We start from the raw sequence: 144,179 nt of genomic DNA on the forward strand, positions 1-144,179 counted from the left end.
GCTGGCTGGCTAGTTTCAACTGGAGATTCTAGATAAAGGTGAGTAAATAATAGAATCCGTTAGCGGTTTTCACCCAGAACATCGGATTCCACCCCCTTTGGCAGTTCTATCTAGACGGAAAATGGGTTGCAGGAAAGTATTGTTTAGTAGAAGGATGAAAAGTGTGATAGGGAAATATATACGTAAAATACAAAGAAATACAAAAAACTGGCTATTTACATAGACACACAAGAGAACACGACCGCACTGCTACGCCATCTTGAGTGAAGGGGAGATTGTTATGGACCTTTCACATCTCCACTTAAATCATCAACTTCTTTGTATCCAACATTCTGTCCTTCGGGATAAATTGCTTGAATGGCCCCAACAACACACGCAGGCAAGGGGATTCGGTGTCCTGTGCCTAGCTTCTCCCTATGTAGAACGAACTCCAAAAATAATCCGTAGGTGACCAAGCGGTATTGTCTGTAACAGAATGACAAAAACGCTATTAGACATTTATGGGCAATCGTTGTGTACTGTCTGTATTCCTACTGTAGCAGCATGATGTAGAATATTAACACATCTCACAGACACACGTTAGCTAGCTAGCTACAACACACAGGTATAGTTACTCCAAGACTAATATGAGATATCTCCCAGACACACGTTAGCTAGCTAGCTACAACACACAGGTATAGTTACTCAACGTTAGCTAGCTAGCTACAACACACAGGTATAATTATAGGTATGAGTCTCCCGAGTGGCGCAGTGGTCTAAGGCACTGCATCACAGTGCTAGCTGTGCCACTAGAGATCCTGGTTCGAATCCAGGCTCTGTCGTAGCCGGCCGTGACCGGGAGACCCATGGGGTGGCGCACAATTGGTTCAGGGTAGGGGAGGGAATGGCCGGCAGGGATGTAGCTCAGTTGGTAGAGCATGGCGTTTGCAACGCCAGGGTTGTGGGTTCGATTCCCACGGGGGGCCAGTATGAAAAAAAAAAAAAAGATAATAATGTATGCACTCACTAACTGTAAGTCGCTCTGGATAAGAGTGTCTGCTAAATGACTAAAATGTAAAAATGTAAATATAGTTACTCAATGTTAGCTAGCTAGCTACAACACACAGGTATACTTACTCAACGTTAGCTAGCTAGCTACAACACACAGGTATAGTTACTCAACGTTAGCTAGCTAGCTACAACACACAGGTATAGTTACTCAACATTAGCTAGCTAGCTACAACACACAGGTATAGTTACTCAACGTTAGCTAGCTAGCTACAACACACAGGTGTAGTTACTCCAAGACTAATATGAGTCATGAAGCCAAATACATTCCTTTACTCTTCGTCATCATCATCAAAACATTTATCCAGTTTTTCTTCTAATGAGATGCACTGAGGCTAGCTAGCTAACGTTAGCTAGCTAGCTAGCTATAATATAAGCTACAGTAAAAAAAATTGTATAGCAAACAAAGCTAGCTATCTCAACTTGGCTAGCTTGGCTTGTAGTGGTACTAGCAAGCCCCGTTATAGCCGAATCGATCACAAAATGATACTGTGCTGAACAACACTGCTTCGTGGAAAGAGATATTCCATTGCTAGCTACCGACAGCAAAACAACTTACTTGTTTGTCATTTGCCCTCCTGGTCCAGCTGGTGAATGCTGCTGCCGCCAGTTGATCTTGGCGGTTCTGAAGAACATCTCCAGCACCCCTCTATCCCTATGTGAGTCAAAACTTTGATGGTCTGTCACACACACGTTCCATGGGGTCTGCAGTGACCCTCTCCAGGAAGAACTGTCCACGATCTAATTTGTTGCAGCACAGACATTCCTCTTCTGTCGGCATGGCTGGACAGCACCCTCATAGGCACCGCCAATCGGAGTCTGACCGTGGCACCCCATCGCTGCTTGCTGGTCTCTCAATTATTGTTCTGACTGTCAACTCCTCTTCGGTGTATGCTGGCTCAAATGAATAGGGCAGTATGTCCCTATGTTACTATATAAAATAACATCAAAAACTGTTTCGTCGACCAGCTCTTCTTGGAAAGAGTGATCATCAGAAGCAGCCATTATAATTATTTAGAAGTCTCGGATAGACAGTGCACGGTAACATACAGTAGCTCCCATGAACCTGTAGAAAGTAGTGCCGACCCAGTTTTGAAAAGCCCGCCTTCGAGGGTGGGAACACAGTTGCACAAGGAATTAGGTTTTCCCGTCACGCTGTAGCCTGTACAAAGCCAGGGAAAATGAGTCAACCTAGATATCCTGCAATGTCCTGGCAGATAGGAACATCGTTCAATGGCTCTATTGAAAAAGGACAACCATATCTGCTAGCGTGATCGTGCAATCGGCGAAACACAAAGGCCACAATAGTTGCTACAAAACATGACTCCATTCGTTTTTTTTTAGATCAGACAGCAGCCTCAATCAACCAATGACATCATTGGTTGGAATCTCCCGGTGCGAAAAATGTAAACATACTGCTATAGTGCATAATTATATCTGAAACACCTCTCATCACTCATAATTAATAGGAAGACTGGAAAAATACCCCAAACAGTGTCTAGCGGTGAAGTTTCCCTTTAAGGCTGGATTATGTGACATTGTACATAAACGGTTCCCACGGATTTCCCCACCTACCCTTTGGCTTATGCAGTACACCAAATGCACACAGAGGTTTAAGTATGGTGATTAATAACTTGACAAAGAAGTCACTATGAGTCAATGAGATCATATGTTCACAATGTGATGGTGGTGATGAAGATGACAATGACGTTTTAATCATATTGGTACTTTTACCAAAGTCACCTGCTCTTCAGACTCTTCAGTCATTTCCCCAGAATCAACTCAATTTAAGGACTTCGCTCTGCCACATTTCCCCTGCCCTCTTATTCTCCTACAACTGTCCGTCTGTAAAGTAATCCCACTTAAACGCATTGTGCCCTGTCACCCTGAGAAGTGAACTCACATTAATCCCTTCTGCACATGTGCAATGTGAGTGTGACCAAATGAACTCAGATCACAAGGTTCATGTTTACATGTGCGGAGGAGATGTCCTTTGGCCCTGCCACGGTGGCAGACAATTCCCCTTATAATCACAACACACAATATAACAGTTTTCTGTATCTATGCTTCTAACTACAAAACGATGTCCATTAAAAAAAAGGTGGGCGTTATGTCAAATGAAGGTAAACAGAATGGAGACACAGAGTAATAATGTAAACTGCTGTTTTACAATCGGTTTTTCTTAAATTGTCATGCCCTGCCTTTTAGAAAGATTATGGTTTATTTAGAAGTGGATAATGTTCTCCTTTATGTATGAGTCTGCCATAACCTTTTTTTTCATCAAGTCAGACACTAAATGCACCCCAAAGTATCCATGATAATCCAAACAGATTAAACGGTTCCTGGTATCATGCTACCTCATGCTCCAGTCATGCGGTGTCAAGTTACAGTGGGAGTCATGACGCCACAGGAACAAAAGACAAACATAATCGAATACATCAGAATACAAATACAATCATAAAACAATTACACATAAATACCATTGTCATATATGATATATATACTGTATATTTCAGTGAGCTTTGCTTGTAACAATTGATATGTGGTTGCTTTACCTACTTGAGTTTAATGCACTGAACTGTAAGTCACTCTGTATACGGGGCGTCTGCTAAATAATTAAAATGTAATATCAGGTTACTAAGAGCATCTAGTGAGGCAAGTTTCATTCAAAAAGGCACAGTCCCCTTGGCCATGTAACTCAAACTAACGTCTTTCTTCCAGATAGTCTCCATTTTATTTTTTCTTCTTCTGCAAAACATTCCCCTCAAAAAATCCTCTGTTGTCTAGTACCCTTCATAACAACATAGATTATTGATCACCCGAAAGGTGTTAGACGTGCACTTGAACATTCCATACTTACATTAAAGGGAGGAGTACAAGCATGCCTTGTTTCACAACACACTGAGGTTACGTCACAAATAGCACCCTATTCCCTACGGACCCTGGTCAAAAGTAGTGCACTACATAGTGCATAGGGTGACATTTTGGACGCATCTTCTGAGATTGTCAGGGTTCAACCCACATGGAGTCAGAACTCTGGCAGGAGCCAAAGTAATCAACTGAAACATACTTCACATTTTACTCATTATTACGTTTGTTTTCATACATTCATCTATTGTATATTTAATTCATATATTGTCGGGATACTTTATCAAGTATTTTTTTTTTTATCAATCTCATTTATTAACTAGAGGCACACTAATCAAACTGGGTAAAACCATGTTCCCACAGCCGATCTAACCTTACAGTGATGGTAAGACCATGTTCCCACAGCCGATCTAACCTTACAGTGATGGTAAGACCATGTTCCCACAGCCGATCTAACCTTACAGTGATGGTAAGACCATGTTCCCACAGCCGATCTAACCTTACAGCGATGGTAAGACCATGTTCCCACAGCCGATCTAACCTTACAGTGATGGTAAGACCATGTTCCCACAGCCGATCTAACCTTACAGTGATGGTAAAACCATGTTCCCACAGCCGATCTAACCTTACAGTGACGGTGATGTTTCTCAGGGGGGTGATACTATTTTATTTTTGTGGAGGCAATTATTTAACTAGAGTTTAGTAAGCTGAGCAATACAGAAATAGTCACCACTTTCTGACGCTCATTGTTGAAGAAAAGTTTCAAATTAAATCACACAGCTGAAGATAATGAGCTTTATGTTGACTTTTGCACTTTCCACAAAAATTTTTGGACCCCCAAAAAAATCTCACTCAATGTCAAAGGCTCGACATGTGAAAGGAGCAGCTGTAAGCCAACAGATATACACAGAATGTACAAAACATTAAGAACACCTTCCTAATATAGAGTTGCACCCCCTTTTGCCCTCAGATCAGCCTCAATTCGTCGGGGCATGGACTCTACAAGGTGACGAAAACGTTCCACAGGGATGCTGGCCCATGTTGACTCCAATGCTTCCCACAGTTTGCTGGATGTCCTTTGGGTGGTGGACCATTCTTGATACACATGGGAAACTGTTGAGCGTGAAAAAGACAGCGTTGCAGTTCTTGACACACTCAAACCAGTGCGCCTGACACCTACTACCATACCGCGTTCAAAGGCACTTCAATATTTTGTCTTGCCCATTCACCCTCTGAATGGCACACATACACAATCCATGTCTCAATTGTCTCAAGGCTTAAAAATCCTTCTTTAACCCGTCTCCTCCCCTTCATCTACACTGATTGAAGTGGATTTAACAAGTGACACCAATAAGGGATCATAGCTTTCACCTGAATTCACCTGGTCAGTCTATGTCATGGAAAGAGTTCCTAATGTTTTGTACACTCAATGTATTACCTCCACTGTGACTTGTAGAGTAAGCTACTGTCAAACCCAGATGTCCTCTGAAGAAGTAGACCATTGTTGACGGACTCATGTTTTCCCACAAAGATGCCACTGTTAAATATAATGAGTCTGGTCTTATTGCACGGTGTGGAAATGTCAGCTGAAAGGTCTAATCTACGGCATTGAAATACCGCACCTTTCAGTTGCCTATGTGGTCCTCTGTAGCTCAGCTGGTAGAGCACGGCGCTTGTAACGCCAAGGTAGTGGGTTCGATCCCCGGGACCACCCATACACAAAAAATGTATGCACGCATGACTGTAAGTCGCTTTGGATAAAAGCGTCTGCTAAATGGCATATTATTATTATATTATTATCCGATACTATACTCAAATCGAGAGTGAAACTTTGCCCAAAATATCCCCCCGTACTCTGCGTTTGTACATAATACCTAGCTATGCAGTAGAGGTCACCTCTGGTTTTTTCTGGTTTTGTTTGGCCTTGTCTCAGGAGGCTTCTGTGTCGCTTTTCAATGGTCATTTCCATTGCTAGGTCAGCATACATGTATCTCCGTTTATTAATTTTAGACAGACCACAACCGACAAAGGACTCTTGTATTTACAGTATGTTCGTCATCGGCAGCCAACAGTGATGGTGTCCTGTGGAACTTCCAGTGAAAACCAATGCAGAAAACTGACTCATACAGAACTGCGTTTGATATTTACATTTTAGTCATTTAGCAGACGCTCTTATCCAGAGCGACTTACAGGAGCAATTAGGGTTAAGTGCCTTGCTCAAGGGCACATCGACAGATTCATCACCTAGTCGGCTCGGGGATTAGAACCAGCGACCTTTCGGTTACAACGCTCTTAACCACTAAGCTGCTTGCCGCCCCTTTGTCTAGCGAGACCATTGTTTGAGCATCTCCGAAATTGGTTTATTATTATTCTCGCAGATCTTTAGCAACTCAATAAACAGACGTTTTATGATTCTGCTGAAGTGGAACTGTCTTCCTTTTTTCCTGCTACTGGAGTTACAAAGCCATTATGAAGAAATCCATACCCCGGCTAAGACACTTTAAATAAGGACGCTCATGGGTGAATCTCGCTAGTCTTCAGAGCCCTTCCTCTCCTTGCCTCCTCCCCTTAGCCTGATGAGATAGGATAGGGAGAGCGGTCCACTAGTAGCAACAAAGGATTTGATATCAAATCAGAGTAGTTGAAGGGAAGGAGCCAGGGAGAGTATGTCCATTTAGACTATTGAGATTCACCCTTTGACCTGTTGAACGAAAGATGCACCATGGTCCAGCGCTCCAGAGTGTCTGGTCAACACCTGTTGGACGCAGATGTCACCGCAAGAGGATGTTTTTGGACTGGGGCCTTTCTGGATACATTTTGGACTGGGGCCCCCCCTGGGTAAATAAACCAGGGCCTGACCTCAAGCTCCAGTCGGTGGGACTGTTGACCTCCTTGTTGGGCACCATGTTCCCTCATGTGCGGGAACTGGAACATCACGCCCCGGTGACCGTGCAGGGAAAAACTACCCTCGGCGCCTGAGCAGGCAGGCGTCCTTTAGGAAAAGAAAACACAAGCACCGTCAAGTCAGCAGACATACAGACACAAGCTGACGCATGCACAACCACACATAGACTCCCCCCCCTTAATAAAGGAGATATGTTTAGGCAACGTTGACCACCATAAAATGCTGACAGACTCTTTCACTTTTCAGTATCTGGCAGCAGCTTTCTATGCATGTGTATGTGTCTGGTCGAGTGGAGGGTTACTGTATGGTTAAATTAAAATGAAACAGCTGGAGGTGATTTGGTTTCAATGGAGTTTGAATGTGATTTGAATAGGTTAGCTCTTTCCTGGTATTTTTATGTGAATGTAGTATATTTAGGACAACATTTTATTTTGAATGTAAATTCGATTTATGTTGGCACTGACATCACTACGTAAACTAAATGTCTTTGAAGTGAAGAAAATACAGGTTAGAGTGAAAGTCGGAGGAGAAGAGGCAGGTTTCCACATGTGCAGTTCCAACTTTCTTTCTTCTCACTAGGATCGCATCAAACCCTTCTTTGATACTACTGCCTTTCTCTTCCCCTATTATATCAGTATATCTATTATATCAGTATCTATTATATCAGTATCTATTATTTCAGTATCTATTATATCACTATCTATTATATCACTGTCTATTATATCAGTATCTATTATATCACTGTCTATTATATCAGTATTTATTATATCAGTGTATCTATTATATCAGTGTATCTATTATATCAGTATCTATTATATCAGTGTATCTATTATATCAGTATATATTATATAAGTATCTATTATATCACTGTCTATTATATCAGTATCTATTATATCAGTGTATCTATTATATCAGTGTATCTATTAAATCAGTATCTATTATATCAGTGTATCTATTATATCAGTATCTATTATATCAGTATCTATTATATCACTGTCTATTATATCAGTATCTATTATATCAGTACATCCATTATATCAGTGTATCTATTATATCAGTATATATTATATCAGTATCTATTATATCAGTGTATCTATTATATCAGTGTATCTATTATATCAGTATCTATTATATCAGTATCTATTATATCAGTATCTCTTATATCAGTATATCTATTATATCAGTGTATCTATTATATCAGTATCTATTATATCAGTATCTATTATACCAGTGTATCTATTATATCAGTGTATCTATTATATCAGTATGTATTATATCAGTATCTATTATATCAGTATCTATTATATCAGTGTATCTATTATATCAGTATCTATTATATCAGTGTATCTATTATATCAGTATCTATTATATCAGTATCTATTATATCAGTGTATCTATTATATCAGTATATATTATATCAGTGTATCTATTATATCAGTGTATCTATTATATCAGTGAATCTATTATATCAGTGTATCTATTATATCAGTGTATCTATTATATCAGTATCTATTATATCAGTATCTATTATATCAGTGTATCTATTATATCAGTGTATCTATTATATCAGTATCTATTATATCAGTGTATCTATTATATCAGTGTATCTATTATATCAGTGTATATATTATAGCAGTATCTATTATATCAGTATCTATTATATCAGTGTATCTATTATATCAGTGTATCTATTATATCAGTGTATCTATTATATCAGTGTATCTATTATATCAGTATCTATTATATCAGTGTATCTATTATATCAGTGTATCTATTATATCAGTATCTATTGTATCAATATCTATTTTATCAGTGTATCTATTATATCAGTGTATCTATTATATCAGTGTATCTATTATATCAGTATATCTATTATATCAGTGTATCTATTATATCAGTATCTATTATATCAGTGTATCTATTATATCAGTATATCTATTATATCAGTGTATCTATTATATCAGTATATATTATATCAGTGTATCTATTATATCAGTATATCTATTATATCAGTGTATCTATTATATCAGTATCTATTATATCAGTGTATCTATTATATCATTATCTATTATATCAGTGTATCTATTATATCAGTATCTATTATATCAGTGTATCTATTATATCAGTATCTATTATATCAGTATATATTATATCAGTGTATCTATTATATCAGTTTATATATATATATTATATCAGTGTATCTATTATATCAGTGTATCTATTATATCAGTGAATCTATTATATCAGTGAATCTATAATATCAGTGTATCTATTATATCAGTGTATCTATTATATCAGTGTATATATTATATCAGTATATATTATATCAGTATATATTATATCAGTGTATCTATTATATCAGTGTATCTATTATATCAGTGTATCTATTATATCAGTGGATCTATTATATCAGTGTTTATATTATATCAGTATCTATTATATCAGTATATATTATATCAGTCTATCTATTATATCAGTGTATATATTATATAAGTATCTATTATATCAGTATCTATTATATCAGTGTATCTGTTATATCAGTATCTATTATATCAGTGTATCTATTTTATCAGTGTATCTATTATATCAGTGTATCTATTATATCAGTGTATCTATTATATCAGTATCTATTATAACAGTATCTATTATATCAGTGTATCTATTATATCAGTGTATCTATTATATCAGTGTATCTATTTTTTTTTTTTTTTTTTTTTTTTAGTCATTTAGCAGACGCTCTTATCCAGAGCGACTTACAGGAGCAATTAGGGTTAAGTGCCTTGCTCAAGGGCACATCGACAGATTTTTCACCTAGTTGGCTCGGGGATTAGAATCAGCGACCTTTCGGTTACTGGCACAACGCTCTTACCCACTAAGCTACCTGCCGCCCTATATCTATTATATCAGTATCTATTATATCAGTATCTATTATAACAGTATCTATTATATCAGTATATATTATAGCAGTATATCTATTATGTCAGTATCTATTATATCAGTATCTATTATAACAGTATTTATTATATCAATGTATCTATTATATCAGTATATATTATAGCAGTATATCTATTATGTCAGTATATCTATTATATCAGTGTATCTATTATATCAGTGTATTTATTATATCAGTGTATCTATTATATCAGTATCTATTATATCAGTATCTATCATATCAGTGTATCTATTATATCAGTGTATCTATTATATCAGTGTATCTATTATATCAGTATCTATTATATCAGTGTATTTATTATATCAGTGTATCTATTATATCAGTATCTATTATATCAGTATCTATCATATCAGTGTATCTATTATATCAGTGTATCTATTATATCAGTGTATCTATTATATCAGTATCTATTATATCAGTGTATCTATTATATCAGTGTATCTATTACATCAGTATCTATTATATCAGTATCTATTATATCAGTATCTATTATATCAGTATCTATTATATCAGTAGCTATTATAACAGTATCTATTATATCAGTGTATCTATTATATCAGTATATACTATAGCAGTATATCTATTATGTCAGTATATCTATTATATCAGTGTATCTATTATATCAGTGTATCTATTATATCAGTATCTATTATATCAGTATCTATTATAACAGTATCTATTATATCAGTATATATTATAGCAGTATATCTATTATGTCAGTATCTATTATATCAGTATCTATTATAACAGTATCTATTATATCAATGTATCTATTATATCAGTATATATTATAGCAGTATATCTATTATGTCAGTATATCTATTATATCAGTGTATCTATTATATCAGTGTATTTATTATATCAGTGTATCTATTATATCAGTATCTATTATATCAGTATCTATCATATCAGTGTATCTATTATATCAGTGTATCTATTATATCAGTATCTATTATATCAGTGTATCTATTATATCAGTGTATCTATTACATCAGTATCTATTATATCAGTGTATCTATTATATCAGTATCTATTATGTGTGAGTGTGTATGTGTGTATGTGTGTGTGCGTGCGTGCGTGTGTGAGTGCGTGTGTGAGTGTGAGTGTGTGAGTGTGTGTGAGTGTGAGTGTGTGTGTGTGTGTGTGTGTGTGTGTGTGTGTGTGTGTGTGCAGTATGTCTACTTATGTCTATTTCTGTTCCCCTTCTCATGAACGCTCAGCGTCCCTCTTCGGTTCCTCACAAACAAATTCAAGGAAGGACCATATAGCTAGGAAGGCCCACAACCTGAGAAACGGACAGAACATAGCTAACAAGCTTGTGTCCGCGAAGATAGAGAACAACAGTGATTTAATCTGACTTCAGGTGTGGTGATAACTATTGTGGTGGCGATAGAGAATGGGGATTGACCATCTAGCTTTTCAAAGCACTGGGATATTTCTGATGTGAATGTGTGTAAATGGTCAAAACCCAAAAAAGTAAGTGGTGTTTTTTTCCTCCATTGTTTTTTCTCCTTCCCCCTCTCTTTAACACAATGAGATGAGGAAGTAGGGCGATGGAAGCTAGCTAGTGTTTATGTCCAGAGGTGACAAACTTTGCCAGCCATTGTTGTGGAAGGCGTTTTTAAGAGGCAGATTGCAGGACTGGTGTTTAACGGTAACATAGAGAGGGACACAATACTTAACTAGAAAGACTCAACGTCAGAGACTCTGAAAACCAAGATACTGTACGGACCAAGATACTGTATGGACCAAGATACTGTATGGACCAGGATACTGTACAGACCAAGATACTGGATGTACCAAGATAGTGTACGGACCAAGATACTGTATGTACCAAGATACTGTACGGACCAAGATACTGGATGTACCAAGATAGTGTACGGACCAAGATACTGTATGTACCAAGATACTATACGGACCAAGATACTGTATGTACCAAGATAGTGTGCGGACCAAGATACTGTATGTACCAAGATAGTGTGCGGACCAAGATACTGTATGTACCAAGATACTGTATGTACCAAGATACTGTAAGGACCAAGATACTGTATGTACCAAGATACTGTATGGACCAAGATACTGTACGGACCAAGATACTGTACTGTCCTAGGGCACAAGGGGCAAGATGAGGCTTGTGACGCTGTGCCTGCTAGTCTTCGGTGGATGCTGCTGCTGCTCTGCGGATGTAGTTTCAGGTGTTGTATCTTGGTTGAAGTTTTAATGGGCACACAGCCATAATGAGGAGGAAACATGAATAGCAGAATGGGGACACGTGAAATTCTAACGTTGAGTTTAAATACTGTAGAACAGTGGTCACCAACCTTTTCTGAGTCAAGATCACTTTCTGAGTCAAAATGCAGGCCGAGATCTACCGCTCAGATCTTTTAAAAACATTACTTTAAAAAACGTAAGCCGCAAATTATAACAACGCAAGCTTATCTAAACTATTTGCTATACTCATTCATTGCAGCTGCAGTGCTGGTTGTAGCGTGGGTGAAAGTAGGGCGAATGTGCATTTTATGGCTTATAAAAGTGTTGAACAAAGTGTTGACAGTGCTGAATAACATCTTAAACACGAACTTACTCATAAAACCAGCAGCTCTTTGTTGTTGAGTCTCTATAGTCATGGTTTTCAAAGTTTTAAAATCTCACAGTATCAACCATTGCTGTGCGTTCGATATTTCTTTTTACAGTCTATGGGATCGAGGAAACTGTGCAGACACGATGATCTGAGCTATGTGATTGGCCAGTGGTAGGCCTATAGGGGCACTTGATTTGCTCTCTGGGCCTGCCGGGTAGGCAGAGTTCTACCTTCAGACACATGAAATAGTTCCTGGTGCTAGGGCTGCCGAATCAAGTTCAACTACCGCCAACAGCGCGAAAACAAAACAAATAAAAAAGGAATGCAAGGCTTTATCGTTGTTGTTTTTTACAGAAATGTTTGGTGATCGACTAGGAATGCCTTGGAGATCGACTAGGAATGCCTTGGAGATCGACTAGGAATGCCTTGGAGATCGACTAGGAATGCCTTGGAGATCGACTAGGAATGCCTTGGTGATCGACCAGTCCATCGTGATCGACCGGTTGGTGCCCACTGCTGTCGAAGAAGAAAACGGAGAAAATTGTTTCATCAGCGTGCACGTTATGAAAACATATTGAGCAACTAAAGTTACTGGGCACTTCCTAATCAATCAATTTTATTTTTTATATAGCCCTTCGTACATCAGCTAATATCTCGAAGTGCTGTACAGAAACCCAGCCTAAAACCCCAAACAGCTAGTAATGCAGGTGTAGAAGCACGGTGGCTAGGAAAAACTCCCTAGAAAGGCCAAAACCTAGGAAGAAACCTAGAGAGGAACCAGGCTATGAGGGGTGGCCAGTCCTCTTCTGGCTGTGCCGGGTGGAGATTATAACAGAACCATGCCAAGATGTTCAAAAATGTTCATAAGTGACAAGCATGGTCAAATAATAATCAGGAATAAATCTCAGTTGGCTTTTCATAGCCGATCATTAAGAGTTGAAAACAGCAGGTCTGGGACAGGTAGGGGGTTCCATAACCGCAGGCAGAACAGTTGAAACTGGAATAGCAGCAAGGCCAGGCGGACTGGGGACAGCAAGGAGTCACCACGGCCGGTAGTCCCGACGTATGGTCCTAGGGCTCAGGTCTCTCAGTTGGCTTTTCATAGCCGATCATTAAGAGTTGAAAACAGCAGGTCTGGGACAGGTAGGGGTTTCGTAACCGCAGGCAGAACAGTTGAAACTGGAATAGCAGCAAGGCCAGGCGGACTGGGGACAGCAAGGTGTCAGCATGCCCGGTAGTCCTGACGTATGGTCCTAGGGCTCAGGTTCTCAGAGAGAAAGAGAGAACGAGAGAATTAGAGAGAGCATACTTAAATTCACACAGGACACTGGATAAGACAGGAGAAGTACTCCAGGTATAACCAACTAACCCCAGCCCCCGACACATAAACTACTGCAGCATAAATACTGGAGGCTGAGACAGGAGCGGTCCGGAGACACTGTGGCCCCCATCCGAAGAAACCCCGGACAGGGCCAAACAGGAAGGATATAACCCCACCCACTCTGCCAAAGCACAGCCCCCGCACCACTAGAGGGATATCCTCAACCACCAACTTACAATCCTGAGACAAGGCCGAGTATAGCCCACAGAGGTCTCCACCACAGCACAAACCAAGGGGGCGCCAACCCAGACAGGAAGATCACGTCAGTAACTCAACCCACTCAAGTGACGCACCCCTCCTAGGGACGGCATGAAAGAGCACCAGCAAGCCAGTGACTCAGCCCCTGTAACAGGGTTAGAGGCAGAGAACCCCAGTGGAGAGAGGGGAACCGGCCTGGCAGAGACAGCAAGGGCTGTTCGTTGCTCCAGAGCCTTTCCGTTCACCTTCACACTCCTGGGCCAGACTACACTCAATCATATGACCTACTGAAGAGATAAGTCTTCAGTAAAGACTTAAAGGTTGAGACCCAGTCTGTGTCTCTCACATGGGTAGGCAGACTGTTCCATAAAAATGGAGATCTATAGGAGAAAGCCCTGCCTCCCGCTGTTTGCTTAGAAATTCTAGGGACAATTAGGAGGCCTGCGTCTTGTGACCGTAGCATACGTATTGGTATGTACGGCAGGACCAACTCGGAAAGATAGGTAGGAGCAAGCCCATGTAACGCTTTATAGGTTAACAGTAAAACCTTGAAATCAGCCCTTGCCTTAACAGGAAGCCAGTGTAGGGAAGCTAGCACTGGAGTAATATGATCAAATTTCTTGGTTCTAGTCAGGATTCTAGCGCCGTATTTAGCACTAACTGAAGTTTATTTAGTGCTTTATCCGGATAGCCGGAAAGTAGAGCATTGCAGTAGTCTAACCTAGAAGTAACAAATGCATGGATTAATTTTTCTGCATCATTTTTGGACAGAAAATTTCTGATTTTTGCAATGTTACGTAGATGGAAAAAAGCTGTCCTTGAAACAGTCTTGATATGTTCGTCAAAAGAGAGATCAGGGTCAAGAGTAACGCCGAGGTCCTTCACAGTTTTATTTGAGACGACTTTACAACCATCAAGATGAATTGTCAGATTTAACAGAAGATCTCTTTGTTTCTTGGGACCTAGAAAAAGCATCTCTGTTTTGTCCGAGTTTAAAAGTAGAACGTTTTCAGCCATCCACTTCCTTATGTCTGAAACACAGGCTTCTAGCGAGGGCAATTTTGGGGCTTCACCATGTTTCATTGAAATGTACAGCTGTGTGTCATCCGCATAGCAGTGAAAGTTAACATTATGTTTTCGAATAACATCCCCAAGAGGTAAAATATATAGTGAAAACAATAGTGGTCCTAAAACGGAACCTTGAGGAACACCGAAATGTACAGTTGATTTGTCGGAGGACTAATATGTCATAGACACAAATTATTTATTTGTAGTAATAACATGCTATCACACTTGACTGTTCCCATGTCATAGTATGCAATAGGAACCAAAACAAACTATGCCGCATGACCATTCATATCAACTGTAACCTTAATACTGGTTAAGGGCTTGTAAGTAAGCGTTTCACTGTAAGGTCTACACCTGTTGTATTCGGCGCATGTGGCAAATAAAATGTGATTTGATTTGATTTATTAGGATAGGGTATGTACAAGTCCAGTGTTTTCCACCATGGGAACCATTTAGCTCCAGTCACTGTTGTAGCTCCCTAAGATCAACCGTTGTTTGATCTTGAGTAGTAAATAATCTCTCGCCCCACCATCCTCCATGTTTAGGGATTTTGCCTCTTGGTGACTCTTTTATAATTGTCCCCTCAATCAAGTTCTCTGGCAGCTGTAAAAGTCCTCCTCTGTTTTACAAGCAGCCAACTGCAGCGTGGTCTCGAGATCTGCAGCTCTGCACATAAACGTCATTCCGTCATTTACAGATGTCATTATGTCATCATTCATCGGTCTATTTAGGTAGATATGAGCGACACCCCATGCCATGCGCATAGCTGAGCCAAAACAGATCCCAGACATCTGGGACAGGGGTTCGACTAATCATTCCAACAACTCTATGTCTCCCTCTTTCTCTTTCATTCACACACTGTATTTTTGTCTCTCTCTTTCTCTCTCCATATATCTCTCCATTGCTCTCTTTCTCTCTTCATATATCTCTCCATTGCTCTCTCTCGCTCCCTCTCTCACATACACACAATCTTAGAAAAAAAACACGAAACAAATCTAGCGAATTATTGTATTTTATTTTCTTCATGTGAAATTTTGACAAGTCAGACACGTGTGAAGTTTCACATGTACGTTTTTTTCCCTCGTGAAAAATCCATATGTTTCACATGATAATTTTCACCACTTCCAGCTACATCTGGTCTCCCATCCAGGGACCGACTAGGACCGACCGTGCTTAGCTTCAGAAGTAAACCAGCAGTGGGATGCAGGGTGCTATGTTGCTAGAAAGAATGTGCCAAAACTTGCAACTAGAAAAAAAGCAGCGAAAGCAAAGGCCAGGGTACCATAACCAGAGACAGGGAAAAGTACAGGAAGGAGGGAGACGTTTTATTTAATTAAATTTTAGCATCCATTTACAATTAATTTGCTCTTGCATTGAAAAAGTATTTACTTGCCATATTTTGTTTTGCTATCCATACTTTTGGCTTCATGTTTTGCTTTCAATATCATTCTGTTTGCAAAACTACGAATTTTGTTCTCGACTTCAGAAGTTTTGCTTGATATTAACAATGGAACAAAAGTAACTAGCTCACTAGAGGATTGCACCGTATAATAACAATATTACTCTATTAAAGGTGTTTAAAGCAGCAACCCTTAATTGAAACATGAACACAGTGTTCTTCCCACCTCAGTTTCAGTAGAAAGCTGAGGGATGGGGCTGGAGAAATGCAACCACTCTCTAATCCATAGACTACGCCATTGATACAAGAAATGACCATCCATGAAATCAACATTATCGTTTTAACCATGAGGCTATACAGTGTTTGTTTACATCTACTTTGTTTACAAACATTGGAGTAAAACAAGCTTATATTTTGGGTTCTGATGGGGTACGACAGTTGAACTAAGTTCATGATTATACATTATATTATTCAAGAATCAATTGGTACATATAATTAATTTATTAGTTCAAAAATGGATGTAGCAACTAAAGATTGCCCCTTAAACAGGTAGTGACCTTCATACAGCTATGTTGCCATTTGAACGTGATCCATTAAAGAGAAGATTTTAGAATGAGGTTGCTATTAAACTTTCTGATTTGTTTCACCCTTCCACCTAAAAGTCCCAATACAACATACCGCTTTACATTTGTATTTTGGGAGAAATTTATACTTTATTCGAATTTCACCAGTCATGTCGGAAAAAGCGTTCAGAAAAGTGACGTTAAGAGAAGAACACACGAGTGACTACACAGCAGGAGTGAAGCCGCTGTCCGTCCACATAAGATGCTAAAGACCCACATCATACCGAGTCTATAAACCAAACTGGCTAAAACTCTGTCATTTATATCACCTACTAGCAACATAACATAACAAAACTCTTTGGGCACTTTAGTAAATCAATTGTTTTTATAAACTTTTGCATAAATACAGTTTAGATTGAATATAATCAGTCTGCGTTGTTAGATTTGAGGAATATATATCGTACTTTCCTTTAGCCTGCAAAATCGTTCCCTTGTCCCACATTTGGGCTTTTTAGATGTAGTCACCCTAATTCCACTGGTGGAAATATTGCTACTTCAACATGCTAACACAATTTTTTCACATGTGAGGAGAATAACATTATTTCAACTCCACAAGTGAATCTACTATTCCACATGTGAAACTAACTGCAAATTAGATTTTCACTTTCACAGGTGTAATTGCAAGTTCACATGTGAAAAACAATCACATGTAAAAATCTAATTTATCAGTTATATATGTGAAAAACTTTCTCATGTGAAAATAAAATGTTTCACATGAGGAATTGCAAGTTCACATGTGAAACAATGACAGTTTTTCCCATATGAAACTGCAAATTAGATTTTACAATGTGATCGAAAGTGAGATTTTCACGTGAATGTTTTTCACATGTGAAACCGCAAATTTCACATGTGAAACTGCAATTCACATGAGGTGAAAGCGTGTTATTCTCCTCACATGTGAAAAGGTGGTGTTAACATGTTAGGTCGCAGCTTGGGCGGGTGTAATAGTGGGGGTTGGGCCTCTTGCTCTGCTCACGGCCTGGGCATATGTCCTGCTGTCATGTTGAGGTCCTTGCTGCAGGGGTGGGGGGCATGGGGGGAGGGCAGAAGGGGCATAGGTCTGATATGGGGGGCCTATATAGGGTGTGGCCAGGGTTTGCTTGGTGTGGTCTTAGCTGGTTGGGGTGTGGCTGGTGATGCTGTGGTCTGGGTGTAGGTCCTCTTGGCATGGGATCTCTCGATCCTTCGGGAGGGGGTCTTGCAGGTCTGGGAGGGTGTCTCGCTGGTCTGGGCGTGGTGTCCGTCGCTCTGTTGCTCCTGTGTGAGGTGCTGGGGCTGCGGTTGAGGGTGACGTCCTTCAGGGTCCTGGCAAAAGTTGGGATTGCTGCCTTGTAGAGGTGGACCTGGTCGTAAAGGCTGTTCAAGTCCAGGGTGGAGTGGTGGGCCAGGTAGACATTAGGTTTTGAGGCACAGTCTCGCGAAATGCTTGGTGGCAGGGTGAAAATTGTTTCGTGGAAGCAGGGTGGAGGTAAACACTTGTGCGTTGGGGAAAGTGGAAGAAGCTTTTTCAATCACTCCCTTGAGTGCTGTGGCAACCCTTTCCTGCTGGGGCCCTCAGGTCATTTGTGCCCGTGTGAATTATGATGTGGCTGGGGGACCCTAGTCTGTCCTCTGACAACAGCTCCAGGGCATGCTTAGTGTTTGGGGACTAGAGTTTAGCCACTTTGTGTTTGGGAAAATGTTTATCCTCAATCTGTATTTATCTATTTCCCTCTCTACCTCTCTATCTCTCGCTCTCCTGCTGTATTTCTTCCAAAATATGTCTTTACCTCATAAAAAACACAATATTTCTTTAACAATCTATTTCAAAAGAAGAGGAAATGATGTGTGGTGTTCTGTATGTGCCACCCACATCTGTGGTCTGTCGACAATCTGAAACTAAATATTTTCCAAGGAGCATAATCTGGCTAATCACTGTAATTCAAAGGATCGTAGCGTGGGAATTATCGACTTTGTAAGTTCCCCCTACTTTTAATGGTGTATACAGGGTACGTGTTTAATGGTGTATACAGGGTAAGTGTTTAAAAGTGTATACAGTATAAGTGTTTAATGGTGTACACAGGGTAAATGTTAATGGTGTATTCAGGGTTAGTGTTTAATGGTGTATACATGGTTAGTGTTAAATGGTGTACAGGGTACTTGTTAATGGTGTATACAGGGTTAGTGTTTAATGGTGTATACAGGGTTAGTGTTTAGTGGTGTATAAAGGGATTGTGTTTATTGGTGTATACAGGGTACATGTTAATGGTATATACAGGGAACATGTTAATGGTGTATACAGGGTCAGTGTTTAATGGTGTATACAAGGTTAGTGTTTAATGGTGTATACAGGGTTAGTGTTTATGGTGTATACAGGGTTAATGTTGAATGGTGTATATAGGGTATATGTTTATGGTGTATACAGGGATAGTGTTTATGGTGTATACAGGGTTAGTGTTTAATGGTGTATACAGGGTACATGTTAATGGTGTATACAGGGTCAGTGTTTAATTGTGTATACAAGGATAGTGTTTAATGGTGTATACAGGGTTAGTGTTTATGGTGTATACAGAGTTAGTGTTTAATGGTGTATACAGGGTACATGTTTATGGTGTATACAGGGTTAGTGTTTAATTGTGTATACAGGGTACATGTTTAATGGTGTATATAGGGTAAGTGTTTAATGGTGTATACAGGGTTAGTGTTTAATGCTGTACACAGGGTACATGTTAATGGTGTATACAGGGTTAGTGCTTAATGGTGTATACAGGGTACATGTTAATGGTGTATACAGGGTATATGTTATCAGTGTATACAGGGTTGGTTTTTAATGGTGTATACAGGGTTAGTGTTTAATGGTTTATACAGGTTACAGGTTTATGGTGTATACAGGGTTAGTGTTTAATGGTGTATACAGGGTACATGTTAATGGTGTAACCAGGGTGCAGGTTTATGGTGTATACAGGGTTAGTGTTTAATGGTGTATACAGGGTACATGTTAATGGTGTATACAGGGTTTGTGTTTAATGGTGTATACAGGGTTAGTATTTAATGGTGTATACAGGGTACATGTTTATGGTGTATACAGGGTTAGTGTTTAATGGTGTATACAGGGTTAGTGTTTAATGGTGTATACATTGTATATGTTTATGGTGTATACAGGGTACATGTTTATGGTGTATACAGTGTTAGTGTTTAATTGTGTATACAGGGTACATGTTTATGGTGTATACAGGGTTATTGTTTAATGGTGTATACAGGGTTAGTGTTTAATGGTGTATACATTGTACATGTTTACGGTGTATACAGGGTACATGTTTATGGTGTTGTGATGTCACGAGAGGCTGTGTCCTGGAGGGACGTTACATCCCCCTGAGATGGCTGCAAACCCAGACAGCTATGGCTCCATCTGCTGGTATGGTCGGGAACTCCAACCCTCTATGGCCAATCTTCCCACGCAGCTGAAACCAATCAGGAGCTGATGAGCTGAAGGTTTGTTGAAGGGTGGGGGTGAAGAGACACGGTCTCCAGGCTGGGCTCTCTGGAGGACAAGAGTGCTGCACGTCCACTTCCATGAGGAATATAAGGATTTGGAGATACTTACCTTTGGGAAATACTCACCTTTGGGATATATGCACCTGTGGAAATACGTGTGGGACATTTGGAAGGACGTTTTGCTGGGTTGGCCACTAGCTGCAACGTGGAATACAGTAAGACTGGGGAAAAGTTATTTGAGCGAGGGAGAGTTATGATTTTGGATGTGGAAGGGACATCCCTGTACTGTTAACCCTGAAAGAGCCACCAGAGTACAGAATTGTGTTATACTTTCGTTAGTTTCCCAAGACCTTTAATAAAATCCTTGTTTTGGTTGAACCTGGTCTCCTTGCACTACTTGAGCAATCCCGCTGAAAGCTGTGTAGCCTCTCGTGACATCACAGATGGTGGAGAACACAGGCACGCTCAAGCGTTAATAGTGCATGTCAGAGGAGGATACCGAAGGTTTGATCACCCAGTTTTCCAAGTTGGCCGTAGGCTCCCCGCCGACTGAAATGGAGGACATATTGAAAGCCCTTGTTGCTGGCCAGCAAGCCCAGATGCAAGCAAACGTGGCTCTCTTGGAGGAGCAAAAGAAAGCCAACCTTCTGAAGGCAGAGGAATTGCAGTTGCAGAGACAGAGGGTGGTCCAAAATACCCGCCCAATAAAGGCAAGTGACTTTATATCTAAGATGGGAGCTACCGATGACATTGAGGCATACCTGCATGCATTTGAGGCCACGGCCACTAGGGAAGCCTGGCCCAAGCAACAGTGGGTTGGTCTGTTAGCCCCCTTTCTAACCGGGGAAGCGCTGAATGCTGTCCGGGACCTGGGCCCTGACCAGGTTACTGACTATGATGCCCTGAAGTCTGAGATCCTCAGCAGATATGGACTCACAAAGTTTGGTATGGCCCAGCGCTTTCACAGTTGGACCTTCCAACCAGACCAACCTCCTCGGGCGCAGATGCATGAACTTGTCCGAATCGCAAGGAAATGGCTGGATCCGCAGAGGAATACAGCAGCGGCGGTGGTGGAGGCCGTTGTGGTGGAGCGTTACCTACGCGCCCCTGCCTTATGAGGCAAAACGGTTCATCAGTCAACAGGCCTTGACCACGGCTGATCTGACCGTGGAAGCTGTGGAAAAGTACCAGGCCACAGCGGAGATGCTGAATGCTTCCCGAAAAGACCCCAGGAGTGCGGCCCCACCACAAAGGGGAAGAACCCGTCCAAAGGACCCCAAGGTCTCGAACCCAGCCACGTCAGGACTTATCCCGGCTCCAGGGGGAGCCAGAAACCAGGCGGGTCCAAGAAGAGTACACCAGGAGGGGGAAACTCGACAGTGTTACCGGTGTGGGGAGATGGGACATATCTCCTGGCGGTGTGGGAAACCAGCCGATAAACCTATGCCCACTGCGGAGTCCTCCAGCGCAGCACCCACACACCGTTTTGCCTCGCTCTTGGGAGTCGTAGATGGCGGCCCAGATCGACCCCCCACCTGCCCGGTAACTGTGAATCACCATGATGTGGAGGCCTTACTGGATTCTGGTAGCCGGGCCACCCTGGTGCGTAAGGATTTGGTGGGCCCAACGTGTCTGACCCCGGGGAAAGTCCTCCCAGTTTCCTGTGTCCATGGGGACACCAGAGAATACCCCATTACTGAACTTACAATGACCAGCACACGGGGAACCATACACACGACGGCGGGGGTGGTTGATTCCCTCCCGTCCCTGTCCTAATTGGACGAGACTGCCCAGCCTTTTACCCACTCTGGAGAGAGTCTCAGGAGAGGATAACCCGAGTACCTCGGAAACGGAGAGGCAAGACTCATCCTGGGAAGGCTCCGGTGCAATCCTCCGAGTTACTCACTCCCGCCCTGGCTCTGATAGGGATGGCAGGTGCCCAGACCGACACAGAGACGGAGCTACAGAATCTGGACAAAGAACTGTCTGGTCTGAAGGGGACCGCTGAGAGGTATCGTTTGTTAAAGCAACAGTTAGACATGAAGACAGAAGAGTTAGATATCCTCCAGGCTAAACTCCAACAGAGCTCCTTCCCTAAGCAACAGGAGGAGCTGGAGAGGCTGCGCAGGACCATCGAGGAGTGTGAGGAGACCCTGCGCAGGAGTAAGGAGGTCCAGAAGAAGGCAGAGAGAAGTACAAGGTGTTGGAGAACAAGATGAAGAATGCGGAGGCAGAGAGAGAGAAGGAACTGAAAGCTGCTCAACAGAAGCTAAACTCTGCTAAAACCAAGGCTGATGCGTTCAGTAAGAAACTCAAGGAGAGACAACAGGAGGCTGAGTCCCTGGTCCTAGAGTTGGAGGAGTTGAAGAGAGAGCAGTCTGGCAAGCACCACGGCAATGCGGACGCCCTCTCCCGGCGTGATGCCTTCTTCGCTGCCTTTACCCCGACGAGGACGTCGGTCCCGAGGAGGGGGATGTGTGATGTCACGAGAGGCTGTGTCCTGGAGGGACGTTACATCCCCCTGAGATGGCTGCAAACCCAGACAGCTATGGCTCCATCTGCTGGTATGGTCGGGAACTCCAACCCTCTATGGCCAATCTTCCCACGCAGCTGAAACCAATCAGGAGCTGATGAGCTGAAGGTTTGTTGAAGGGTGGGGGTGAAGAGACACGGTCTCCAGGCTGGGCTCTCTGGAGGACAAGAGTGCTGCACGTCCACTTCCATGAGGAATATAAGGATTTGGAGATACTTACCTTTGGGAAATACTCACCTTTGGGATATATGCACCTGTGGAAATACGTGTGGGACATTTGGAAGGACGTTTTGCTGGGTTGGCCACTAGCTGCAACGTGGAATACAGTAAGACTGGGGAAAAGTTATTTGAGCGAGGGAGAGTTATGATTTTGGATGTGGAAGAGACATCCCTGTACTGTTAACCCTGAAAGAGCCACCAGAGTACAGAATTGTGTTATACTTTCGTTAGTTTCCCAAGACCTTTAATAAAATCCTTGTTTTGGTTGAACCTGGTCTCCTTGCACTACTTGAGCAATCCCGCTGAAAGCTGTGTAGCCTCTCGTGACATCACAGTGTATACAGTGTTAGTGTTTAATTGCATATACAGGGTACGTGTTAATGATGTTTACAGGGTACATGTTTATGGTGTATACATGGTACGTGTTAATGATGTTTACAGGGTACATGTTTATGGTGTATACAGGGGACATGTGTATGGTGTATATAGGGTATGTTTTAATGGTATATACAGGGTTAGTGTTTATTGTGTATACAGGGTACATGTTTATGGTGTATACAGGGTACGTGGTTATGGTGTATACAGGGTAAATGTTTATGGTGTGTACAGGGTACGTGTTAATGGTGTATACAGGGTACGTGTTAATGATGTTTACAGGATAGATGTTTATTGTGTATACAGAGGTCATGTTTTAAAGGTATATACAGGGTATGTGTTTAATGCTGTATACAGGGCACATGTTTTTTAGTGTTTACAGGGTACGTGTTCATGGTGTATACAGGGTTAGTGTTTAATGGTGTATACAGGGTTAGTGTTGAACAGTGTATACAGGGTACCTGTTCATGGTGAATACAGGGTTAGTGTTTAATGGTGTATACAGGGTTAGTGTTTAATGGTGTATATAGTGTCCGTTTTTAATGGTGTATATAGGGTACGTGTTTAATGGTGTATATAGGGTACGTGTTTAATGGTGTAGACAGGGTACATGTTTATGGTGTATACAGGGTACATGTTTATGGTTTATATCAGGTACATGTTTATGGTGTATACAGGGTACATGTTTATGGTGTATACAGGGTACATGTTTATGGTGTATACAGGGTACATGTTTATGGTGTATACAGGGTACGTGTTTATGGTGTATACAGGGTACGTGTTTATGGTGTATACAGGGTTAGTGTTTATGGTGTATACAGGGTACGTGTTAATGATGTTTACAGGGTACATGTTTATGGTGTATACATGGTACGTGTTAATTATGTTTACAGGGTACATGTTTATGGTGTATACAGGGGATATGTGTATGGTGTATATAGGGTATGTTTTAATGGTATATACAGGGTTAGTGTTTATTGTGTATACAGGGTACATGTTTATGGTGTATACACGGTACGTGGTTATGGTGTATACAGGGTAAATGTTTATGGTGTGTACAGGGTACGTGTTAATGGTGTATACAGGGTACGTGTTAATGATGTTTACAGGATAGATGTTTATGGTGTATACAGAGGTCATGTTTTAAAGGTCTATACAGGGTATGTGTTTAATGCTGTATACAGGGCACATGTTTTTTAGTGTTTACAGGGTACATGTTCATGGTGTATACAGGGTTAGTGTTTAATGGTGTATACAGGGTTAGTGTTGAACAGTGTATACAGGGTACCTGTTCATGGTGAATACAGGGTTAGTGTTTAATGGTGTATACAGGGGACGTGTTTAATGGTGTATATAGTGTCTGTTTTTAATGGTGTATATAGGGTACGTGTTTAATGGTGTATATAGGGTACGTGTTTAATGGTGGAGACAGGGTACATGTTTATGGTGTATACAGGGTACATGTTTATGGTGTATATAGGGTACATGTTTATGGTGTATACAGGGTACATGTTTATGGTGTATACAGGGTACATGTTTATGGTGTATACAGGGTACATGTTTATGGTGTATACAGGGTACATGTTTATGGTGTATACAGGGTACGTGTTTATGGTGTATACAGGGTACATGTTTATGGTGTATACAGGGTTAGTGTTTATGGTGTATACAGGGTACATGTTTATGGTGTATACAGGGTACATGTTTATGGTGTATACAGGGTTAGTGTTTATGGTGTATACAGGGTACGTGTTTATGGTGTATACAGGGTTAGTGTGATCATAAAGTGCGGTTCCATTACATTCCACTCTGTCACTCTCCGCAGTAATTGAGTCTTGGAGCATGTTGACAAGTTCACCAGGATATAATAATTACAGTAAGTCATCAGTCATCTGCTCTGAAGTCAGAGTCTTGATGACTGCCGTACTCTTCTGTGCTTTAGGAGGAAAAATCAGTCATGTTAAAAAACACGCTTTCTAAGTAATTAACTGACAGGCGGTAATATGATGGTGGAGGAGAAGCTGTGTTAAGAGCGACAGAGCTGGTGGTATTTCCACTGGTCTTGATGGACAGAGCTGGTGGTATTTCCACTCGTCTTGATGGACAGAGCTGGTGGTATTTCCACTCGTCTTGATGGACAGAGCTGGTGGTATTTCCACTCGTCTTGATGGACAGAGCTGGTGGTATTTCCACTGGTCTTGATGGACAGAGCTGGTGGTATTTCCACTGGTCTTGATGGACAGAGCTGGTGGTATTTCCACTGGTCTTGATGGACAGAGCTGGTGGTATTTCCACTCGTCTTGATGGACAGAGCTGGTGGTATTTCCACTGGTCTTGATGGACAGAGCTGGTGGTATTTCCACTGCGTCTTGATGGACAGAGCTGGTGGTATTTCCACTGGTCTTGATGGACAGAGCTGGTGGTATTTCCACTGGTCTTGATGGACAGAGCTGGTGGTATTTCCACTCGTCTTGATGGACAGAGCTGGTGGTATTTCCACTCGTCTTGATGGACAGAGCTGGTGGTATTTCCACTGGTCTTGATGGACAGAGCTGGTGGTATTTCCACTCGTCTTGATGGACAGAGCTGGTGGTATTTCCACTGGTCTTGATGGACAGAGCTGGTGGTATTTCCACTGGTCTTGATGGACAGAGCTGGTGGTATTTCCACTGGTCTTGATGGACAGAGCTGGTGGTATTTCCACTCGTCTTGATGGACAGAGCTGGTGGTATTTCCACTCGTCTTGATGGACAGAGCTGGTGGTATTTCCACTCGTCTTGATGGGCAGAGCTGGTGGTATTTCCACTCGTCTTGATGGACAGAGCTGGTGGTATTTCCACTCGTCTTGATGGACAGAGCTGGTGGTATTTCCACTGGTCTTGATGGACAGAGCTGGTGGTATTTCCACTGGTCTTGATGGACAGAGCTGGTGGTATTTCCACTGGTCTTGATGGACAGAGCTGGTGGTATTTCCACTCGTCTTGATGGACAGAGCTGGTGGTATTTCCACTGGTCTTGATGGACAGAGCTGGTGGTATTTCCACTCGTCTTGATGGACAGAGCTGGTGGTATTTCCACTCGTCTTGATGGGCAGAGCTGGTGGTATTTCCACTCGTCTTGATGGACAGAGCTGGTGGTATTTCCACTCGTCTTGATGGACAGAGCTGGTGGTATTTCCACTGGTCTTGATGGACAGAGCTGGTGGTATTTCCACTCGTCTTGATGGACAGAGCTGGTGGTATTTCCACTGGTCTTGATGGACAGAGCTGGTGGTATTTCCACTGGTCTTGATGGACAGAGCTGGTGGTATTTCCACTCGTCTTGATGGACAGAGCTGGTGGTATTTCCACTGGTCTTGATGGACAGAGCTGGTGGTATTTCCACTGGTCTTGATGGACAGAGCTGGTGGTATTTCCACTGGTCTTGATGGACAGAGCTGGTGGTATTTCCACTGGTCTTGATGGACAGAGCTGGTGGTATTTCCACTCGTCTTGATGGACAGAGCTGGTGGTATTTCCACTGGTCTTGATGGACAGAGCTGGTGGTATTTCCACTGGTCTTGATGGACAGAGCTGGTGGTATTTCCACTCGTCTTGATGGACAGAGCTGGTGGTATTTCCACTCGTCTTGATGGACAGAGCTGGTGGTATTTCCACTCGTCTTGATGGATAGAGCTGGTGGTATTTCCACTCGTCTTGATGGACAGAGCTGGTGGTATTTCCACTGGTCTTGATGGACAGAGCTGGTGGTATTTCCACTGGTCTTGATGGACAGAGCTGGTGGTATTTCCACTCGTCTTGATTGACAGAGCTGGTGTTATTTCCACTCGTCTTGATGGACAGAGCTGGTGTTATTTCCACTGGTCTTGATGGACAGAGCTGGTGGTATTTCCACTGGTCTTGATGGACAGAGCTGGTGGTATTTCCACTGGTCTTGATGGACAGAGCTGGTGGTATTTCCACTCGTCTTGATGGACAGAGCTGGTGGTATTTCCACTCGTCTTGATGGACAGAGCTGGTGGTATTTCCACTCGTCTTGATGGACAGAGCTGGTGGTATTTCCACTCGTCTTGATGGACAGAGCTGGTGGTATTTCCACTGGTCTTGATGGACAGAGCTGGTGGTATTTCCACTCGTCTTGATGGACAGAGCTGGTGGTATTTCCACTGGTCTTGATGGACAGAGCTGGTGGTATTTCCACTGGTCTTGATGGACAGAGCTGGTGGTATTTCCACTCGTCTTGATGGACAGAGCTGGTGGTATTTCCACTCGTCTTGATGGGCAGAGCTGGTGGTATTTCCACTCGTCTTGATGGACAGAGCTGGTGTTATTTCCACTCGTCTTGATGGACAGAGCCGGTGGTATTTCCACTGGTCTTGATGGACAGAGCTGGTGGTATTTCCACTCGTCTTGATGGACAGAGCTGGTGGTATTTCCACTGGTCTTGATGGACAGAGCTGGTGTTATTTCCACTCGTCTTGATGGACAGAGCTGGTGGTATTTCCACTCGTCTTGATGGACAGAGCTGGTGGTATTTCCACTGGTCTTGATGGACAGAGCTGGTGGTATTTCCACTGGTCTTGATGGACAGAGCTGGTGGTATTTCCACTCGTCTTGATGGACAGAGCTGGTGGTATTTCCACTCGTCTTGATGGACAGAGCTGGTGGTATTTCCACTCGTCTTGATGGACAGAGCTGGTGGTATTTCCACTCGTCTTGATGGACAGAGCTGGTGGTATTTCCACTGGTCTTGATGGACAGAGCTGGTGGTATTTCCACTCGTCTTGATGGACAGAGCTGGTGGTATTTCCACTCGTCTTGATTGACAGAGCTGGTGTTATTTCCACTGGTCTTGATGGACAGAGCTGGTGGTATTTCCACTGGTCTTGATGGACAGAGCTGGTGGTATTTCCACTGGTCTTGATGGACAGAGCTGGTGGTATTTCCACTGGTCTTGATGGACAGAGCTGGTGGTATTTCCACTCGTCTTGATGGACAGAGCTGGTGATATTTCCACTGGTCTTGATGGACAGAGCTGGTGGTATTTCCACTCGTCTTGATGGACAGAGCTGGTGGTATTTCCACTCGTCTTGAAGGACAGAGCTGGTGGTATTTCCACTCGTCTTGATGGACAGAGCTGGTGGTATTTCCACTGGTCTTGATGGACAGAGCTGGTGGTATTTCCACTCGTCTTGATGGACAGAGCTGGTGGTATTTCCACTGCGTCTTGATGGGCAGAGCTGGTGGTATTTCCACTCGTCTTGATGGACAGAGCTGGTGGTATTTCCACTCGTCTTGATGGACAGAGCTGGTGGTATTTCCACTGGTCTTGATGGACAGAGCTGGTGGTATTTCCACTCGTTTTGATGGACAGAGCTGGTGGTATTTCCACTGGTCTTGATGGACAGAGCTGGTGGTATTTCCACTGGTCTTGATGGACAGAGCTGGTGGTATTTCCACTCGTCTTGATGGACAGAGCTGGTGGTATTTCCACTCGTCTTGATGGGCAGAGCTGGTGGTATTTCCACTCGTCTTGATGGACAGAGCTGGTGGTATTTCCACTCGTCTTGATGGACAGAGCCGGTGGTATTTCCACTGGTCTTGATGGACAGAGCTGGTGGTATTTCCACTGGTCTTGATGGACAGAGCTGGTGGTATTTCCACTGGTCTTGATGGACAGAGCTGGTGGTATTTCCACTCGTCTTGATGGACAGAGCTGGTGGTATTTCCACTCGTCTTGATGGACAGAGCTGGTGGTATTTCCACTGGTCTTGATGGACAGAGCTGGTGGTATTTCCACTGGTCTTGATGGACAGAGCTGGTGGTATTTCCACTCGTCTTGATGGACAGAGCTGGTGGTATTTCCACTCGTCTTGATGGACAGAGCTGGTGGTATTTCCACTGGTCTTGATGGACAGAGCTGGTGGTATTTCCACTGGTCTTGATGGACAGAGCTGGTGGTATTTCCACTCGTCTTGATGGACAGAGCTGGTGGTATTTCCACTCGTCTTGATGGACAGAGCTGGTGGTATTTCCACTCGTCTTGATGGACAGAGCTGGTGGTATTTCCACTGGTCTTGATGGAAACCCATCCACTCTCTTTACCTAAACCAGCCTTCCCTTTTTAGAGACTAGAGACAGATCCCTCATTATAATGGACAGACGTGCCCCCACAAGCTCAGAGGCTCCTGTGTCTGCTCTGGTATTTTGGTTGGTGTGGGTGCACATAGAAATAGAATGACTTGAACAGACATCCCCCCTCCATTCAAGTCAATGTTCTGTGATGGAGCTTTTTTTTCCCCATTCTAGTTATTCTGTTTCTATGGTGGTATATGTGCTGTTAGCCATAACATGTGACGCCCCTCTGCTCTGATTCCTCTTTTTAATTAGGCTTGATTAGGCACAAAGCACACGTGACTCACCACAATCTGCTACCCTGTGTGTGAGTCACTGGCGAAATGGCAGAGGTTTCTCATGGCAACAGGGATAACAGGATGCAGTCGTCCCCTCAACAACCCTTTGTTTTTTTTTCACATCAACATTCGACATTCAACATCAAGACCCAAACCTTGGAGTCAGTCAGTGGTTGTAGGAGTTTAGGGAACAATGTTGGCTCGCGTCACCTCGTTTCACACACTAACTGTTGTCTTTGTGAAACATTTTTATTTATTAACACCACAGGCAGTCTCCACTGCCTCATGGAAGAAAAATGCAACCCACTTTACATCTCATTACTTCCCATCAAAAACCGCCAACGTTACTGGATTATTACATAGCGTACTGTAGAGGTTATTTTACATGCAAAGAACACATTTCACGTTGTTTTGGGGTGAATTTCCCCTTTAAAGCAAAGAAAATGGAAATGTGAACCTTTTCCAACATGAAAAGCACAGCTCAGATCATGACTCAGTAACAATATCCCCAAGCAGAAGAACGGGGAATTGCACATTCTCACATTTCACTATTTTTCAGAAATGAAAAGAGAGTAATTTGTGATTTGCATTACGTCAATGCCAACACACATTGGGGCAGCCATTTTTCCTTTCTGTTAAATTAACTGGCGTATAAAAATACACATTCGAGCATTTCCCACATCAAAGGGACATTTACATTTTAAATAATACTCATTTCTAGTGAGCGAGCTGGAGAGAAGAGAGAGGGGGGGGTTGGTTAAAAAGAGCAAGCCATTTAAGAGAGAGGGGCTCCTCTGAGTGTGGAATGATACTGGAGGAGTTTGGTCTTGTGTGGTCCCTGCTTCCCCTTTCTCCTTCGCTCTCTGCCTAAGCCTATGAGCTGGCTAGGGCACTTGCTTGCAACACACCCTGAGCTTTAAAAGGCTGGGCTGGAGGTCTGGGGAGGCACACTCTCCTCTCCTCCTGAATGCTGTGTGGGTCGGTGGGACAGCTTTTCCATCCTCCAGGCCAGTGATGCAGGCATCACCACAGAGCTGGGCCCTCAGGCTGCTCCCTCTCCTGCTCGCCGCTACCGGGAGCATTGCCACAGCCGAAGGTGAGGTTTGAGGACCCAGCAATGGCATTGTCCCTGCCGGTATATATTAGCACTGGTCTGGGTGGACGGGCGGATGGATGGGCTCACAGGTAACCTCAGGCGTAGTTTGTCTCACAGGTAACCTCAGCAGGAGTTCATGAGTAACTGTGGTCAGGTGTGTGTGTTGTGTGTCTGTCTGTCTGTGTGTGTGTCTGTCTGTGTGTGTGTGTGTGTGTGTCAGATCCAGCTTATGTAAAGTGTTATGACACAACGGGATGGATGGACTGTTTGTCTTTCCGTTGTTTTTGTGTACAGTCATCTTCACAGTCTTCCTCACAGTCTTCCTCACAGTCTTCCTCACACCATCATGACTGCTGCTGCTATTCTCTCTGCGGGAAGAATCTGACACTGAGAGTCATCAAGGTGTTTCTTAACTGCTTTTGTCCTTTTTGACGCCTCCTCAGAACCCAAGTCCCCTAGGAAAGATGTGTACTCAACTGTCTCAACGTGCTTTTGTGTTCCTTTCATATAGCGGCGCAGGAGAAAGAGAGGGACCCAGCCTATTGGAATGCTCAGGCCAAAGAGACGCTCCAAGCCGCGCTGAGACTCCGCCCCCGGTTGCACCGCGCCAAGAACATCATCCTCTTCCTGGGGGACGGTAAAGAGGCAGAACCGTAGACATATGATAACCAGATGTGGTTTATGTAAAGCACGGCATTATCTGGCACTGCAGAGCACAGCCATTTCTTTGTCAATTCTCTGTGCTGGATAAATCATTGGAATGGTAGTTATTGAGGCTCAGGCGTGCATCCAACGAATGTGGTTTAAAGAGATTAGAGTTGCTTTGGGATGCACATGGACATAAGGTCCAAGTGTTTTGTCAATGGCTGACATAATTTCTACTCTGCATGAAAGGTCTATTTTGTCATATTTATGAGGAACTTCTTCTTCTTCTTCTTCTTCATGAGTCATTTACATTTACATTTTAGTCATTTAGCAGACGCTCTTATCCAGAGTTAGTGCATTCCTTTATTTAAGATACTCTTTGAAGAGGTAGGGTTTCAGATGTTTTCGGAAGATGGGCAGGGACTCTGTTGTACTAGCTTCAGGGGGAAGCTGGTTCCACCATTGGGGTGCCAGGACAGAGAAGAGCTTTGACTGGGCTGAGCGGGCGCTGACCCCCCGTAGGGGTGGGAGGGCCAAGAGACCAGAGGTGGCAGAACGGAGTGCTCGGGTTGGGGGGTAGGGTTTGAGCATAGCCTGAAGGTAGGCAGGGGCAGTTCCTCTTGCTGCTCCGTAGGTAATCACCATGGTCTTGTAGTGGATGCGAGCTTCGACTGGAAGCCAGTGGAGTGTGTGGAGGAGCGGGGTGACATGAGAGAACTTGGGAAGGTTGAACACCAGGTGGGCTGCAGAGTTCTGGATAAGTTGCAGGGGTTTGATGGCACAAGCAGGGAGCCCAGTCAACAGCGAGTTGCAGTAGTTCAGACATGAGATGACAAGTGCCTGGACTAGGACCTGCGCTGCTTCCTGTATGAGGTAGGGTCGTACTCTACGAATGTTGTATAGCATGGAGCGAGTCACTGCTTTGATGTTTGCAGAGAATGACAGCATGTTGTCCAGGGTCTCGCCAAGGTTCTTTGCACTCTGCGAGAGGGACACCGTGGCGTTGTCAACCGTGATGGAGAGGTGTTTGATCGGACAGAATGTTCAGGAGTATTTCTGTCTGTAAAAAAGCCCTTTTGTAAGGAAAAACTCATTCTGATTGGCTGGGACTGGCTCCCCAGTGGGTGGGCCTGTCTTCCAAGTGGGTGGGCCTATGCCATCCCAGGCCCACCCATGGCTCCGCCCCTGCCCAGTCATGTGAAATCCATGAATTAGGGCCTAATTTATTTATTTAAATTCACTGATTTCTTTATATGAACTGTAACTCAGCAAAATCTTTTAAATTGTTGTGTGTTGCGTCTATATTTTTGTTCAGTAAAGATATAATTGTATCAATATAAGAGGCTTCTCAATTAAAAACATTAGGAAATAGGATGTGTTAGTCTTAGAGCACATTAATGAGGGCGGAGCCTATCAATGTCATCACTGTCATCCAATCTGTCACTCAGGGATGGGTGTGTCCACTGTGTCCGCGGCTCGCATCTTGAGGGGACAGATGGAAGGAAGGTCGGGAGAGGAGACAGTGCTCGCCATGGATACCTTCCCTTACCTTGCCCTCTCTAAGGTTGGATGAACCCCTGCACTATTTCATCCTAAAGCTCCCACTATGCTTCCATTCGAACACTCACTCCTTGGTTTCATTTAAGGAAGCTGTTTTACATGCTCTCTTCTCTTGACATTTTGTTTCTTGTCCCATTTCACCCTACTACAGCTCAGTACAGTCCTCTTGGTGTTATTGTGAGAAAATGTTACACAGCTTAAGTTTAATTTGACATTTAAAATGAAAATGCAACCATTGTGGTGAAAGCAGGAAACACAGAATGTAGGTCTAAGGTCAGATAGAAGTTAGCCAAGCATAATCCCAAAATCTTTTAGTTCTCCATTGAATTCTCCACATTTGAATAAGAATTTCCGGTCTCTTCGGTGTCCGTTCCAGCATCTCTCACACTCATCAGTTGAGGTGCACTGAATGGCAAACAAAATAATGTAGATAAACAGGGACCTGATTTAAAAAAAAGTTTTGTTACAGTACTTATGTATCGCTATGCCCATAATTTGAGCGTGTACGTGTTTGTTTTGTGCCATACAGACGTACAGTGTTGATAAGCAGGTAGCAGACAGCGCTAGCACGGCTACAGCATACCACTGCGGAGTGAAGGCTAATGCTAAGACAGTGGGCCTCAGTGCCAACGCAGTGGCCTACGAGTGTAACACCACCTTCGGCAATGAGGTGTACTCCGTGCTACATCGCGCCAAAGCACAAGGTATGGTGTACCGCAGCATGCTAATATTTATGCAGACAAGCGAAAACGAAATACACATTAAACACACACACAGACACACAGTCACACACACACACACACACACACACACACACACACACACACACACAAAAGGCTCACCTACACTACCCATTCACAGCCACCCCACACACATTCCAATGCAATATTGACCCTTCGCTAAGCCCCGCCCCAACATTTTGGAAAACCAATCGCAGCGCTCCGGTGGATAGCAACTGCCGCTAACCTATTTTGTTTCTGTAGCTATAGCTTCAATAGTGGTGAACTACTCCAGGATTTTTGGAATCGACTCCTGCTATCGGAGTCAACACTCTCAACTCCGACTCCAATTTGACAAGACTGAACCAGAATGAGCTAAAAATAGCTACAGCTGCAATGTCAGCGTAGGCAGGGCGAAACCTGTTTAGATTATTTCTGGTATATCATCAAAAGTAATCAATCACAGCACGTTTTTGGACTCATTCGGCAGTTTTTACCTGGTTAAGTTGAATACTATTGAAAATGTATGTTGAAAGTTCAATTTATATTCCCTAAAACATAAGTTGAAAATTAAGCTGTCGCTGCTTCCTGTCAATAACTTTTGATAAATAGCCAGATGTAAAAAAAATAATTTAGTCAGTTTTAAAGTGTCCAAATCACTAACCAATATGCAGAAACAGTTTGTGATATATTGAAAACTTAAACATAAAATGTACTATCTACACGTGCTCTCCCCTACATATTTATTTGGACAGTGAAGCAAAACCTTTCACTTTGATTTGAGATGTTTTATATGAGGCGACAGTACAGAATGTCACCTTTTTTATTTGAGGGTATTTTCATACATATCCGTTTGACCTTTTAAAATTGAATGCACTTTGTGTATCTAGTCCCCCCATTTGAAGGTGTCATAAGTATTTGGACAAATTCACTTATAGTGTATCAAAGTAGTCAAAAGTGTCTCATTGACCACAATTGAAAACATTGCTAACGCTAGCTAGCCAGTTAATATAACTTATTTTCTCCAAATGCATGTTAGCTAGTTAAGTTAGCCAACGTTATATTATCAATACAACTCTCCTCTACTGTTGACATCAGGATACGATTTTAGATCATTAATTAGCTCCAAAATTGGTTAGTAGCTTTGACTGCATGCTGACAATGCGTTCAGAGCCATCCAGTGGCTAGCCACACTACAAATTTAATTTAACCAAGTCCCCGTAAAGCAATTGTAACGACAGTTCACCGAAACATAACCGAGAGTCTTCAGATTAGCAACGGGTAGTCTGTTTGATTTAATTGTGTATCAAAACACAGTTTGAGATCATTGAGAGGGGTTTTCTCCAGTAGTTTGAATGGGGAATTGAAACTGTTGACCAAGGTAACAACAGTAACCAAGGGGGCAGGGCATACAAATGGTCAAGGTTCACTATCATTACATATATCTCCTATTTCCTTGTATCCACACCCTCACACGCTCCGCCATAGATAGATAGATGAGGATAATAGGATTGCAAGGTTATTTAAAGTGCAATGTTCTTAACTCATTATCTACTGTATCTGGGAGTAAACCGATCATCTGATAAAGGGTTCTCTAGCAAAAAGAAAGTCCCTTAAGTCACCCTTAAAGGCCCAGTGCAGTCAACATTATATTTTTCCTGTGTTTTATATCATATTTTACAACAGCTGATGAAACTCGCACTGTAAAAGTGTGAACAAATTTGATCAGTGTTAATTCCTCATAGTTGCTGTTTGAAAATACAATCGACACGGGACCTTCTAATCAGCAGGTTAGCGTGGACGGGAGTTTCGGCTTTCCATGGTGACATCACCATGTGGTAAATTGGTTAATAGACCAATAAAAATAAGAGTTCCAAACCTCTCTGCCAATAACAGCTAGTTTTCCCTTTTCCCCTCCCCACTCAGACCACCCTCTGACAGATGTAGTAACATTCTTGCTTGAGAAATAGTTTTTTGCTCAAAAGCCATTTTTGCCCATTTGAATGGAAATCTATTACAGTAAGGTGCTTAATTGTTACCCAGCAATGATTTGATATTTATCTCAAAACGGCTGCATTGGGCCTTTAACACCCCATAACCATTATACTTGTTAATCATTGATTTTGGTTTTCTTATATTAAGGCCGGGATTCGTTCCAAAACAGATTAACGACCTGCAAAACCAGCAAAATACTTTTCAATTTCCCAGACATTTGTGGACATTGAGTTGGCTGTAAACACTTCCGCAGATGTAGACTCGAGTAGAAATGAGTTTGTGGGCGAAAGGTAGCCTAGTGGTTAAGAGCGTTGGGCCATCAACCAAAAGGTCGCAAGTTTGAAACCCTGAGCTGACTAGGTGAGAATCCTGTTAGTCCCTCTGAATAAGAGCGTCTACTGAAAATGTTTGTGTGCCTCAATATGATTTTGTAAATGTGTACCATTGTAGAATCTTTTTTTTTTTTGTGTGTGTGTCTGTCAGTGAATAGTGTGTGCATGTTCAGTTCAGTTCTCTCACGTCACCCCGCTCCTCCGCACACTCCACTGGCTTCCAGTTGAAGCTCGCATCTGCTACAAGACCACGGTGCTTGCCTACGGAGCTGTGAGGGGAACGGCACCTCCGTACCTTCAGGCTCTGATCAGTCCTTACACCCAAACGAGGGCATTGCATTCATCCACCTCTGGCCTGCTGGCTCCCCTACCTCTGCGGAAGCACAGTTCCCGCTCAGCCCAGTCAAAACTGTTCGCTGCTCTGGCACCCCAATGGTGGAACAAGCTCCCTCACGACGCCAGGACAGCGGAGTCACTCACCACCTTCCGGAGACATTTGAAACCCCACCTCTTTAAGGAATACCTGGGATAGGATAAAGTAATCCTTCTACCCCCCCCTTACCCCCCCCAAAAATAAATAAAATAAATAAATTGTAAAGTGGTTATCCCACTGGCTACAAGGTGAATGCACCAATTTCTAAGTCGCTCTGGATAAGAGCGTCTGCTAAATGACGTAAATGTAAATGTTGATGTAAAATGTGTGGAAGTGTGTCCTAATATGGACAATGTACACCTCTGTGTTTGTCAACGGGATATCTACAGTGTGCTTGTGTGTTCCAGGGAAGTCGGTTGGCATCGTGACCACCACTCGCGTACAGCATGCCTCTCCTGCTGCCGCCTATGCCCATTCAGTGAGCCGCAGCTGGTACAGCGATGATGACATTCCCTCTAGTGCCCGCCGACAGGGCTGTGTCGACATTGCCACACAGCTGGTGACCAATGTTGACATCGATGTAAGTCTCCATAAAGGCCTTATATTGGGCATCGCAGTCTACATGTACTGCCATCTCATGTCATTCTTTTTTACTGCAGTATTTTACCAAACCTGGTCCCAACACACTGGGCACAGATGTCAGTTCAACGTCTAGTTTTGATTTACGTTTGGTTGAGTTGTCAACTGAAGTGAATTTAATGTGAAATCAACAAAAAAGTTCACCATGTCGTTGGATTTGGGTTAAACGTTGGGTGAAAAAAAGACAAAATGCCTTTACATTGATTACTTTTTTCAAATGCAAAAATGTTTCCACGTTGATTCAATGTCATCATATTTCATTTTGGGGTTGAAATTATGTGGAAACAACATTGATCCCAACCAATCTGTGCCGAGTGGGAGGAGTCCCAAAGGGATAAACATTTTAGTTTTGGCCCTAGCACTCCAGAAGGACAGATTTGTTGAAATAAATAAAAGAGAGTAAACAATCTGGGGAAAGCAGTTCCCCCTGTGGTAACAGTAATCAACTCAACATCAAGCCTTTGATTTGATTTAGGTGTGTTAGTCCCAATGTGCACTCCTTTGGGTCCCCAGGACCAGGATTGGGAAGTACTGTACTGTGTGTGGAATGTACACAGTAATATTAAGTATATATCTGGTGCAACAGGTTATCCTGGGTGGGGGGCGGATGTACATGACACCAAAGGGAACTCCAGACCCTGAGTATCCCACTTCCTCGTCCCGGAAAGGGGATCGCAAAGACAAGAGGAACCTCATTGATGTCTGGATGAAGGCCCAAAAGGTACGCATTGATTCTGTCCGTTGTTGGTCACTTTGAGGGGATATTGTATGAGCCTTTACACCTAAGGATGTGTCTGGAACCTGTTGTTAGTTAGAACCCCACAGAACTGTGTTAGTGTTCTGGAATATGTTGTATGTTAGAACTCGACAGAACTGTGTTAGTGTTCTGGAACCTGTTGTTAGTTAGAACCCCACATAACTGTGTTAGTGTTCTGGAACCTGTTGTTAGTTAGAACCCCACAGAACTGTGTTAGTGTTCTGGAACCTGTTGTTAGTTAGAACCCCACAGAACTGTGTTAGTGTTCTGGAACCTGTTGTTAGTTAGAACCCCACAGAACTGTGTTAGTGTTCTGGAACCTCCTGTCTGTTAGAACTCCACAGAACTGTGTTAGTGTTCTGGAAACTCCTGTCTGTTAGAACCCCACAGAACTGTGTTAGTATTCTGGAACCTGTTGTTAGTTAGAACCCCACAGAACTGTGTTAGTGTTCTGGAACCTGTTGTTAGTTAGAACTCGACAGAACTGTGTTAGTGTTCTGGAACCTGTTGTTAGTTAGAACTCGACAGAACTGTGTTAGTGTTCTGGAATATGTTGTATGTTAGAACTCTACAGAACTGTGTTAATGTTCTGGAACCTGTTGTTAGTTAGAACCCCACAGAACTGTGTTAGTGTTCTGGAACCTGTTGTTAGTTAGAACCCCACAGAACTGTGTTAGTGTTCTGGAACCTGTTGTCTGTTAGAACCCCACAGAACTGTGTTAGTGTTCTGGAACCTGTTGTTAGTTAGAACCCCACAGAACTGTGTTAGTGTTCTGGAACCTGTTGTCTGGTAGAATTCCACAGAACTGTGTTAGTGTTCTGGAACCTCCTGTCTGTTAGAACCCCACAGAATTGTGTTAGTGTTCTGGAACCTCCTGTCTGTTAGAACCCCACAGAACTGTGTTTGTGTTCTGGAACCTGTTGTCTGTTAGAACTCCACAGAACTGTGTTAGTGTTCTGGAACCTGTTGTTAGTTAGAACTCCACAGAACTGTGTTAGTGTTCTGCAACCTCCTGTCTGTTAGAACTCCACAGAACTGTGTTAGTGTTCTGGAACCTTTGTTAGTTAGAACCCCACAGAACTGTGTTAGTGTTCTGGAACCTGTTGTTAGTTAGAACCCCACAGAACTGTTTTAGTATTCTGGAACCTGTTGTTAGTTAGAACCCCACAGAACTGTGTTAGTGTTCTGGAACCTGTTGTTAGTTAGAACTCGACAGAACTGTGTTAGTGTTCTGGAACCTGTTGTTAGTTAGAACTCGACAGAACTGTGTTAGTGTTCTGGAATATGTTGTATGTTAGAACTCAACAGAACTGTGTTAGTGTTCTGGAACCTGTTGTTAGTTAGAACCCCACAGAACTGTGTTAGTGTTCTGGAACCTGTTGTTAGTTAGAACCCCACAGAACTGTGTTAGTGTTCTGGAACCTCCTGTCTGTTAGAACCCCACAGAACTGTGTTAGTGTTCTGGAACCTGTTGTTAGTTAGAACCCCACAGAACTGTGTTAGTATTCTGGAACCTGTTGTTAGTTAGAACCCCACAGAACTGTGTTAGTGTTCTGGAACCTGTTGTTAGTTAGAACTCGACAGAACTGTGTTAGTGTTCTGGAACCTGTTGTTAGTTAGAACCCCACAGAACTGTGTTAGTGTTCTGGAACCTGTTGTCTGTTAGAACTCCACAGAACTGTGTTAGTGTTCTGGAACCTGTTGTCTGTTAAAACCCCCACAGAACTGTGTTAGTGTTCTGGAACCTGTTGTCTGGTAGAATTCCACAGAACTGTGTTAGTGTTCTGGAACCTCCTGTCTGTTAGAACCCCACAGAATTGTGTTAGTGTTCTGGAACCTCCCTGTCTGTTAGAACCCCACAGAACTGTGTTTGTGTTCTGGAACCTGTTGTCTGTTAGAACTCCACAGAACTGTTTTAGTGTTCTGGAACCTGTTGTTAGTTAGAACTCCACAGAACTGTGTTAGTGTTCTGCAACCTCCTGTCTGTTAGAACCCCACAGAACTGTGTTAGTGTTCTGGAATATGTTGTATGTTAGAACTCCACAGAACTGTGTTAGTGTTCTGGAACCTGTTGTTAGTTAGAACCCCACAGAACTGTGTTAGTGTTCTGGAACCTGTTGTTAGTTAGAACCCCACAGAACTGTGTTAGTGTTCTGGAACCTGTTGTCTGGTAGAACCCCGCAGAACTGTGTTAGTGTTCTGGAACCGGTTGTTAGTTAGAACCCCACAGAACTGTGTTAGTGTTCTGGAACCTCCTGTCTGTTAGAACCCCACAGAACTGTGTTAGTGTTCTGGAACCTCCTGTCTGTTAGAACCCCACAGAACTGTGTTAGTGTTCTGGAACCTCCTGTCTGTTAGAACCCCACAGAACTGTGTTAGTGTTCTGGAACCTCCTGTCTGGTAGAACCCCACAGAACTGTGTTAGTGTTCTGGAACCTGTTGTCTGGTAGAACCCCACAGAACTATGTTAGTGTTCTGGAACCTGTTGTCTGGTAGAACCCCACAGAACTGTGTTAGTGTTCTGGAACCTCCTGTCTGTTAGAACCCCACAGAACTGTGTTAGTGTTCTGGAACCTCCTGTCTGTTAGAACCCCACAGAACTGTGTTAGTGTTCTGGAACCTCCTGTCTGTTAGAACCCCACAGAACGGTGTTAGTGTTCTGGAACCTGTTGTCTGGTAGAACTCCACAGAACTGTGTTAGTGTTCTGGAACCTGGTGTCTGTTAGAACCCCACAGAACTGTGTTAGTGTTCTGGAACCTGTTGTCTCGTAGAATTCCACAGAACTGTGTTAGTGTTCTGGAACCTGTTGTCTGGTAGAACCCCACAGAACTGTGTTAGTGTTCTGGAACCTGTTGTCTGTTAGAACCCCACAGAACTGTGTTAGTGTTCTGGAACCTGTTGTCTGTTAGAACCCCACATAACTGTGTTAGTTTTCTGGAACCTGTTGTCTGGTAGAATTTCACAGAACTGTGTTAGTGTTCTGGAACCTGTTGTCTGGTAGAACCCCACAGAACTGTGTTAGTGTTCTGGAACCTCCTGTGTGTTAGAACCCCACAGAACTGTGTTAGTGTTCTGGAACCTGTTGTCTGGTAGAATTCCACAGAACTGTGTTAGTGTTCTGGAACCTGTTGTCTGTTAAAACCCCACAGAACTGTGTTAGTGTTCTGGAACCTGTTGTCTGGTAGAATTCCACATAACTGTGTTAGTGTTCTGGAACCTCCTGTCTGTTAGAACCCCACATAACTGTGTTAGTGTTCTGGAACCTGTTGTTAGTTAGAACCCCACAGAACTGTGTTAGTGTTCTGGAACCTGTTGTTAGTTAGAACCCCACAGAACTCTGTTAGTGTTCTGGAACCTGTTGTTAGTTAGAACCTCACAGAACTGTGTTAGTGTTCTGGAACCTCCTGTCTGTTAGAACTCCACAGAACTGTGTTAGTGTTCTGGAAACTCCTGTCTGTTAGAACCCCACAGAACTGTGTTAGTATTCTGGAACCTGTTGTTAGTTAGAACCCCACAGAACTGTGTTAGTGTTCTGGAACCTGTTGTTAGTTAGAACTCGACAGAACTGTGTTAGTGTTCTGGAACCTGTTGTTAGTTAGAACTCGACAGAACTGTGTTAGTGTTCTGGAATATGTTGTATGTTAGAACTCTACAGAACTGTGTTAATGTTCTGGAACCTGTTGTCTGTTAGAACCCCACAGAACTGTGTTAGTGTTCTGGAACCTGTTGTTAGTTAGAACCCCACAGAACTGTGTTAGTGTTCTGGAACCTGTTGTCTGGTAGAATTCCACAGAACTGTGTTAGTGTTCTGGAACCTCCTGTCTGTTAGAACCCCACAGAATTGTGTTAGTGTTCTGGAACCTCCTGTCTGTTAGAACCCCACAGAACTGTGTTTGTGTTCTGGAACCTGTTGTCTGTTAGAACTCCACAGAACTGTGTTAGTGTTCTGGAACCTGTTGTTAGTTAGAACTCCACAGAACTGTGTTAGTGTTCTGCAACCTCCTGTCTGTTAGAACTCCACAGAACTGTGTTAGTGTTCTGGAACCTTTTGTTAGTTAGAACCCCACAGAACTGTGTTAGTGTTCTGGAACCTGTTGTTAGTTAGAACCCCACAGAACTGTGTTAGTATTCTGGAACCTGTTGTTAGTTAGAACCCCACAGAACTGTGTTAGTGTTCTGGAACCTGTTGTTAGTTAGAACTCGACAGAACTGTGTTAGTGTTCTGGAACCTGTTGTTAGTTAGAACTCGACAGAACTGTGTTAGTGTTCTGGAATATGTTGTATGTTAGAACTCAACAGAACTGTGTTAGTGTTCTGGAACCTGTTGTTAGTTAGAACCCCACAGAACTGTGTTAGTGTTCTGGAACCTGTTGTTAGTTAGAACCCCACAGAACTGTGTTAGTGTTCTGGAACCTCCTGTCTGTTAGAACCCCACAGAACTGTGTTAGTGTTCTGGAACCTGTTGTTAGTTAGAACCCCACAGAACTGTGTTAGTATTCTGGAACCTGTTGTTAGTTAGAACCCCACAGAACTGTGTTAGTGTTCTGGAACCTGTTGTTAGTTAGAACTCGACAGAACTGTGTTAGTGTTCTGGAACCTGTTGTTAGTTAGAACCCCACAGAACTGTGTTAGTGTTCTGGAACCTGTTGTCTGTTAGAACTCCACAGAACTGTGTTAGTGTTCTGGAACCTGTTGTCTGTTAAAACCCCACAGAACTGTGTTAGTGTTCTGGAACCTGTTGTCTGGTAGAATTCCACAGAACTGTGTTAGTGTTCTGGAACCTCCTGTCTGTTAGAACCCCACATAATTGTGTTAGTGTTCTGGAACCTCCTGTCTGTTAGAACCCCACAGAACTGTGTTTGTGTTCTGGAACCTGTTGTCTGTTAGAACTCCACAGAACTGTTTTAGTGTTCTGGAACCTGTTGTTAGTTAGAACTCCACAGAACTGTGTTAGTGTTCTGCAACCTCCTGTCTGTTAGAACCCCACAGAACTGTGTTAGTGTTCTGGAATATGTTGTATGTTAGAACTCCACAGAACTGTGTTAGTGTTCTGGAACCTGTTGTTAGTTAGAACCCCACAGAACTGTGTTAGTGTTCTGGAACCTGTTGTTAGTTAGAACCCCACAGAACTGTGTTAGTGTTCTGGAACCTGTTGTCTGGTAGAACCCCGCAGAACTGTGTTAGTGTTCTGGAACCGGTTGTTAGTTAGAACCCCACAGAACTGTGTTAGTGTTCTGGAACCTGTTGTCTGGTAGAATTCCACAGAACTGTGTTAGTGTTCTGGAACCTCCTGTCTGTTAGAACCCCACATAACTGTGTCAGTGTTCTGGAACATCCTGTCTGTTAGAACCCCACAGAACTGTGTTAGTGTTATGGAACCTGTTGTCTGGTAGAATTCCACAGAACTGTGTTAGTGTTCTGGAACCTCCTGTCTGGTAGAACCCCACAGAACTGTGTTAGTGTTCTGGAACCTGTTGTTAGTTAGAACTCCACAGAACTGTGTTAGTGTTCTGGAACCTCCTGTCTGTTAGAACCCCACAGAACTGTGTTAGTGTTCTGGAACCTCCTGTCTGTTAGAACCCCACAGAACTGTGTTAGTGTTCTGGAACCTCCTGTCTGTTAGAACCCCACAGAACTGTGTTAGTGTTCTGGAACCTCCTGCCTGGTAGAACCCCACAGAACTGTGTTAGTGTTCTGGAACCTGTTGTCTGGTAGAACCCCACAGAACTATGTTAGTGTTCTGGAACCTGTTGTCTGGTTGAACCCCACAGAACTGTGTTAGTGTTCTGGAACCTCCTGTCTGTTAGAACCCCACATAACTGTGTTAGTGTTCTGGAACCTCCTGTCTGTTAGAACCCCACAGAACTGTGTTAGTGTTCTGGAACCTCCTGTCTGTTAGAACCCCACAGAATGGTGTTAGTTTTCTGGAACCTGTTGTCTGGTAGAACTCCACAGAACTGTGTTAGTGTTCTGGAACCTGTTGTCTGTTAGAACCCCACAGAACTGTGTTAGTGTTCTGGAACCTGTTGTCTGGTAGAATTCCACAGAACTGTGTTAGTGTTCTGGAACCTGTTGTCTGGTAGAACCCCACAGAACTGTGTTAGTGTTCTGGAACCTGTTGTCTGTTAGAACCCCACAGAACTGTGTTAGTGTTCTGGAACCTGTTGTCTGTTAGAACCCCACATAACTGTGTTAGTGTTCTGGAATCTGTTGTCTGGTAGAATTTCACAGAACTGTGTTAGTGTTCTGGAACCTGTTGTCTGGTAGAACCCCACAGAACTGTGTTAGTGTTCTGGAACCTCCTGTGTGTTAGAACCCCACAGAACTGTGTTAGTGTTCTGGAACCTGTTGTCTGGTAGAATTCCACAGAACTGTGTTAGTGTTCTGGAACCTGTTGTCTGTTAAAACCCCACAGAACTGTGTTAGTGTTCTGGAACCTGTTGTCTGGTAGAATTCCACATAACTGTGTTAGTGTTCTGGAACCTCCTGTCTGTTAGAACCCCACAGAACTGTGTTAGTGTTCTGGAACCTGTTGTCTGTTAGAACCCCACATAACGGTGTTAGTGTTCTGGAACCTGTTGTCTGGTTGAATTCCACAGAACTGTGTTAGTGTTCTGGAACCTGTTGTCTGTTAAAACCCCACAGAACTGTGTTAGTGTTCTGGAACCTGTTGTCTGGTAGAATTCCACATAACTGTGTTAGTGTTCTGGAACCTCCTGTCTGTTAGAATCCCACAGAACTGTGTTAGTGTTCTGGAACCTGTTGTCTGGTAGAACTCCACAGAACTGTGTTAGTGTTCTGGAACATGTTGTCTGGTTGAATTCCACAGAACTGTGTTAGTGTTCTGGAACCTCCTGTCTGTTAGAACCCCACAGAACTTCAGCCAGTTCCCTTATGAAAATGGCAAAATAAATGTAATGGTCATATTAATTAGGGCACACAATAGAAAACTTTTTGCAACTGAAATATTTTTTGCAATGGAAAACTAAAATGAGCATTACTCACCAATAAAATGAGTAATGCTCATTTTAGTTTTCCATTGCAAAAAATATTTCAGTTGCAAAAAGTTTTCTATTGTGTGCCCTAATTAATATGACCATTACATTTATTTTGCTGATGTTATCGCAGTTGCAGTGAATTGCTTATGTTCCTAGCTCCAACAGTGCAATGTCAGAGTCCGGAATATAAATATACAGTGCCTTCAGAAAGTATTCACACCCCTTGACTTTTCCAAAGTGTTCTATATTACAGCCTGAAGCATAGCTAATAGAACTAACGCGTTAGTAAACCCGCTAAGCAGTTACACTGGCGGGCCCCGGTGACAATAAATTATAAAACCAAAAGCTTACCTTGACTTGGAAGAGTTCCAGTGTAGTGTTGGATAGTCATAGCCAGCTAGCTAACATAGCATCCCTCTGTTTGAGCAGGGTGTTTCAGTAGGCTAAACTAGCTAGCTGTATTTGATAGCTAACTAAGTGAAACTGAAAGTGAAAAAAAAATCTCTATATATATTTCTCTCTTGCTTTTCCTTCATTTTGGAAGAAATTAATTTGTTCACAACTGTTCAACTATTGTCTTTCTCTCTCTTTGAGTCAACTACTCACCACATGTTATACACTGCAGTGCTAGCTAGCTGTAGCTTATGCTTTCAGCACTACATTCATTCTCTGATCAATTGATTGGGTGGACAACATCTCAGTTCATGCTGCAAGAGCTCTGATAGGTTGGAGGACGTCCTCCGGAAGTTGTCATAATTACTGTGTAAGTCCATGGAAAGGGGTGAGAACCATGAGCCTCCTAGGTTTTGTATTGAAGTCCATGTACACAGAGGAGGACAGAGGCTAACTGTCCTCCGGCTACACCATGGTACTACCCTACAGAGTGCTGTTAAGGCTACTGTAGACCTTCTTTGCAAAATAGTGTGTTTTAATCAATTATTTGGTGACGTGATTATATTTAGTACAGTTTTATCTAAAAATGATAACTTTTTCAATGTTTTACCATTTTTATTTTTTTGAAATTCACTGAGGAGGATGGTCCTCCCCTTCCTCCTCTGAGGAGCTGCCGCTGGACAGTATATGCATAGGAAGAGGTGTGTACAGCAGTAGTTATACAAGATGAGCTTTGACTAGAATACAGTATTATACATATGAAATGGGTAAATCAGTATGTAAACGTTATTAAAGTGACCAGCGTTCCATTATTAAAGTGACCAGTGTTCCCGTGTCATAGGGCAGCAGTCTCTAAGGTGCAGGATTGAGTACCAGGTGGCAGCCGGCTAGTAACAGTGACTAAGTCCAGGTTGTACATCACGTTAGAGTATGTTTTCTTCCATTTGTTACCCACTGAACATGAGCCAGGTGTAATATACATCTTAGGCCGGTATCTACTACTTAATTGCCAGTATAATTATTAGGTGTAACTGATGTTGTGTTATCTCTTGACGTCAATGGGAAAGCTATGAATCACACAGTGTCCTCTGTGTCTCTGCGATGTCTGTGTTTCAGGACAAGAATTCCCAGTATGTTTGGCACAGGAAGCAGTTTGACGAGATTAATGTAAAGACTACTGACCGTCTCCTGGGTAGGTTGGTTTAACCAACATGTACAGGTACACACACTCGCGCACACGCGCGCGCGCGCACACACACACACACACACACACACACACACACACACACACACACACACACACACACACACACACACACACACACACACACACACACACACACACACACACACACACACACACACACACACACACACACTCACATACATCAGAGGTGGCTGGTGGGAGGAGCTATAGGAGGACAGGCTCATTGTAATGTCTGGAATGGAAATTATGGAAAGGAGTAAAACCTGGTTTCCATACGTTTTATATGTTTGATACCATTCCATTGATTCCAGCTATTACAATGAGCCTGTCGTCCTATAGCTCCTCCCACCAGCCTCCTCTGACACACACGTGCACACATCCTACACACAACCACACGTACTCTCAAACACACTCACAAACACCCGGAAACATACATTCCCTTAGCCGCTAGGGTACATGAAGGTTATCAGGTGTTGGTGTTATATAGATGATTCCATAGGAAAGATAACCCATAAGTGGTTTCAGTATGCGAGAGAAAATCAAAGGAGGGCTTATCAGATCTTATCACTCATCTGGTATTCCAGGAAGGTTGGTAACTTTAGTGGTTATGCAACTTTGTTACACAATCACTTATCCAACAGCATTATTGCAAACTCAACAAAAACTGTTCCAAGACCGAATGATCTCTTGAGTGGCAACCATTCTGTTGACTAAGTAATGAATGATAAGACTGTCTCTGAAGTTTTGTCTGAGAGATTGATGATTTCCTAATATGGATGCCATGCACGGGGGGCGTTGAGTTTTTCTTCACCAGGAAAAAACGTACTTCTGTCATTAACTGTTACCACAAGATGAACTGCGTTCCCAACATTGGTTTTCTCTCTTTATTAGTTTCTTCCTCCCTCTCTCTTTCCTTCTTGTGGCGGCAGGTCTCTTTGAGCCAAAGGACATGCGGTTTGAGGTTTTCCGAAACGCCACACGTGACCCGTCCATCGTTGAGATGACAGAGAAGGCCATTCAGATCCTCAGCAAGAACCCCAAAGGCTACTTCCTCTTTGTAGAAGATGAGTACCTCTATTTAATCAAAACACATACTGTAGCATGGGGTAATACAGTCCCCATAACACTATTACCAATACAGCTACAGCAAGAACCGCTGAGATTAAGAATTTACCCAGGATGCCTTCTGTTGAACATTTATGATATTGTAATTATTGACAGCAATTATTGACAGCATGTATTGAAAGCTGTGGTTGTATTGACAGCTGTGGTTGTATTGACAGCTGTGGTTGTATTGTGGTTGTATTGACAGCTGTGGTTGTAATGGCAGCTGTGGTTGTATTGACAGCTGTGGTTGTATTGACAACTGTGGTTGTATTGACAGCTGTGGTTGTAGTGGCAGCTGTGGTTGTATTGACAGCTGTGGTTGTATTGACAACTGTGGTTGTATTGACAGCTGTGGTTGTAGTGGCAGCTGTGGTTGTATTGACAGCTGTGGTTGTATTGACAACTGTAGTTGTAATGGCAGCTGTGGTTGTATTGACAGCTGTGGTTGTAGTGGCAGCTGTGGTTGTATTGACAGCTGTGGTTGTATTGACAACTGTGGTTGTAATGGCAGCTGTGGTTGTATTGACAGCTGTGGTTGTAATGACAGCTGTGGTTGTAGTGGCAGCTGAATTGTTTCTTGTAAGAAGTTCAAGAGGGGTCAAGTCCTAAATTGAGATAGGCTACTCAAATGTTCACGCAAATTTCACATTTACATTTACAATTAATGATTCATGCAAGGATCTCAAGTTAGGATTCAATGATAAAGGAGTAGACAGATGTACATTTTTAGGACACCCTGTCACGATCGTTTATGGAAGATACGGACCAAGGCGCAGCGTGATAAGCGTACATTTTATTAAGTACTTAACTCACGACAAAACAACAAACAAACGAAACGTGAAGTCCTAGGTTACACAAAACAAACCTTAACGGAACAAGATCCCACACCGACTAGTGCCAAACAGGCTGCCTAAGTCTGGTCCCCAATCAGAGACAACGAGATACAGCTGCCTTCTGATTGGGAACCACCCTGGCCAACATAGATCTAAATGATCTAGAACATCAACATAGAAAATATAACACAGAAACTACACACCCTGGCTCAACATTTCAGAGTCCCCAGAGCCAGGGCGTGACACACCCTGAGTCTTAAGGCCCCCACTTCTTGAGTCAATCATCAACTCTCCTTGAGTCAATCATCAACTCTCCTTGAGTCAATCGGCACACCTCAACCTCACACCAAAGGGGCCTTTCTGAGTTGTGTTGTTCTTGTTTTACGAGGGAGAATTGACCATGGGCACCACGATGGCATTGCCAAGCTGGCTCTGACAGAGGCCGTGATGTTTGACCGGGCAGTGCAACGAGCCTCCCGGCTCACCAGAGAATCAGACACCCTCACTGTCGTAACCGCAGACCACTCCCACGTCTTCACCTTCGGAGGAAACACCCCCCGTGGAAACCCCATCTTTGGTACGGCCCAAAACAGTCTTAGGCCCACGTCTGTACAGATAGTACAGTGCCCATTTTAGGACATCCTCAAGGATCGCAAGGATGTCCTAAAATGTACACCGTACTGTAAGATATACAGTCAAAGGTGCAATGTTTTTAGTTGTCTTTTCACTTCAATGTCAGATATTTTTGTGTCCAGCATGTAATGTAATGTTCACCGTCATGTTATGTCAACCATTTTGTGTCAGGTTTGGCACACAAGAAGGCAGATGATAGGATGCCATTCACCAGCATCCTGTATGCCAACGGTCCTGGTTACGTACATGCGAATGGGACGAGAGGAAACATCACATCGGTGGATTACTGTAAGTATACAGTGGATTATTGTAAGTATACAGTGGATTACTGTAAGTATACAGTGGATTACTGTAAGTATACTACAACTATTATAATAATACAGGCGGTAGCTGTTTTGTCAAATGTGTGCGCATGTGAATTGTTTGTGTGTGTGTGTGTGTGTGTGTGTGTGTGTGTGTGTGTGTGTGTGTGTGCGCGTGTGTGTGCATGTGTGTGTGCACATGCGTGCATGCATGTACGTACGTACTTGCAGATGTGCTCATGTTCCTCTTTTGTACATGATTGTGGTATATTGTAGGCCTTTCATACTGTTTTGTTCTTAGCCCTAGACTGGCCCTGGGCTAAGCTTAGCACTGGGTTAACAAATGCTTGTGTGAACACAGGATAAGCTAGCCCAGGGCCAGTCTAACCTGGGGCTAAGAACAAAACAGTATGAAAAGGTCTACAATATACCACAATCTAACGGACGAACACACATGCGACATACATTTTATCTCTGTAACGCGACCAATGATATAAGCGATAAGACATTTATTAACACATTATTTCCCCTTGCTTCTAGCCTAGCATTTTGATTTCCAACAGTGATGGTTTGTGTAAACCTTGCTGTCTGCCTGTCCGACCTCGGAAACAATGTTTACCTTTTGAAATTCACAGAGAATGCTGTGAACGAACGAGACATCAACTTTTCTGATCCAGGCGAAATCATGCAACAATATTATTATCATGGATATATCCAATTAAATGTCAATAGAAAATCTATGAAAACAGAGGAAAATGGAGTGTTTGCTGCCCTTCCAGCTGTAGAGTTTGTAGCTTTAGATGTTAGCCAGCCTGCATAGCAACCATTTTTGTTAGGCATAGCAACCAATGTTTTTGCACGGATGAAAGTATTTTGGTTTTCGTCCTCAGATATAAGGATGAAATAGTCTGGATAACAAGCAGAACACATTACAGGCATCACCAGCATATGTAAATTAAGTGACAGTGCAGCTTTTGTGATTGGACAGTCAGCAGTCTAGGCGTGGTTCTTGACCCCGTTTCTCACTGTCTATTTTGGCACCGTGTTTCTGGGTCTAACTTCGAAAAGTCGGTGCTAACCCTGGTCCGGAGCAGGACCAGCTAGCCCTGGGATAAGATTGGTGCTAGCCCACATTACAGTGCGCAAGTGTGAACACTCGCTTAAACCCGGGATAAAATCTCCCTTAGCTCAGGGCTAAGGAGGCTCTTAGCCCTGGGCTAAGGTGCAGTTTGAAAGCGCCTTGTATGTGTTTATAAACACGTACACAAATTGGGCTTTAACCACAACCTCTCTGGTTCTCAGACGATGAGGAGTACATGCAGCAGGCTGCAGTCCCTCTGGAGTCTGAGACCCACGGCGGGGAGGACGTGGCCATCTACGCCAAGGGCCCCATGGCCCACCTCTTCCACGGGGTCAAAGAGCAGAACTACATCGCCCACGCCATGGCCTACGCAGCCTGCATCCCACCCTACACGGACTGCCCCCCACATCCATCCGCCTCAGCCGGACACACACACGCCCTCTCTGGGCTGCTTTTCTGTCTGGCCAGCCTCCTTTGGCTCCTGTTCAGATGATGACACACACAATCCGACAATCATGGGTCCATATCAGGACAGTCACACGTCCATGGATGTTGTGTCAGAGATGGGAGAAATGGGGCAAATCTAGGTTGACTATTTTGGAGAAGTGCCTAGATTGCTACGTCATATTGCAGCAAATTCGGAGGGTAGTCCTGACAGGGACTTGAACCCGGATCCAGGGACTGTCAACCCCAACATCTTAGCCATTACGCCAAGAGCTAGGGGTTCTTTGGCTTGTAACCATAGCGGAACCCTTTTTGGTGCTATATGGAATTATTTTTTGAAGGTTCTATAAAGAACAATGCTCATAAGGTTTTAAATGCAACCTGTATGGTGCTATAAAGAACCTTTTCCTAAACATTCTATAAAGAACCATTAAGAAAGATTCTATGTAGCACCTAAACAGGGTTCCGCTATGCTTACAACCCTGTTTGAGGCTTTATAGAACCCTTTTTTTATGGTTCCTTATAGAACCTTTATGGAGAATGGTTCTATAAATAACCTCTCTCAATCTGAAAGGTTCTTTTTAGAACTTTTTGAAGAACCATAAAGGGTTTTTTAATCTGGTCATCCATGTTGTATTGTTAAAGTTCTATAGGTGTTATTATTGTGTTAATTGACAAGTTGAATCAAGTGAGCTACCTCTGGAACAGCTGAGGGTCCCTGAGGAGAGAATTGAGAACCACTAACTGACTTAGTCAACCATTCTCAATTGACACAAGGTCATACGTGAGTCTTTCACAAGACACCGTCACTGGCCACAGTCATATATAATATGTAATGGCATAACACAACACATTAAATCAACTGGAATTACACTCTCACTCACGGTTGCACAAAAAAGAGCTGTGAGCAAACACGCCCCAAAATATTCTAATGAGCCGCCTCCCTTACATTTTACTTATCACTAAAAGAGCAAAGAATCCTTTTGTGAACTGTAAAGAACCACTGAAGAGCTCAAATGGTTATTGGAGTCATTATGGTTCCACATAGAACCACCACCTTTCCCAAGGAACCCTTGAGGAACCTTAATTTTATGGTGTGGACACTAGTAATGTGGTTGGCAGTGAAACTGAAAAAAGGAGACCTGGAACGTCACCAAGATATCGTTTCTAGTAGAAGTAGGTCATACTGTAAACCCCAAGAGATGGGGTCTGTATAGTTTTTTTGCAATCACTATAGCTGGACTAAGACAATGAGATGACTGTGGTGACCAAAGAAGATGTGGTGGCTTAAGTAGTACGATCAGGTATTCCAGACACTGGTTAACCCTAGTCCTGGACTAAAAAACATGTTCAATGTGCTTCTTAGACCAGTGCTTGGCCAATGGTCAAAGGAAGTCAAAGGTTGTTCGGTTGTTGTTCTGAGAACGTTTAGGAAGAAATGCTCCCACTGAACTGTGTTATGAACACAGTTTAGAAGTAAACAGGAAGTTAACTGCCATTTAGCAAATGTTTAAATGTTGTATTTTTGACCTTTTTGTTACCAGTTCAATTGTCTTCCTCAGATTGTACCTCATATTAGCATTATAATCTTTTTTTTTCGTTGTTGATTTTGAAAATGAATGTATTTTTTGTATGCAGATGTTGTTCATGTATTTTTATACATTTGTAGAAATTTGTTTTGAATATCTATAAAAATAAAAACTCAGTTTGTTTCTTTGCTCTCCTTCCTCCTTGAATCCAACTCAGCATACAATGGAAGGGTCAGTTATACTACATGTGATACTCATCTTTACAAGTGAAACCTTCAAAAATACTGTCTGAAATTAACTTTAATAAAATATTCTCACATTGTAGCCATTTTGGTTTACTGTGCCATGGCTGATATATTTAGCCAATTTCCTCAACTTATTTCCTTCTGTGTTTCATTAACCACTTTTCCTTATGTTTTCATGTACCGAATAAAAAACATGAGTTTAATGTGTTTCCATTCCATTTTCCACTCTGTCGACAGTTTTGCCACACAAACTGTTGCGATAAATGACAGACTTGCCCAATCTGGTTTTCATGCATGCTCTGCATACAACAGTTCGCTGATGAAGTGGACACTGGACAGTTTAGGTTATATGATCAGATGATTAAGAGAAATATCCTTTTTGTTTGTTAATTGGCAGCTAAGCACACTGGAATAGCACACACCCCTGGACATGTATAGGGTTATGTTGTGGATATATATATAGGGGTATGTAGTGGATATATATAGGGTGGTGTAGTGGATATATATAGGGTTATGTAGTGGATATATATAGGGTGGTGTAGTGGATATATATAGGGTTATGTAGTGGATATATATAGGGTTGTGATGAGTGTGATGGAAGGCGCAGGAGGGTAATCACCAAATACAGAGTTTATTCCGTCTTTACACAATATGCGCTGGAATAGCGACAAACGAAACAGGCACAGGGGAAACTATCATCCCTGGCAATACACTGTAACGGTATCTCCATACAATACATAGGCACAGGGGAAATATCTACCCTGGCAACAAAATGGTACGAGTAGCTCCACCGAGCTACACTACTCTCACAATTAAACAATCACCCACAAGGACAAGGGGGGCAGAGGGAACACTTATACACGGACTAACGAGGGGATAAGAACCAGGTGTGTGTAATGACAAGACAAGACAAATGGAATGATGAATATAGGAGAGGCAGTGGTGTCACGCCCTGACCTGGAGACACTGTTATTCTCTAGGTAGTTTGGCCGGGTGTGGTTCCCAATCAGAGGCAGCTGTCGCTCGTTGTCTCTGATTGGGGATCATACTTAGGCAGCCAGTTTGCATGCCTCGGTTGTGGGATCTTGTTTGTGTTTCGGTGAGTTTGGCTTGTTTGTGTATAGCCTTCCAACGTCACGTTTCGTTTCGTTGCCTTTTGTTGTTTTGTCAGTGTTTATCCAGTTTAATAAACATGTTCGCATACCACGCTGCACCTTGGTCTGACCTGTCTCTCAACTATTGTGACAAGGGGCTAGTAACCCGGTGACGCCGAACGCCAAAGCCTGCCTGAACAAGGAGGGGAGGCAGCCTGGGTGGAGGTCGTGACAAGGGTGGTGTAGTGGATATATATAGGGTGGTGTAGTGGATATATATATATATAGGGTGGTGTAGTGGATATATATAGGGTGGTGTAGTGGGGATATATAGAGTTATGTAGTGGATATATATAGAGTTATGTAGTGGATATATACAGTGGGGGGAAAAAAGTATTTAGTCAGCCACCAATTGTGCAAGTTCTCCCACTTAAAAAGATGAGAGAGGCCTGTAATTTTCATCATAGGTACACGTCAACTATGACAGACAAATTTAGAAAACAAAATCCAGAAAATCACATTGTAGGATTTTTTATGAATTTATTTGCAGATTATGGTGGAAAATAAGTATTTGGTCACCTATAAACAAGCAAGATTTCTGGCTCTCACAGACCTGTAACTTCTTCTTTAAGAGGCTCCTCTGTCCTCCACTCGTTACCTGTATTAATGGCACCTGTTTGAACTTTTTTGTTATCAGTATAAAAGACACCTGTCCACAACGTCAAACAGTCACACTCGAAACTCCACTATGGCCAAGACCAAAGAGCTGTCAAAGGACACCAGAAACAAAATTGTAGACCTGCAACAGGCTGGGAAGACTGAATCTGCAATAGGTAAGCAGCTTGGTTTGAAGAAATCAACTGTGGGAGCAATTATTAGGAAATGGAAGACATACAAGACCACTGATAATCTCCCTCGATCTGAGGCTCCACGCAAGATCTCACCCCGTGGGGTCAAAATGATCACAAGAACGGTGAGCAAAAATCCCAGAAAAACACAGGGGGACCTAGTGAATGACCTGCAGAGAGCTGGGACCAAAGTAACAAAGCCTACAATCAGTAACACACTACGCCGCCAGGGACTCAAATCCTGCTGCGCCAGACGTGTCCCCCTGCTTAAGCCAGTACATGTCCAGGCCCGTCTGAAGTGTGCTAGAGTGCATTTGGATGATCCAGAAGAGGATTGGGAGAATGTCATATGGTCAGATGAAACCAAAATACTCAACTCATCGTGTTTGGAGGACAAAGAATGCTGAGTTGCTTCCAAAGAACACCATACCTACTGTGAAGCATGGGGGTGGAAACATCATGCTTTGGGGCTGTTTTTCTGCAAATGGACCAGGACGACTGATCCGTGTAAAGGAAAGAATGAATGGGGCCATGTGTCGTGAGATTTTGAGTGAAAACCTCCTTCCATCAGCAAGGGCATTGAAGATGAAATGTGGCTGGGTCTTTCAGCATGACAATGATCCCAAACACACCGCCCGGGCAACGAAGGAGTGGCTTCGTAAGAAGCATTTCAAGGTCCTGGAGTGGCCTAGCCAGTCTCCAGATCTCAACCCCATAGAAAATCTTTGGAGGGAGTTGAAAGTCCGTGTTGCCCAGCGACAGCCCCAAAACATCACTGCTCTAGAGGAGATATGCATGGAGGAATGGGCCAAAATTGGGCCAGCAACAGTGTGTGAAAACCTTGTGAAGACTTATAGAAAACGTTTGACCTGTGTCATTGCCAACAAAGGGTATATAACAAAGTATTGAGAAATTTTTGTTATTGACCAAATACTTATTTTCCACCATAATTTGCAAATAAATTCATAAAAAATCCTACAATGTGATTTTCAGGAAAAAAAAATCTCATTTTGTCTGTCATAGTTGACGTGTACCTTTGATGAAAATTACAGGCCTCTCTCATCTTTTTAAGTGGGAGAACTTGCACAATTGGTGGCTGACTAAATACTTTTTTCCCCCACTGTATAGAGTTATGTAGTGGATATATATAGGGTGGTGTAGTGGAGATATATTGGGTGGTGTAGTGGATATATATAGGGTGGTGTAGTGGATATATATAGGGTGGTGTAGTGGATATGTATAGGGTGATGTTGTGGATATGTATAGGGTGATGTAGTGGATATATACATAGGGTTATGTAGTGGATATATATAGAGTGGTGTAGTGGTTATATATAGGGTTACATAAAGGATATATATATAGGGTTATGTAGTGGATATACAGTGGGGGAAAAAAGTATTTAGTCAGCCACCAATTGTGCAAGTTCTCCCACTTAAAAAGATGAGAGGCCTGTAATTTTCATCATAGTTACATGTCAACTATGAGAGACAAAATTAGAAAAAAAAATCCAGAAAATCACATTGTAGGATTTCTTATGAATTTATTTGCAAATTATGGTGGAAAATAAGTATTTGGTCAATAACAAACATTTCTCAATACTTTGTTATATACCCTTTGTTGGCAATGACACAGGTCAAACGTTTTCTGTAAGTCTTCACAAGGTTTTCACACACTGTTGCTGGTATTTTGGCCCATTCCTCCATGCAGATCTCCTCTAGAGCAGTGATGTTTTGGGGCTGTCGCTGGGCAACACGGACTTTCAACTCCTTCCAAAGATTTTCTATGGGGTTGAGATCTGGAGACTGGCTAGGCCACTCCAGGACATTGAAATGCTTCTTACGAAGCCACTTCTTCGTTGCCCGGGCGGTGTGTTTGGGATCATTGTCATGCTGAAAGACCCAGCCACATTTCATCTTCAATGCCCTTGCTGATGGAAGGAGGTTTTCACTCAAAATCTCACGACACATGGCCCCATTCATTCTTTCCTTTACACGGATCAGTCGTCCTGGTCCATTTGCAGAAAAACAGCCCCAAAGCATGATGTTTCCACCCCCATGCTTCACAGTAGGTATGGTGTTCTTTGGAAGCAACTCAGCATTCTTTGTCCTCCAAACACGATGAGTTGAGTATTTTGGTTTCATCTGACCATATGACATTCTCCCAATCCTCTTCTGGATAATCCAAATGCACTCTAGCAAACTTCAGACGGGCCTGGACATGTACTGGCTTAAGCTGGGGGACACGTCTGGCACTGCAGGATTTGAGTCCCTGGCGGCGTAGTGTGTTACTGATGGTAGGCTTTGTTACTTTGGTCCCAGCTCTCTGCAGGTCATTCACTAGGTCCCCCTGTGTGGTTCTGGGATTTTTGCTCACCGTTCTTGTGATCATTTTGACCCCACGGGGTGAGATTTTGAGTGGAGCACCAGATCGAGGGAGATTATCAGTGGTCTTGTATGTCTTCCATTTCCTAATAATTGCTCCCACAGTTGATTTCTTCAAACCAAGCTGCTTACCTATTGCAGATTCAGTCTTCCCAGCCTGGTGCAGGTCTACAATTTTGTTTCTGGTGTCCTTTGACAGCTCTTTGGTCTTGGCCATAGTGGAGTTTGGAGTGTGACTGTTTGAGGTTGTGGACAGGTGTCTTTTATACTGACAACAAGTTCAAACAGGTGCCATTAATACAGGTAACGAGTGGAGGACAGAGGAGCCTCTTAAAGAAGAAGTTACAGGTCTGTGAGAGCCAGAAATCTTGCTTGTTTGTAGGTGACCAAATACTTATTTTCCACCATAATTTGCAAATAAATTCATAAAAAATCCCACTGTGATTTTCTGGATTTATTTTTCTCAATTTGTCTGTCATAGTTGACGTGTACCTATGATGAAAACTACAGGCCTCTCTCATCTTTTTAAGTGGGAGAACTTGCACAATTGGTGGCTGACTAAATACTTTTTTTCCCCACTGTATGTATATATATATATATATGGTTATGTTGAGGATATATATGGTTGAGTAGTGGATATATATAGGGTTGTGTAGTGGATATATATAGGGTTGTGTAGTGGATATATATAGGGTTATGTAGTGGATATATATAGGGTTGTGTAGTGGATATATATAGGGTTATGTAGTGGATATATATTGGGTGGTGTAGTGGATATATATTGGGTGGTGTAGTGGATATATATAGGGTGGTGTAGTGGATATATATAGGGTTATGTTGAGGATATATATAGGGTTGAGTAGTGGATATATATAGGGTTGTGTAGTGGATATATATAGGGTTGTGTAGTGGATATATTTAGGGTTATGTAGTGGATATATATATATATATATATATATATATATATATATATATATATATAGGGTTGTGTAGTGCATATATATTGGGTGGTGTAGTGGATATATATATAGGGTTATGTAGTGGATATATATAGGGTTGTATAGTGGATATATATATAGGGTTATGTAGTGGATATATATAGGGTGGTGTAGTGGATATATATAGGGTGGTGTAGTGGATATACAGTGGGGAGAACAAGTATTTGATACACTGCTGATTTTGCAGGTTTTCCTACTTACAAAGCATGTAGAGGTCTGTAATTTTTATCATAGGTACAATTCAACTGTGAGAGACGGAATCTAAAACAAAAATCCAGAAAATCACATTGTATGATTTTTAAGTAATTAATTTGCATTTTATTGCATGACATAAGTATTTGATACATCAGAAAAGCAGAACTTAATATTTGGTACAGAAACCTTTGTTTGCAATTACAGAGATCATACATTTCCTGTAGATCTTGACCAGGTTTGCACACACTGCAGCAGGGATTTTGGCCTACTCCACAATACAGACCTTCTCCAGATCCTTCAGGTTTCGGGGCTGTCGCTGGGCAATACGGACTTTCAGCTCCCTCCAAAGATTTTCTATTGGGTTCAGGTCTGGAGACTGGCTAGGCCACTCCAGGACCTTGAGATGCTTCTTACGGAGCCACTCCTTAGTTGCCCTGGCTGTGTGTTTCGGGTCGTTGTCATGCTGGAAGACCCAGCCACGATCCATCTTCAATGCTCTTACTGAGGGAAGGAGGTTGTTGGCCAAGATCTCGCGATACATGGCCCCATCCATCCTCCCCTCAATACGGTGCAGTCATCCTGTCCCCTTTGCAGAAAAGCATCCCCAAGGAATGATGTTTCCACCTCCATGCTTCACGGTTGGGATGGTGTTCTTGGGGTTGTACTCATCCTTCTTCTTCCTCCAAACACGGCGAGTGGAGTTTAGACCAAAAAGCTCTATTTTTGTCTCATCAGACCACATGACCTTCTCCCATTCCTCCTCTGGATCATCCAGATGGTCATTGGCAAACTTCAGACGGGCCTGGACATGCGCTGGCTTGAGCAGGGGGACCTTGCGTGCGCTGCAGGATTTTAATCCATGACGGCGTAGTGTGTTACTAATGTTGTTCTTTGAGACTGAGGTCCCAGCTCTCTTCAGGTCATTGACCAGGTCCTGCCGTGTAGTTCTGGGCTGATCCCTCACCTTCCTCATGATCATTGATGCCCCACGAGGTGAGATCTTGCATGGAGCCCCAGACCGAGGGTGATTGACCGCCATCTTGAACTTCTTCCATTTTCTAATAATTGCGCCAACAGTTGTTGCCTTCTCACCAAGCTGCTTGCCTATTGTCCTGTAGCCCATCCCAGCCTTGTGCAGGTCTACAATTGTATCCCTGATGTCCTTAAACAGCTATCTGGTCTTGGCCATTGTGGAGAGGTTGGAGTCTGTTTGATTGAGTGTGTGTACAGGTGTCTTTTATACAGGTAACGAGCTCAAACAGGTGCAGTTAATACAGGTAATGAGTGGAGAACAGGAGGGCTTCTTAAAGAAAAACTAACAGGTCTGTGAGAGCCGGAATTCTTTCTGGTTGGTAGGTGATCAAATACTTATGTCATGCAATAAAATGCAAATTAATTACTTTAATATCATACAATGTGATTTTCTGGATTTTTGTTTTAGATTCCGTCTCTCACAGTTGAAGTGTACCTATGATAAAAATTATAGACCTCTACATGCTTTGTAAGTAGGAAAACCTGCAAAATCGGCAGTGTATCAAATACTTGTTCTCCCCACTGTATATAGGGTGGTGTAGTGGATATATATAGGGTTATGTAGTGGATATATATAGGGTTATGTAGTGGATATATATATAGGGTTATGTAGTGGATATATATATATATATATATATATATATATATATATATATATATATATATATATATATATATATATATATATATAGGGTTATGTAGTGGATATATATAGGGTTGTGTAGTGGATATATATTGGGTGGTGTAGTGGATATATATAGGGTGGTGTAGTGGATATATATAGGGTTATGTAGTGGATATATATAGAGTTATGTAGTGGATATATATATAGGGTGGTGTAGTGGATTTATATAGGGTGGTGTAGTGGATGTATATAGGGTGGTGTAGTGGATATGTATAGGGTGATGTTGTGGATATGTATAGGGTGATGCAGTGGATATATATAGGGTTATGTAGTGGATATATATAGAGTGGTGTAGTCATTATATATAGTGTTACTAAAAGGATATATATAGGGTTATGTAGTGGATATATATAGGGCGGTGTAGTGGATACATATAGGGTTATGTAGTGGATATATATATAGGGTTATGTAGTGGATATATATAGGGTTGTGTAGTGGATATATATTGGGTGGTGTAGTGGATATATATAGGGTGGTGTAGTGGATATATATAGGGTTATGTAGTGGATATATATAGGGTTATGTAGTGGATATATATATATATAGGGTTATGTATTGGATATATATATAGGGTTATGTAGTGGATATATATTGGGTGGTGTAGTGGATATATATAGGGTGGTGTAGTGGATATATATAGGGTGGTGTAGTGGATATGTATAGGGTGATATTGTGGATATGTATAGGGTGATGTAGTGGATATATATAGGGTTATGTAGTGGATATATATAGAGTGGTGTAGTGGTTATATATAGGGTTACGTAAAGGATATATATAGGGTTATGTAGTGGATATATATAGGGCGGTGTAGTGGTTATATATAGGGTTATGTTGTGGACATATAGGGTTATGCAGTGGATATATATATGGTTATGTAGTGGATATTTATAGGGTTATGTAGTGTATATATATATATATATATATATATATATATATATAGGGTTATGTTGTCGATATATATAGGGTTATGTTGAGGATATATATAGGGTTGAGTAGTGGATATATATAGGGTTATGTAGTGGATATATATAGGGTTATGTATTGGATATATATAGGGTTATGTAGTGGATATATATAGGGTTGTGTAGTGGATATATATAGGGTGGTGTAGTGGATATATATTGGGTGGTGTAGTGGATATATATAGGGTTATGTAGTGGATTTATATAGGGTTATGTAGTGGATATATATAGGGTTATGTAGTGGATATATATAGGGTTATGTTGTGGATATATATAGGGTTATGTAGTGGATATATATAGGGTATGTAGTGGATATATATAGGGTTATGTAGTGGATATATTTTGGGTTATGTAGTGGATATATATAGGTTTATGTAGTGGATATATATAGGGTTATGTAGTGGATATATATAGGGTTATGTAGTAGTTATATATTGGGTGGTGTAGTGGATATATATAGGGTTATGTAGTGGATACATATAGGGTTATGTAGTCATTATATATAGGGTTACTAAAAGGATATATATAGGGTTATGTAGTGGATACATATAGGGTTATGTAGTGGATATATATATAGGGTTGTGTAGTGGATATATATTGGGTGGTGTAGTGGATATATATAGGGTGGTGTAGTGGATATATATAGGGTTATGTAGTGGATATATATAGGGTGGTGTAGTGGATATATATAGGGTTATGTAGTGGATATATATAGGGTTATGTAGTGGATATATATTGGGTGGTGTATTGGATATATATTGGTTGGTGTAGTGGATATATATAGGGTTATGTAGTGGATTTATATAGGGTTATGTAGTGGATATATATAGGGTTATGTAGTGGATATATATATAGGGTTATGTTGTGGATATATATAGGGTTATGTAGTGGATATATTTTGGGTTATGTAGTGGATATATATAGGTTTATGTAGTGGATATATATATAGGGTTATGTAGTGGTTATATATTGGGTGGTGCAGTGGATATATATAGGGTTATGTAGTGGATACATATAGGGTTATGTAGTGGATATATATATATAGGGTTATGTAGTGGATATATATAGGGTTGTGTAGTGGTTATATATTGGGTGGTGTAGTGGATATATATAGGGTTATGTAGTGGATACATATAGGGTTATGTAGTGGATATATATATATAGGGTTATGTAGTGGCTATATATAGGGTTGTGTAGTGGATATATATTGGGTGGTGTAGTGGATATATATAGGGTGGTGTAGTGGATATATATAGGGTTATGTAGTGGATATATATAGGGTGGTGTAGTGGATATATATAGGGTTATGTAGTGGATATATATAGGGTTATGTAGTGGATATATATAGGGTTATGTAGTGTATATATATATATAGGGTTATGTAGTGGATATATATAGGGTTGTGTAGTGGATATATATTGGGTGGTGTAGTGGATATATATAGGGTGGTGTAGTGGATATATATAGGGTGGTGTAGTGGATATGTATAGGGTGATGTTGTGGATATGTATAGGGTGATGTAGTGGATATATATAGGGTTATGTAGTGGATATATATAGAGTGGTGTAGTGGTTATATATAGGGTTATGTAGTGGATATATATAGTGCGGTGTAGTGGTTATATATAGGGTTATGTTGTGGACATATAGGGTTATGTAGTGGATATATATATGGTTATGTAGTTGATATTTATAGGGTTATGTAGTGTATATATATATATATATATATATATATATATATATATATATATATATATATATATATATATATATATATAGGTTATGTTGTCGATATATATAGGGTTATGTTGAGGATATATATAGGGTTGAGTAGTGGATATATATAGGGTTATGTAGTGGTTATATATAGGGTTATGTAGTTGATATATATAGGGTTATGTAGTGGATATATATAGGGTTATGTATTGGATATATATAGGGTTATGTATTGGATATATATAGGGTTATGTATTGGATATATATAGGGTGGTGTAGTGGATATATATAGGGTGGTGTAGTGGATATATATAGGGTTATGTAGTGGATATATATAGGGTTATGTAGTGGATATATATAGGGTTATGTAGTGGATATATATAGGGTATGTAGTGGATATTACATTTTACATTTTAGTCATTTAGCAGACGCTCTTATCCAGAGCGACTTACAGTTAGTGAATACATATTTTTTATACTGGCCCCCCGTGGGAAACGAACCCACAACCCTGGCGTTGCAAACGCCATGCTCTATCAACTGAGCTACATCCCTGCCGGCCATTCCCTCCCCTACCCTGGACGACTCTGGGCCAATTGTGCGCCGCCCATGAGTCTCCCGGTCGCGGCCGGCTGCGACAGAGCCTGGATATATATAGGGTTATGTAGTGGATATATTTTGGGTTATGTAGTGGATATATATAGGGTTATGTAGTGGATATATATAGGGTTATGTAGTGGATATATATAGGGTTATGTAGTGGATATATATAGGGTATGTAGTGGATATATATAGGGTTATGTAGTGGATATATTTTGGGTTATGTAGTGGATATATATAGGGTTATGTAGTGGTTATATATTGGGTGGTGTACTGGATATACACTGAGTGTACAAAACATTAAGAACACCTGCTCTTTCCATGACATAGACTGACCAGGTGAATCCAGGTGAAAGCTATGATCCCTTATTGATGTCACTTGTTAATTCCACTTCAATCAGCGTAGATGAAGGAGAGGAGACAGTTCAAATAAGGATTTTTAAGCCTTGAGATAATTGAGACATGATTGTGTATGTGTGCCATTCAGAGGGTGAATCGGCAGACAAAATATTTAAGTGCCTTTGTACGAGGTATGGTAGTAGGTGCCAGGATATATAAAGGGTTATGTAGTGGATATATATAGGGTTATGTAGTGGATATATATAGGGTGGTGTAGTGGATATATATAGGGTGGTGTAGTGGATTTATATAGGGTGGTATAGAGAATTTTATAGGGTGGTATAGTGGATATATATATAGGGTGGTATAGTGGATACATATATAGGGTTGATATATATTTTCTCCTATGTATGATTGATAAGAGTGGCGGTGTGTGTGTCAGCTTGAGTGTTAGTGTGTGGCGGTGTGAGTTTGGCAGTGTGTGTTTGTGTGTTTGTCAGTGTGTGTGTGTGTGTGTGTGTGTGTGTGTGTGTGTGTGTGTGTGTGTGTGTGTGTGTGTCCTCTCACATGGCGAGGATTACATATTTGCCCTTTGAACCCACCACATTCTGTCATAAATGGGACCACTAACAGTACTTCAACATTCCTAACTTTGTTCAGTTTTCCTAATGACATTACCATGCACATAGCCCACATCATGGCTAGTCAACATACCCTAATAATCATTGGATTGCTCTTATTTCTATCTGTGGATTGGACTTCATCTGTCATTCCAGGTAAACACCTTTTTTGTTGCTTGGTATGTTTACCAATTAAGCAATTCATTTTGGTTATTCCTATGTTATCTGAAATGAATTGGTTATTAACAACAACTTCGGTATATATCTGATATTTCGTATTCATACATGTTGAACAATAGTGAATTTAAAAATATTTTTTTACAAGAGACACCTGTCCTTAGACAGTGTCAGCACTCGTTTCGAAAGGTACTGAACGTAAAATAGAATCAGAATGAGTGTTTACAGGATGGACTTAAGAGACCAAATAAATAAACAATATTTTAGGAGGAAAAACTGTCATCTGTGACACAAGGTGTGACACTAAATGATATGAACTGAACATACATTCATTTTATGCAATATGACATGCATCACACAGAGAGAAATGACATCTTGTAGTTTTGCTGAAGTACAGTGCATATAGTGTGACACTACTTCTTTGAAGAATGCAATACATTTCTACTCTTTCTGTGTTTGAGCTGTATGTTAAAGTTGTGTCACTCTGCATTGGCAATGGGGAGGCAATTATATGGAGAGATGCTTTAATGCAAAGCAGCATGAAGGCTAGTGAGAGGTAGCCTACCGGTAAGAGAGGCGAGCCGGCAACCGGTGGGTTTCTGGTACCAAATCCTAGATGCCGTTGCCTGCTGTTGTGCCCTTGAGCAAGGCACTTAACCCCCCACAACAACAGCCCCCAGCACCTCGCCAAAAACCTGTTTATGTATGTATGTGTCTTTCGGAGGGGTTGGGTTAAAAGCAGAGGTCAAAGTTCGGTGTAATTGACCAATAAAGTGATCTTAAACACAAAGTATATCTGACCTAAGCTCGGAATCACAACCATTACAAACCTCCAACTGCGCTATTTCCAGCACCAAACACACTGAGCTATTGGAACAACATGGACTATGTCATGAATGTGACGAAACGTAACAACATGTTGACGTTCTTCCTTAGAGCATGAGAAGCACCCCAGCTACTGGAACAACAAGGGGAAGCAGGCCCTCCACAAAGCTCTGGATATGAAGCTCAACGTCCGCTGGGCTAAGAACTCGATTCTGTTCCTGGGAGATGGTGAGTGAGTGGGCATGATTTCCACTATGGACAGGACAAGGGGAGGGTGCGACATGTTCCCCCACACTTAAAAATGTGTATAGTCACGTAATTTAAAGTGTAAAATTTGAATTAATGGAAGCTAGAGCCCAATAATATTAAATTATCTTTGAATGGCAAAGCATTTTCAGACAGAACCGTTATGTTGTCCCCCCACATACAATCAAAGCTACGCCCTTGGGGCCAGGGATAGGGCATGGGATGGGCAAAAGGCTTGGAGGGGAATACACTATGCTGAATGGGGGGGGAGACAATGCAAATAGTCTGGGTAGCCATTTGATTAGATGTTCAGGAATGTTATGGCTTGGGGGTAGAAGCTGTTTAAAAGCCTCTTGGACCTAGACTTCCGGTACCACTTGCCGTGCGGTAGCAGAGAGAACAGTCTATGACTAGGGTGGCTGGAGTCTTTGATAATTTTTAGGGCATTCCTCTGACACCGCCTGGTATAGAGGTCCTGGATGGCAGGAAGCTTGGCCCCAGTGATGTACTGCGAATGACGGGGATGAGGACCCAGGGGACAGGGGTGGTGAAATGAGCAGGGGTCAAGGAAGGAGAACAGAGCAGGGGTCATGGGGGGAGAATAGAGCAGGTGTCAGGGGGGAAAGCAGAGCAGGGGTCAGGGGTCAAACAGAGCAGAGGTCAGGGGTCAAACAGAGCAGGGGTCAGGGGAAACAGAGCAGGGGTCAGGGGGAGAGAATACAGCAGGGGTCAGGGGGAGAACAGAGCAGGGGTCAGGGGGGAGAATAGAGCAGGGGTCAGGGGGGGAGAACAGAGCAGGGGTCGGGGGGAGAACAGAGCAGGGGTTGCAGGGGAGAACAGAGCAGGGGTCGGGGGAGAACAGAGCAGGGGTCGTGGGGGAGAACAGAGCAGGGGTCAGGGGGGGAGAACAGAGCAGGGGTCGGGAGGGGGGAACAAAGCAGGGGTCAGGGGGGAGAACAGAACAGGGGTCAGGAGGAGAGAACAGAACAGGGGTCAGGGGGAGAACAGAACAGGGGTCGGGGGGGAGAACAGAGCAGGGGTCGGGGGGGGGGAACAAAGCAGGGGTCGTGGGGGAGAACAGAGCAGGGGTCGTAGGGGGAGAACAGAGCAGGGGTCGTGGGGAGAACAGAGCAGGGGTCAGGGGGAGAACAGAGCAGGGGTCGGGAGGGGGGAACAAAGCAGGGGTCGGGGGGGAGAACAGAGCAGGGGTCGTGGGGGAGAACAGAGCAGGGGTCGGGAGGGGAGAACAGAGCAGGGGTCGGGGGGGAGAACAGAGCAGGGGTCGGGGGGGAGAACAGAGCAGGGGTCGGGGGGAGAACAGAGCAGGGGTCGGGAGGGGGGAACAAAGCAGGGGTCAGGGGGGAGAACAGAACAGGGGTCAGGAGGAGAGAACAGAACAGGGGTCAGGGGGAGAACAGAACAGGGGTCGGGGGAGAACAGAGCAGGGGTCAGGGGGGAGAACAGAACAGGGGTCAGGGGGAGAACAGAGCAGGGGTCGGGGGAGAACAGAGCGGGGGTGAGAGGGAGAGAACAGAGCAGGGGTCAGGGGGAGAACAGAGCAGGGGTCAGGGGGAGAGAATAGAGCAGGGGTCAGGGGTCAAACAGAGCAGGGGTCAGGGGGGAAAGAACAGAGTAGGGTTCGGGTGGGAGAACAGAGCAGGGGTCAGGGGAGGAGAACAGAGCAGGGGTCAGGGGGGAGAATAGAGCAGTGGTCAGGGGGGGAGAACAGAGCAGGGGTCAGGAGGGAGAACTGAGCAGGGTTCGGGGGAGAACAGAGCAGGTGTCATGGGGGAGAACAGAGCAGGGGTCAGGAGGGAGAACTGAGCAGGGGTCAGGAGGGAGAACAGAGTAGGGTTCTGGGGGGAGAACAGAGCAGGGGTCGGGGGGGAGAACTGAGCAGGTGTCAGGGAGGGAGAACTGAGCAGGGTTCGGGGGGAGAACAGAGCAAGGGTCAGGGGGAGAATAGAGCAGGGGTCAGGGGAGGAGAACAGAGCAGGGGTCGGGGGGAGAATAGAGCAGGGGTCAGGGGGGAGAATAGAGCAGGGGTCAGGGGAGGAGAACAGAGCAGGGGTCAGGGGGGAGAACAGAGTAGGGGGTCGGGGGGAGAACTCAGCAGGTGTCAGGGAGGAAGAACTGAGCAGGGTTCGGGGGAGAACTGAGCAGGGTCAGGAGGAAGAACTGAGCAGGGTTTGGGGAGAACTGAGCAGGGTCAGGGAGGGAGAACTGAGCAGGGTTCTGGGGGAGAACAGAGCAGGGGTCGTGGGGGAGAACAGAGTAGGGTCAGGGAGGGAGAACTGAGCAGGGTTCTGGGGGAGAACAGAGCAGGGGTCGTGGGGGAGAACTGAGCAGGTGTCAGGGAGGGAGAACTCAGCAGGGTTCGGGGGGAGAACAGAGCAGGGGTCGGGGGGGAGAACAGAGCAGGTGTCAGGGAGGAAGAACTGAGCAGGGTTCGGGGGGAGAACTGAGCAGGGTTCGGGGGGAGAACAGAGCAGGGGTCGGGGGGGAGAACTGAGCAGGGGTCAGGGAGGGAGAACTGAGCAGGGTTCTGGGGGAGAACAGAGCAGGGGTCGTGGGGGAGAACTGAGCAGGTGTCAGGGAGGGAGAACTCAGCAGGGTTCGGGGGGAGAACAGAGCAAGGGTCAGGGGGGAAAGAACAGAGTAGGGTTTGGGGGGAAGAATAGAGCAGGGGTCAGGGGGGAGAATAGAGCAGGGGTCAGGGGAGGAGAACAGAGCAGGGGTCGGGAGGGGAGAACAGAGCAGGGGTCGGGGGAGAACAGAGCAGGGGTCGTGGGGGAGAACAGAGCAGGGGTCGGGGGAGAACAGAGCAGGGGTCGGGAGGGGGGAACAAAGTAGGGGTCAGGGGGGAGAACAGAACAGGGGTCAGGAGGAGAGAACAGAACAGGGGTCAGGGGGAGAACAGAACAGGGGTCGGGGGGAGAACAGAGCAGGGGTCAGGGGGGAGAACAGAACAGGGGTCAGGGGGAGAACAGAGCAGGGGTCGGGGGGAGAACAGAGCGGGGGTGAGAGGGAGAGAACAGAGCAGGGGTCAGGGGGAGAACAGAGCAGGGGTCAGGGGAGAGAATAGAGCAGGGGTCAGGGGGTCAAACAGAGCAGGGGTCAGGGGGAAAGAACAGAGTAGGGTTCGGGTGGGAGAACAGAGCAGGGGTCAGGGGAGGAGAACAGAGCAGGGGTCAGGGGGGAGAATAGAGCAGTGGTCAGGGGGGGAGAACAGAGCAGGGGTCAGGAGGGAGAACTGAGCAGGGTTCGGGGGGAGAACAGAGCAGGTGTCATGGGGGGAGAACAGAGCAGGGGTCAGGAGGGAGAACTGAGCAGGGGTCAGGAGGGAGAACAGAGTAGGGTTCTGGGGGGAGAACAGAGCAGGGGTCGGGGGGGAGAACTGAGCAGGTGTCAGGGAGGGAGAACTGAGCAGGGTTCGGGGGGAGAACAGAGCAAGGGTCAGGGGGGAGAATAGAGCAGGGGTCAGGGGAGGAGAACAGAGCAGGGGTCGGGGGAGAATAGAGCAGGGGTCAGGGGGAGAATAGAGCAGGGGTCAGGGGAGGAGAACAGAGCAGGGGTCAGGGGGGAGAACAGAGTAGGGGTCGGGGGAGAACTCAGCAGGTGTCAGGGAGGAAGAACTGAGCAGGGTTCGGGGGGAGAACTGAGCAGGGTCAGGGAGGAAGAACTGAGCAGGGTTCGGGGGGAGAACTGAGCAGGGTCAGGGAGGGAGAACTGAGCAGGGTTCTGGGGGAGAACAGAGCAGGGGTCGTGGGGGAGAACAGAGTAGGGTCAGGGAGGGAGAACTGAGCAGGGTTCTGGGGGAGAACAGAGCAGGGGTCGTGGGGGGAGAACTGAGCAGGTGTCAGGGAGGGAGAACTCAGCAGGGTTCGGGGGAGAACAGAGCAGGGGTCGGGGGGAGAACAGAGCAGGTGTCAGGGAGGAAGAACTGAGCAGGGTCTGGGGGAGAACTGAGCAGGGTTTGGGGGAGAACAGAGCAGGGGTCGGGGGAGAACTGAGCAGGGGTCAGGGAGGGAGAAACTGAGCAGGGTTCTGGGGAGAACAGAGCAGGGGTCGTGGGGGAGAACTGAGCAGGTGTCAGGAGGGAGAACTCAGCAGGGTTCGGGGGAGAACAGAGCAAGGGTCAGGGGGAAAGAACAGAGTAGGGTTTGGGGGAAGAATAGAGCAGGGGTCAGGGGGAGAATAGAGCAGGGGTCAGGAGGAGAACAGAGCAGGGGTCGGGGGAGAACAGAGCAGGGGTCAGGGGGAGAACAGAGTAGGGTCAGGGGGAACAGAGCAGGGGTCAGGGGGAGAACAGAGTAGGGTCGGGGGGAACAGAGCAGGGGTCGGGGGGAGAACAGAGCAGGGGTCGGGGGGAACAGAGCAGGGGTCGGGGGGAACAGAGCAAGGGTCGGGGGGAGAACAGAGCAGGGGTCGGGGGGAGAACTGAGCAGGGGTCAGGGGGAACAGAGCAGGGTCAGGGGGATAGAGCAGGGGTCGGGGGAGAACAGAGCAGGGGTCGGGGGGGAGAACTGAGCAGGGGTCAGGGTAGGAGAACAGAGCAGGGGTCAGGGGGGAGAACAGAGTAGGGGTCAGGGGGGAACAGAGCAGGGGTCAGGGGGGAACAGAGCAGGGGTCGGGGGAGAACAGAGCAGGGGTCGGGGGGGAGAACTGAGCAGGGGTCAGGGGGAAGAACAGAGCAGGGGTCAGGGGGAACAGAGCAGGGTCGGGGGGAGAGAACAGAGCATGGGTCATGGGTCAAACAGCTCAGGGGTCATGGGAAAGAACAGAGCAGGGGTCAAGGGAAAGAACAGAGCAGGGGTCAGGGGTCAAACAGAGCAGGGGTCAGGGGGGAGAACGGAGCAGGGTTCGGGGGGAGAACAGAGCAGGGGTCAGGGGGGAGAACTGAGCAGGGGTCAGGGGAAAGAAAAGAGCAGGGGTCAGGGGTCAAACAGTGCAGGGGTCATGGGAAAGAACAGAGCAGGGGTCAAGGGGTTAAGCAGCGCAGGGGTCATGGGAAAGAACAGAACAGGGGTCAAGGGAAAGAACAGAGCAGGGGTAAGGGGTCAAACATGGCAGGGGTCAGGGGGAGAACAGAGCAGGGGTCAGTGGGGAGAACTGAGCAGGGGTCAAGGGGTTAAGCAGCGCAGGGTCATGGAAAAGAACAGAGCAGGGGTCAAGGGGTTAAGCAGCGCAGGGGTCATGGGAAAGAACAGAACAGGGGTCAAGGGAAAGAACAGAGCAGGGGTAAGGGGTCAAACATGGCAGGGGTCAGGGGGAGAACAGAGCAGGGGTCAGTGGGGAGAACTGAGCAGGGGTCAAGGGGTTAAGCAGCGCAGGGGTCATGGAAAAGAACAGAACAGGGGTCAAGGGAAAGAACAGAGCAGGGGTAAGGGGTCAAACAGGGCAGGGGTCAGGGGTGAAAGAACAGGGCAGGGTTAATGGGGGAGAACAGAGCAGGGGTCGGGGGGGAGAATATAGCAGGTGTCAGGGGGGAGAACAGAGTAGGGGTCAGGTTGGAGAACAGAGCAGGTGTCGGGGGGGGGAGAACAGAGCAGGGGTCGGGGGGGAGAATAGAGCAGGGGTCAGGGGGGAGAACAGAGCAGGGGTCAGGGGTCAAACAGAGCAGGGGTCGGGGGGGAGAACAGAGCAGGGGTCAGGGGGGAGAATATAGCAGGGGTCAGGGGGAGAATAGAGCAGGGGTCAGGGGGGAGAATAGAGCATGGGTCAGGGGAGGAGAACAGAGCAGGGTTCGGGGGGAGAATAGAGCATGGGTCAGGGGAGGAGAACAGAGCAGGGGTGAGAGGGAGAGAACAGAGTAGGGTCAGGGGGGAGAACAGAGCAGGGGTCAGGGGGGGAGAATATAGCAGGGGTCAGGGGAGGAGAACAGAGCAGGGGTCAGGGTGGAGAACAGAGCAGGGGTCAGGGGGAGAATATAGCAGGGGTCATGGGTCAAACAGCTCAGGGGTCATGGGAAAGAACAGAGCAGGGGTCAAGGGAAAGAACAGAGCAGGGGTCAGGGGTCAAACAGAGCAGGGGTCAGGGGGGAGAACAGAGCAGGGGTCAGGGGGGAGAACGGAGCAGGGTTCGGGGGGAGAACAGAGCAGGGGTCAGGGGGGTAGAACTGAACAGGGGTCAGGGAGGGAGAACTGAGCAGGGGTCAGGGGAAAGAAAAGAGCAGGGGTCAGGGGTCAAACTGAGCAGGGGTCAGGGGGAACAGAGCAGGGTTCAGGGGGGAGAACAGAGCAGGGGTCAGGGGAAAGAACAGAGCAGGGTTCAGGGGGGAGAACAGAGCAGGGGTCAGGGAAAAGAACAGAGCAGGGGTCAGGGGTCAAACAGAGCAGGGGTCAGGGGTGAAAGAACAGAGTAGGGTTCTGGGGGGAGAACAGAGCAGGGGTCGGGGGAGAACAGAGCAGGGGTCGGGGGGAGAACAGAGCAGGGGTCAGGGGGGAAAGAACAGAGTAGGGGTCGGGGGGGGGAACAGAGCAGGGGTTGGGGGGGAGAACTGAGCAGGGTTCGGGAGGGAGACAGAGCAGGGGTCAGGGGGTGAGAACTTAGCAGGGGTCAGGGGGGAGAACTGAGCAGGGGTCAGGGAGGGAGAACAGAGCAGGGGTCAGGGAGGGAGAACAGAGCAGGGTTCGGGGCGAGAACAGAGCAGGGGTCAGGGGGGAAGAACTGAGCAGGGGTCAAGGGAAAGAACAGAGCAGGGGTCAGGGGTCAAACAGTGCAGGGGTCATGGGTATAATGCAGGGGTGTCAAACTAATTCCATGGAGGGCTGAGTGTCTGCGGGTTTTTGTTTTTGTCCTTTCAGTTATGACCCAGACAACCAGGTGAGGGTGACTTTAATACATCAATCAAGTACAAGGGTGGAGCGAAAACCCACAGACACTCGGCCCTCCGTGGGATGAGTTCGACACGTGATATAATGCATTATGAATCCCTCATTACAGTGATTTTTTTAGTTAAAGGAAACCATGAAAGCATGTTTTACAAGCAGAATGAGGACTTAAAGGAATCCATTCTCTCTGTGTAAAGACAATAGACTTAAACGATTAAAATGTTAAACATAGTGACAGTCAATAATGACCCTGATCATAAATAAATCATAAATAAATAATTCATTAAAATACATCAGCTTTCATCTCATTGAAAACTGATCAACACTCTTGGTTGGATTGATTGAGTCTTATCTGCTAGTGCTAGTTCAGCTATTCCATGATGATCTTATTAATAAGATGTTATTGTTTGCTAACTTTACATCACCTGCTCATAAATGGCATGTTTATGAGATATAGGGCAGATAAGTAACAGGTAAGATCAAGTAGGCCAGCGGCATATCGGTCCCCCGTGGGATTCAAACCCACAACCCATTGCAATGCAAGCGCCACGCTCTACCAACTGAGCCACACAGTACCTCGCATTGGTTCTCACTTGAACAGGGTTCACTTTAAGGTGAAGGAGATATCCAATAGCAACATAGCTTCCCATTGTACCAGACCATGCTCAATCAAGCGGCAGTAAAGTATTTGAAAAAAAATACTAACCCAGATCTGAAAACGAATAGATTCCCATTTGGTATCCATGAATCAAAGTAATGAAAAAAGCTATAGCTCTCTCTCGAATCACAAGGTTGCCATTTTATCAAGTTAAACTCCTTGTAGGGAGAACTAATTTATGGTTGGGACAGGCTTCCCAGCATGCTAGCTGTTCCTGGTATCCATGAGTTCATCTGACTCTGAATAAGTAGAAAAAGGGCTTAGTTACCTAAATCTAACACTATCCCTTTAATAGATAACAAGCAGCATGCAACCAGAATATACTGTAAATGTTCACTGAGCTGGCTACAGTACCTACATCACACACATTCAATGTTAGATCTGATATTCTGTAGTCACCCATCAATGTTAGATCTGATATTCTGTAGTCACCCATCAATGTTAGATCTGATATTCTGTAGTCACCCATCAATGTTAAATCTGATATTCTGTAGTCACCCATCAATGTTAGATCTGATATTCTGTAGTCACCCATCAATGTTAGATCTGATATTCTGTAGTCACCCGTCAATGTTAGAGATGACATACTGTAGCTAATTGAACCATGCAGTCATTATCAGGTCTTGCGGCGAGGCAGTGGTTGGACTGAAAGTTAGACATTGTATTAGTTATACATGTTTTATCAGTTATAGACAGAGCTCCTCTGATATGCAAGGACAGGCGGATGCAACCATCCACGTGTGCATGCATTCTGGGAATCCACGTGTGCATGTATTCTGGGAATCCACGTGTGCATGTATTCTGGGAATCCACGTGTGCATGTATTCTGGGAATGCATTCTGGGAATGTGTAGATTTACTGTTTTTACACATTTACTGTAACATATAAATACAGTATATATACATGTATATGTTACAGTAAACGTGTATATAAATGTATATATAAGTAATCGCTGTCATAGATATGGAAAGATAGCATACTTTCTATCCTTGCAATGGTGTCTTCTGTGACAGCCTGGGCGGCACCATTGAGGGGTAGCTCTCTCCATTCAAAAAATAAATCAATTTCTTTCTTCTACTTCTTTGAGTGTATTGGCAGTTGATAGATAATGTGATCAGATGCATACTACCACCTACTGTGCGGAGTGTGTACGGTCTGAACAGGTATAAAGCCCAGGTTGGGGATTTACTGCCACCTGCAGTTACGGAATGTTTGCTCAGGAGTATAATTTCATTCGTTGGCTGACCCTCCTGCTGAGGTAGTCTACTTAACATTCCTTTCCTGATTAGCTGATTATTTATCTGGCGCGCAGCTCAGGGTACAGCCCTCCTTTCAGCAGAAGCTGTATAAACGTTATCTGTCAATTCAGGTGACGTTGTGTAACGGTTGTTTGTTTTTCAGGTGAAGTTGTATAACGGTTGTGTGTCTTTCAGGTGAAGTTGTGTGACGGTTGTGTGTCTTTCAGGAGAAGTTGTGTAACGGTTGTGTGTCTTTCAGGTGAAGTTGTGTAACGGTTGTCTGTCTTTCAGGTGAAGTTGTGTAACGGTTGTGTGTCTTTCAGGTGAAGTTGTGTAACGGTTGTGTGTCTTTCAGGTGAAGTTGTATAACGGTTGTGTGTCTTTCAGGTGAAGTTGTGTGACGGTTGTGTGTCTTTCAGGAGAAGTTGTGTAACGGTTGTGTGTCTTTCAGGTGAAGTTGTGTAACGGTTGTCTGTCTTTCAGGTGAAGTTGTGTAACGGTTGTGTGTCTTTCAGGTGAAGTTGTGTAACGGTTGTGTGTCTTTCAGGTGAAGTTGTGTAACGGTTGTGTGTCTTTCAGGAGAAGTTGTGTAACGGTTGTGTGTCTTTCAGGAGAAGTTGTCTAAAGGTTGTGTGTCTTTCAGGAGAAGTTGTCTAAAGGTTGTATGCTCCACCCCCGTCCATACAGGTATGGGCATCCCCACAGTGACTGCAGCCAGGATCCTCAAAGGGCAGATGAACGGAGGGACCGGAGAGGAGTTTAGCCTGGCCATGGATACCTTCCCACACCTGGCCCTGTCTAAGGTCACCTCTCATGAAGCCCATGTCATTTGAACCTTATCATTTTCATTTGATGTCAGATGCTTCAAAGATGGATTGTGTTCACCACTTTGAACAGGCCTACTGCTGTAAAGATGTGTGGTTAACCCTTCATGATTTCAGGATACTAGTAATAGCATAATACTACGATTATAATGCTAATGTTTATACCAGGGGAAGGTTCCATTCCACTGTAATTGAATCCATTCAGGAAATAAATTACTAAAAATAAAATAATAATTAATTTCTCAAATTAATTTTGTGTAGAACTGAACTCAACCCTGGTATAACGGATACATGTGAATTAAGATGTTTCACTGGTTTACAACAAATATGTGTGTGTGTGTGTGTGTGTGTGTGTGTGTGTGTGTGTGTGTGTGTGTGTGTGTGTGTGTGTGTGTGTGTGTGTGTGTGTGCGTGTATTTGACCCTGAAGACGTACAACGTGGACCAGCAGATGCCTGACAGTGCCGGCACGGCCACGGCCTACCTGTGTGGTGTGAAGGCCAACTATGGAACCCTGGGTCTCAGTGCCTCAGCTATCCGCTACAACTGCAGCACCACCTTCGGAAACGAGGTCGAATCTGTCCTTCACCGTGCCAAGATGGCAGGTAGGGGGTTAATTAGGCTCCTTGTCTCAATAGTCTATTGCTGGGTTTCCCAAACTCGGTCCTGGGCCGAGTTCCACCACAGGTCCATCTCCAGTTTAATGAAAGCTCTGGATGGATTTCCACCACAGGTCCTGTGCTTTCATTAAACTGGAGATGGACCTGTGGTGGAAATCCATCCAGAGCGTTCATTAAACTGGAGATGGACCTGTGGTGGAAATCCATCCAGAGCTTTCATTAAACTGGAGATGGACCTGTGGTGGAAATCCATCCAGAGCTTTCATTAAACTGGAGATGGACCTGTGGTGGAAATCCATCCAGAGCTTTCATTAAACTGGAGATGGACCTGTATTGGAAATCCATCCAGAGCGTTCATTAAACTGGAGATGGACCTGTGGTGGAAATCCATCCAGAGCGTTCATTAAACTGGAGATGGACCTGTGGTGGAAATCCATCCAGAGCGTTCATTAAACTGGAGATGGACCTGTGGTGGGAATCCATCCAGAGCGTTCATTAAACTGGAGATGGACCTGTGGTGAAAATCCATCCAGAGCTTTCATTAAACTGGAGATGGACCTGTGGTGGAAAACCATCCAGAGCTTTCATTAAATTAGTGGTCATCAGTGAAAGAAGAGGAAAGAAGGCCTTTTTTATGGTATTGAGACACTACCCGGGACTATTTTTAAGTGTATTGAGACAAACCCGGGACTATTTTTAAGTGTATTGAGACACTACCCGGGACTATTTTTAATAGTATTGAGACGTCACCCGGGACAATTTTTAAGTGTATTGAGACACTAGCCGGGACTATTTTAAAGTGTATTGAGACACAACCCGGGACAATATTAATTGTTTTGAGACACTACCTATTTTTAAGCCACCTGTCAAAGGGGAAATATCACATTGGTATTTTCAGAGTTATAGTAGTTAGCTAGATATTGAGATGGTTTTTAGTGACCATAGAAAATAAAAAAGGAGTGTTTCTTATTGGACAAGTTTGATTTGATTTGACATGTACCACCCCTATTCCCTCAGTTTCACTCAGTTTCTTCCGTTGGTGCCTTATGAACATGAGCCCTCTGTTTTGATGCGTTTCAGGGAAGTCGGTGGGCATCATCTCCACCGCCCGTGTGCAGCACGCCTCCCCTGGAGCCGCCTACTCCCACACGGCCAACCGAGGCTGGTACGCCGACTCCGACATGAGCGCCGAAGACATTGCAGCAGGATGCCGTGACATCGCCTACCAGATGGTCAACAACACTGACATCAATGTAAGACCCCAGAGGTGGCCATCTTAGATAATAGACAAGATGTCTGACTTTCAAGGATATTGAGCACAATAATGGGTATTATCTTATGACAATGAAAAAATAAAGTATCATGTTCCTTTGAATGTGTATTGTTTACATTAATATTAATTATTAATATGCCATTTAGCAGACGCTTTTATCCAAAGCGACTTACAGTCATGCGTGCATACATTTTTGTGTATGGGTGGTCCCGGGGATCGAACCCACTACCTTGGCGTTACAAGCGCCATGCTCTACCAGCTGAGCTACAGAGGACCTGTGGTGGGAATCCATCCAGAGCTTTCATTAAACTGGAGATGGACCTGTGGTGGAAATCCACATTGCAAGACATATCAGTTGAGTCAGGCCAGTTAATTCATCAAGCAAGATAATTCAAGATAGCTACAACATTCAATTTTTTAAAAAGTAATTCCACACTTTCCAAGCTTTGTTGGAATGTAGCATTCCTACAACCACCTGAAACATTACATTAACCTACTCCAAAAATGTTATCCTGGAACCAGCCCGATCGCTGCATTCTCCATTCTATTAGCCTGGTGGAACCAGCCCGATCGCTGCATTCTCCATTCTATTAGCCTGGTGGAACCAGCCCGATCGCTGCATTCTCCATTATATTAGCCTGGTGGAACCAGCCCGATCGCTGCATTCTCCATTCTATTAGCCTGGTGTAACCAGCCTGATCGCTGCATTCTCCATTCTATTAGCCTGGTGGAACCAGCCTGATCGCTGCATTCACCATTCTATTAGCCTGGTGGAACCAGCCTGATCGCTGCATTTACCATTCTATAATCCTGGAGGAACCAGCCTGATCGCTGCATTCACCATTCTATTATCCTGGTGGAACCAGCCTGATCACTGCATTCACCATTCTATTAGCCTGGTGGAACCAGCCTGATCGCTGCATTCATCATTCTATTAGCATGGTGGAACCAGCCTGATCGCTGCATTTACCATTCTATAATCCTGGAGGAACCAGCCTGATCGCTGCATTCACCATTCTATTATCCTGGTGGAACCAGCCTGATCACTGCATTCACCATTCTATTAGCCTGGTGGAACCAGCCTGATCGCTGCATTCATCATTCTATTAGCATGGTGGAACCAGCCTGATCGCTGCATTCACCATTCTATTATCCTGGTGGAACCAGCCCGATCGCTGCATTCTCCATTCTATTAGCCTGGTGGAACCAGCCCGATCGCTGCATTCTCCATTCTATTAGCCTGGTGGAACCAGCCCGATCGCTGCATTCTCCATTCTATTAGCCTGGTGGAACCAGCCTGATCGCTGCATTCACCATTCTATTATCCTGGTGGAACCAGCCTGATTGCTGCATTCTCCATTCTATTATCCTGGTGGAACCAGCCCGATCGCTGCATTCTCCATTCTGTTAGCCTGGTGGAACCAGCCCGATCGCTGCATTCTCCATTCTATTAGCCTGGTGGAACCAGCCCGATCGCTGCATTCTCCATTCTATTAGCCTGGTGGAACCAGCCTGATCGCTGCATTCATCATTCTATTAGCATGGTGGAACCAGCCCGATCGCTGCATTCTCCATTCTATTAGCCTGGTGGAACCAGCCTGATCGCTGCATTCTCCATTCTATTAGCCTGGTGGAACCAGCCTGATCGCTGCATTCTCCATTCTATTAGCCTGGTGGAACCAGCCTGATCGCTGCATTTACCATTCTATAATCCTGGAGGAACCAGCCTGATCGCTGCATTCACCATTCTATTATCCTGGTGGAACCAGCCTGATCACTGCATTCACCATTCTATTAGCCTGGTGGAACCAGCCTGATCGCTGCATTCATCATTCTATTAGCATGGTGGAACCAGCCTGATCGCTGCATTCACCATTCTATTATCCTGGTGGAACCAGCCCGATCGCTGCATTCTCCATTCTATTAGCCTGGTGGAACCAGCCCGATCGCTGCATTCTCCATTCTATTAGCCTGGTGGAACCAGCCCGATCGCTGCATTCTCCATTCTATTAGCCTGGTGGAACCAGCCTGATCGCTGCATTCACCATTCTATTATCCTGGTGGAACCAGCCTGATTGCTGCATTCTCCATTCTATTATCCTGGTGGAACCAGCCCGATCGCTGCATTCTCCATTCTGTTAGCCTGGTGGAACCAGCCCAATCGCTGCATTCTCCATTCTATTAGCCTGGTGGAACCAGCCCGATCGCTGCATTCTCCATTCTATTAGCCTGGTGGAACCAGCCTGATCGCTGCATTCACCATTCTATTAGCCTGGTGGAACCAGCCCGATCGCTGCATTCACCATTCTATTAGCCTGGTGGAACCAGCCCGATCGCTGCATTCTCCATTCTATTAGCCTGGTGGAACCAGCCTGATCGCTGTATTCACCATTCTATTAGCCTGGTGGAACCAGCCTGATCGCTGCATTCACCATTCTATTATCCTGGTGGAACCAGCCTGATCACTGCATTCACCATTCTATTAGCCTGGTGGAACCAGCCTGATCGCTGCATTCATCATTCTTTTAGCATGGTGGAACCAGCCTGATCGCTGCGTTCACCATTCTATTATCCTGGTGGAACCAGCCTGATCGCTGCATTCACCATTTTATTAGCCTGGTGGAAACCAGCCTGATCGCTGCATTCTCCATTCTATTAGCCTGGTGGAACCAGCCATGATCGCTGCATTCACCATTCTATTAGCTCTGGTGGAACCAGCCTGATCGCTGCATTTACCATTCTATAATCCTGGAGGAACCAGCCTGATCGCTGCATTCACCATTCTATTATCCTGGTGGAACCAGCCTGATCGCTGCATTCACCATTCTATTAGCCTGGTGGAACCAGCCTGATCGCTGCATTCATCATTCTATTAGCATGCTGGAACCAGCCTGATCGCTGCATTCACCATTCTATTATCCTGGTGGAACCAGCCTGATCGCTGCATTCACCATTTTATTAACCTGGTGGAACCAGCCTAATCAATGCATTCTCCATTCTATTAGCCTGGTGGAACCAGCCTGATCGCTGCATTCACCATTCTATTTTTCCTGGTGGAACCAGCCCGACGCTGCATTCACCATTCTATTAGCTTGGAACCAGCCTGATCGCTGCATTCACCATTCTATTATCCTGGTGGAACCAGCCTGATCACTGCATTCACCATTCTATTAGCCTGGTGGAACCAGCCTGATCGCTGCATTCATCATTCTTTTAGCATGGTGGAACCAGCCTGATCGCTGCATTCACCATTCTATTATCCTGGTGGAACCAGCCTGATCGCTGCATTCACCATTTTATTAGCCTGGTGGAACCAGCCTGATCGCTGCATTCTCCATTCTATTAGCCTGGTGTAACCAGCCTGATCGCTGCATTCACCATTCTATTAGCCTGGTGGAACCAGCCTGATCGCTGCATTTACCATTCTATAATCCTGGAGGAACCAGCCTGATCGCTGCATTCACCATTCTATTATCCTGGTGGAACCAGCCTGATCGCTGCATTCACCATTCTATTAGCCTGGTGGAACCAGCCTGATCGCTGCATTCATCATTCTATTAGCATGCTGGAACCAGCCTGATCGCTGCATTCACCATTCTATTATCCTGGTGGAACCAGCCTGATCGCTGCATTCACCATTTTATTAACCTGGTGGAACCAGCCTAATCAATGCATTCTCCATTCTATTAGCCTGGTGGAACCAGCCTGATCGCTGCATTCACCATTCTATTTTCCTGGTGGAACCAGCCTGATCGCTGCATTCACCATTCTATTATCCTGGTGGAACCAGCCTGATTGCTGCATTCACCATTTTATTAGCCTGGTGGAACCAGCCTGATCACTGCATTCACCATTCTATTAGCCTGGTGGAACCAGCCTGATCGCTGCATTCTCCATTCTATTAGCCTGGTGGAACCAGCCTGATCGCTGCATTCACCATTCTATTATCCTGGTGGAACCAGCCTGATTGCTGCATTCACCATTCTATTAGCCTGGTGGAACCAGCCTGATCGCTGCATTCACCATTCTATTATCCTGGTGGAACCAGCCTGATTGCTGCATTCACCATTTTATTAGCCTGGTGGAACCAGCCAGATCACTGCGTTCACCATTTTATTAGCCTGGTGGAACCAGCCTGATCGCTGCATTCACCATTCTATTATCCTGGTGGAACCAGCCTGATTGCTGCATTCCCCATTTTATTAGCCTGGTGGAACCAGCCTGATCACTGCGTTCACCATTCTATTTCACTTTACTTATCAGTCTGGGCTTATGCTGCATTCAGGTGCTAGTCGGAACTCTGAAACTCAGAAATTTCCAACTTGCTACATTTTCCTAGTTCCTATTAGCACGTGAACATGGAATTAATCCACTAGATGGGCGTTTGAAATAAGACAGAAAATGGATGGTCATATCAGTATCCTCTCAGAAACAGTGGGTGAGTTTAGGACAAAAATCCAAATGGCCAAACTCAATATGGACTGCGGGGACTGATTTATTGTCGTGGGTTGCTCCGGTGGGAGGAGTTTTGGGTTTCCCCTGTGGGAGGAGTTTTGGGTTTCCCCAGTGGGAGGAATTTGTGGTTGCCCAGATGTGAAGAGTTTGGGGTTGCCCCAGTGGGAGGAGTTTGGGGTTGCCCTCTTGGGAGGAGTTTGGGGTTGCCCCGGAGGGAGGAGTTTGGGGTTGCCCCGGAGGGAGGAGTTTGTGGTTGCCCTGGTGGAAGGAGTTTGCGGTGCGCTGGTTGGAGGAGTTTGGGGTTGCCCCGGTGGGAGGAGTTTGGATTTGCCCCAGTGGGACCCATTTGGGATTTCCCCGGTGGGAGGAGTTTGGGGTTACCCCAGTGGGAGGAGTTTGGGGTTGCCCTCTTGGGAGGAGTTTGGGGTTGCCTCGGTGGGAGGAGTTTGCACCGGAATTCATTTTGTAACTGTGCTGCCTCCCGTGCGTGAGCGAGGTGCCCCACTCTGGCCGACAACGACGTCGGCTCAAAACAAAAGTAATGAGAAGGATTCTGTGTTCACATGCTAAAGGGATCGCTTTGGATAAACACACTTTATCTGCCTTTGTTTGAAAATTACTGTTAGATTTTAAAAGGCTTCTCCTCCCTCACCGCTTTTGTCTGTTCCCTCATTATGCTTTGAATTAAGCCTCCCTCTGATTGGTTGAAAGTAACCCAATTGCTGACAAGTTGATTGTCAGTGAAGTGAAATAGAATGGTGAGCGATTAGACTGCTTTCTGCAGGCTACCAAAATGTATCCCACAGCGTGAACATTGATCCATACATGGAAACCAACCAGCATCTACTGTCCATTAACCTCCATGTGTCCTGTGACAGGTCATTCTTGGAGGAGGACGAAAATATATGTTTCCCAAGGAGACACAGGACCCAGAATACCCCTCATACAACGGAAGCCGTAATGACAAGGTTGACCTCACTGCTGTGTGGCTTAAGAACAAACAGGTAAACATGGCTGCAGACACTACACCTTGACTTTGTCGATTCACTACAATTGTATCAAATAACTAATTCACAGCAATGGGGTAATGCTGGGCTGAAAGTGTTATACCAACTAAGACAACCTTGGCAGTTGGTGACCCTTGTGTTATGGTATTTGTAGGCTGAACAAAAAGTCTGAATCTGGACGATAAGTCTTAATGAGATCAGACAACTTCCACTTCCCTGCATTTTCACCATTTCTCAGCCCTTATTATTTAACCCATACCCGTACCTCTGCCTTATAGAATGCAAAGTATGTGTGGAACAAAGCTGAATTTGACGCAGTGAATCCCGAAAAAACGGACTATCTGATGGGTAAGAATCTACATACATCTCGCTCTGCTAGAAAAGAACACTGAGCTTTACCTGAATAGTCAATATTACTGAATGCTTCTTTTCTGAATCGTATTCACCCACATCCAGTAACAATGTGTTGGCTTCTTACCTGTGTTTTCTAATCCAGGTCTGTTTGAGCCAAGTGACTGCCGCTACGAGCTGGAGCGAGATCATGCCATGGACCCCTCCCTCACTGAGATGGTGGACAAAGCCATCAAGATCCTCCGCAGGAACCCCAAAGGCTTCTACCTCTTTGTGGAAGATGAGTATTAATACTCAGCATCCCCAAACTATGACGTCCATGTCAGGGAATCTAGGCCTGAGAATATAGTTGGGAGGAGGAGAGCTATTTAGTGTAAACTAATGCAGTTGACGGTAGTTGGGGAGTGTATTGTATGGGAGTAATTGTGGAAGAAATCATGTCTATATAGGGTGCTTAACTCAAGCCCTATGAATCAATGACTGTCAAGTATCTCATTCCATTTTAGTGCTTACATTTGGTTAACAATTGGTACATGGTATTCCTTCTCACAGTGACATAATTTATCCTTTATCGAGTACAGTTTTGACAGCCTATCACATCTTTTTAAAGCTGCTGCGAGTGAGGGGACTAATAAAGATAATTAATAATGATCATATTGTATTGACAATTACTGGGGGGGGCGGGTTTTCACTTCAAGGGGGAGAATTGACCACGGTCACCATAGCAGCGGGGCCAAATTTGCCCTGACGGAAGCGGTGGAGTTTGACAATGCTATCGAGCGGGCGGCAGAACTGACCAGTGAGCTGGACACTCTGTCTGTGGTCACCGCTGACCACTCCCATGTCTTCTCCTTTGGAGGGAACTCCGACAGAGGGAACCCCGTCTTAGGTAGGCTACATCATGAAGTCCATAGGTAGGGTTGCAAAGCTACCGGTAATTTGCCAAAGTAATCATATTAAACACCAATAGTATTCACTAAGTTGATGGTTTATATTTAGGATATTGTTTTACAACTTTATCATAATTTATTTTATTTTAAAATCATATTTTTTTGATTATTGTATATATGTTACAAGTGATAAGGCCACACAGAGGGTCAGAGATAGTTGCAGACACCTGTGATCATCAGAAGTACCCAAAAAAGACCAGTAGATGTCATCTTATAGACAAAGTACAAATAAACTTGAAAGCAGGGATTGGAACCAAAATTATTTTAGTTCTGAACAGAACCATTCTTTTTTTTGTTCCGTTCCACTGTTCCAACCTGCAAAATAAAGTTCTGAACCGGTTTGAACCCCCAGAAACTACCGGCTTATACATTGACTGTACAAAACATTAGGGACACCTGCTCTTTCCATGACATAGATTGATCCGGTGAATCCAGGTGAAAACTATGATCCCTTATTGATGTCACTTGCTAAATCCACTTAAATCAGTGTAGATTAAGGGGAGGGGACAGGTTAAAGAAGGATTATTAAGCCTTGAGACATGGATTGTGTATGTGTGCCATTCAGATGGTGAATGGGCAAAACAAAATATTTAAATGCCTTTGAACAGGGTAGGGTAGTAGGTGCCAGGCACACCGGTTTGAGTGTGTCAAGAACTGCAACGCTACTGGGTTTTTCACACTCAACAGTTTCCTGTATGTATCAAGAATGGTCCACCACCCAAAGGACATCCAGCCAACTTCACACAACTGTGGGAAGCATAGTAGTCAACATGGACCAGCATCCCTGTGGAACGCTTTCGACACCTTGTAGAGTCCATACCCCGACGAACTGAGGCTGTTCTGAGGGCAAAGAGGGGGGGTGCAACTCAATATTAGGAAGGTGTCCTTAATGTTTTGTACACTCAGTGGATAGTTCCTTTCTGTTCCGTTTTAAACCTCTGAAATCAACATTTATTTGACATTTAGCTCAACATTAAATTATTTCACCAATCAGTGCTGATAGAGCAGCTCGTTATGGAGCGAACAAACTATAGTTGTTTACATGTGCGATGGACGCGAGATGCGACTGAAATTTTGCCCGCTCCATAACGAGCTGCTCTATCAGCACTGATTGGTGAAATAATTTAATGTTGAGCTAAATGTAAAATAAATGTTGATTTCAGAGGTGAAAGCTACCAAAATGTTAGAAATTTTCCAGTAATATATGCTCTCTTTGCATCCCTGGGTAGGCCACATCATATATGGTCCATCAGCTATGGCCCAAAAGTGCAGTGTACAGATCAGACCCCTATTCCATTGGCTTTAATGGTCTTTTTGGGGCTAGACATAGGGGTTTATATAACTATGTGGTCAAGGGGGCTGTTATGTGTATCTGAGCAAGCTTAGTGTTAGGCTGACAAAATCTAATGTCATGCTGGTATGCATTGTGTCTTGAAGGTCTGACCCGTGTATTGGCTGACGATAAAAAAAGCTTTACCACCACACTCTATGGAAATGGACCAGGATACAAGTTAGTCAATGGATCTCGTGCAGATGTGAACGCCACGGAAGCAGGTACGTTTTGCTTTTGAGCAATGCATCATATTAAGGAACTCTGATTGTCATACTAAGGAACTCTGATTGTCATATTAAGGAACTCTGATTGTCATATTAAGGAACTCTGATTGTCATATTAAGGAACTCTGATTGTCATATTAAGGAACTCTGATTGTCATATTAAGGAGCTCTGATTGTCATATTAAGGAGCTCTGATTGTCATATTAAGGAACTCTGATTGTCATATTAAGGAACTCTGATTGTCATATTAAGGAACTCTGATTGTCATATTAAGGAACTCTGATTGTCATATTAAGGAACTCTGATTGTCATATTAAGGAACTCTGATTGTCATATTAAGGAACTCTGATTGTCATATTAAGGAACTCTGATTGTCATATTAAGGAACTCTGATTGTCATATTAAGGAACTCTGATTGTCATATTAAGGAACTCTGATTGTCATATTAAGGAACTCTGATTGGCATATTAAGGAGCTCTAAATTTGACAGCATCTGTAGAGGAACATGACAGCAAAATAAGATAAGCTTGTCTAATCAAATGGAGGGTTGGTGTAAGTTCCAACTGAAGGAAGTACATGTAAAAAATAAATAGAAAATACAACTTTTGAAATAAATATCTTCTACTTTTCAGTTTATTGAGAAGTCATTTAAAATATAATTGAAATGTTAGTTTATTTCCTGAATTGACTGTCTTCAATTCGAATTAACCCCAACCCTGACATCAGTTATTGCACACTAAGAGTTTCAATGCGTGTTCTATGTGTTAATCATGTAGAAAATAAACATCTAAATTAAAGCCAACGATCGTTTGTTTATTAGTTGTTTAATTATCACCCCCCTCTTTTCAAACTCTCCTTAAAAGTCCTACAGTTTCCAAACTGCATGACAGCATGATTATTTTCTCTCTCCTAACTCTGGCTCTCCTTCTCACCTCCCTTTCAGCTCACAAAGATTACAAGCAGCAGTCAGCCGTTCCTCTGGACTCTGAGACCCACGGCTCAGAGGACGTGGCCATCTTTGCCAAGGGCCCCATGGCCCACCTCTTCCACGGGGTCCAGGAGCAGAGCTACATCGCCCACGTCATGGCCTACGCAGCCTGCGTTGAGCCTTACACAGGCTGCTTCATCCCAGACCCAGAGCCAGAGACAGAGCCTGAGCCTGACCACGCAGGAGCCATCCACCCCAGCCTCATAGTGCTGCTGATGGGTCTCATACCTGCCCTCCTCTCCCTCTCCTCTGTCTGATGGGCCTCATACCTGCCCTCCTCTCTGTCTGATGGACCTCATACCTGCCATCATCTCCCTCCTCTCTGTCTGATTGGCTTCATACCTGCCCTCCTATCTGTCTGATGGGCCTCATACCTGCCCTTCTACCTGTCTGATGGGCCTCATACCTGCCCTCCTATCTGTCTGATGGGCTTCATACCTGCCATCCTCTCTGTCTGATGGACCTCATACCTGCCCTCCTCTCCCTCCTCTCTCTCTGATGGGCCTCATACCTGCCCTTCTACCTGTCTGATGGGCCTCATACCTGCCCTCCTATCTGTCTGATGGGCTTCATACCTGCCATCCTCTCTGTCTGATGGGCCTCATACCTGCCCTCCTATCTGTCTGATGGGCTTCATACCTGCCATCCTCTCTGTCTGATGGACCTCATACCTGCCCTCCTCTCCCTCCTCTCTGTCTGATGGGCTTCATACCTGCCCTCCTCTCCCTCCTCTCTGTCTGATGGGCTTCATACCTGCCCTCCTCTCTGTCTGATGGACCTCATACCTGCCCTCCTCTCTGTCTGATGGGCTTCATACCTGCCCTCCTCTCCCTCCTCTCTGTCTGATGGGCTTCATACCTGCCCTCCTCTCCCTCCTCTCTGTCTGATGGGCCTCATACCTGCCCTCCTCTCTGTCTGATGGACCTCATACCTGCCCTCCTCTCCCTCCTCTCTCTCTGATGGGCTTCATACCTGCCCTCCTCTCTGTCTGATGGACCTCATACCTGCCCTCCTCTCCCTCCTCTCTGTCTGATGGACCTCATACCTGCCCTCCTCTCCCTCCTCTCTGTCTGATGGACCTCATACCTGCCCTCCTCTCCCTCCTCTCTCTCTGATGGACCTCATACCTGCCCTCCTCTCCCTCCTCTCTGTCTGATGGGCCTCATACCTGCCCTCCTCTCCCTCCTCTCTCTCTGATGGGCTTCATACCTGCCCTCCTCTCTGTCTGATGGGCCTCATACCTGCCCTCCTCTCTGTCTGATGGACCTCATACCTGCCCTCCTCTCCCTCCTCTCTGTCTGATGGGCTTCATACCTGCCCTCCTCTCTGTCTGATGGACCTCATACCTGCCCTCCTCTCCCTCCTCTCTGTCTGATGGACCTCATACCTGCCCTCCTCTCCCTCCTCTCTGTCTGATGGACCTCATACCTGCCCTCCTCTCCCTCCTCTCTGTCTGATGGGCTTCATACCTGCCCTCCTCTCTGTCTGATGGACCTCATACCTGCCCTCCTCTCTGTCTGATGGACCTCATACCTGCCCTCCTCTCCCTCCTCTCTCTCTGATGGGCTTCATACCTGCCCTCCTCTCTGTCTGATGGACCTCATACCTGCCCTCCTCTCCCTCCTCTCTCTCTGATGGGCTTCATACCTGCCCTCCTCTCTGTCTGATGGACCTCATACCTGCCCTCCTCTCCCTCCTCTCTCTCTGATGGGCTTCATACCTGCCCTCCTCTCCCTCCTCTCTCTCTGATGGGCTTCATACCTGCCCTCCTCTCTGTCTGATGGACCTCATACCTGCCCTCCTCTCTGTCTGATGGACCTCATACCTGCCCTCCTCTCCCTCCTCTCTCTCAGATGGGCTTCATACCTGCCCTCCTCTCTGTCTGATGGACCTCATACCTGCCCTCCTCTCCCTCCTCTCTGTCTGATGGGCCTCATACCTGCCCTCCTCTCTGTCTGATGGGCCTCATACCTGCCCTCCTCTCCCTCCTCTCTCTCTGATGGGCTTCATACCTGCCCTCCTCTCCCTCCTCTCTCTCTGATGGGCTTCATACCTGCCCTCCTCTCTGTCTGATGGACCTCATACCTGCCCTCCTCTCCCTCCTCTCTGTCTGATGGACCTCATACCTGCCCTCCTCTCTGTCTGATGGACCTCATACCTGCCCTCCTCTCCCTCCTCTCTGTCTGATGGACCTCATACCTGCCCTCCTCTCCCTCCTCTCTCTCTGATGGGCTTCATACCTGCCCTCCTCTCTGTCTGATGGACCTCATACCTGCCCTCCTCTCTGTCTGATGGACCTCATACCTGCCCTCCTCTCCCTCCTCTCTCTCTGATGGGCTTCATACCTGCCCTCCTCTCCCTCCTCTCTCTCTGATGGGCTTCATACCTGCCCTCCTCTCCCTCCTCTCTGTCTGATGGGCCTCATACCTGCCCTCCTCTCTGTCTGATGGACCTCATACCTGCCCTCCTCTCCCTCCTCTCTCTCTGATGGGCTTCATACCTGCCCTCCTCTCTGTCTGATGGACCTCATACCTGCCCTCCTCTCCCTCCTCTCTCTCTGATGGGCTTCATACCTGCCCTCCTCTCCCTCCTCTCTGTCTGATGGACCTCATACCTGCCCTTATCTCCATTGTATCTGTCTGATTAGGAAACATGTGGAGACCCAGCTAGGATTAATCTACTGAGATTTATCAGATATTTCACCACACAGACATTTTACATTTTAGTCATTTAGCAGACAATCTTACCCAGAGCGACTTACAGTAGTGAGTGCATACATTTTTGTACTGGTCCCCCGTGGGAATCAAATCCACAACCCTGACAAGCGTCATGCTCTGCCAACTGAGCTACACGGGACCAATAGATACACCCAGATAGCTCTTCCGTCCTGCAATATTGATATACCTTATTTTTTGGCATTGCTAATGTTCAATCAAGGTATGGGTAGTAATGTTCAACCCATGTTTGTTTGTTATTAAGGTATGGGTAGTCATGTTTATTATTAAGGTATGGGTAGTCATGTTTATTATTAAGGTATGGGTAGTCATGTTTGTTATTAAGGTATGGGTAGCAATGTTTGTTATTAAGGTATGGGTAGTCATGTTTGTTATTAAGGTATGGGTAGTCATGTTTGTTATTAAGGTATGGGTAGCAATGTTTGTTATTAAGGTATGGGTAGTCATGTTTGTTATTAAGGTATGGGTAGCGATGTTTGTTATTAAAGTATGCGTAGTTATGTTTATTATTAAGGTATGGGTAGAAATGTTTGTTATTAAGGTATGGGTAGCAATGCTTGTTAGTAAGGTATGGGTAGCAATGTTTGTTATTAAGGTATGGGTAGCAATGTTTGTTATTAAGGTATGGGTAACAATGTTTGTTATTAAGGTATGGGTAGCAATGTTTGTTATTATGGAAAGGGAAAGGAAAGGGGTATTGGTAGTAATGGTGTTGTGTAACATTGATATTTGTAAATTGAGCTGATCTATGACCTCCATTGACACTCCATACAAACTTATCCAAATGTACTTGCAATTAGTCTAATTCATTTCAAATTAAAATAAAAAGTTAAATCATTTTTTGAAGAAACAATTATTCTTGAAAAAAGTTCATGCTTGTTAACCATCTTATTGTCAAAGTTAGTAACATGACTATTGGAAGGAAAAGATGAACGGACATGGCTTCAGTCAGTAAATCTACTATGAAACGCAATACTGTGGATACCATATGAAATCCTGTTTTTAAATGAACATTTTGGAATATAGAATAAAAAGTTTCTTTATTTTTACTATTTTCTACATTGTAGAATAATAGTGAAGACATCAAAACTATGAAATAACACATATGGAATCATGTTAAACAAATCAAAATCTATTTTATATTTGAGATTCTTCAAATAACCACCCTTTGCCTTGATGACAACTTTGCACATTCTTGGCATTATCTCAACCAGCTTCATGAGGTAGTCACCTGGAATGCATTTCTTTTAACAGGTGTGCCTTCTTAAAAGTTAATTTGTGGAATTTCTTTCCTTCTTAATGCGTTTGAGCCAATCAGTTGTGTTGTGACAAGGTAGGGGTGGTATACAGAAGATAGCCCTCTTTGGTAAAAGACCAAGTCCATATTATGGCAAGAATAGCTCAAATAAGCAAAGAGAAAAGACAGTCCATCATTACTTTAAGACAGTACGGAAAATGTCAAGAACTTTGAAAGTTTCTTCAAGTGCAGTCGCAAAAACCATCAAGCGCTATCATGAAACTGACTCTCATGAGGACCGCCACTGGAAAGGAAGACCCAGAGTTACCTCTGCTGCAGAGGATAAGTTCATTACCAGCCTCAGACATTGCAGCCCAAATAAATGCTTCACAGAGTTCAAGTAACAGACACATCTCAACATCAACTGTTCAGAGGAGACTGTGTGAATCAGGCCTTCATGGTCGAATTGCTGCAAAGAAACCACTACTAAAGGACATCAATAATAAGAAGGGACTTGCTTTTATTTAGAATTCAAGGCACACTTAACCAGCATGGCTACCACAGCATTCTGCAGTGATACGCCATCCCATCTGGTTTGGGCTTAGTGGGACTATCATTTGTTTTTCAACAGGACAATGACCCAACACATCTCCAGGCTGTGTAAGGGCTATTTGACCAAGAAGGAGAGTGATAGAGTGCTGCATCAAATGCCCTGGCCTCCACAATCCCCCGACCACAACCCAATTGAGATGGTTTGGGATGAGTCGGACGGCTGAGTGAAGGAAAAGCAGCCAACAAGTGCTCAGCATATTTGGGAACTCCTTCAAGACTGTTGGAAAAGCATTCCAGGTGAAGCTGGTTGAGAGAATGCCCAGAGTGTGTAAAGCTGTCATCAAGGCAAAGGGTGGCTATTTGAAGAATCTCAAATATAAAATATATTTTGATTTGTTTAACACTTTTTTGGTTACTACATGAGTCCATGTGTGTTATTTCATAGTTTTGATGTCTTCACTATTATTCTACAATGTAGAAAATAGTAAAAAATTAAGAAAAACCCTTGAATGAGTAGGTGTGTCCAAACTTTTGACTGGTACTGTACATGTAGCCAGGTATTTATTTCGAGTAGATTATGTGCTATATCATTATTCAAAAAGGATGGGATAAAGCAGGGTTTCCCAAACTCAGTCCTCGGCCCTAGCACTACACAGCTGATTCAAATAATCAACTAATCATCAAGCTTTGATTATTTGAATCAGCTGTGCAGTACTAGGGCAAAAAACTAAACGTGCACCCCTTGGGGTCCCGAGGACAGAGTTTGGGAAACGCTGGGATAAAGGAAAGGAGCTGTAAAAACAAAACTATTGGAATGTAGCCATACAAAACTATTGGAAAGTAGCCATACAAAACTATTGGAATGTAGCCATACAAAACTATTGGAATGGAGCCATACAAAACTATTGGAATGGAGCCATACATTTCATCATTGATGACATAAAGTGGCCTGTACTCTGGTCTCATATCCTTCCCTGATCTATAGCTAGCTAAATAAATATTGACTGATCTATACATGGTGAAAGAATATTTAAGAATAAATCATAACTAACGAAACAAGGAAAGGATTCATCTCCATTATATTGAGATGCACCCCATACATGCCACCCAGATTTGATGGTAAAGTCTAATTGGGCCGAATGCTGACATATGCTAGATTACCCAATAGGTATTACTTGTAGGCGGGATATTGGCTTTCTATGCAAAATAGGCAGGTTTTAAGTGGGAGAGAGAGAGCTGGGAAGGCAGTTTTTCTCTATCCAGAATTCTGTGGGGAAGGTCAGGTATCTGGAGAGTTAACGGAGGAATGGGGTTCTGTTGACATGGCTGATTGTTGGGTCATTGTGGATTGGGAAGTGGGTTAGTGTTAGTGGGGAAACACCCAGATGGGAAGTGTGAGGAATGTGGGGAGGTAGAGACTGTGAAGCATGTCATGTTATATTGCAGGCGGTATGCTGAGGATAGGAGGACATTTTTCTGTGAGATGGCTGAGTTGAGTGTAACCACATTTTTGCTTGTAACAATTTTGGCCTCAAATGACAGGCATAGCGAAATAGCATAGGAAACTGTTGCGATTTCTATAATCCACCAGCCTGCACCTAGGGGTGTGAGTCTATTAGATATTTAAATGTGTAATTCGCACTCCGACCTGAGAAAGGCAGCGATACGCAAAACAGCATCTAGTCTGCCGGAAACGCGCAAGAAGAATAAGAAGTAGGCGGGTTTTATGTACTTGGAGGGAACTTCAACCAGAGAAACCAAGAAAGGAAATCGAAGATGAAATGGTAGCTAAACACTTTAGCTAGCTGTATTTGTGTTTATCAAAATGGCAAAAACATACATGAATATACAAAGCGGATCAATCTCAATGAAATTGCATCCAACGTGCACGAGAACTTCAATTGCAGGTTTTTAGTTAGCTAGATAACTTAATAGCTTTGATGACCAAACGAAATATTGCAGAAGTACGCTAGTCATGCATCATCGAAGGAGGACCAGTCTGGCAACACAGCTGTGCAAAGCTGTGAACGATGGAGAACCAAGGTAATGTGCTGTCATATCTTTACCTAACTAGTTACTACCAAATAGTATCCATCTGTGCTACGCTAACGTTACTAGCTAGTAGATCCACAGTAACTCCATAATAACTTACAACTATGGCAAGCATGTAGCATTGGAGTCATGAGAAGTGCCAGAGATACTAGGCTACCACAGATCATTTTCTTTGCTACTGTCAGAAGGTAACGGTAACTATCTAACTAACGTTACCCATAGTTAACTATTTAGTTATATGTCTGTTTAACTTAACCTTATTGTCAATAAGGTTTATACCAAGTTTTAACCATTGACATACATGCAATGTAACACCCTCGAATGACAAAACAATAACATTACTATTTTCTGAACATTATTTTAGAACCGTACAGATTCTTCTCGCACAAGGAGCAAATCCCAATCTTGTCGGAAGCAAAGGTGTTGCTGCTGTGCATTTGGCAGTTGGAAAAGAGACTGAGAAAAGTATACGCTGCCTAAAATTAATTCTACAACATGGGGCAGACCCCAACATCAGGTAGGCCTAAATTCAACTAAATAGGCTCTACTGTAAAACAATGTTATCAACTGTTTTTCCAATGTGCGTAACGTGTTGCTTGCCATTATGTTGTATAGCTAGACATATTCCGTACATCTTGTGACATGGCTATATAAATCAAATTTTATTGGTCACATACACATATTTAGCAGATGTTATTGCACGTGTAGCGAAATGCTTGTGAGCTAGAAGCGGAGCTGCCATGTCTGTCGGCGCCATTGCATGCTTATAACATGTCATAAGCATGCATGCAGCAAAGCTTTACATCAAATGTCATTTCCCCCCCCCCCCAATCCAGGTCTTCGGATGGCTTGACAGCCCTGCACATAGCAGCGTTATGGGGTTGCTGTCAGAATCTCAAACTGCTGTTAAAGAATGGAGGGAACGCTAACTTAAAGGATCAGGTGGGAGAGGGTACCCTTTAGTCTGATTTCACTCAGATTTTTTTTGCACTTGTGTTTAAAATGTAGGCTACAGTAGACATGAGTTACGTTACTGTAAGACTTGTAAGTATTCACAAGAAAGCAGGAGGTTCATATTAACTATGTTCATATTAACTATGTTCTTCTGTATAGTGTTCTGTAAAACAACTTAAAACAACGCTGTCTCTGTGTCTCTGTCTGTCTCTCTCTCTGTCTGTCTCTCTGTGTCTCTCTCTATCTGTCTGTCTCTCTGTGTCTCCCTGTCTCTCGCCTACTTTGAGTTGTTCTGGTGTGGTGTTCATTATTACAAGGCAATTCCACAGTAACATAGTGACAGAGAATGTTCACTTTAAAATGTATGTAAAAAAAAATCCTATGATTGCAAAGTTCAACAAACCATACAACTCTATGCAAAATGACTACTTTTACCACTGAACATTTTTGCAAAAACACATATACTTGAAGAACAGCGCAGATGCGAAGTATGTAACAGAATAACGGTTTGTGCCGTCATTCTGTTAACAAACATTACATAATAAAAAAAAACGATAATAATCGGAGTCTGTCACTGTGTTACCGTGAAATTGCTCTAACACTGGACAAAGATTTTGAAACAATCACCACTTTTTCCTTCTTCATAAACCCCCCCCCCCGTTTACAGTATGGAAAACAGCCTCACCTACTCCTTATGTCGTCTCTCGGCAGGATGGGAACAAACCAGGTGATCTGGCAAAACAACAGGACAACCGCAGATGTGCTCACCTCCTTCAGGAGTACCAGTCTCAGTCGTTGGACACAGAGGAGGAAGATCTGCCTCAATTCCAGTACTGTAAGACATTGTCCAGATGATTTGTGATGCTAATAGTTCATTATACATATACAGTTGCTTGCATATACAGTTGCTTGCGAAAGTATTCTCACCCCCTTTGGCATTTTTCTTATTTCGTTGCCTTACAACCTGGAATTTGTATCATTTGATTTACACAACATGCCTACCACTTTCAAGATGCAAAATATTTTTTATTGTGCAAGAAATAAGACAAAAAAACAGAACTTGAGCGTGCATAACTATGCTGGAAGGTGAACCTCCGTCCCAGTCTCAAATCTCTGGAAGAATGAAACAGGTTCCCTCAAGAAATTCCCTGTATTTAGCGCCATCCATCATTCCTTCAATTCTGACCAGTTTCCCAGTCCCTGCCGATGGAAAAACATCTCCACAGCATGATGCTGCCACCACCATGCTTCACTGTGGGGATGGTGTTTCCGGGGTGATGAGAGGTGTTGGGTTTGCGCCAGACATAGCGTTTTCCTTGATGGCCAAAAAGCTCAATTTTAGTCTCATCTGACCAGAGTACCTTCTTCCATATGTTTGGGGAGTCTCCCACATGCCTTTTGGCGAACACCAAACATGTTTGCTTATTTTGTTCTTTAAGCAATGGCTTTTTTTCTGGCCACTCTTCTGTAATGCCCAGCTCTGTGGAGTGAACGGCTTAAAGTGGTCCTTTAGACAGATACTCCAATCTCCGCTGTGGAGCTTTGCAGCTCCTTCAGGGTTATCTTTGGTCTCTTTGTTGCCTCTGATTAATGCCCTCCTTGCCTGGTCCTTGAGTTTTTGTGGACGGCCCTCTCTTGGCAGGTTTGTTGTGGTTCCATATTCTTTCAATTTTTTAATAATGGATTTAATGGTGCTCCGTGGGAAGTTCAAAGTTTCGGCAATTTTTTTATAACCCAACCCTGATCTGTACTTTTCCACAACTTTGTCCCTGACCTGTTTGGAGAGCTCCTTGGTCTTCATGGTGCTTGGTGGTGCCCCTTGCTTAGTGGTGTTGCAGACTCTGGGGCCTTTCAGAACAGGTGTATATATACTGAGATCGTGTGACACTTAGATTGCAAGCAGGTGGACTTTATTTAACTAATTATGTGACTTCTGAAGGTAATTGGTTGCACCAGATCTTATTTAGGGGCTTCATAGCAAAGTGGGTGAATTCATATGCACGCACCACTTTTCCGTTATTTATTTTTTGAAACAAGTTATTTTTTTTCATTTCACTTCATCAATTTGGACTATTTTGTGTATGTCCATTACATGAAATCCAAATAAAAATCCATTTAAATTACAGGTTTTAATGCAACAAAATAGGAAAAACGCCAAGGGGGATGAATACTTTTGCAAGGCACTGCATCGGCTTCACATTGACACAACTCTGTGACGTGTCACTGTTGGTAAGAGCATGATGCTAGTGATGCCAGGGTCATGTGATGACGCCGGGGTCATGTGACGACGTCGGGGTCATGGGTTCAATTCCCTCGGGTCACATAGATGGGGGCGGCAGGTAGCTTAGTGGTTAAGAGCGTTGTGCCAGTAACCGAAAGGTCATTGGTTCTAATCCCCGAGATTAAAAATATGTCGATGTGCCCTTGAGCAAGGCACTTAACCCTAATTGCTCCTGTAAGTCGCTCTGGATAAGAGCGTCTGCTAAATAACTAAAAATGTATTTTTTTTTAAATAGATGTCTTGGATAAAATCGTATGTTATTATAAGAGTCTGATAATAAGAGTCTCATTACTTTGTCCTTTCTATTTTTTGCAGCTGTTTACAATGGCCAAGGTGATGCGTCAAGCTACACTGAATCCGAACACTGCAGTGTTAGCTCTCACAGCCTGTCCTTGCTGAGTGACTTTGGGGAGGGCCCACTGAGTAGCACGCGTCAGACCTCATTCTTTGAACTGTCTGCTATTAGCAACAGGCACAGTTGGAGAGGAGGACCCCATTCAGGGGCATCTGATTATAAATCTAACCCTAACACCAATGAGTGGGACATGGACTCTGACTGGGATCCTCCATCAGTGTTATCAAGCACTCGTATGTCCGTCGCAGGTCCCAGAGCTGCACTGCCTGTACTTCAGGAGGACGTACCACTCACTGACTGCAGTGCGCTACATCCGCCTCAGGATGTAGACCTACACCTCCCTGCAACTGGGAACAGACTCTCTCCTCAGTTGGACCCACTCCCTCCTTGCTTATCACGACGCGCGAGCCGCAAGAGTGTGAGCTTCAGAGAGGAAGTGGACGAATACTTCCCTGTTTTTAGTTCAGAATCTCTCAGGCAGGAGCCAGGGGGTCAGGGTATTCCCCACTCTAAAGACTGTACCCTCGACTTCTCGGAATACTCTGAGTTCCTGGATCCAGAGCGCATGGCCACCGTCCTAGATTACCAGGGGATCGACGTCACGTCCCCTGAACATGTGTTTGTTTTCTCCAAGGATGATAATAATGAGTGCACTGAGATTGACATGGAAAAAACAGTTGTTGGACACTTCCCATTTGAGGAAGAGAACGGAGAAGTCATTGAGAACCTGGTAGAAGAAGTGAAGGTCCCTGAACGACCATCGTGTGGCTCTGCTAGCAGCAGCAGCAGTGGAGCTAGTAGGTACAGTAGCTGTGATAGTGACCATTACATTACGACCCTGGAGGCGTCCCCCAGGCGGGTCTCACCCTCTGAAGAGGAGCGTAAAGTTAAAAGTAGAGGTGTCGAAGACGACAAACACACACACAATCCCATGGACACTAACAATGTAGATACTGATGAATTCAGACTGACTGAAACTCCCAACAGCTCAAAGAGGTCAAAACCAGCCATGGAAGAACTACCAGGCGTGGTAGATAACCTCACATTGTCCGATAAAATATCTCCAACCAAAGGTCCAGGTTGTGAAGAGATATTTCCAGCTGCTGTCTCAGCGGGTAATGTGGAAGAGTTGTCAACAACACCGACTGAATACACTCCCAGATCTGGTTCTACTCTAGCATTGGAGGAGGACCTGCCTCTGACCCCAAGTCCCTTTGTCACTGGTAGGACGCACTCAAGGCTGAGTCGCTGCTCGGTAAGAAACAGCAAGACCCCCGAGAGCCTCCTGTCCACCTCCTCGCTGTTTGAGCAGACCTTGCCTACACCGACACGCACACGCCGCCAAAACATCAAGTCGCAAGGCAGCGACAACGTCTTTTACAACACGCCAGGCGGGCGTAGTCGCACCCCTGTCTTTTCTGGAAACAGGACAGGTAGTACTTCTGGGGACTCATTTGTCATCTATGAGAGCCAGGAGACTCAATCTAGCACTCTCGGAGCCGACAGAGGTCAAGGGTCATGTGTCAGTGCCAGCCAAGCGGACACCCTCATCATCACTAAGGATGACAGAGGTCAGGGTTCTTGTGTTAGTGCCAGCCAAGCTGACACCCTCATCTCTAAAACAATGGCAGACACAGTCATCATAACTCCAAGTTTAGCTGACAAATTCTCTCTACTGGATAATGACTCTTTTGAAGATCCTCACGTAGAGCTTTTACCCACTTATCCGAGAAAATACGTTATTGAAGGTGGTGAATTTCTAACCGACGATTTGTCCAGCTCCAGTGATGCAGTTACTAAGGAGGGGACAGTTGGTAGCTTTGGGCCAAGAGTGGAAGAATCCTGGACCACAGAGGATGCCGACTCAAGCTCATCGCTGTCAAGTTCCCAGACTCCATCTTCATCCAGCTCCAGTTACTTCTCTCCAAAGAGAGGTCACCACCCCTCTACCCCAGGATGCACTCCGCGCTACAGCATGAGCCGACTCCCCAGCTTTCACAAGCCCCAGCGGCTGGCCAGCCTCTCCTACACCCCCAGCGGACGTCCTCTAGTCCCGGACCTGGAGGAACCGGTGGAGTACCTCTACACGGACACGGAGCAGGGTCACGAACTGATCGAGACCCACGTCCCACCTGCGGCCAACACCTCACTCAGCTCCAGCATGAGCACGTCCAGCAGCGAGGAGACGGTGCTGTACGACTGGCGCTCCCTGCAGGGCGGCAGAGGCACGGTGGCCAAAGGGAAGGAGAACCAGGAGCCCGTGGTGGCTCAGGAGTGGTCAGAGACCAAAGGGCTGACGGACAAGGAGCTGAGACGCAGGCTTGTGGAGATGGGAGAGAGTCCGGGACCCATAAGCAGCCGCACCCGGCCAGTGTACATGCAGAGGCTGAGGCGGCTGTTGCTGGAGCCGGCCACTCAACAACAACAACTGCCGGACCAGCCCCAAGGTAATGTTCCCTTTCATCTGTGTTAACTCTCAATCAAATTTCATGATGATGTCATTAAGGTTAGATCAGACATGTACTGAGGGGTAAACACTGTTGATTATGTGATTATGTAAATAACATTTTATTCGTCATGTAATGGACATACACAAAATAGTCCAAATTGGTGAAGTGAAATGAAAAAAATAACTTATTTCAAAAATTCTAAAAAATAAATAATGGAAAAGTGGTGCGTGCATATGTATTCACACCCTTTGCTATGAAGCCCCTAAATAAGATCTGGTGACACCAATTACCTTCAGAAGTCACATAATTAGTTAGATTGCACACAGGTGGACTTTATTTAAGTGTCACATGATCTCAGTATATAAACACCTGTTCTGAAAGGCCCCAGAGTCTGCAACACCACTAAGCAAAGGGCACTACCAAGCAAGCGGCACCATGAAGACCAAGGAGCTCTCCAAACAGGTCAGGGACAAAGTTGTGGAGAAGTACAGATCAGGGTTGGGTTATAAAAAAATATCTGAAACTTTGAACATCCCACGGAGCACCATTACATCCATTATTTAAAACATTGAAAGAATATGGCACCACAACAAACCTGCCAAGAGAGGGCTACCCACCAAAACTCACGGACCAGGCAAGGAGGGCATTAATCAGAGGCAACAAAGAGACCAAAGATAACCCTGAAGGAGCTGCAAAGCTCCACAGCGGAGATTGGAGTATCTGTCCATAAGACCACTTTAAGCTGTACACTCTACAGAGCTGGGCTTTATGGAAGAGTGGCCAGAAAAAAGCCATTGCTTAAAGACAATAATAAGCAAACACGCTTGGTGTTCGCCAAAAGGCATGTGGGAGACTCGCCAAACATATGGAAGAAGGTACTCTGGTCAGATGAGACCTAAATTTGAGATTTTTGTCCATCAAGGAAAACGCTATGTCTGGCGCAAACCCAACACCTCTCATCACCCCGAGAACACCATCCCCACAGTGAAGCATGGTGGTGGCAGCATCATGCTGTGGGGATGTTTTTCCATCGGCAGGGACTGGGAAACTGGTCAGAATTGAAGGAATGATGGATGGCACTAAATACAGGGAAATTCTTGAGGGAAACCTGTTTCAGTCTTCCAGAGATTTGAGACTGGGATGGAGGTTCACCTTCCAGCAGGACAATGACCCTAAGCATACTGCTAAAGCAACACTCGAGTGGTTTAAGGGGAAACGTTTAAATGTCTTGGAATGGCCTAGTCAAAGCCCAGACCTCAATCCAATTGAGAATCTGTGGTAGCACTTAAAGATTGCTGTACACCAGCGGAACCCATCCAACTTGAAGGAGCTGGAACAGTTTTGCCTTGAAGAATGGGCAAAAATCCCAGTGGCTAGATGTGCCAAGCTTATAGAGACATACCCCAAGAGACTTGCAGCTGTAATTGCTGCAAAAGGTGGCTCTACAAAGTATTGACTTTGGGGGGGTGAATAGTTATGCACACAAGTTTTTTTTTCACAATAAAAAAATATTTTGCATCTTCAAAGTGGTAGGCATGTTGTGTAAATCAAATGATACAAACACCCCAAAAATCCATTTTAATTCCAGGTTGCAAGTCAACAAAATAGGAAAAATGCCAAGGGGGGTGAATAATTTCGCAAGCCACTGTAACTCATGAAATCTGTCATTTAATTTTGACGTTTCTGTTGAGGAGATCTTAGTCGCGCAATCTTACACCTAAGATGTTTGGTTCAGCATTTCTCAAGTGACATTTTTTTTCATGAACAATTCCTTTTTCGTTGAATGACAACAAACTTAATTGAAGAATCCCTACTGTTGACCAAACGCAAACAAACGCTTGTGTGGACGAACCACCGAAAAAACCCTTGCCGAAGACCAAAACATCACAAAATGTCATCATAATATATGCACAAACTGTTCCGAACTGTTTCGGAAAGCATGAGGACGCCTTAAACAGTGAAATGCTTACGGGCTCTTCCCAACACGGAGAGAAAATTGAGAAATAATAGAAAAGTAATAATAAATACACAATGAGTAACGATAAATTGGGGATATACACAAGGTATTAGTACCAGTACCGAGGTAATTGAGGTAGATGCACTATATATACAAAAGTATGTGGACACCCCTTCAAATTAGTGGATTCTGCTATTTCAGCCACACCCATTGCTGACAGGTGTATAAAATCGAGAACACAGCCATGTAATCTCCATAGACAAACATTGGCCTTACTGAAGAGCTCAGTGACTTTCAACATGGCACCGTCATTGGATGCCACATTTCCAACAAGTCAGTTGGTCAAATTTCTGCCCTGCTAGAGCTGCCCCGGTCAACTGTAAGTGCTGCTATTGTGAAGTGGAAACATTTAGGAGGAGGAATGGCTCAGCCGCGAAGTGGTAGGCCACACAAGCTCACAGAACGGGACCACTGAGTCCTGAAGCGCGTAGTGCGTAAAAATCACCTGTATTCAGTTGCAACACTCACTACCAAGTTCCAAACTGCCTCTGGAAGCAATGTCAGCACAATAACTGTTTGTCGGGAGCTTCATGAAATGGGTTTCCATGGCCGTGCAGCCGCACACAAGCCTAAAAACACCATGCGCAATGACAAGCGTCGGCTGGAGTAGTATAAAGCTCACCGCCATTGGACTCTGGAGCAGTGGAAACGCGTTCTCTGGAGTGATGAATCACACTTTACCATCTGGCAGTCCAACGGACGAATCTGGGTTTGGCAGATGCCAGGAGAACGCTACCTACCCAAATGCATAGTGCCAACTGTAAAGTTTGGTGGAGGAGGAATAATTGTCTGGGGCTGTTTTTCATGGTTCGGGCTAGGCCCCTTAGTTCCAGTGAAGGGAAATCTTAACGCTACAGCATACAATGACATTCTAGACGATTCTGTGCTTCCAACTTTGTGGCAACAGTTTGGGGAAGGCCCTTTCCTGTTTTAGCATGACAATGCCCCTGTGCACAAAGAGAGGTCCATACAGAAATGGTTTGTTGAGATCGGTGTGGAAGAACTTGACTGGCCTGCACAGAGCTCTGACCTCAACCCCATTTGAACACCTTTGGGATGAATTGGAACACCGACTGCAAGCCAGGCCTAATCGCCCCAAAATCAGTGCCCGACCTCACTAATGCTCTTGTGGCTGAATGGAAGTAAGTCCCCCGCAGCAATGTTCCAACATCTAGTGGAAAGCCTTCCCAGAAGAGTGGAGGCTGTTATAGCAGCAAAGGGGGGACCAACTCCATATTAATGCCCATGATTTTGGAATGAGATGTTCGACGAGCAGGTGTCCACATACTTATGGTAATGTAGTTTATGTACATATAGGTAGGGATAAAGTGACTAGGCAATGGGATAGATAATAAACGGTAACAGCAGCTTATGTGCTGAGTCAAAAAAGTTAGTGGGTCAATGCAGATAGTCCAGGTAGCTAATAGTCCAGGTAGCTATATTAACTATTTAGCAGTCGTATGGATTGGGGGTAGAAGCTGTTAAGGGTTCCAGACTTGGTGCAAGTTAGTTATTAGCGTAAAGTGGTTGGTTACTTCAGTGTTTACCCACCTTCTGATTTTTCACCACTACATACCTGGGTTAGTTACCTTTTTTAAAGATTATCCAATTAACTATTACTACTTATGAAAATGCTACTCTTTCCTGCTGTGGTGACTGACTGAGCTATGTATGTTTAGGTCCTGCACAGGGACACAGTCCAGAGCTGTGTGTGGCCCTGCGGACGTTGGTGCTGCCCAACTGCCAGGCCGACGAGCTGGCACTGTGCCAGCAGTTTGACCAACCAGACCAAAACAGGAAGTGGCGGGAAGGTGTCATCAAGTCCAGCTTCAACTACCTGCTACTGGACCCCAGGTCAGTTGTAATCGTTTAGCTTTTCCATCACTCTTTCCTTGATTCCTTGCATCCTCTCACCTTAAAGCCGGCGGGGAGAGGTTCACCTTGGACTTTCTCCTCCAATATGGGTGCAATTAATTTTAGACAATGTCACTTCCTTTTCCTGCCTTTTCCTACATCAGAGTAACCAAGAACCTACCGTATCGGAGTCATTCCATGAGCCCTTTGGAGTGTTTTCAGACCTTCATCAGCGCTATATTCTACGTGGGCAAGGGCAAGCGCTCCCGACCCTACAGTCATCTGTACGAGGCTCTGGAGTACCACAGAGGAGATAAGACTTCTAAGGTTGGAGTCACTGTCTTTAACTGTTTGACAGACAAATAACCCAATCCCACTGCACCAATACTGTCCGGTACAATACAACCAACCGACAGGAGGAACTACAAAGACCTACAGTTGAAGTCGGAAATGTACATGCACCTTAGCCAAATACGTTTAAACTCTGTTTTTCACAATTCCTTACATTTAATCCTAGTAAAAATTCCCTGTCTTAGGTCAGTTAGGATCACCACTTATTTTATGAATGTGAAATGTCAGAATAATAGCAGAGAGAATGATTTATTTCAGCTTTTATTTCTTTAATCACATTCCCAGTGGGTCAGAAGTTTACAGACACTCAATTAGTATTTGGTAGCATTGCCTTTAAATTGTAACGTTTCGGGTAACCTTCCACAAGCTTCCCACAATAAGTTGGGTGAATTTTGGCCCATTCCTCCTGACAGAGCTTGTGTAACTGAATCAGGTTTGTAGGCCTCCTTGCTCGCACACGCTTTTTCAGTTCTGCCCACAGATTTTCTATAGGATTGAGGTCAGGGCTTTGTGATGGCCACTCCAATACCTTGACTTTGTTGTCCTTAAGCCATTTTGCCACAACTTTGGAAGTATGCTTGGGGTCATTGTCCATTTGGAAGAACCATTTGCGACCAAGCTTTAACTTCCTGACTGATCTCTTGAGATGTTGCTTCAATATATCCACATAATTTTCCTTCCTCATGATGCCAACTATTTTGTGAGTGTACCAGTCCCACCTGCAGCAAAGCACCCCCACAGCATGATGCTGCCACTCCCGTGCTTCACGGTTGGGATGGTGTTCTTTGGCTTGCAAGCCTCGCCCTTTTTCCTCCAAACATAACGATGGTCATTATGGCCAAACAGTTCTATTTTTGTTTAATCAGACCAGAGGACATTTCTCCAAAAAGTACGATCTTTGTCCCCATGTGCAGTTGCAAACCATAGTCTGGCTTTTTTATGGTGGTTTTGGAGCAGTGGCTTCTTCCATGCTGAGCGGCCTTTCAGGTTATGTCGATATATAGGACTTGTTTTACTGTGGATATAGATACTTTGTACCTGTTTCCTCCAGCATTTTCACAAGGTCCTTTGCTGTTGTTCTGGGATTTATTTGCACTTATCGCACCAAAGTACGTTCATCTCTAGGAGACAGAACGTGTCTCCTTCCTGAGCGGTATGACGGCTGCGTGGTCCCATGGTGTTTATACTTGCGTACTATTGTTTGTACAGATGAACGTGGTACCTTCAGGTGTTTGGAAATTGCTCCCAAGGATGAACCAGACTTGTGGAGGTCTACAATTTTTTTTATGAGGTCTTGGCTGATTTTCTTTTGATTTTCACATAATGTCAAGCAAAGAGGCACTGAGTTTGAAGGTAGGCCTTGAAATACATCCACAGGTACACCTCCAATTGACTCAAATTATGTCAATTAGCCTATCAGAAGCTTCTAAAGCAAATTTCCCAAGCTGTTTAAAGGCACAGTCAATTTAGTGTATGTAAACTTCTGACCCACTGGAATTGTGATACAGTGAATTATAAGTGAAATAATCTGTCTGTAAACAATTGCTGGAAAAATTACTTGTGTCATGCACAAAGTAGATGTCCTAACCGACTTGCCAAAACTATAGAAATTTGTGGAGTGGTTGAAAAACAAGTTTTAATGACTCCAACCTAAGTGTATGTAAACTTCTGACTTCAACTGTATAACAAGAGAAAAACAACAATGTCTACGAAAGTTCTAATGTAATGGTCATGTGTAACGTCATGTGAAATTAGGGTATGGTCCACCTCATACATTAATGTCCATGTATTTCCTTCTATTTTGGGACAGAAACTGTGCTCCAAGGTGCAGCACATCCTCCAGGTGTGGAAGGCCGAGCAGGGGGTGATCTCTCTGCACTGCTTCCAGAACGTCATCCCTGTGGAGGCGTACACACGCGAGGCCTGCATGGTGGACGCCATTGGTGAGCGGCCATTCTTTATTTGGGGCCCATCTCAGTTGTCTGAAGTAGCTTTCTCTCCTTGTCTCCTGTCCTTCATTTTGACTCATCTGAAAATACAAACAAGTCGATATTGAGGATGCCTTTCGGTAATTTCCTTTCACTTGTGTAGTTCGTAACGGTCAGTGAAGAAAGGGAGACGAGGACAGGAAACCGCCTTATGGACAGGAAACCGCCTGGTTGTACTGTTTTTAAGATGGATGTCTTGAGATTTTATCTGCATGCTTTTGATTCTTACCTGAACTACATGGCAATTGAAGTGTTTAGGTCAAATTTTTTTCCTCATTTATTTATAATTTTGAGTGTCATTTAAAGGTTTTTTAATCCTACAAATTGTATAAAAAAAAAAAAAAGAACTCACCTATATACGAAACAAAATAAGGTAAACAGTTTTAAACAAAATAAATCTTCCCATTGCAGGGTTGAAGATGCTGACCAACCTGAAGAGAGGCGACTACTACGGGGTGGTGTCCACATGGCAGGTGAAGAGGAAGAGGGAGCTGGGAGTGCACCTGCTCTACCGAGCCATGCAGATCTTCCTGGCTGAGGGAGAGAGGCAGCTCAGACCTCCTGATATCAGGGCGGGACAGTAGTGACCCCCAGAGGGTAGAGTTGGGTACTGCACCAACAGAAAATGAAAGTGTGTTTTTCAGACAAAACTTGGGCTTAAAGGTCCAATGTAGCCGTTTTTATCTCGGTATCAAACCATTTCTGGGTAACAATTAAGTACCTTGCTGTGATTGTTTTCGATTAAAATTGTCGAAAATCGCTTCCTAGCAAAGAGCAATTTCTCAAGCAAGAATTTCGATAGGACTATCTAGGAGTGGTCTGAGGGGGAGAGGACACTGAACTAACTGTGGGCATAGCCGTTTGGAACTCATTTACTGCCTGATGATGTCACCATGGAAGACCCAAAGTTCCATCCCTTCCAACACAGGCTGAAATTTCAGGCGGTCTTTTCAAACAGCTCTTACACTAAAACGGCGTTATCATAATTTTCACAATATTATTTCAATCTCAGTGTGGGAATTTAATAAAACACAGGAAAACCACATTTTTTTTACTCTACTGGGACTTTTAAAGTGTCAATGTTTTACTTACTAATATAGAAGAGATTGGCTTGTGGGAACACGGGACCAAGATATAGTTTATTTTTCTATACATTCCTATACATTTTTTTGTGGCCATGTCATACCTAGGCTCTTCAACCAGATTCATCTTGGAGCTCTAATGCTTCTCATGTCACCTTTGTCAGTTCTCCCGTTCCATCTCCTCGTCTCCTCCTCAACCGCATTGGAAGAGAAGGTCCAAGGTACTTCCTGTCGGACCTTCTTCTCCAATATGTTTTTTAGAAGGAGCCCGAAGAGAGATGTGAGGAATCGAGGAAAGTTGAGTTGAGAAAGAGCCAGAATTAGTCATTGGAAAAAAAAAAAGACTGATATGAAAAGCTTGCCCACTTACCTTAGCATCAGTTAAATATGTACGTCCATTAAATATTATGCAAATACATTTGTATTTCTTTAGCAGGAAATCGTTAGGCTTGCATTGTTAGTAGTATGATAATTTTGTATGTATTTGTAGATAATGTCTACCGACAGAATGAAAGCACTACATAGGAAAGAAACTATTTTGTTGTTTTAAAAAAAAAGAATCTTGTCAAAACCAATGTATGTCAAAACCAATGTATGTCTATGGTCAAAACACTGGGTGGAAGCAAAAACACATTTTGAGGATTGAAGTGTTGCAGCTTCTGTTTTGTCTAGTAGTATATTCATTATTTGTTTGGTGATTCATTCAGCAAGATTTCATGTTTTGTTATTTACCTTGGTCAAATCAATTACAGATAAACTCGATTTAACTATTTCCCTTTAACAAGTGATATGATAAATGCATAGTTAAAATGAAGTTTCCAAACAAATGTCAATATCAGTAGCTATATCGCCATTCTGATTGTGCTATGTCAAACTACCGAAAAGTTGACGTGTTCAAATCATCTCATCCACAGAATCTTTCAACTGTCTAGACGATTTCATCAATGTAGCATGCTTTTTCTTTATCGTTTGTAAGGATGTCCTTATAAAAGAAAATACCGAAGTAATTGACTGTTTGTCATCTTTAATTTCAGTTTACCGTGACGGTTCAATATAACAGCATTGGCCTGAAGAATAGGCTGTAAAGGTGTGCTTGCGTTGCAGCATAATTTGAACAATGGGAGAACGCCAATTGCATTTCCTATGATTCCTCGTGTTCTCTCTCCTAGCTGCCTCCTCAAAACCCATTGGATGAGAAGTTCTGAGGGGCGGGACCTCTGACCTTCTCATCCAATGGGTTTTGAGAAGGAGGCAAGGAGAGAGAACATGAGGAATCAAGGAAATGCTGTAGAGATTCTCCAACAGTCTTGTTAAGCGATGAGGAACACGCTAGCCTTGCTGTACGAGTCTCTTTAACCAGCTAGAGTTTGATTTCAATGGGAGTCAGGTTATTGGACCTGAAGAACCATGTAATGACTAGACATACAGATGCACTGTACTTTATATCGATACATTTATTGTAATTATTTAAAACACAAAACTATTATAATATAGCAGTGAACATCAAATGGGTACACACATTTACCATACTGTATTCAGTGGTCTGAATGTCCTGCTCTGATGGTGATTGTATCAGAGTTAATAATAACAATAATAATATGCCATTTAGCAGACGCTTTTATCCAAAGCGACTTACGGTGACGTGTGCATACATTATTATTTATTTTTTAACGTATGGGTGGTCCCGGGGATCGAACCCACTACCCTGGCATTACAAGCGCCATGCTCTACCAATTGTGCTACAGAGGACCACTAGAGTTCCCTCTAGTGGTATTTTGATGGCTGTATCAGAGTTCCCTCTAGTGGTATTTTGATGGTGATTGTATCAGAGTTCCCTCTAGTGGTATTTTAGTAGAACACCACTTAGACGATCGTTCTCATGGTGTTATCAACCCTTTTCCATACTCCAACCCTCAGATTCTGTAGAGCCAATATCTTGGGGGCTCTTATATCTGGGCATGTATAAACCAGGGTTGGGGTCAATTCCAATTGAAGTAAACTGACATTCCAATTCAATAATTGAAAAAAAAAAAAGGGCATCTATTTTCAATAACTTGTCAATAAACTGAAACGTGGAAGATATTTATTTTCAAAAGTTCAATTTTGAACTTTGACTGCCTTCAATTCGAATTGACCCCAACCCTGGTATTCACAAAGTGTATCAGAGTAGGACTGCTGATCTAAGATCAGGTCTAATTTATCATGATTAAAAAAGGCAAAACTGATCCTAGATAAGCAGTCCTACTCTGAGATACTTTGTGAACACAGGCCCAGGAATGATTTTGGCATCTGGATGATCATTCTCAGGCTTTATGAACATTAAAAAGGGACTATATGTCAAATGACTCTGAAAAACAAACATGGTTGCTCAGCATAGTTCTTATCAAGCATCTAATCCTCCATCTACTCCATCTAATCCTCCATCTACTCCATATAATCTTACATCTACTCCATCTAATCTTCCATCTACTCTATATAATCCTCCATCTAATCCTCCATCTACTACTCCATCTAATCTTCCATCTACTCCATCTAAGCCTCCATCTACTCCATCTAATCCTCCATCTACTCCTCCATCTAATCTTCCATCTACTCCATCTAATCCTCCATCTAATCCTCCATCTACTCAATCTAAGCCTCCATCTACTCCATCTAAGCCTCCATCTACTCCATCTACTCCATATAATCTTCCATCTACTCCATCTAATCCTCCATCTACTCCATCTAATCCTCCATCTAATCCTCCATCTACTCCATCTAATCCTCCATATACTCCTCCATATAATCTTCCATCTAATCCTCCATCTACTCCATCTAATCCTCCATCTAATCTTCCATCTACTCCATCTAATCCTCCATCTAATCTTCCATCTACTCCATCTAATCTTCCATCTACTCCATCTAATCTTCCATCTACTCCATCTAATATTCCATCTACTCCATCTAATCTTCCATCTACTCCATCTAATCTTCCATCTACTCCATCTAATACTCAATCTAATCTTCCATCTACTCCATCTAATCCTCCATCTACTTCATCTAATCTTCCATCTACTCCATTTAATCCTCCATCTACTCCATCTAATCTTCCATCTAATCCTCCATCTAATCTTCCACCTACTCCATCTAATCCTCCATCTAATCCACCATCTAATCTTCCATCTACTCCATCTAATCCTCCATCTAATCTTCCATCTACTCCATCTAATCTTCCATCTACTCCATCTAATCCTCCATCTAATCTTCCATCTACTCCATCTAATCCTCCATCTAATCTTCCATGTACTCCATCTAATCCTCCATCTACTCCATCTAATCTTCCATCTACTCAATCTAATCCTCCATCTACTCCATCTAATCTTCCATCTACTCCATCTAATCCTCCATCTAATCTTCCATCTACTCCATCTAATCCTCCATCTAATCCTCCATCTACTCCATCTAAGCCTCCATCTACTCCATCTATTCCTCCATCTAATCTTCCATCTACTCCATCTAATCCTCCATCTAATCCTCCATCTACTCAATCTAATCTTCCATCTACTCCATCTAAGCCTCCATCTACTCCATCTACTCCATATAATCTTCCATCTACTCCATCTAATCCTCCATCTAATCCTCCATCTACTCCATCTAATCCTCCATCTAATCCTCCATCTACTCCATCTAATCCTCCATATACTCCTCCATATAATCTTCCATCTAATCCTCCATCTAATCTTCCATCTACTCCATCTAATCCTCCATCTAATCTTCCATCTACTCCATCTAATCCTCCATCTAATCTTCCATCTACTCCATCTAATCTTCCATCTACTCCATCTAATCTTCCATCTACTCCATCTAATATTCCATCTACTCCATCTAATCTTCCATCTACTCCATCTAATCTTCCATCTACTCCATCTAATACTCAATCTAATCTTCCATCTACTCCATCTAATCATCCATCTACTTCATCTAATCTTCCATCTACTCCATTTAATCCTCCATCTACTCCATCTAATCCTCCATCTAATCTTCCATCTAATCCTCCATCTAATCTTCCACCTACTCCATCTAATCCTCCATCTAATCCACCATCTAATCTTCCATCTACTCCATCTAATCCTCCATCTAATCTTCCATCTACTCCATCTAATCTTCCATCTACTCCATCTAATCCTCCATCTAATCTTCCATCTCCTCCATCTAATCTTCCATGTACTCCATCTAATCCTCCATCTACTCCATCTAATCTTCCATCTACTCAATCTAATCCTCCATCTACTCCATCTAATCTTCCATCTACTCCATTTAATCCTCCATCTAATCTTCCATCTACTCCATCTAATCCTCCATCTAATCTTCCATCTACTCCATCTAATCTTCCATCTACTCCATCTAATCTTCCAACTAATCTTCCATCTACTCCATCTAATCCTCCATCTAATCTTCCATCTACTCCATCTAATCTTCCATCTACTCCATCTAATCTTCCATCTACTCCATCTAATCCTCCATCTAATCCTTCATCTACTCCATCTAATCTTCAATCTACTCCATCTAATCCTCCATATACTCCATCTAATCCACCATCTAATCCTCCATCTACTCCATCTAATTTTCATCTACACCATCTAATCCTCCATCTAATCTTCCATCTACTCCATCTAATCCTCTATCTAATATTCCATCTACTCCATCTAATCCTCCATCTAATATTCCATCTACTCCATCTAATATTCCATCTACTCCATCTAATCCTCCATCTAATCTTCCATCTACTCCATCGAATCCTCCATCGAATCCTCCATCTACTCCATCTAATCTTCAATCTACTCCATCTAATCCTCCATTTAATCCTCCATCTACTCCATCTAATCCTCCATCTACTCCATCTAATCCTCATTCTAATCCTCAATCTACTCCATCTAATCCTCCATCTAATCTTCCATCTACTCCATCTAATCCTCCATCTAATCCTCCATCTAATCTTCCATGTACTCCATCTAATCCTCCATCTACTCCATCTAATCTTCCATCTACTCAATCTAATCCTCCATCTACTCCATCTAATCTTCCATCTACTCCATCTAATCCTCCATCTAATCTTCCATATACTCCATCTAATCCTCCATCTAATCTTCCATCTACTCCATCTAATCTTCCATCTACTCCATCTAATCTTCCAACTAATCTTCCATCTACTCCATCTAATCCTCCATCTAATCTTCCATCTACTCCATCTAATCTTCCATCTAATCTTCCATCTACTCCATCTAATACTCCATCTTCCATCTACTCCATCTACTCCATCTAATCCACCATCTAATCCTCCATCTACTCCATCTAATTTTCATCTACGCCATCTAATCCTCCATCTAATCTTCCATCTACTCCATCTAATCCTCCATCTAATATTCCATCTACTCCATCTAATCCTCCATCTAATCTTCCATCTACTCCATCTAATATTCCATCTACTCCATCTAATCCTCCATCTAATCTTCCATCTACTCCATCTAATCCTCCATCTAATCCTCCATCTACTCCATCTAATCTTCAATCTACTCCATCTAATCCTCCATCTAATCTTCCATCTACTCTATCTAATCCTCCATCTAATCTTCCAGCTAATCCTCCATCTAATCTTCCATCTACTCCATCTAATCCTCCATCTAATCCTCCATCTAATCCTCCAACTACTCCATCTACTCCTCCATCTAATCCTCCATCTAATCCATCTAATTTTCATCTACACCATCTAATCCTCCATCTAATCTTCCATCTACTCCATCTTCCATCTAATATTCCATCTACTCCTCCATCTAATCTTCCATCTACTCCATCTAATATTCCATCTACTCCATCTACTCCTCCATCTAATCTTCCATCTACTCCATCTAATCCTCCATCTAATCCTCCATCTACTCCATCTACTCCATCTAATCTTCAATCTACTCCATCTAATCCTCCATCTAATCTTCCATCTACTCTATCTAATCCTCCATCTAATCTTCCAGCTAATCCTCCATCTAATCTTCCATCTAATCCTCCATCTAATCCTCCATGTACTCCATCTACTCCTCCATCTAATCCTCCATCTAATCCTCCATATAATCTTACATCTAATCCTCCATCTAATCTTCCATCTAATCTTCCATCTACTCCATCTAGTCCTCCTTCTAATCCTCAATCTACTCCATCTAATCCTCCATCTAATCTTCATTCTACTCCATCTAATCCTCCATCTAATATTCCATCAACTCCATCTAATCCTCCATCTAATCTTCCATGTACTCCATCTAATCTTCCATCTACTCCATCTAATCCTCCATTTAATCCTCCGTATAATCCTCCATCTAATCCTCCATCTAATCCTCCATCTAATTTTCCATCTACTCCATCTAATCCTCCATCTAATCCTCCATCTAATCTTCCATCTACTCCATCTAATCTTCAATCTACTCCATCTAATCCTCCATCTACTCCATCTAATCTTCCATCTACTCCATCTAATCCACCATCTAATCTTCCATCTAATCCTCCATCTAATCTTCCATCTACTCAATCTAATCCTCCATCTACTCCATCTAATCCTTCATCTAATCTTCCATCTACTCCTCCATCTAATCCTCCATCTAATTTTACATCTAATCCTCCATCTAATCTTCCATCTACTGCATCTAATCTTCCATCTACTCCATCTAATCCTCCATCTACTCCATCTAATCTTCCATCTACTCCATCTACTCCATCTAATCCTCCATCTAATCTTTCATCTACTCCATCTAATCTTCCATCTACTCCATCTAATCCTCCATCTAATCCATCTAATCCATCTAATCCTCCTTCTAATCTTACATCTAATCCTCCATCTAATCTTCCATCTAATCTTCCATCTACTCCATCTACTCCATCTAATCTTCCATCTAATCTTCCATGTACTCCATCTAATCTTCCATCTACTCCATCTAATCCTCCATTTAATCCTCCGTCTAATCCTCCATCTAATCCTCCATCTAATTTTCCATCTACTCCATCTAATCCTCCATCTAATCCTCCATCTAATCTTCCATCTACTCCATCTAATCTTCAATCTACTCCATCTAATCCTCCATCTACTCCATCTAATCTTCCATCTACTCCATCTAATCCTCCATCTAATCTTCCATCTAATCCTCCATCTAATCTTCCATCTACTCAATCTAATCCTCCATCTACTCCATCTAATCCTTCATCTAATCTTCCATCTACTCCTCCATCTAATCCTCCATCTAATCTAACATCTAATCCTCCATCTAATCTTCCATCTACTCCATCTAATCCTCCATCTACTTCATCTAATCTTCCATCTACTCCATTTAATCCTCCATCTACTCCATCTAATCCTCCATCTAATCTTCCATCTAATCCTCCATCTAATCTTCCACATACTCCATCTAATCCTCCATCTAATCCACCATCTAATCTTCCATCTACTCCATCTAATCTTCCATCTACTCCATCTAATCCTCCATCTAATCTTCCATCTACTCCATCTAATCCTCCATCTAATCTTCCATGTACTCCATCTAATCCTCCATCTACTCCATCTAATCTTCCATCTACTCAATCTAATCCTCCATCTACTCCATCTAATCTTCCATCTACTCCATCTAATCCTCCATCTAATCTTCCATCTACTCCATCTAATCCTCCATCTAATCTTCCATCTACTCCATCTAATCTTCCATCTACTCCATCTAATTTTCCAACTAATCTTCCATCTACTCCATCTAATCCTCCATCTAATCTTCCATCTACTCCATCTAATCTTCCATCTAATCTTCCATCTACTCCATCTAATCTTCCATCTACTCCATTTAATACTCCATCTTCCATCTACTCCATCTAATCCTCCATCTACTCCATCTAATCCTCCATCTAATCTTCCATCTAATTTTCATCTACACCATCTAATCCTCCATCTAATCTTCCATCTACTCCATCTAATTTCTCCATCTAATATTCCATCTACTCCATCTAATCCTCCATCTAATCTTCCATCTACTCCATCTAATATTCCATCTACTCCATCTAATCCTCCATCTAATCTTCCATCTACTCCATCTAATCCTCCATCTAATCCTCCATCTACTCCATCTAATCTTCAATCTACTCCATCTAATCCTCCATCTAATCTTCCAGCTAATCCTCCATCTAAACTTCCATCTACTCCATCTACTCCTCCATCTAATCCTCCATCTAATCCTCCATCTACTCCATCTACTCCTCCATCTAATCCTCCATCTAATCCTCCATCTAATCTTACATCTAATCCTCCATCTAATCTTCCATCTAATCTTCCATCTACTCCATCTAATCTTCCATCTACTCCATCTAATCCTCCATCTACTCCATCTAATCCTCCATCTAATCTTCCATCTACTCCATCTAATCCTCCATCTAATCTTCCATCTACTCCATCTAATCTTCCATCTACTCCATCTAATCCTCCATCTACTCCATCTACTCCATATAATCCTCCTTCTAATCCTCAATCTACTCCATCTAATCCTCCATCTAATCTTCCATCTACTCCATCTAATCCTCCATCTCATGCTCCATCTAATCTTCCATGTACTCCATCTAATCCTCCATCTACTCCATCTAATCTTCCATCTACTCCATCTAATCTTCCATCTACTCCATCTAATCCTCCATCTACTCCATCTAATCCTCCATCTAATCTTCCATCTACTCCATCTAATCCTCCATCTAATCTTCCATCTACTCCATCTAATCTTCCATCTACTCCATCTAATCCTCCATCTACTCCATCTACTCCATATAATCCTCCTTCTAATCCTCAATCTACTCCATCTAATCCTCCATCTAATCTTCCATCTACTCCATCTAATCCTCCATCTCATGCTCCATCTAATCTTCCATCTACTCCATCTAATCCTCCATCTAATCTTCCATCTACTCCATCTAATCCTCCATCTAATCTTCCATGTACTCCATCTAATCCTCCATCTACTCCATCTAATCTTCCATCTACTCAATCTAATCCTCCATCTACTCCATCTAATCTTCCATCTACTCCATCTAATCCTCCATCTAATCTTCCATCTACTCCATCTAATCCTCCATCTAATCTTCCATCTACTCCATCTAATCTTCCATCTACTCCATCTAATTTTCCAACTAATCTTCCATCTACTCCATCTAATCCTCCATCTAATCTTCCATCTACTCCATCTAATCTTCCATCTAATCTTCCATCTACTCCATCTAATCTTCCATCTACTCCATTTAATACTCCATCTTCCATCTACTCCATCTAATCCTCCATCTACTCCATCTAATCCTCCATCTAATCTTCCATCTAATTTTCATCTACACCATCTAATCCTCCATCTAATCTTCCATCTACTCCATCTAATTTCTCCATCTAATATTCCATCTACTCCATCTAATCCTCCATCTAATCTTCCATCTACTCCATCTAATATTCCACCTACTCCATCTAATCCTCCATCTAATCTTCCATCTACTCCATCTAATCCTCCATCTAATCCTCCATCTACTCCATCTAATCTTCAATCTACTCCATCTAATCCTCCATCTAATCTTCCAGCTAATCCTCCATCTAAACTTCCATCTACTCCATCTACTCCTCCATCTAATCCTCCATCTAATCCTCCATCTACTCCATCTACTCCTCCATCTAATCCTCCATCTAATCCTCCATCTAATCCTCCATCTAATCTTCCATCTAATCTTCCATCTACTCCATCTAATCTTCCATCTACTCCATCTAATCCTCCATCTACTCCATCTAATCCTCCATCTAATCTTCCATCTACTCCATCTAATCCTCCATCTAATCTTCCATCTACTCCATCTAATCTTCCATCTACTCCATCTAATCCTCCATCTACTCCATCTACTCCATATAATCCTCCTTCTAATCCTCAATCTACTCCATCTAATCCTCCATCTAATCTTCCATCTACTCCATCTAATCCTCCATCTCATGCTCCATCTAATCTTCCATGTACTCCATCTAATCCTCCATCTACTCCATCTAATCTTCCATCTACTCCATTTAATCCTCCATTTAATCTTTAATCTACTCCATCTAATCCTCCATCTAATCTTCCATCTAATCTTCCATCTACTCCATCTAATCTTCCAACTAATCTTCCATCTACTCCATCTAATCCTCCATCTAATCTTCCATCTACTCCATCTAATCTTCCATCTACTCCATCTAATCCTCCATCTATTCCATCTACTCCTCCATCTAATCCTCCATCTAATCTTACATTTACTCCATCTAATCTTCCATCTACTCCATCTAATCCTCCATCTAATCTTCCATCTACTCCATCTAATCCTCCATCTACTCCATCTAATCCTCCTTCTAATCCTCAATCTACTCCATCTAATCCTCCATCTAATCTTCCATCTACTCCATCTAATCCTCCATCTAATCTTCCATCTAATCTTCCATCTACTCCATCTAATCTTCCAACTAATCTTCCATCTACTCCATCTAATCCTCCATCTAATATTCCATCTACTCCATCTAATCTTCCATCTAATCTTCCATGTACTCCATCTAATCTTCCATCTAATCCTCCATTTAATCCTCCGTCTAATCCTCCATCTAATCCTCCATCTAATTTTCCATCTACTCCATCTAATCCTCCATCTAATCCTCCATCTAATCTTCCATCTACTCCATCTAATCTTCAATCTACTCCATCTAATCCTCCATCTACTCCATCTAATCTTCCATCTACTCCATCTAATCCTCCATCTAATCTTCCATCTAATCCTCCATCTAATCTTCCATCTACTCAATCTAATCCTCCATCTACTCCATCTAATCCTTCATCTAATCTTCCATCTACTCCTCCATCTAATCCTCCATCTAATCTAACATCTAATCCTCCATCTAATCTTCCATCTACTGCATCTAATCTTCCATCTACTCCATCTAATCCTCCATCTAATCTTCCATCTACTCCATCTAATCTTCCATCTACTCCATCTACTCCATCTAATCCTCCATCTAATCTTTCATCTACTCCATCTAATCTTCCATCTACTCCATCTAATCCTCCATCTAATCTTACATCTAATCCTCCATCTAATCTTCCATCTAATCTTCCATCTACTCCATATAATACTCAATCTAATCTTCCATCTACTCCATCTAATCCTCCATCTACTTCATCTAATCTTCCATCTACTCCATTTAATCCTCCATCTACTCCATCTAATCCTCCATCTAATCTTCTATCTAATCCTCCATCTAATCTTCCACATACTCCATCTAATCCTCCATCTAATCCACCATCTAATCTTCCATCTACTCCATCTAATCCTCCATCTAATCTTCCATCTACTCCATCTAATCTTCCATCTACTCCATCTAATCATCCATCTAATCTTCCATCTACTCCATCTAATCCTCCATCTAATCTTCCATGTACTCCATCTAATCCTCCATCTACTCCATCTAATCTTCCATCTACTCCATTTAATCCTCCATTTAATCTTTAATCTACTCCATCTAATCCTCCATCTAATCTTCCATCTAATCTTCCATCTACTCCATCTAATCTTCCAACTAATCTTCCATCTACTCCATCTAATCCTCCATCTAATCTTCCATCTACTCCATCTAATCTTCCATCTAATCTTCCATCTACTCCATCTAATCCTCCATCTATTCCATCTACTCCTCCATCTAATCCTCCATCTAATCCTCCATCTAATCTTACATTTACTCCATCTAATCTTCCATCTACTCCATCTAATCCTCCATCTAATCTTCCATCTACTCCATCTAATCCTCCATCTACTCCATCTAATCCTCCTTCTAATCCTCAATCTACTCCATCTAATCCTCCATCTAATCTTCCATCTACTCCATCTAATCCTCCATCTAATCTTCCAACTAATCTTCCATCTACTCCATCTAATCCTCCATCTAATCTTCCATCTACTCCATCTAATCTTCCATCTAATCTTCCATCTACTCCATCTAATCCTCCATCTATTCCATCTACTCCTCCATCTAATCCTCCATCTAATCCTCCATCTAATCTTACATTTACTCCATCTAATCTTCCATCTACTCCATCTAATCCTCCATCTAATCTTCCATCTACTCCATCTAATCCTCCATCTACTCCATCTAATCCTCCTTCTAATCCTCAATCTACTCCATCTAATCCTCCATCTAATCTTCCATCTACTCCATCTAATCCTCCATCTAATCTTCCATCTAATCTTCCATCTACTCCATCTAATCCTCCATCTAATATTCCATCTACTCCATCTAATCTTCCATCTAATCTTCCATGTACTCCATCTAATCTTCCATCTACTCCATCTAATCCTCCATTTAATCCTCCGTCTAATCCTCCATCTAATCCTCCATCTAATTTTCCATCTACTCCATCTAATCCTCCATCTAATCCTCCATCTAATCTTCCATCTACTCCATCTAATCTTCAATCTACTCCATCTAATCCTCCATCTACTCCATCTAATCTTCCATCTACTCCATCTAATCCTCCATCTAATCTTCCATCTAATCCTCCATCTAATCTTCCATCTACTCAATCTAATCCTCCATCTACTCCATCTAATCCTTCATCTAATCTTCCATCTACTCCTCCATCTAATCCTCCATCTAATCTAACATCTAATCCTCCATCTAATCTTCCATCTACTGCATCTAATCTTCCATCTACTCCATCTAATCCTCCATCTAATCTTCCATCTACTCCATCTAATCTTCCATCTACTCCATCTACTCCATCTAATCCTCCATCTAATCTTTCATCTACTCCATCTAATCTTCCATCTACTCCATCTAATCTTCCATCTAATCTTACATCTAATCCTCCATCTAATCTTCCATCTAATCTTCCATCTACTCCATATAATACTCAATCTAATCTTCCATCTACTCCATCTAATCCTCCATCTACTTCATCTAATCTTCCATCTACTCCATTTAATCCTCCATCTACTCCATCTAATCCTCCATCTAATCTTCTATCTAATCCTCCATCTAATCTTCCACATACTCCATCTAATCCTCCATCTAATCCACCATCTAATCTTCCATCTACTCCATCTAATCCTCCATCTAATCTTCCATCTACTCCATCTAATCATCCATCTAATCTTCCATCTACTCCATCTAATCCTCCATCTAATCTTCCATGTACTCCATCTAATCCTCCATCTACTCCATCTAATCTTCCATCTACTCAATCTAATCCTCCATCTACTCCATCTAATCTTCCATCTACTCCATCTAATCCTCCATATAATCTTCCATCTACTCCATCTAATCCTCCATCTAATCTTCCATCTACTCCATCTAATCTTCCATCTACTCCATCTAATCTTCCAACTAATCTTCCATCTACTCCATCTAATCCTCCATCTAATCTTTCATCTACTCCATCTAATCTTCCATCTAATCTTCCATCTACTCCATCTAATCTTCCATCTACTCCATCTTCCATCTACTCCATCTAATCCTCCATCTACTCCATCTAATCCTTCATCTACTCCATCTAATTTTAATCTACACCATCTAATCCTCCATCTAATCTTCCATCTACTCCATCTAATCCTCCATCTAATATATCATCTACTCCATCTAATCCTCCATCTAATCTTCCATCTACTCCATCTAATATTCCATCTACTCCATCTAATCCTCCATCTAATATTCCATCTACTCCATCTAATCCTCCATCTAATCCTCCATCTACTCCATCTAATCTTCAATCTACTCCATCTAATCCTCCATCTAATCTTCCATCTACTCTATCTAATACTCCATCTAATCTTCCAGCTAATCCTCCATCTAATCTTCCATCTACTCCATCTAATCCTCCATCTACTCCTCCATCTAATCCTCCATCTAATCCTCCATCTAATCTTACATCTAATCCTCCATCTAATCTTCCATCTAATCTTCCATCTACTCCATCTAATCTTCCATCTACTCCATCTAATCCTCCATCTACTCCATCTAATCCTCCTTCTAATCTTCCATCTACTCCATCTAATCCTCCATCTAATCTTCCATCTACTCCATCTAATCCTCCATCTAATCTTCCATCTACTCCATCTAATCTTCCATCTACTCCATCTAATCTTCCAACTAATCTTCCATCTACTCCATCTAATCCTCCATCTAATCTTCCATCTACTCCATCTAATCTTCCATCTAATCTTCCATCTACTCCATCTAATCCTCCATCTACTCCATCTAATATTCAATCTACTCCATGTAATCCTCCATCTAATCTATCTAATCCTCCAGCTAATCCTTCATCTAATCTTCCATCTACTCCATCTACTCCTCCATCTAATCCTCCATCTAATCTTCCATCTAATCTTCCATCTACTCCATCTAATCTTCCATCTACTCCATCTAATCCTCCATCTACTCCATCTAATCCTCCATCTAATCTTCCATCTACTCCATCTAATCCTCCATCTACTCCATCTAATCCTCCTTCTAATCCTCAATCTACTCCATCTAATCATCCATCTAATCTTCCATCTACTCCATCTAATCCTCCATCTCATGCTCCATCTAATCTTCCATGTACTCCATCTAATCGTCCATCTACTCCTCCATCTACTCCATCTAATCTTCAATCTACTCCATCTAATCCTCCATCTAATCTTCCATCTACTCTATCTAATACTCCATCTAATCTTCCAGCTAATCCTCCATATAATCTTCCATCTACTCCATCTAATCCTCCATCTAATCCTCCATCTAATCCTCCATCTACTCCATCTACTCCTCCATCTACTCCTCCATCTAATCCTCCATCTAATCTTACATCTAATCCTCCATCTAATCTTCCATCTAATCTTCCATCTACTCCATCTAATCTTCCATCTAATCCTCCATCTACTCCATCTAATCCTCCATCTAATCTTCCATCTACTCCATCTAATCATCCATCTACTCCATCTAATCCTCCTTCTAATCCTCAATCTACTCCATCTAATCCTCCATCTAATCTTCCATCTACTCCATCTAATCCTCCATCTAATCTTCCATGTACTCCATCTAATCCTCCATCTACTCCATCTAATCTTCCATCTACTCAATCTAATCCTCCATCTACTCCATCTAATCTTCCATCTATTCCATCTAATCCTCCATCTAATATTCCATCTACTCCATATAATCCTCCATCTAATCTTCCATCTACTCCATCTAATCTTCCATCTACTCCATCTAATCTTCCAACTAATCTTCCATCTACTCCATCTAATCCTCCATCTAATCTTCCATCTACTCCATCTAATCTTCCATCTAATCTTCCATCTACTCCATCTAATCTTCCATCTACTCCATCTAATACTCCATCTTCCATCTACTCCATCTAATCCTCCATCTACTCCATCTAATCCTCCATATAATCCTTCATCTACTCCATCTAATTTTCATCTACACAATCTAATCCTCCATCTAATCTTCCATCTACTCCATCTAATCATCCATCTAATATTCCATCTACTCCATCTAATCCTCCATCTAATCTTCCATCTACTCCATCTAATATTCCACCTACTCCATCTAATCCTCCATCTAATCTTCCATCTACTCCATCTAATCCTCCATCTAATCCTCCATCTACTCCATCTAATATTCAATCTACTCCATCTAATCCTCCATCTAATCTATCTAATCCTCCAGCTAATCCTTCATCTAATCTTCCATCTACTCCATCTAATCCTCCATCTAATCCTCCATCTAATCCTCCATCTACTCCATCTACTCCTCCATCTAATCCTCCATCTAATCTTACATCTAATCCTCCATCTAATCTTCCATCTAATCTTCCATCTACTCCATCTAATCTTCCATCTACTCCATCTAATCCTCCATCTAATCTTCCATCTACTCCATCTAATCCTCCATCTACTCCATCTAATCCTCCTTCTAATCCTCAATCTACTCCATCTAATCATCCATCTAATCTTCCATCTACTCCATCTAATCCTCCATCTCATGCTCCATCTAATCTTCCATGTACTCCATCTAATCCTCCATCTACTCCATCTAATCTTCCATCTACTCAATCTAATCCTCCATCTACTCCATCTAATCTTCCATCTACTCCATCTAATCCTCCATCTAATCTTCCATCTACTCCATCTAATCTTCCATCTAATCTTCCATCTACTCCATCTAATCTTCCAACTAATCTTCCATCTACTCCATCTAATCCTCCATCTAATCTTCCATCTACTCCATCTAATATTCCATCTAATCTTCCATCTACTCCATCTAATCTTCCATCTACTCCATCTAATACTCCATTTTCCGTCTAATCCTCCATCTAATCCTCCATCTAATCCTCCATCTAATCTCCCATCTACTCCATCTAATCCTCCATCTAATCCTCCATCTACTCCATCTAATCTTCAATCTACTCCATCTAATCCTCCATCTACTCCATCTAATCTTCCATCTACTCCATCTAATCCTCCATCTAATCTTCCATCTAATCCTCCATCTAATCTTCCATCTACTCAATCTAATCCTCCATCTACTCCATCTAATCCTTCATCTAATCTTCCATCTACTCCTCCATCTAATCCTCCATCTAATCTAACATCTAATCCTCCATCTAATCTTCCATCTACTGCATCTAATCTTCCATCTACTCCATCTAATCCTCCATCTAATCTTCCATCTACTCCATCTAATCTTCCATCTACTCCATCTACTCCATCTAATCCTCCATCTAATCTTTCATCTACTCCATCTAATCTTCCATCTACTCCATCTACTCCTCCATCTAATCTTACATCTAATCCTCCATCTAATCTTCCATCTAATCTTCCATCTACTCCATATAATACTCAATCTAATCTTCCATCTACTCCATCTAATCCTCCATCTACTTCATCTAATCTTCCATCTACTCCATTTAATCCTCCATCTACTCCATCTAATCCTCCATCTAATCTTCTATCTAATCCTCCATCTAATCTTCCACATACTCCATCTAATCCTCCATCTAATCCACCATCTAATCTTCCATCTACTCCATCTAATCCTCCATCTAATCTTCCATCTACTCCATCTAATCTTCCATCTACTCCATCTAATCCTCCATCTAATCTTCCATCTACTCCATCTAATCTTCCATGTACTCCATCTAATCCTCCATCTACTCCATCTAATCCTCCATCTACTCCATCTAATCCTCCTTCTAATCCTCAATCTACTCCATCTAATCATCCATCTAATCTTCCATCTACTCCATCTAATCCTCCATCTCATGCTCCATCTAATCTTCCATGTACTCCATCTAATCCTCCATCTACTCCATCTAATATTCCATCTACTCAATCTAATCCTCCATCTACTCCATCTAATCTTCCATCTACTCCATCTAATCCTCCATCTAATATTCCATCTACTCCATCTAATCTTCCATCTAATCTTCCATCTACTCCATCTAATCTTCAACTAATCTTCCATCTACTCCATCTAATCCTCCATCTAATATTCCATCTACTCCATCTAATTTTCCATCTAATCTTCCATGTACTCCATCTAATCTTCCATCTACTCCATCTAATCCTCCATTTAATCCTCCGTCTAATCCTCCATCTAATCCTCCATCTAATCCTCCATCTAATTTCCCATCTACTCCATCTAATCCTCCATCTAATCCTCCATCTACTCCATCTAATCTTCAATCTACTCCATCTAATCCTCCATCTACTCCATCTAATCTTCCATCTACTCCATCTAATCCTCCATCTAATCTTCCATCTAATCCTCCATCTAATCTTCCATCTACTCAATCTAATCCTCCATCTACTCCATCTAATCCTTCATCTAATCTTCCATCTACTCCTCCATCTAATCCTCCATCTAATCTACCATCTAATCCTCCATCTAATCTTCCATCTACTCCATCTAATCTTCCATCTACTCCATCTAATCCTCCATCTAATCTTCCATCTACTCCATCTAATCTTCCATCTACTCCATCTACTCCATCTAATCCTCCATCTAATCTTTCATCTACTCCATCTAATCTTCCATCTACTCCATCTACTCCTCCATCTAATCTTACATCTAATCCTCCATCTAATCTTCCATCTAATCTTCCATCTACTCCATATTACCATCTAATCTTCCATCTACTCCATCTAATCCTCCATCTACTCCATCTAATCCTCCATCTAATCCACCATCTAATCTTCCATCTACTCCATCTAATCCTCCATCTAATCTTCCATCTACTCCATCTAATCTTCCATCTACTCCATCTAATCCTCCATCTAATCTTCCATCTACTCCATCTAATCTTCCATGTACTCCATCTAATCCTCCATCTACTCCATCTAATCTTCCATCTACTAAATCTAATCCTCCATCTACTCCATCTAATCTTCCATCTACTCCATCTAATCCTCCATCTAATCTTCCATCTACTCCATCTAATCCTCCATCTAATCTTCCATCTAATCTTCCATCTACTCCATCTAATCTTCCAACTAATCTTCCATCTACTCCATCTAATCCTCCATCTAATCTTCCATCTACTCCATCTAATCCTCCATCTAATCCTCCATCTACTCCATCTAATCTTCAATCTACTCCATCTAATCCTCCATGTAATCTTCCATCTACTCTATCTAATACTCCATCTAATCTTCCAGCTAATCCTCCATCTAATCTTCCATCTACTCCATCTAATCCTCCATCTAATCCTCCATCTACTCCATCTACTCCATCTACTCCTCCATCTAATCCTCCATCTAATCTTACATCTAATCCTCCATCTAATCTTCCATCTAATCTTCCATCTACTCCATCTAATTTTCCATCTACTCCATCTAATCCTCCATCTACTCCATCTAATCCTCCATCTAATCTTCCATCTACTCCATCTAATCATCCATATACTCCATCTAATCCACCATCTAATCCTCCATCTACTCCATCTAATTTTCATCTACACCATCTAATCCTCCATCTAATCTTCCATCTACTCCATCTAATCCTCCATCTAATATTCCATCTACTCCATCTAATCCTCCATCTACTCCATCTAATATTCCATCTACTCCATCTAATCCTCCATCTAATCTTCCATCTACTCCATCGAATCCTCCATCGAATCCTCCATCTACTCCATCTAATCTTCAATCTACTCACTCTAATCCTCCATCTAATCCTCCATCTACTCCATCTAATCCTCCATCTACTCCATCTAATCCTCATTCTAATCCTCAATCTACTCCATCTAATCCTCCATCTAATCTTCCATCTACTCCATCTAATCCTCCATCTAATCATCCATCTAATCTTCCATGTACTCCATCTAATCCTCCATCTACTCCATCTAATCTTCCATCTACTCAATCTAATCCTCCATCTACTCCATCTAATCTTCCATCTACTCCATCTAATCCTCCATCTAATCTTCCATCTACTCCATCTAATCCTCCATCTAATCTTCCATCTAATCTTCCATCTACTCCATCTAATCTTCCAACTAATCTTCCATCTACTCCATCTAATCCTCCATCTAATCTTCCATCTACTCCATCTAATCTTCCATCTAATCTTCCATCTACTCCATCTAATCTTCCATCTACTCCATCTAATACTCCATCTTCCATCTACTCCATCTACTCCATCTAATCCACCATCTAATCCTCCATCTACTCCATCTAATTTTCATCTACGCCATCTAATCCTCCATCTAATCTTCCATCTACTCCATCTAATCCTCCATCTAATATTCCATCTACTCCATCTAATCCTCCATCTAATCTTCCATCTACTCCATCTAATATTCCATCTACTCCATCTAATCCTCCATCTAATCTTCCATCTACTCCATCTAATCTTCAATTACTCCATCTAATCCTCCATCTACTCCATCTAATCTTCCATCTACTCCATCTAATCCTCCATCTAATCTTCCATCTAATCTCCATCTAATCTTCCATCTACTCCATCTAATCCTCCATCTACTTCCATCTAATCCTCCATCTAATCTTCCATCTACTCCTCCATCTAATCCTCCATCTAATCACATCTAATCCTCCATCTAATCTTCCATCTCTACATCTAATCTTCATCTACACATCTAATCCTCCATCTAATCTTCCATCTACTCCATCTCTCCATCTCATCTACTCCATCTAATCCTCCATCTAATCTTTCATCTACTCCATCTAATCTTCCATCTACTCCATCTACTCCTCCATCTAATCTTACATCTATCCTCCATCTAATCTTCCATCTAATCTTCAATCTACTCCATATAATCCTCCAATCTAATCTTCCATCTACTCCATCTAATCCTCCATCTACTTCAATCCTAATCTTCCATCTACTCCATTTAATCCTCCATCTACTCCATCTAATCCTCCATCTAATCTTCTATCTAATCCTCCATCTAATCTTCCACATACTCCATCTAATCCTCCATCTAATCCACCATCTAATCTTCCATCTACTCCATCTAATCCTCCATCTAATCTTCCATCTACTCCATCTAATCTTCCATCTACTCCATCTAATCCTCCATCTAATCTTCCATCTACTCCATCTAATCCTCCATCTAATCTTCCATCTACTCCATCTAATCTTCCATCTACTCAATCTAATCCTCCATCTACTCCATCTAATCTTCCATCTACTCCATCTAATCCTCCATCTAATCTTCCATCTACTCCATCTAATCCTCCATCTAATCTTCCATCTAATCTTCCATCTACTCCATCTAATCTTCCAACTAATCTTCCATCTACTCCATCTAATCCTCCATCTAATCTTCCATCTACTCCATCTAATCCTCCATCTAATCTTCCATCTACTCCATCTAATCTTCAATCTACTCCATCTAATCCTCCATCTAATCTTCCATCTACTCTATCTAATACTCCATCTAATCTTCCAGCTAATCCTCCATCTAATCTTCCATCTACTCCATCTAATCCTCCATCTAATCCTCCATCTAATCCTCCATCTACTCCATCTACTCCTCCATCTAATCCTCCATCTAATCTTACATCTAATCCTCCATCTAATCTTCCATCTAATCTTCCATCTACTCCATCTAATTTTCCATCTACTCCATCTAATCCTCCATCTACTCCATCTAATCCTCCATCTAATCTTCCATCTACTCCATCTAATCATCCATATACTCCATCTAATCCTCCATCTAATCCTCCATCTACTCCATCTAATCCTCCATCTACTCCATCTAATATTCAATCTACTCCATCTAATCCTCCATCTAATCTATCTAATCCTCCAGCTAATCTTCATCTAATCGTCCATCTACTCCATCTAATCTTCCATCAATCCTCCATCTAATCCTCCATCTACTCCATCTACTCTTCCATCTATCTCCATCTAATCTTCATCTAATCCTCCATCTAATCTTCCATCTAATCTTCCATCTACTCCATCTAATCTTCCATCTACTCCATCTAATCCTCCATCTAATCTTCCATCTACTCCATCTAATCTTCCATCTACTCCATCTAATCTCCATCCTAATCTTCAAATCTACTCCATCTAATCATCCATCTAATCTTCCATCTACTCCATCTAATCCTCCATCTCTGCTCCATCTAATCTTCCATGTACTCCATCTAATCCTCCATCTACTCCATCTAATATTCCATCTACTCATCTATCCTCCATCTACTCCATCTAATCTTCCATCTACTCCATCTAATCCTCCATCTAATATTCCATCTACTCCATCTAATCTTCCATCTAATCTTCCATCTACTCCATCTAATCTTCAACTAATCTTCCATCTACTCCATCTAATCCTCCATCTAATATTCCATCTACTCCATCTAATTTTCCATCTAATCTTCCATGTACTCCATCTAATCTTCCATCTACTCCATCTAATCCTCCATTTAATCCTCCGTCTAATCCTCCATCTAATCCTCCATCTAATCCTCCATCTAATTTTCCATCTACTCCATCTAATCCTCCATCTAATCTTCCATCTACTCCATCTAATCTTCAATCTACTCCATCTAATCCTCCATCTACTCCATCTAATCTTCCATCTACTCCATCTAATCTTCATCTAATCTTCCATCTAATCCCTCCATCTAATCTTCCATCTACTCCATCTAATCTCCATCTACTCCATCTAATCCTTCATCTAATCTTCCATCTACTCCTCCATCTAATCCTCCATCTAATCTTCAACATCTAATCCTCCATCTAATCTTCCATCTACTCAATCTAATCCATCTACTCCATCTAATCCTCCATCTAATCTTCCATCTACTCCATCTAATCTTCCATCTACTCCATCTACTCCATCTAATCCTTCCTCTAATCTTTCATCTACTCCATCTAATCTTCCATCTACTCCATCTACTCCTCCATCTAATTTTACATCTAATCCTCCATCTAATCTTCCATCTAATCTTCCATCTACTCCATATAATACTCAATCTAATCTTCCATCTACTCCATCTAATCCTCCATCTACTTAATCTAATCTTCCATCTACTCCATTTAATCCTCCATCTACTCCATCTAATCCTCCATCTAATCTTCTATCTAATCCTCCATCTAATCTTCCACATACTCCATCTAATCCTCCATCTAATCCACCATCTAATCTTCCATCTACTCCATCTAATCCTCCATCTAATCTTCCATCTACTCCATCTAATCTTCCATCTACTCCATCTAATCCTCCATCTAATCTTCCATCTACTCCATCTAATCTTCCATCTACTCCATCTAATCTTCCATCTACTCCATCTAATCTTCCATCTACTCCATCTAATCCTCCATCTACTCCATCTAATCTTCCATCTACTCCATCTAATCCTCCATCTAATCTTCCATCTACTCCATCTAATCCTCCATCTAATCTTCCATCTAATCTTCCATCTACTCCATCTAATCTTCCATCTATCTTCCATCTACTCCATCTAATCTTCCATCACTCATCTACTCCATCTAATCTCCATCTACTCCATCTAATCTTCAATCTACTCCATCTAATCCTCCATCTAATCTTCCATCTACTCTATCTAATACTCCATCTAATCTTCCAGCTAATCCTCCATCTAATCTTCCATCTACTCCATCTAATCCTCCATCTAATCCTCCATCTAATCCTCCATCTACTCCATCTACTCCATCTAATCCTCCATCTTACATCTAATCCTCCATCTAATCTTCCATCTAATCTTCCATCTACTCCATCTAATTTTCCATCTACTCCATCTAATCCTCCATCTACTCCATCTAATCCTCCATCTAATCTTCCATCTACTCCATCTAATCCTCCATCTAATCCTTCATCTACTCCATCTAATTTTCATCTACACCATCTAATCCTCCATCTAATCTTCCATCTACTCCATCTAATCCTCCATCTAATATTCCATCTACTCCATCTAATCCTCCATCTAATCTTCCATCTACTCCATCTAATCTTCATCTACTCCATCTAATCCTCCATCTAATCTTCCATCTACTCCATCTAATCCTCCATCTAATCCTCCATCTACTCCATCTAATATTCCATCTACTCCATCTAATCCTCCATCTAATCTTCCATCTACTCCATCTAATCCTCCATCTACTCCATCTAATCTTCCATCTACTTCAATCTACTCCATCTAATCCTCCATCTAATCTTCCATCTACTCCATCTAATCCTCCATCTATCTTCCATCTCTCTTCATCATCTACTCCATCTAATCCTCCATCTAATCTTCCATCTACTCCATCTAATCCTTCATCTAATCTTCCATCTAATCTTCCATCTAATCTACTCCATCTAATCCATCTACTCCATCTAATCCTCCATCTAATCTTCCATCTACTCCATCCTAATCTTCCATCATCTTCCATCTACTCCATCTAATCTTCCATCTACTCCATCTAATCCCATCTTCCATCTACTCCATCTACTCCATCTAATCATATCTATCTCCATCTACTCCATCTAATTTTCATCTCCCATCTAATCCTCCATCTAATCTTCCATCTACTCCATCCTAATCCTCCATCTAATATTCCATCTACTCCATCTAATCCTCCATCTAATCTTCCATCTACTCCATCTAATCTTCCATCTACTCCATCTAATCCCTCCATCTAATCTTCCATCTACTCCATCTAATCCTCCATCTAATCCTCCATCTACTCCATCTAATTCTCTCCTCTATCCTCCATCTAATCTTCCATCTACTCTATCTAATCCTCCATCTAATCTTCCGATCTAATCTCCATCTATCTTCCATCTACTCCATCTAATCCTCCATCTAACTCCATCTACTCCTCCATCTAATCCTCCATCTAATCCATCTAATTTTCATCTACACCATCTAAATCCTCCATCCAATCTTCCATCTACTCCATCTTCCATCTAATATTCCATCTACTCCTCCATCTAATATTCCATCTACTCCATCTAATATTCCATCTACTCCATCTAATCCTCCATCTAATCTTCCATCTACTCCATCTAATCCTCCATCTAATCCTCCATCTAATCTTCCATCTACTCCATCTAATCCTCCATCTAATCTTCCATCTACTCCATCTAATCCTCCATCTAATCTCTCCATCTAATCCTCCATCTAATCTTCCATCTAATCCTCCATCTAATCCTCCATCTACTCCATCTAATCTTCCATCTAATCCTCCATCTAATCCTCCATCTAATCTTCCATCTACTCCATCTAATCCTCCATCTAATCTTCCATCTACTCCATCTAATCCTCTCTAATCCTCCATCTACTCCATCTAATCCTCCATCTAATCTTCATCTACTCCATCTAATCCTCCATCTAATCTTCCATCTACTCCATCTAATCCTCCATCTAATCTTCCATCTACTCCATCTAATCTTCCATCTACTCATCTAATCCTCCATCTAATCCTCCGTCTACCTCCATCTAATCCTCCATCTAATCCTCCATCTAATCTTTCCATCTACTCCATCTAATCCTCCATCTAATCCTCCATCTAATCTTCATCTACTCCATCTAATCTCAATCTCTCCATCTAATCCTCCATCTACTCCATCTAATCTTCCTCACTCCATCTAATCCTCCATCTAATCTTCCATCTAATCCTCCATCTAATCTTCCATCTACTCAATCTAATCCTCTACTCCATCTAATCCTCCATCTAATCTTCCATCTACTCCCATCTAATCCTCCATCTAATCTAACATCTAATCCTCCATCTAATCTTCCATCTAACATCTTCCATCTACTCCATCTAATCCTCCATCTAATCTTCCATCTAATCCTCCATCTAATCATTCCATCTACCTCCATCTAATCCCCATCTACTCCATCTATCCTCATCTAATCTTCCATCTACTCCATCTAATCCTCCATCTAATCCTAACCATCTAATCCTCCACAATCACATCTACTCCCTCAATCATCTTCCATCTAATCTTCCATCTACATCCATCTAATCTCTCCATCATCCATCTACTTCCATCTAATCCTCCATCTAATCTTCCATCTACTCCATCTAATCTTCCATCTACTCCATCTAATCCTCCATCTAATCTTCCGTCTAATCCTCCATCTAATCTTCCATCTACTCTTTCATCTACTCCATCTAATCCTCCATCTAATCCTCCATCTAATCTCATCTACTCCATCTAATCTTCCATCTACTCCATCTACTCCTCCATCTACTCCATCTAATCTTCCATCTACTCCATCTAATCTTCCATCTAATCTTCCATCTAATCCTCCATCTAATCTTCCATCTACTCCATCTAATCTTCCATCTACTCCATCTAATCTTCCATCTAATCTTCATCTACTCTTCCATCTAATCTTCCATCTACTCCATCTAATCCTCCATCTAATCTTCCATCTACTCCATCTAATCTCATCTACTCCATCTAATCTCCATCTATCCATCTAATCTTCCATCTACTCCATCTAATCCTCCATCTAATCTTCCATCTACTCCATAATCTTCATCCATCTAATCATCCATCTACTCATCAATCTTCCATCTAATCTTCCATCTTAATCTATCCATCTAATCTTCCATCTTCTCCATCCTATCTTCCATCTACATCATCATCTAATCCTCCATCTAATCTTCCTCTGCTCTATCCATCATCATCTATCCATCTAATCTTCCATCTACTCCATCTAATCCTCCATCTAATCTTCCATCTACTCCATCTAATTCTCCATCTAATCTTCCATCTACTCCATCTAATCTTCCATCTACTCCATCTAATCTTCCATCTAATCTTCCATCTACTCCATCTAATCTTCCATCTAATCTTCCATCTACTCCATCTAATCTTCCATCTACTCCATCTAATCCTCCATCTAATCTTCCATCTACTCCATCTAATCCTCCATCTACTCCATCTAATCTTCCATCTACTCCATCTAATCCTCCATCTAATCTTCCATCTACTCCATCTAATCCTCCATCTAATCTTCCATCTACTCCATCTAATCTTCCATCTACTCCATCTAATCCTCCATCTAATCTTTCATCTACTCCATCTAATCTTCCATCTACTCCATCTACTCCTCCATCTAATCTTACATCTAATCCTCCATCTAATCTTCCATCTAATCTTCCATCTACTCCATATAATCCTCAATCTAATCTTCCATCTACTCCATCTAATCCTCCATCTACCATCTAATCTTCCATCTACTCCATCTAATCCTCCATCTACTCCATCTAATCCTCCATCTAATCTTCTATCTAATCCTCCATCTAATCTTCCATCTACTCCATCTAATCCTCCATCTCCCATCTAATCTTCCATCTACTCCATCTAATCCTCCATCTAATCTTCCATCTACTCCATCTAATCTTCCATCTACTCCATCTAATCATCCATCTACTCCATCTAATCTTCCATCTACTCATCTAATCTCATCACTCCCATCTAATCTTCCATCTACTCAATCTAATCCTCCATATAATCTTCCATCTACTCCATCTAATCCTCCATCTAATCTTCCATCTACTCCATCTAATCCTCCATCTAATCTTCCATCTACTCCATCTAATCCTCCATCTAATCTTCCATCTACTCCATCTAATCTTCCATCTACTCCATCTAATCTTCCATCTACTCCATCTAATCTTCCATCTAATCTCCATCTACTCCATCTAATCTTCCATCTACTCCATCTAATCCTCCATCTAATCTTCCATCTACTCCATCTAATCCTCCATCTAATCTTCCATCTAATCTTCCATCTACTCCATCTAATCTTCCATCTAATCTTCCATCTACTCCATCTAATCCTCCATCTAATCTTCCATCTACTCCATCTAATCCTCCATCTAATCCTCCATCTACTCCATCTAATCTTCCATCTACTCCATCTAATCCTCCATCTAATCTTCCATCTACTCTATCTATCTCCATCTAATCTTCCAGCTAATCCTCCATCTAATCTTCCATCTACTCCATCTAAATCCTCCATCTAATCCTCCATCTACTCCATCTACTCTCCATCTAATCCTCCATCTAATCTTCATCTACTCCATCTAATCTTTCCATCTAATCTTCCATCTACTCCATCTAATCTCATCTACTCCATCTAATCTTCCATCTACTCCATCTAATCCTCCATCTAATCTTCCATCTACTCCATCTAATCCTCCATCTACTCCATCTAACTCCATCTAATCTTCCATCTCATCTAATCTTTCATCTACTCCATCTAATCCTCCATCTAATCTTCCATCTACTCCATCTAATCTTCCATCTAATATCCATCTACTCCATCTAATCCTCCATCTAATTCCATCTACTCCATCTAATCTTCCATCTACTCCATCTAATCCTCCATCTAATCTTCCATCTACTCCATCTAATCCTCCATCTAATCTTCCATCTAATCTTCCATCTACTCATCTAATCCTCCATCTAATCTTCCATCTACTCCATCTAATCCTCCATCTACTCCATCTAATCTTCCATCTAATCTTCATCTACTCCATCTAATCCTCCATCTAATCTTCCATCTACTCCATCTAATCCTCCATCTAATCCTCCATCTAATCTTCCATCTACTCCATCTAATCCTCCATCTACTCCATCTAATCTTCCATCTACTCCATCTAATCCTCCATCTACTCCATCTAATCTTCCATCTACTCCATCTAATCCTCCATCTAATCTTCCATCTACTCCATCTAATCCTCCATCTAATCTTCCATCTACTCCATCTAATCTTCCATCTACTCCATCTAATCTTCCATCTAATCTTCCATCTACTCCATCTAATCCTCCATCTATCATCCATCTACTCCATCTATCTCCATCTAATCTTCCATCTAATCTACTCTTCTCTACTCCATCTAATCTTCCATCTACTCCATCTATCCATCCTACCATATAATCCTCCATCTACTCCATCTAATTTTCATCTACTCCATCTATCCTCCATCTAATCTTCCATCTACTCCATCTAATCTCCATCTAATATTCCATCTACTCCATCTAATCCTCCATCTAATCTTCCATCTACTCCATCTAATATTCCATCTACTCCATCTAATCCTCCATCTAATCTTCCATCTACTCCATCTAATCCTCCATCTAATCCTCCATCTACTCCATCTAATTTCAATCTACTCCATCTAATCCTCCATCTAATCTTCCATCTACTCTATCTAATCCTCCATCTAATCTTCCACTATCCTCCATCTAATCTTCATCTCCATCTAATCCTCCATCTCCATCTACTCCCATCTAATCCTCCATCTACTCCATCTAATCTTCCATCTACTCCATCTAATCCTCCATCTAATCTTCCATCTACTCCATCTAATCTATTCCTCCATCTAATCTTCCATCTACTCCATCTAATATTCCATCTACTCCATCTAATCCTCCATCTAATCTTCCATCTACTCCATCTAATCCTCCATCTAATCCTCCATCTACTCCATCTAATCTTCAATCTACTCCATCTAATCCTCCATCTAATCTTCCATCTACTCCATCTAATCCTCCATCTAATCTTCCATCTAATCCTCCATCTTATCTACTCAATCTAATCTTCCATCTTCACTCCATCTAATCTTCAATCTACTCCATCTAATCCTCCATCTAATCTTCCATCTACATCTAATCCTCCATCTAATCTTCCATCTACTCCATCTAATCTTCCATCTACTCCATCTAATCCTCCATCTAATCTTCCATCTACTCCATCTAATCCTCCATCTAATCTTCCATCTACTCCATCTAATCCTCCATCTAATCCTCCATCTACTCCATCTAATCTTCCATCTACTCCATCTAATCCTCCATCTAATCCTCCATCTACTCCATCTAATCCTCCATCTAATCCACTCCATCTAATCTTCCATCACTCATCTAATCCTCCATCTAATCTTCCATCTACTCCATCTAATCCTCCATCTAATCATCTATCCTCCATCTAATCTTCCATACTCCATCTAATCCTCCATCTAATCTTCCATCTACTCCATCTAATCCTCCATCTACTCATCTAATCCTCTATCTACTCCATCTAATCCTCCATCTAATCTTCCATCTACTCCATCTAATCTTCCATCTACTCATCTAATCCTCCATCTAATCCTCCATCTACTCCATCTAATCTTCCATCTACTCCATCTAATCCTCCATCTAATCTTCCATCTACTCCATCTAATCTTCCATCTAATCCATCTACTCCATCTAATCTTCCATCTACTCCATCTAATCTTCCATCTACTCCATCTAATCCTCCATCTCATCTATCTACTCCATCTATCTCCATCTAATCTTCCATCTACTCCATCTAATCTTCATCTACTCATCTACTCCATCTAATCTTCCATCTTCCTAATCCTATGAATCATCTACTCTACTCATCTTTCTCATACATCTCTTTATTCATTAATAACATCGAACATCTCTTTATTTAATTAATCTTCCATCTCCATCTAATCTCGTCATCTATTAATCTAATCACATCTAATCTTCCATCTACTCCATCTAATCTTCAAATTTCCATCTACTCTCATCTAATCCTCCATCTAATCTTCCATCTACTCATCTAATCCTCCATCTACCATCTAATCTTCTCTCTCCCATCCTAATCCCTCTACTCCATCTACTCCATCTAATCTTTCCATCTACTCCATCTAATCCTCCATCTAATCCTTCCATCTACTCACATCTAATCCTCCATCTAATCCTCCATCTAATCCTCCATCTTCTTCCATCTACTCCATCTAATATTCCATCTACTCCATCTAATCCTCCATCTAATCTTCCATCTACTCCATCTAATATTCCATCTACTCCATCTACTCCTCCATCTAATCTTCCATCTACTCCATCTAATCCTCCATCTAATCTTCCATCTACTCCATCTAATCTTCCATCTACTCCATCTAATCCTCCATCTAATCTTCCATCTACTCCATCTAATCCTCCATCTACTAATCTTATCTCCATCTAATCCTCCATCTAATCTTCCATCTACTCCATCTAATCCTCCATCTAATCCCTCCATCTAATCTTCCATCTACTCCATCTACTCCTCCATCTAAATCTACATCTACTCCATCTAATCTTCCATCTACTCCATCTAATCCTCCATCTAATCTTCCATCTACTCCATCTAATCCTCCATCTAATCTTCCATCTACTCCATCTAATCCTCCATCTACCAAATCTTCCATCTACTCCATCTAATATTCCATCTACTCCATCTAATCCTCCATCTAATCTTCCATCTACTCCATCTAATCTTCCATCTACTCCATCCTCCATCTAATCCTCCATCTAATCTTCCATCTACTCCATCTAATCCTCCATCTAATCTTCCATCTACTCCATCTAATCCTCCATCTACTCCATCTAAAATCTTCCATCTACTCCATCTAATCCTCCATCTAATCATCTACTCCATCTAATCTTCCATCTACTCCATCTAATCCTCCATCTAATCTTCCATCTACCTCCATCTAATCTTCCATCTAATCTTCCCTCACCTATTCCATCTAATCTTCATCTACTCCCCATCTAATCTTCCACTCATCTAATCTTCCATCTACTCCATCTAATCCTCCATCTAATCTTCCATCTACTCCATCTAATCTTCCATCTAATCTTCCATCTACTCCATCTAATCTTCCATCTAATCTTCCATCTACTCCATCTAATCTTCCATCTACTCCATCTAATACTCCATCTTCCATCTACTCCATCTAATCCTCCATCTAATCCTTCATCTACTCCATCTAATCCTCCATCTAATATTCCATCTACTCCATCTAATCTTCCATCTAATCTTCCATGTACTCCATCTAATCTTCCATCTACTCCATCTAATCCTCCATTTAATCCTCCGTCTAATCCTCCATCTAATCCTCCATCTAATCCTCCATCTAATTTTCCATCTACTCCATCTAATCCTCCATCTAATCCTCCATCTAATCTTCCATCTACTCCATCTAATCTTCAATCTTCTCCATCTAATCCTCCATCTACTCCATCTAATCTTCCATCTACTCCATCTAATCCTCCATCTAATCTTCCATCTAATCCTCCATCTAATCTTCCATCTACTCAATCTAATCCATCTACTCCATCTAATCCTTCATCTAATCTTCCATCTACTCCTCCATCTAATCCTCCATCTAATCTAACATCTAATCCTCCATCTAATATTCCATCTACTGCATCTAATCTTCCATCTACTCCATCTAATCCTCCATCTAATCTTCCATCTACTCCATCTAATCTTCCATCTACTCCATCTACTCCATCTAATCCTCCATCTAATCTTTCATCTACTCCATCTAATCTTCCATCTACTCCATCTACTCCTCCATCTAATCTTCCATCTACTCCATATAATACTCAATCTAATCTTCCATCTACTCCATCTAATCCTCCATCTACTTCATCTAATCTTCCATCTACTCCATTTAATCCTCCATCTACTCCATCTAATCCTCCATCTAATCTTCTATCTAATCCTCCATCTAATCTTCCACATACTCCATCTTCCATCTAATCCACCATCTAATCTTCCATCTACTCCATCTAATCCTCCATCTAATCTTCCATCTACTCCATCTAATCTTCCATCTAATCCTCCATCTAATTTTCCATCTACTCCATCTAATCCTCCATCTAATCTTCCATCTACTCCATCTAATCTTCCATATACTCAATCTAATCCTCCATCTAATCTTCCATCTACTCCATCTAATCTTTCATATAATCCTCCATCTTCTCCATCTTATCTTCCATCTAATCCTCCATCTACTCCATCTAGTCCTCCATCTTCCATCTACTCCATCTAATCTTCCATCTACTCCATATAATCCTCCATCTAATCTTCCATCTACTCCTTCGTATAATCTTCCATCTAATCCATCTACTCCATCTAATCTTCCATCTAATCCATCTAATCCTCCATCTAATCTTCCATCTAATCCATCTACTCCTCCATCTACTCATCCATCTACTCCATCTACTTCTCCATCTAATCTTCCATCTACTCCATCTAATCTTCCATCTACTCCATCTAATCTTCCATCTACTCCATCTAATCCTCCATCTTATCTTCCATCTAATCCTCCATCTACTCCATCTAGTCCTCCATCTTCCATCTACTCCATCTAATCATCCATCTACTCCATATAATCCTCCATCTAATCTTCCATCTACTCCTTCGTATAATCTTCCATCTAATCCATCTACTCCATCTAATCTTCCATCTAATCCATCTAATCCTTCATCTAATCTTCCATCTACTCCATCTAATCCTCCATCTACTCATCCATCTACTCCATCTACTTCTCCATCTAATCTTCCATCTACTCCATCTAATCTTCCATCTACTCCATCTAATCTTCCATCTACTCCACCTAATCCTCCATCTAATCTTCCATCTACTCTATCTAATCCTCCATCTAATCTTCCATCTACTCCATCTAATCCTCCATCTAATCTTCCATCTACTCCATCTAATCCTCCATCTAATCTTCCATCTACTCCATCTAATCCTCCATCTAATCTTCCATATACTCCATCTAATCCTATATCTAATCTTCCAGCTACTCCACCTAATCCTCCATCTAATCTTCCATCTACTCCATCTAATCCTCCATCTAATCTTCCATCTACTCCATCTAATCCTCCATCTAAGCTTCCATCTACTCCATCTAATCTTCCATCTACTCCATCTAATCCTCCATCTAATCTTCCATCTACTCCATCTAATCCTCCATCTAATCTTCCATCTACTCCATCTAATCATCCATCTACTCCATTTAATCTTTCATTTAATCCTCCATCTACTCCATCTAATCCTCCATCTACTCCTCCATCTACTCTTCCATCTACTCCATCTAATCTTCCATCTACTCCATCTAATCTTCCATCTAATCTCCATCTACTCCTTCATCTAATCTTCCATCTAATCCTCCATCTAATCTTCCATCTACTCCATCTAATCTTCCGTCTACTCCATCTAATCTTCCGTCTACTCCATCTAATCTTCCGTCTACTCCATCTAATCTTCCATCTAATCTTCCATCTACTCCATTTAATCTTTCATATAATCCTCCATCTACTCCATCTAATCCTCAATCTACTCCATCTAATCCTCAATCTACTCCTCCATCTAATCTTCCATCTACTCCATCTAATCCTCCATTTAATCCTCCATCTACTCCATCTTATCCTCCATCTACTCCATCTAATCTTCCATCTACTCCTTCTAATCCTCCATGTAATCTTACATCTACTCCATCTAATCCTCCATCTTATCTTCCATCTACTCCATCTAATCTTCCATCTACTCCATCTAATCTTCCATCTACTCCATCTAATCCTCCATCTAATCTTCCATCTACTCCATCTAATCTTTCATATAATCCTCCATCTACTCCATCTAATCTTCCATCTACTCCATCTAATCTTCCATCTACTCCATCTACTCTTCCATCTAATCCATCTACTCCATCTAATCTTCCATCTACTCCTTCTAATCCTCCATCTAATCCTCCATCTAATCTTCCATCTACTCCATCTAATCTTCCATCTACTCCATCTAATCTTCCATCTAATCTTCCATCTACTACATCTAATCCTCCATCTACTCTTCCATCTAATCCATCTAATCATCCATCTAATCTTCCATCTACTCCATCTAATCCTCCATCTAATCTTCCATCTACTCCATCTAATCTTTCATATAATCCTCCATCTACTTCATCTAATCCTCCATCTTATCTTCCATCTACTCCATCTAATCTTCCATCTACTCCATCTATTCTTCCATCTAATCCTCCATCTAATCTTCCATCTACTCCTTCATCTAATCTTCCATCTAATCCTCCATCTAATCTTCCATCTACTCCATCTAATCTTCCGTCTACTCCATCTAATCTTCCGTCTACTCCATCTAATCTTCCATCTAATCTTCCATCTACTCCATTTAATCTTTCATATAATCCTCCATCTACTCCATCTAATCCTCAATCTACTCCATCTAATCCTCAATCTACTCCTCCATCTAATCTTCCATCTACTCCATCTAATCCTCCATATAATCCTCCATCTACTCCATCTTATCCTCCATCTACTCCATCTAATCTTCCATCTACTCCTTCTAATCCTCCATCTAATCTTACATCTACTCCATCTAATCCTCCATATAATCTTCCATCTACTCCATCTAAACTTCCATCTACTCCATCTAATCTTCCATCTAATCTTCCATCTACTACATCTAATCCTCCATCTAATCCTCCATCTACTCTTCCATCTAATCCATCTAATCATCCATCTAATCTTCCATCTACTCCATCTAATCCTTCATCTAATCCTTCATCTACTCCATCTAATCCTCCATCTACTCCATCTAATCTTCCATCTACTCCATCTAATCTTCCATCTACTCCATCTAATCTTCCATCTACTCAATCTAATCTTCCATCTACTCCATCTAATCTTCCATCTACTCCATCTAATCCTCCATCTTATCTTCCATCTAATCCTCCATCTACTCAATCAATCAATCAATTTTATTTTATATAGCCCTTCTTACATCAGCTAATATCTCGAAGTGCTGTACAGAAACCCAGCCTAAAACCCCAAACAGCTAGTAATGCAGGTGTAGAAGCACGGTGGCTAGGAAAAACTCCCTAGAAAGGCGAAAGCCTAGGAAGAAACCTAGAGAGGAACCAGGCTATGAGGGGTGGCCAGTCCTCTTCTGGCTGTGCCGGGTGGAGATTATAACAGAACCATGCCAAGATGTTCAAAAATGTTCATAAGTGACAAGCATGGTCAAATAATAATCAGGAATAAATCTCAGTTGGCTTTTCATAGCCGATCATTAAGAGTTGAAAACAGCAGGTCTGGGACAGGTAGGGGTTCCATAACCGCAGGCAGAACAGTTGAAACTGGAATAGCAGCAAGGCCAGGCGGACTGGGGACAGCAAGGAGTCACCACGGACAGTAGTCCCGACGTATGGTCCTAGGGCTCAGGTCTCTCAGTTGGCTTTTCATAGCCGATCATTAAAGAGTTGAAAACAGCAGGTCTGGGACAGGTAGGGGTTTCGTAGCCGCAGGCAGAACAGTTGAAACTGGAATAGCAGCAAGGCCAGGCGGACTGGGGACAGCAAGGTGTCATCATGCCCGGTAGTCCTGACGTATGGTCCTAGGGCTCAGGTTCTCAGAGAGAAAGAGAGAACGAGAGAATTAGAGAGAGCATACTTAAATTCACACAGGACACTGGATAAGACAGGAGAAGTACTCCAGGTATAACCAACTAACCCCTAGCCCCCGACACATAAACTACTGCAGCATAAATACTGGAGGCTGAGACAGGAGCGGTCCGGAGACACTGTGGCCCCATCCGAAGAAACCCCGGACAGGGCCAAACAGGAAGGATATAACCCCACCCACTCCGCCAAAGCACAGCCCCCGCACCACTAGAGGGATATCCCCAACCACCAACTTACAATCCTGAGACAAGGCCGAGTATAGACCACAGAGGTCTCACCACAGCACAAACCAAGGGGGGCGCCAACCCAGACAGGAAGATCACGTCAGTAACTCAACCCACTCAAGTGACGCACCCCTCCCAGGGACGGCATGAAAGAGCACCAGCAAGCCAGTGACTCAGCCCCTGCAACAGGGTTAGAGGCAGAGAACCCCAGTGGAGAGGGGAACCGGCCCGGCAGAGACAGCAAGGGCTGTTCGTTGCTCCAGCCTTTCCGTTCACCTTCACACTCCTGGGCCAGACTACACTCAATCATATGACCTACTGAAGAGATAAGTCTTCAGTAAAGACTTAAAGGTTGAGACCGAGTCTGCGTCTCTCACATGGGTAGGCAGACTGTTCCATAAAAATGGAGATCTATAGGAGAAAGCCCTGCCTCCCGCTGTTTGCTTAGAAATTCTAGGGACAATTAGGAGGCCTGCGTCTTGTGACCGTAGCGTATGTATTGGTATGTACGGCAGGACCAACTCGGAAAGATAGGTAGGAGCAAGCCCATGTAACGCTTTATAGGTTAACAGTAAAACCTTGAAATCAGCCCTTGCCTTAACAGGAAGCCAGTGTAGGGAAGCTAGCACTGGAGTAATATGATCAAATTTCTTGGTTCTAGTCAGGATTCTAGCAGCCGTATTTAGCACTAACTGAAGTTTATTTAGTGCTTTATCCGGGGTAGCCGGAAAATAGAGCATTGCAGTAGTCTAACCTAGAAGTAACAAATGCATGGATTAATTTTTCTGCATCATTTTTGGACAGAAAATTTCTGATTTTTGCAATGTTACGTAGATGGAAAAAGCTGTCCTTGAAACAGTCTTGATATGTTCGTCAAAAGAGAGATCAGGGTCAAGAGTAACACCGAGGTCCTTCACAGTTTTATTTGAGACGACTTTACAACCATCTAGATGAATTGTCAGATTTAACAGAAGATCTCTTTGTTTCTTGGGACCTAGAACAAGCATCTCTGTTTTGTCCGAGTTTAAAAGTAAAAAGTTTTCAGCCATCCACTTCCTTATGTCTGAAACACAGGCTTCTAGCGAGGGCAATTTTGGGGCTTCACCATGTTTCATTGAAATGTACAGCTGTGTGTCATCCGCATAGCAGTGAAAGTTAACATTATGTTTTCGAATAACATCCCCAAGAGGTAAAATATATAGTGAAAACAATAGTGGTCCTAAAACGGAACCTTGAGGAACACCGAAATGTACAGTTGATTTGTCGGAGGACAGACCATTCACAGAGACAAACTGATATCTTTCCGACAGGTAGGATCTAAACCAGGCCAGAACTTGTCCGTGTAGACCAATTTGGGTTTCCAGTCTCTCCAAAAGAATGTGGTGATCGATGGTGTCAAAGGCAGCACTAAGGTCTAGTAGCACGAGGACAGATGCAGAGCCTCGGTCTGACGCCATTAAAAGGTCATTTACCACCTTCACAAGTGCAGTCTCAGTGCTATGATGGGGTCTAAAACCAGACTGAAGCATTTCGTATACATTGTTTGTCTTCAGAAAGGCAGTGAGTTGCTGCGCAACAGCTTTTTCTAAAATTTTTGAGAGGAATGGAAGATTCGATATAGGCCGATAGTTTTTTATATTTTCCGGGTCAAGGTTTGGCTTTTTCAAGAGAGGCTTTATCACTGCCACTTTTAGTGAGTTTGGTACACACGTGGATAGAGAGCTGTTTATTATGTTCAACATAGGAGGGCCAAGCACAGGAAGCAGCTCCTTCAGCAGTTTAGTAGGAATAGGATCCAGTATGCAGCTTGAAGGTTTAGAGGCCATGATTATTTTCATC

At 42.8% G+C, this 144,179-nt stretch overlaps 3 protein-coding genes across 3 annotated transcripts; all 3 read left to right on the plus strand.

Annotated features, from left to right (window-relative positions):
• The first annotated feature begins 31,004 nt into the window (after nucleotides 1-31,004).
• alpi.1 (alkaline phosphatase, intestinal, tandem duplicate 1) lies at nucleotides 31,005-53,009 on the plus strand. Its single transcript, XM_041890881.2, has 11 exons — nucleotides 31,005-31,132; nucleotides 31,644-31,769; nucleotides 33,226-33,341; nucleotides 33,867-34,041; nucleotides 37,164-37,336; nucleotides 37,982-38,116; nucleotides 46,662-46,737; nucleotides 47,682-47,816; nucleotides 49,078-49,269; nucleotides 49,497-49,613; nucleotides 50,930-53,009. Exons 1-11 carry the CDS (start codon nucleotides 31,051-31,053, stop codon nucleotides 51,199-51,201), a joined length of 1,599 nt encoding a protein of 532 aa, XP_041746815.1. The 5' UTR covers nucleotides 31,005-31,050; the 3' UTR covers nucleotides 51,202-53,009.
• An 11,407-nt stretch (nucleotides 53,010-64,416) lies between these two features.
• Nucleotides 64,417-86,650, plus strand: alpi.2 (alkaline phosphatase, intestinal, tandem duplicate 2). The gene is made up of 11 exons (XM_041890880.2): nucleotides 64,417-64,548; nucleotides 65,506-65,622; nucleotides 75,057-75,172; nucleotides 75,623-75,797; nucleotides 76,893-77,065; nucleotides 82,419-82,544; nucleotides 82,826-82,895; nucleotides 83,044-83,178; nucleotides 83,596-83,787; nucleotides 85,286-85,402; nucleotides 86,349-86,650. The coding sequence occupies exons 1-11, from the start codon at nucleotides 64,452-64,454 to the stop codon at nucleotides 86,648-86,650; spliced, it is 1,620 nt and encodes a 539-aa protein (XP_041746814.2). The 5' UTR covers nucleotides 64,417-64,451.
• A 5,996-nt stretch (nucleotides 86,651-92,646) lies between these two features.
• Nucleotides 92,647-107,308, plus strand: ankle1 (ankyrin repeat and LEM domain containing 1). Its single transcript, XM_041890879.1, has 9 exons — nucleotides 92,647-92,960; nucleotides 93,334-93,486; nucleotides 93,806-93,911; nucleotides 94,635-94,758; nucleotides 96,520-99,006; nucleotides 102,706-102,880; nucleotides 103,045-103,207; nucleotides 105,042-105,174; nucleotides 105,631-107,308. The coding sequence occupies exons 1-9, from the start codon at nucleotides 92,893-92,895 to the stop codon at nucleotides 105,801-105,803; spliced, it is 3,582 nt and encodes a 1,193-aa protein (XP_041746813.1). The 5' UTR covers nucleotides 92,647-92,892; the 3' UTR covers nucleotides 105,804-107,308.
• Nucleotides 107,309-144,179: the final 36,871 nt, after the last annotated feature.

Source organism: Coregonus clupeaformis, chromosome 11, assembly GCF_020615455.1.
Source record: "Coregonus clupeaformis isolate EN_2021a chromosome 11, ASM2061545v1, whole genome shotgun sequence".
NCBI classification, from domain to species: Eukaryota; Metazoa; Chordata; class Actinopteri; order Salmoniformes; family Salmonidae; genus Coregonus; species Coregonus clupeaformis.

What these genes read in the sequence shown, in the direction of transcription:
- ankle1 (XM_041890879.1), top strand. Translation starts at nt 92,893, where the DNA reads ATGCATCATCGAAGGAGGACCAGTCTGGCAACACAGCTGTGCAAAGCT. An exon ending in GGGGCAGACCCCAACATCAG is followed by an intron (nt 93,487 to 93,805) that starts GTAGGCCTAAAT and finishes CCCCCAATCCAG; the next exon opens with GTCTTCGGATGGCTTGACAG. An exon ending in CTGCATGGTGGACGCCATTG is followed by an intron (nt 105,175 to 105,630) that starts GTGAGCGGCCAT and finishes TTCCCATTGCAG; the next exon opens with GGTTGAAGATGCTGACCAAC.
- alpi.2 (XM_041890880.2), top strand. Translation starts at nt 64,452, where the DNA reads ATGCACATAGCCCACATCATGGCTAGTCAACATACCCTAATAATCATT. An exon ending in TCACCGTGCCAAGATGGCAG is followed by an intron (nt 75,798 to 76,892) that starts GTAGGGGGTTAA and finishes GATGCGTTTCAG; the next exon opens with GGAAGTCGGTGGGCATCATC. An exon ending in CAGAGGGAACCCCGTCTTAG is followed by an intron (nt 83,788 to 85,285) that starts GTAGGCTACATC and finishes TGTGTCTTGAAG; the next exon opens with GTCTGACCCGTGTATTGGCT.
- alpi.1 (XM_041890881.2), top strand. Translation starts at nt 31,051, where the DNA reads ATGCAGGCATCACCACAGAGCTGGGCCCTCAGGCTGCTCCCTCTCCTG. An exon ending in GAGCATTGCCACAGCCGAAG is followed by an intron (nt 31,133 to 31,643) that starts GTGAGGTTTGAG and finishes CCTTTCATATAG; the next exon opens with CGGCGCAGGAGAAAGAGAGG. An exon ending in GACTACTGACCGTCTCCTGG is followed by an intron (nt 46,738 to 47,681) that starts GTAGGTTGGTTT and finishes TTGTGGCGGCAG; the next exon opens with GTCTCTTTGAGCCAAAGGAC.